At 35.3% G+C, this 112996-nt stretch overlaps 9 protein-coding genes and 1 long non-coding RNA gene across 12 annotated transcripts; 6 read left to right on the top strand and 4 right to left on the bottom strand.

The window, feature by feature from the left end:
* Window positions 1-11681: 11681 nt before the first annotated feature.
* Window positions 11682-18797, top strand: LOC127793005 (uncharacterized). The gene is made up of 2 exons (XM_052323734.1): window positions 11682-11971; window positions 17455-18797. Exon 2 carries the CDS (start codon window positions 17527-17529, stop codon window positions 18535-18537), a length of 1011 nt encoding a protein of 336 aa, XP_052179694.1. The 5' UTR covers window positions 11682-11971; window positions 17455-17526; the 3' UTR covers window positions 18538-18797.
* Window positions 18798-21222: 2425 nt separating this feature from the next.
* On the bottom strand, window positions 21223-41469 carry LOC127793002 (LRR receptor-like serine/threonine-protein kinase SIK1). Of its 2 annotated transcripts, XM_052323732.1 has the most exons (3): window positions 39975-41469; window positions 21792-21857; window positions 21223-21626 (listed from the first exon to the last, which is right to left on the bottom strand). In XM_052323732.1, exons 1-3 carry the CDS (start codon window positions 41371-41373, stop codon window positions 21298-21300), a joined length of 1794 nt encoding a protein of 597 aa, XP_052179692.1. In that variant the 5' UTR covers window positions 41374-41469; the 3' UTR covers window positions 21223-21297. The 2 variants fall into 2 exon arrangements, with proteins under 2 accessions (XP_052179692.1, XP_052179691.1); XM_052323731.1 differs by lacking the exons at window positions 21223-21626; window positions 21792-21857 and adding an exon at window positions 39199-39714 and having other exon boundaries at window positions 39876-41457.
* On the top strand, window positions 29088-62618 carry LOC127792999 (receptor kinase-like protein Xa21). Of its 2 annotated transcripts, none has more exons than XM_052323727.1 (4): window positions 29088-30101; window positions 59621-59839; window positions 59983-61923; window positions 62034-62618. In XM_052323727.1, the coding sequence occupies exons 1-4, from the start codon at window positions 29174-29176 to the stop codon at window positions 62378-62380; spliced, it is 3435 nt and encodes a 1144-aa protein (XP_052179687.1). In that variant the 5' UTR covers window positions 29088-29173; the 3' UTR covers window positions 62381-62618. The 2 variants fall into 2 exon arrangements, with proteins under 2 accessions (XP_052179687.1, XP_052179688.1); XM_052323728.1 differs by lacking the exon at window positions 29088-30101 and adding an exon at window positions 53855-54898.
* LOC127793007 (probable LRR receptor-like serine/threonine-protein kinase At3g47570) lies at window positions 30885-93703 on the top strand. Its single transcript, XM_052323737.1, has 3 exons — window positions 30885-31038; window positions 92014-92422; window positions 92577-93703. The coding sequence occupies exons 2-3, from the start codon at window positions 92152-92154 to the stop codon at window positions 92921-92923; spliced, it is 618 nt and encodes a 205-aa protein (XP_052179697.1). The 5' UTR covers window positions 30885-31038; window positions 92014-92151; the 3' UTR covers window positions 92924-93703.
* Window positions 64711-65389, bottom strand: LOC127793008 (uncharacterized). Its single transcript, XR_008021256.1, has 3 exons — window positions 65316-65389; window positions 65162-65237; window positions 64711-64880 (listed from the first exon to the last, which is right to left on the bottom strand). It is a non-coding gene; the product is annotated as an uncharacterized LOC127793008 (long non-coding RNA).
* On the bottom strand, window positions 68955-71312 carry LOC127793001 (LRR receptor-like serine/threonine-protein kinase SIK1). Its single transcript, XM_052323730.1, has 2 exons — window positions 69789-71312; window positions 68955-69623 (listed from the first exon to the last, which is right to left on the bottom strand). Exons 1-2 carry the CDS (start codon window positions 71260-71262, stop codon window positions 69268-69270), a joined length of 1830 nt encoding a protein of 609 aa, XP_052179690.1. The 5' UTR covers window positions 71263-71312; the 3' UTR covers window positions 68955-69267.
* LOC127793004 (leucine-rich repeat receptor protein kinase EMS1-like) lies at window positions 87802-92007 on the top strand. The gene is made up of 3 exons (XM_052323733.1): window positions 87802-88839; window positions 89437-89655; window positions 89798-92007. The coding sequence occupies exons 1-3, from the start codon at window positions 87912-87914 to the stop codon at window positions 90133-90135; spliced, it is 1485 nt and encodes a 494-aa protein (XP_052179693.1). The 5' UTR covers window positions 87802-87911; the 3' UTR covers window positions 90136-92007.
* On the top strand, window positions 90720-91913 carry LOC127793165 (LRR receptor-like serine/threonine-protein kinase RGI5). The gene is made up of 3 exons (XM_052323951.1): window positions 90720-90741; window positions 90803-91749; window positions 91860-91913. Exons 1-3 carry the CDS (start codon window positions 90720-90722, stop codon window positions 91911-91913), a joined length of 1023 nt encoding a protein of 340 aa, XP_052179911.1.
* A 2886-nt stretch (window positions 93704-96589) lies between the features above and the next one.
* On the top strand, window positions 96590-98089 carry LOC127793006 (probable LRR receptor-like serine/threonine-protein kinase At3g47570). The gene is made up of 2 exons (XM_052323735.1): window positions 96590-97401; window positions 97513-98089. The coding sequence occupies exons 1-2, from the start codon at window positions 97131-97133 to the stop codon at window positions 97857-97859; spliced, it is 618 nt and encodes a 205-aa protein (XP_052179695.1). The 5' UTR covers window positions 96590-97130; the 3' UTR covers window positions 97860-98089.
* Window positions 98090-105946: 7857 nt separating this feature from the next.
* Window positions 105947-108160, bottom strand: LOC127793000 (probable LRR receptor-like serine/threonine-protein kinase At4g37250). Its single transcript, XM_052323729.1, has 2 exons — window positions 106572-108160; window positions 105947-106406 (listed from the first exon to the last, which is right to left on the bottom strand). Exons 1-2 carry the CDS (start codon window positions 108043-108045, stop codon window positions 106012-106014), a joined length of 1869 nt encoding a protein of 622 aa, XP_052179689.1. The 5' UTR covers window positions 108046-108160; the 3' UTR covers window positions 105947-106011.
* Between the last annotated feature and the right edge of the window lie 4836 nt (window positions 108161-112996).

The raw sequence follows: 112996 nt of genomic DNA, 5'->3' as shown, positions 1-112996 counted from the left end.
TGAGAAAGTAGCATGGGCCTCGTCTTCTCCCCTATATGCTCGTGTTAGGCAAACTCAACGCGTGCAACTGAATAAATCTCTTATGATTATATTTATTAATAAAATATAATTATATCTCTTAATTATAACTATATTTTTTAAGAAATGAATAATATATTAATAATTAAGATCTAAATGTAATAATATATTATCCCAACTTATTGATGTTTATATCATTATAACGCAATCCAAGTATTTCATCATCAAATACAATGAGTTAAGTGCAGGGATGGGAAGCAAGTGATAAATGAATGAAGAGAAGAATATGTTAGTTTTGACTGGCATAAATCATTGACTAGTAGCAATGGGTCTTCTTCATCATGAGTGAATAGTCAATCATTGGTAGCTAGAAGCTTCTTATTAAATGAGGAAGCAATTAAAGCCCAAAAAAGGAGGTATATCACTAAGATTTAACTTGATTTTGAAGAATTACCTAAAAACACTAAATACCAAACTATTGTGGTCCAAATGAGAAAGAAATAACAAGGAATGAAGCTTCAAGAATGAGTTACATAAGTGGATGGAAGCAGCATGTAAAGCCTGTTCCATTTCTATAGCGTTAATTTGCAATTTTGGCATTTTAAAAAGTTCTTTATGCATGGTTTATTCCCATTCTCAATCCAGAATGCTACGAGTAAATACTTTTTAAAATATTTTATTATAAAAGTCGAGTTTATTATAAAAGTTAAACTTACACAATTAGTGATACATACATTATTTTTAATCTATTTTTTTATAATTATTTAATTATCTATAATAGTCGTTAACTTAACCCCATTCGAGTACTTTGCCTTCAGTCATTTCAAGAGGGCCAGAATTTATTCTTAAGTATAGTATATGACAGAGGTTTATTTTTATTTATTGTTTTTACAAAGTTATGCCTCTTTATTTTTTATTATCAAATTGAAGAACCTAGTTCATTTCATTCAAACACATAATATAAATTATGTCACCCAAGTGTACGAGAATATTTATCAAAAAGAATACAACGATAAGGAATGGGAATATTTCCAAAATCAAATCAAATGAATTAAGGTTTTATTTATTTTTTCAAATAAATAAAATAATTCCAAAAAATGGCTTTCGTCTATATATAGTATATATTTAAAGTTATTGAATTAAAATTGTGAAGCACCAAACCTCAAATATGACAAGATTCTATTATTGAGTTCTTACAATTTGAGTTTTCCATTAGTTGAGAATAACTATCAATGATTTATTTGTTTCTATCCCTCTTAAATAACTATCAAAAGTATCAATTCATACCAACAAATAATTGGGAAAAAGATTATTGCAACATGCAAAAAAATCAACTTTTATCTACAATTGCTAAAATAAATTTTAGTGTGAACTTATGTATCTTTTTATTTTAATATCAAATAAATTTGTTGATTGACTTACTAACAATATGACAAAATTCCATAGAATTTGACATGAGAAGACAAACTAAATTGTATGGTTCAGTACCTTGTGTTAGACAAACATTTTATCTTGGTATTTTTCAAGTGGGCATTAATTGTATTTGTAATTACAATTTATATATTTCATAATCACTTAAATACATAATCAGAATAGTAAGATTAACATAATTTTATACTAAATTATATAGTGTTAAAATCAAATTTGTGTACCCGAGTTGATTGATGATGAGGATGTCATCTTAGAATAAAAGAACACTTAATTTTCTTATAACATAATCCAAATATAGTTTAATTAGTCGTTTTCTTGTGACTTTATATAAATCATTATCATGGTTTTTTTTGTGAGTTTTCTATTAATTTATAGAAAAACAAAAAATTGATAATCGTTAAATGTAGTAGTTACAAGTGGTTCCTCTCATCAAAGTAACCACCACCATCCATTACTTTACTATCCTACTTAATCGAGCTACATAAACAATTCTTATTTGACACTATTAACTTTTTTTTTAAACAAGTAAATGAGACTTTAATTTTGACTTCTCAAAAAGCTAAACATTTTTAAATTAAAAAAAATAATATCGTTTATAAGAATTTAGTAAACTATTTGGCTCTCTTTGAAATTTAGTGGTCAATTTGACTATTGGGTCAAAGTATAGTAGACAATGTGGTACTTCATTTTTTAAGAAATGATTTTGTGTTGATGCTTAAATTGATCATGGGCAAATTGGTTACTAAATCTTAAAATTAATCAAATAAATCGTTGAATTTTAGACCAAGTTAGTCACCTATTAATTATTGACAACATTATAAATTTCAACCACTGTCTAATGATATTAAAATGAAAAGTTGACGATTAACTAATTTAATATTTTTTATTAAATTTTAATAACTTATTTAATATATTTTAAATTTTAATAATTAATTTAACTCCAACACCAAATTAGAATATCAATAGACATGGTGAAACCCCAAAGCCTACGTGATAAAGCAAACCTCCATTTGAAGTGAAAATACTAATAAACAAAGTGACGCGTTACTATCCATGTGAAAATAATTTCTTCCTATATTTTATGTTGTTTACCTGTTTTACAAGTGACCACAAAAAAAAAAACAAATTATTTAAACTGAATAAAATAAACTGACTCGAATCACTAAATTATTAAATAATAAAAGAAGTGATCTGTTATAATTTGTTAATTTTATAAATTATTTAAAATAGTTTATTTTAAAATTTGAGTTTTAGCATCTCTCCTCCCAAAATCTAAAAGTAAAATTGTATTTTTTATGATCTAAACTTTTTATTCAGTCACAGAACTACAAATTTTAATTTATTATTAAGTAAATGTCAAACTCAAAATTTGGTTTAATGCTTTAAAGCAAAATTTTAAAGCAATCAAATGCCACTAGTTCTTCTATTTCGCTCTCAACCATCAAAATTAATAATTTTAGCGAGTGAGTTTGATTAATAATTCTTAAGTTTATTTCTAGATTTTTTGTTTATTTTAAAACCCTAAAAAAAAACCATTTTTTTTATACGTTGTTACAATCTATGATTCACAATTTAAATTTGTAAGATTTGATCGGGTTAATTTTTAACTAATTCAATTTAAATTTGTAGACAAATTAAAAATAATTAACAGTGATCGTAAATTAACTGTGAATCGTTAGATTCTTACTATAACAAAATTTAAAAATAAAATCAGAAAAATCTGATCACCTATTCAATTGCCAACATATGATATGAAAAATATAACACAACTCTTAATTTTGTAGAAGTAAAATTTTGGACAATAATTCTCTTCACGGCAAGGCCAAATGTGGGCACAACGCCTTAGCTACAAGCAAGACAAAAGAAGATTGGTCCACCACATGGGTAAGCGAGGAATTTATTTAATTTGGCAAAAGTTCACTACATCTTAGAGACATATTTGGAACATTTTACGGTTTATGGCGCCCTTCCAAGCTTTTGATTTGTCTGCGTAGAATAAGTTTTTTTGGGATATAAATTGAGCAATAAGTGAGTAATATGTTGATATTAATTTGATAGGTTGTGAATTTGATTATTGTCTTATTGAAGGGGTAAAAACCTAACTTATGTAACACTCGAGAATAATTTTGAGGATAAAAATGATATTTGATAAATGACATAATTAGAATTTTGGGAAAAATAAGATTATAGGGCACACTAACACAGCTTTTGACGACCGAATTAATCAGAGGGAGTACCTCGGACCCTAGATAGCCAAGGAAAATGGTATAGTATCGACGAGCAATTAAAATTATGATTTTTAGTGATAAAAAAAATGAGATCGGGAACAGTTTTCGGTACAGCAAAAATACAGCTGCCAATTAGGTCGTATTACCGAATTGCTGTAAACGACGTCCAAAAAGTTAACGGAGAGTGTCAAGGACTAGTATTTGATGTATAGAACAACCCTTAAGTGGTTTCAGGTTGAATCGAGTAGATTTAAGATCAAATAAATCAATCGGGCCTAAGTGTAATTTTCTAAAAATGCCCGAGGGAGGTCAAAACGGTAAATTTTTGAAAGTTTCAAGAGAGAAATGAGAAGTAATAATCTTGAGGGTCTTAGTGATAGTGTTGGGAAGATCAGGGGCTTAAGGATAAGGGCCAAAATGTAAAAAAAAATTCAATGAGGGCCAAATTACAATTTTCAAAAATCTGCCAAAGCATGGCAAATCTGGCCAAGATTTTGGCCTGAAATTTCGGCGATTTGGGCAGCCTAGGGTCGTCAGGGAGTGGCCTAGGGTGGTCTAGGAGACGTGGGGAAGAAGCCTTGGCCGGAAATCGGCCACGTGAGGGTCGGATTTGGCTATAAATAATCAAGGGTTTCGGCCGAAAATGAAGCATCAAATTGCTCGATTTTGAGAGCAAATCGAGGGAAGCCAATAAGGGGCTTTTGATCCTTGAGGGAAGAGAATCATTTCTGGAGATTTTAAGAATTTTTGGAACGGTATAGGGGTGTTTTTGCATTTGGTCGTGTATATATATATATATACATATATCGAGTGAAGATGAAATCGGGTTGTAGAGTGATCGATCGAGCGATCTAATAAGGGGCTTTTGTTCGCAAGGTGATGGGTAACTGATCTGGAAAGTTTCGTGTCAATCGGAGTTCAAATCGAAGGTAAATTTGGCTCGCAAAAAAACGCAAAGTTTCGCTGGAGCCGGACTGTAAATCGTCTGTTCGCAAGGTAATGGGTAACTGATCTGGAAAGTTTCGTGTCAATCGGAGTTCAAATCGAAGGTCAATTTGGCTCGCCGGAAAACGCAAAGCTTCGCCAGAGCCGGACTGTAAATCGTCAAATCGGGCAACTTCCGGTAAGTTTTTTGGCCATGTGAAGGTTCCATTGTGATCGACTTGAAGAGAGCTTCAATATGGTGTCTTCAGATCAGCCATCGAAGAAGGTCGCCAGTTGCCGTCGCCTGAGAAGATGACCAGAGGTATTTTCTGTGTTTTTTTAAATACTAAAAATATAGAAAATTCAATAAAAATAGAATTAAATGAATTAAAATTCTGGAAAAATATCCATAAATTCTAGAAAGATGAATAGTTTATTTTGATGAATTTTTATCTTGGAAATTTCTTGAGAAAATAATTATTTTTTATTTTTGAAAGGAAATGTAAATAGAAAATAAATAGGAGGAATTTTTAGAAAATTCTGAAAAAATTCCAGAAGTATAAGGAATTTATTTTATGAGTTTTGGTGATTTTTCTTGAAGTATATTCGAAGTAAATCGATGAGAAATAAATTTTCTCAAGGAAAAGTAATTATGGAAATTTGAGAAAATAGGAGAAAAATCTGGAAAATTTCCAGAAAATCCCATAGGCTTATAAATATTTTTTTATGGATTATTATGTAAAAATATTTGAGAAAATAGTTATGTAGATATTTATTTTGGATTATTAGAGAAGAAAATGGGAGAAAAATAGGAAAATTGTGAGAAAATTAAGGAAAATTATAATTGTTGGATAAATGTGATGATTAGGGTGCCTTGAGGGTTGATACGAAGTGACTCGTGCGAAGTTCGAAGAAGGCACGCAAATCGAGGTGTACCGCGCTTGTAGAGAAGAATTTGAAATTTCGCCAAAGGTGAGTGTTCGCCCCCAACTTTGTTTTGACTTGTGAGTGGTTCTACCCGAAAGGACCTTGAGTGACATGTGAATGGTTTACTGTGAATGTTCATCCCTATGTCTTGGTTTATTATGGTTGTCCAAACAATTATTTACACATGCATTGAATTTTGTACGGTAAATTACATACATTGAGATGTTGATTTTATGCATGTTATGATTTTTCGGCATTAGCTTGTTTTGTGTCGTCCATACGGGATGTGGGTTGGTAACCTGTGACATAGCCCAGAGTGATAGCACTCGGGATGCGTACCTAGGATTAATGCTAGGTGACCCACTTGGGACGGGGCTGAGACGGACTTTACCCTTCGGGACCCAAGTGGCGGGGCTGAGAGTGGACACCACCCCGGTTGTTGGCTCAAGTGGCGGGGCTGCGAGTGGACACCACCCCAGGTTCCTTTGAGCAATAGCATTAATGCCGAGGTGACGTCGATTCCGAGGATAGTGCTGATGTTGTTAGAATGGGAGATGCTATGGCACACACCAAGAGGGGGGTGAATTGGTATAATTAAAAACTTGGTAGAAACTTGAAAACTTTTTGACCCAATTGAGGTTTTAGTGACTTAAAACATAGAACATATGAGATGATAAATGTAAAGCAAGAAGAATAAAAGACAAAAAGGATTTATAGTGGTTTGGCTTAAACCAAACCTAATCCACTACCTTAGCTCCCACTAAGGATTTTAAACCAATTCACTAAAACCTCCTACTTACACAAGTAGGCCCTCTAGCTACACAAGCTAGGAAATACAACCTCCCAATTTAATGGGCCCTCTAGCTATTGCTAGGAAAAAATACAAACAATCGAATAGAGAATCTAAGAGTACAACTCTTAGTTACAATGATCTCTCAAAAATGATACAAGGTTTGAAGTAAATAATTACAAGTGAAGATCGAAGCCTTGAAGAGAGAAAATTAAAGCACAGACGATTTTAAATACAAATGAGAATAACAGTAAGCTCAAATAATTTCATTCCCGTCCATTAGCATTATCTTGATCATCTATGACATGTATATATAAGTGTCCCACAAAGTTGAAGAGAAATATAGCCGTTTGGAGCCGTTGGGATTTGAAAAAATAGCCGTTGGAGCTTTCTGCAAAAAGAAATAGTCGACAGAAGAAATGCATAGATGACTATTTTTACAAGTAAAGCAAGAAATAGTCGACAGACAAAACGAATAGTCGACTATTTTATAACACAAATTTTCAATAATCGACAGACACATTCCAATAGTCGACAGATGCAAAAATGTGAAGAAAATTTTGAAACTTATGAACAAAAATAGTCGACAGACCAAAAGGCATAGTCGACTATCCTTACTCGATAGTCGACAGATGGCAAAAATAGTCGACAGATGCCTTGAATAGTCGACAGAACAACCAAAATAGTCGACTATTTTGAGGCATAGTCAACAGAATGAAAAACATAGTCGACTATCCTTTTAAAAAGATTGAAAATTTATCAAATCCTCATCTGATTCTTTTGAATCCTTATTTTGATTATTTTGAAAGCAAGTTGAGATCATCAAAAGTATATTTTGAAACAAATCACTCTCAACAAGCAAGTTTTTCAAATCACTCTCAACCATACTCAATATTTCTTCTATAAGTTTTCATATCTTGTTTCAAAACTTATATACTAAAAATTCATTTTCTCATTCATATAATCCACATAGTAGAAATTGATTTTCATATAGGCATTTATCAAAACCATTCATTACCAAGAGATATTAGATATCAAAATACTAGGAGATAGTTTTCTAAAAATGAACACTTTCTAAAATGAACACACTTTCAAAAACATGTTCTAGTTGGTCTTTTGCCTTAGAATTATTTTGACCAACGATTTCAAGGAGATTCTTTTTAGATCTTAAAACTTGTTTATGCTAATCTCCAAATAATATAAAAGATCATAGATCATTTTAACAAAGCACTTTGAAATTGATTTTTGTTTCCAAACCATATGCTTTGATTGAGAATAAAATACATTTGAAATTTTTCATTATCAAAACTAAACACAAGAGTAAAATATCAGATGTGACATTCTTGAGGCTAGGGTTGCGTTGGGTTTTGGATTGCTTTTGAGTTGGAGCGTAAAGCCTAACAATGACAATGGGGTGATTCACGGGTTCATATGTTGAGGTTGTCCCTCCTAAGCAGGATTGTTTTACCAATGGGCCGAAGTGGTTGTGTCGCCTTTAGAAAGATTGCATTTTCCCCGGTTAGGGTTAAGTGCTATGTGGGATTCTCTTAGGCTGGTGCATGTCAGGATTTATCGATTTTGTATATGATTTTTCATATCTGCATGAAAATGTTTTTGAACTCTCACTTAGATGATTCAGCATCTAATTTGGACTATGTCCCTGGAATATTCAAACGTTCCAGGTGAAAGCAGTGGCGCCAAGGGAAAGAATATCATCGAGATGTAGCGGCTATGTTTAGTTTTCGTAGGTTTTGTCCATGATTACGATGTTCAGAGGTTATGTAATATTTTGATATTTTCATGTGAAACATTGATTTGGTTATTGTAAAGGAATTGTCGGTTATATATCATTGATGTTTCGATCTTGCTTCCGCTGATGTGATTGTTAATACCTGTCTTAGTTTATTTATTATTAAATTTTGATATGCTAAGAAGATACGATCGGGATTGACGGGAAATGATTATGATGAAGGTATATGTATTGAGAGACTTATGTTGTGTGTTTGATGTTGAAAAAAAAAAAAATTCTCGAAATCTCAAGTTAACGCTCGTTATAGGAAAACGGGGCGTTACATAATTTACCTCCCCCAACAAATTGAGGATACGAATACTAAGACCCATATAATAATGATCAGTCCAATAAAATAATTAAATTTAACTTAATAAAAATAATATAACTTTAGTCTTCACGATTTTATATATTAATTCTCAAAGACACACCCAAAAGATGAACAAAGAGAACTGGAAAGGTGAGGGTGGACATAGAAAAAAAAGTCAAAAAGTGTTAAAATTTTAATACTAGGATAATTATGTTTTAGATATATTTTAATATTTTTAAATGTATGAGTCTTTAAATTTTAGTAATTCTATTTTAAATTAGGGGAAAATAGTTTTTTGTTTTTATTATATATTAAAAATGATTTTCAGGACTGTGGAGACCAATACCAATAAAATTCTTAATATATATATATATATTTTATTTTTAGTATATATCAAAAGGGATTTTCAAACATCTAACAAAGTCATGGCTGTATTAAGCATTACCCTTTATTGTTAAAGTATTCATTTTATTGCCTTAAAAATATAAGTCGACTAATTGGATGAATAATATATTAGTGTTAATTCGGTAAGTTATGAGTTCGATTCTCGCCCTCACAAGAATCAAATGCTCAACTAGTGATTTATTTCTCCTAACGTAATCGATGATACGAGTATTAGGGGACGCAAAAAATAATTATCTCAAATATTCATTTTATTTTTACTTGATGGGTGATCCTTTAATTTTATATAAAATATTTTAAATAATTTTAAGGTAAGATATACCAAACCACATACTTTTTACTTGTGGACTTATTCTCTTCTACGTGGGGTTGGGTGGGTGATAGAAAGATGCTCACAACTCCAATAATTGAGTTCTTGAGCTCATTGTCACTACTTCTATTTGGATTTTTTTATTAGGTTAAAAGGATAAATTTTATTTTGATGACTAATTTAGATAAGGTAGGATTTGACAACATTTTTTAACTTTATTTATCGTAAAGAGACTATCCAAAAGGTTAAACAGGCCTTTCATTAGGTCTTAATAATAATGTTATTAAACTCAAAAAATTATTTTGTTAATTCCAGGCAGACACGGGTGAAGCTTCCTTCATGATAATTTCAATTATTTATTTAAATATTTTGAAAAATACCATTTATCATCTTATCTTGCTGGTGTTTGGTTGACATTTAAAAATATTATTATAAAATATGTAATATTTTTTAAAATGCATACCAACAATTATTTTGCATTTCAATGTGAAATATGTATATTGAGAAAATATGGTTGCGTTCTCTTTGCTTTTCAAATTTCAGTTTTGAGTTTTTTAATTTTTTGTTTTGGTAGTCTATTTTTAAAAAATTAAAAACGTGTTCTCTTTGTTATTTTGAAAAATTATTTCTCAAACAAAAAATTAGAAAACGCATTCTCTTTAAAATTTTGAAAATAATTTTTTAATAATATTTTATTCAATAAATTTGATTATTCAGTAAATTTAAAATATTTAATATTAATATATTATTAAAAAATATATACATTTTAAAATTAATGAATTTTGTAATATTTTGTTCCATTACAATAATAAAATATGAATAAATAAATAAATAAATATGTTTTAAGTTTAGAGTTTGTTTTGAATGAAAACACTCAAAATAATTTTTTGTTTTTAAAAATATATTTTTAAAATAGTAAAAAGAACGCGTTTTCATTATTTTAAAAAATTAAAAATTAAAAATAACTTGAAAACAACAAAGAGAACACAACTTATACTTTTCCTAGTGTTTGAGAACTCTTGTACATTTATTAATCTAATTACAATATTTCCATGTTTTTATAACAGGTGAAAAAAATACACTTGTTTGATCTCTCATAAATGTAATTTTTTGAAATAATTCTATACAAAAATTTAAAATAGAATTATTAAATGTACTCTCAAAATTTGTTGCTTTTCGAAAGGAAAAAATAGTTCTTCAAATTGTAAATGTCCGGAGGTTTGATTTGATAGGTAGGTATGTTCTTTGTACTGGTTATTAAAGATTAAATTTTATTAGGCATGAGTATCTCAACTTTTAATTGTAATGTTTGTTAATTAAGATATGAAATGAAAAAAGTTAGATATGAAAAATATTTCGAATGTTTGTCCTTTCTAATGTACTTGTTAAATTTATTTGGCATTTTTTGAAAAAATTATCGCGTGACTTCTGATTTGACATTTTACAAATGTATTTATCTGACTCTCTTTAGATAAATTTATCTGGTATTTTACATATAACTCTAAATTATTCATATGTCAATTGTAGGATAATTAATATTATTTAATACATTTTTAAAATTTAAATTTCTATCTCATTATATATATTTTATTATCTAATACAAATTCATTTAATTGATTTTTTAAATTATTTTATTTAATTTTATATTTTATTATCTATTATGAAAATATGTTTTGACAATTTTTAATCAAGTGAAATTATTGTAATTTTATCAATAATTATTTATACTATCTGAATCTTTTTAAAATCTATTCTTGAATATGAATTTAGAAAATAAAACACTAATTTTAATTTTTATGTTTTGACAATTCACATTAATCATAAAATATTATTTTAATCATAAATTTGTTGTTGATGTTAATATACAGTTTTAAATGAATTTGATAATAGGAATATTTTAGTAAAAAATTATTATCTTGGTACTTATCATATGCATTTAACAAACATATAGAAAAAAAGTAAAATTCTTAATAGATTCTAAAAAAATTAACAAATTATCTAAGAAAAATATTAGAATATTTCTCATACTTATATTGATCATTTCATATTTTGATCTAAAAAGTATTATAATCTTACCTTAATATTTTCTTATTTTACTTATTTTAATAAACTAATAAAGGGTACATTGGGATGACTACCCTTGGGTGACCTTTGTCATTTGTGTCCTCGATTTCGGTAGAAGAGGTAAATTGTAGGTGTGAGATTTTATTTTATTGTGTAAGGTAGAAATCAAACTCATGACATATTGATATAAACCTAATATGTCACTTGTCTGACCACTTGACCTAAGCCCTAGGAGTTAATAAACGGTACATTAGTGTGCATGATTTGTGGACTATTATGTGTATTTGGGGAGTAGGTGTTGAAATTCTGGGGGTCCAAGACCAAGTAGACTCTCATCTGGACCCTAGACTGTTTAATGGGCGAGATCATTTCTGGACCCGGTTACAAACTCGTAAAACTTAGATTCATTACAGTGGATCCAAACTAAATCGGTTAGGTCAAGAGTATTTTTAAATGAAACGGGTCTGAATAGACCCATTTGACAAAAATGTGACCCAGATCCATTAGTCACTTTCAATCTTCCTCAATCTCTCTCTCAAGTCAAAGGCAAGATGGGGACTTAGGGTTTCTAGCCCCCGCCGACCGCTGATCATCTCCGACACTTCTCCGTTCTCCAATCAACCCGACGCCACCATCTCCGGCACCACCGACTATCTTCCTCCTCTCCGTTCTCTGCTCATCCGGAAGTGAGCATCTCCGACACCGCGAACCTTCTCCTGCCACTGCATCGCTTTGCGATCTCCATTCTCCTTGGATTTATACCTCCCTCATTTTCTAGGTATATCTACGCTCTCGAACCTTTTTTTGTTCTTCGAAGATCTGTTCTGTACGATTTTGTTTTTTTTTTCTTTGATTAGGGTTTGTATTATATTTGTTCGGTATGTTAATTACTGAATGCAAATTAATGGAGAATGGCAATGATTTCTCTCTCACGTAATTTTTTCTCTTTTCTTCTTCTCTGCCAACCATCCCTACTCTACTCTGTGTTGCCTCATTCTCTCTGTTAGCTCTCTATTTATTATTCTTCTCTTCCAACACAAAGCCACTTAAGAGGTTTCCTAGTCATAAGGCTAGCACATAGATGTGAATGCATATTCCAAATAAGAAAATTAATATTCTAATGTAGAAGAATTAAAATACTCAGTACAAAGTCTGATAACTAATCAAATTGAGAAACTGATTTCTAAGGACTTAGCCAGAAAAACAAAAAAAACTGGGGTTCTAAGGATTAGGGGATTATAATTGTGCTTTAATTATTGTAGCCATAAAATGGCTAGATTAATTTGTCTTTTTCTTGCAAGTGTTCTGGTGTTTACAAACTAAAAAGGATAAGATAAGATAGCCTAATTGACTGGCCTGCAAATGGCAGTAGCTTGTTCTGTCGAGAAGTTCTTTAGTTGCCTTGGTCATTCATGTTATTTGCTTGTGATAACAGGAAGCTTTTTTTCCCTTTAATGAGTTCAAAATAGGAATATGCTTCTATTCTGTTCCCAAAATAAATGGAAAACTTTTTTATCTATTCTATTCAGACATGATGTTCACACACAGAAAATTAAATTCACTTACTCACACCTCATTCAACTCTTAATTTGTACATGTGCAAGTTGGAGATCAGTTCCTTTTATGTTTGGAAATTTCTTGAATTAGGCACTTCCCATTCCTTTGGAAGTGTTTCAAAGCATAGAATTTTATGTAAAAAAAAAAAAAAAAAAAATTCCTACTTAATTCTGATGAGTCATTCCTTCTCAGCATCATCACCATCACCATCACCATCACGACTTGTGTCAGTAAGTTTTTGATTGACTTTTATTTTGATTTTGACTCTGGAAAAAAATACCACAAAACTAGATAATAATAATTGCAAAATTATGTGCAATTATTATTATCATGTTATTTTAGTAATATTTTTTATGCAAATTCTTTAAAAATTATCATTTTCTATATTCTTCGATTGAAAGCATATATATATATATATATATCTACTATAACATGTGTTCATTTACTTGCTCCCTACTCTAATCTGGTTATTTGAAAGAGAAGAATGAAGACAGCAAAGGGAATGTCTGAAGAATAAAGTGAGGGGTTAGCCCGTTTGCATGTACTTTCAAGATTTAATTCGCCCTTTCCTTTTTCTGTTGCTATCCCTGTTTGCCCATTACTGTCATTGAAAGCTAGCTGGCTAGTTGGTTTTGTTAGGAGTCTCGAGTTTGAGTGTCATGGTTTATGTGAAATTTGGGTGGTTGCATGCCATGCTTGAGCCAGATTTGAGGGTGAAGAGGTTGATAATGTTGTCATTGATAACTCACTGGGGATTTATCCATTGTAATTTGGAGCTTTTATCTGTAGTGTAAATAATATAAGACAGTATAGGAAATTTTGGATTTTGGTTTTGGTTTTGGTTTTGCTAGTTCATGCTGCTTTTCTTATTTTTGTTTTTCCATCAATTTCTTTTAATTGCCTCTAGATTTGGGCTCTTTGTTTGCTCCATACTGATTTGTGCAGTTACTAAAATAAATGAAGATCGACTTTCATACAGATTAGATTTGGTGAATTAGAAACAGGAAAAACCGAATATTTTGACTCCCAGCCTAGCACAATAGCAAGGTACATATATTTAGTAGAAACTCTCATCCAGGGACAGGGAGGGACAGATTTGATTTCATCTTCCTTAAAATTTTGGGTTTAGTGCATAAAAAGATTTCTGATTAATATGTTGATCATATCCATTAAACAGATGGAATCCAGGCGACAAGATAATTTTGGAGACTCAACATTTTGTTCAACAGCACTTGGTATAGAAAAATGATGTCTGCAGAAATTGTTATCTGCAGACTCAAAGCTAAACTGGTTTTGTTGTGTGCTCGTACACTTGCTGCATGGTGCTATTAACTATCAAAATAATTGACTTAAATTTACTGTATCTATTAGCTTCAACAGGGCTTCTGAATTCTGTTTCCAAATCTTCCTTCTCTGAAATTCATAAGAGGGAAGAACATATATATATTTTTGGTATGGATCGATGTCCCAAACTGGTCAGGTTGTAAAATCACTAACTATTATTTCACTTGAATGCTCATATATGATCTTTCTATTTAGTTTCTGTGATATGGTTTGCCGTAGAAGAATGTGATGTGGTTTGCTTTTAATTGTTCGTTTTTGAAGAATGTAGTTTGTGGCAGTTTTGGATGAGAAAGTTTATGAAATTTTCATTTGATATTTGCAAGTGTATATAATAGTTTGTTTTTATATAATGAAAATTTTAAAATGTTGAGAATTATGTAGATCACAGTGCAGCAAAAGGGGAAAAATATTTAGGTAGTGTTCTCTTTGTGTTTCAATTTTCAGTTTTGAGTTTTGAATTCATTTTCAGTTTTGTGTTTTGAGTGTTTGTTTTGAAATTTTTAAAAACGCGTTCTTTTTATCATTCTGAAAAATTGTTTCTCAAAATTGAAAATTGGAAAATGCGTTTATTTTAAAATTTTGTAAAATGTTATTTTATGATATTTTATTTAAAAAATTTGATTCAAAGTAAATTATAAATATTTATTAATAAGTTATAAATTTAATTTAAAAAATTTAAAATATAATATTAGAGATAACTAATAATTTAATCATATATAATGTATTAAAATTACAAAATACTTTCTAAAATCATTTTTAATTTGACTCAACTTTAATTTCATAATAATTTTTTTTTTATCTACAAATAGAAATTATCTACAGATTTAGATTATCACAACATAAATATTAAAATAAATTATAAATCATAAAAGTCAATGAAGGAAGAAATGGCAGAGGGCGTGTGAGGCGGTGAAGGAAGGAAGAAATGGCAAATGACGGTGGCAGTGGCTGGCGTGGACGGCGGATCTGGGCGTGGCAATGGCGGGCGTGGACGACGGATCTGGATGAGGCGATGAAGGAAGGAAGAAATGGCAGAGGCGGTGATGGAAGGAAGAAATGGCAGAGGGTGGTGGCGGTGGCGGGCGTGGACGACGGATCTGGGCGTGGCGGTGGTGGGCGTGGACGACAGATTTGGGCGTGCCAGGCGGTGGTGGCAGCGGGCATGGATGGCAGTGGCGACCTAGCTTGAAGAGAAAGAGAAGGGAGAAGAGAGCTGGAAAAGAAGATGTCGAGCTTGAAGAGAAGGAGAAGGGAGAAGAGGACCGAGAGGTGTTTTTCGTGTTTTGGAATCACTCGTTGGTTTTGGCTAAAAATGGCCAAAATGCGATTTTGCTATTTTGAGTTTTGTGTAAATTTTTTTTGTGTTTTGAAAAATGTATTTTTGAAAATGGGTAAGTAAACGCGTTTTGGGTGTTTTGAAAAATCAAAAACAGAAAACGGCCTGAAAACAACAAAGAGAACAGGCCCTTAGTTTTTCTAATTGAGTCGGGTTTTTGGGTCAGACCCAACCATATGTGGAATGGGTCTGGTCCTGTGAGATCAGACCTGTTTTAAAATGGGTTTGGGCAGGGTCTCACTGTATCAGGTCTGGACTTAGCGGGTCTGAGCTGGGTCTGGCCCATGGACAACCCTAAAATTGTACACCCAGAAATAAGTTAACTGGCCCAAATAAAACTTTGGCCTACACGAATGATCTTTGGATGGCATTTAGGTCTCCCAGAATCGAAGGTCTGTTCACCGGTTGTCGGAAGAATGCGAGCTCACCGGAGAGCCGCGCACTGCCGGTGGGCCCCCTGTCTGATTTCTCTTCTCTCCCCTTATTCTTCTTTCTTTTCCTGTCAATCTCACGCACTCACTGTTCTCTACTTTCTGCTGTTCTCTCACTCAATTTTCTCTCTTTTTAGTACTTCTCCTCTGTATCTTTCACCAAGCACACACAAACAAACTCATGCTTCCTAGCGACTTGAGGCCCTAAGAGCATTTGCCACCACCAGTTTTCCATCATGCTAGGGTTTATGCCCCTTGAGTTTGGATTTCTATTCCTAAGAACGTGTTTTCTTGAGGGTTGTGATTATTTATTTATTTTTTATTTTTTCATTTTCTTTCTTGTCGTATTGTTTGATGGATATGGGTTTTGGTTCTTCTCCTATGGTTTCAATTTTGACTTAGAAGTGTTTGATTTGTGCCCATAAGCTAATGGTTTTGCTTTCGTTGATCTGATCATGTTGTTGTGATCATTCAGAGCGACTAGAGGAGTCCATAATATGTATGTAATTAAAAAAAAAAAAAAATTACTGTTCTTCTCTCTATCATTTTTAGCTTCTTTCTCTAAATGGCCGACCCTGCCCAGTGGGAGGCATGTTGCTATCGACGAACTTGGAAAAAAATTCAGTAATTAGAGTAAGTTGTGCAAGTGGTGCAATTATGCAATTTGGAAGTTATAATTGCCATCCATGTGTTTACATATTTATCTTTTAATTACCTAATAATACTTCTTCAAATTGTCTAAAAATGTTAATACAAAAAATACTGAAGGGTAAAACTGACAAAAATTGTGGCAAAAGGGGGACTCCATTTGGTGTTCCCTCTTTCTATGATAGTTGTATCAGACTTGTATATTAGTATTAACATGAAAGTTTCTATTCCAAGCTTCTTGATTCTTGTCACCCTAATGAGGTTGCGCTTTATCAAAAAATCATTAAAACAATTCTAGTTGCAAACTAAATTATGTTTGGTTTTCTTAAGTTGAAGTGCAATTATATCATTTTGCAACATCCTCGCTTTTGTAAAGACACATGGAAAGGAGGGAATGGGTGTGAATGGCCAAACCAGTATCAAGTGAGGAGATGGGGTGGGGAAGGTGAGAAGAATAATATGGCATTATTTCTGGTTTGTATTAATGGATTCTGGAATTCTTTTTTTTTTGCTTGGTGATTAAGGTTTTCACTGGTTCCCACTATTTGATTTTCCAATGTTTAGTCTTTCAGTCTTTCTCTTGCTTTTGCTCAGAGGTGGATGTGGTAGGAGTTGGTTGGTGGATTAAATCTGTTAGAATATGGCATTAATGTGGTTCCGTGGGTTGTTGATTTTTTATAAACATATATTTATTTTTTCCAAGTAAATGAGGAGGTTCCTTGTAATCTGTCTTGTAGTTTGCAAATAGAATTCATTTTAGTTTCTAATTTTTCTTTAATTTATTTTTTTTGGGGTTGATTAGTTTTTCTTTCTGATTGTTAGGTTGTTACGGATACATAGACTTTTTGGGATCTTTAATCTTGCAGTTGATATTTTTCGTTATTTTTTGTTTATTTGTTATGCCTCATAAACATTAACTATTGATGAACACTGGCTCTTATGCAGTAATTAGGAGAAAAAGAAGTTATATTGCAATCAGAGTAAGAAACAAAGAGGTATTCATCTTATCCTTCAAAGATGCGGGAAGAGGAAGTAAATAGATGTCAGATCCAGGAATGGTACCCAAAATTTAAAAACATCTCTATTAAAACTGTTATTCATGAGCTTCCGGAATCCTTTATTCAGTACCTTCTTGATGATTCTGGGCCTTTCCTTCTTCCTCTTTCCATTTCAAAGGAAGATGCCCTACCCAACCGAATCCATAAACCAGAAGAAGAAGAAGATTATGTAGTATCGGAAGGGTCTGGGGATGAATCAGAACAACCTTCCCCAGCACCTTCTTTCCCAGAACTTGAATTGAAGATCAAGGAATCAATTGAATCCCTTGGCGGTGCTGTTTTTCCTAAGCTAAATTGGAGTGCACCTAAAGACTCAGCCTGGATTAGCTCAACTGGGAGTCTCAAATGCACCTCTTTCAGTGAGATCGCACTTTTGCTACGGTCATCTGACTCACTCGTTCATGATCTTTGTCATGCGTATGATTCCTGCAGTGATAAAACTTCATCAAGACCCTCAAGTTTTTTCCTAGCCCTCCGCAAGTGGTACCCTTCTCTCTGGCCAGAGATGGAATTCCGTTGTTTCATATATGACCAGCACCTAGTTGGCATTTCCCAGCGCGAGGTCACTGGGTTTTATCCTGCTCTTGTTGAGAGGAAAAAGGAGCTAGAAATGTTAATCCAGGAATTCTTTCTGGATGAATTGAGGCTGAAATTTGAGTCAGAAAATTACACATTTGACGTTTATGTTAGAAAGGATGGGCGGGTTAAGCTTTTGGATTTCAACCCATGGGGTGCATTCACACTTCCTCTGCTATTTACTTGGGAGGAACTGGAGCAAAGTTTCAGCAAAGACGCAAATGCTTTAGAATTTAGAGTAGTGGGAAGTCAATTTGGAGTAAGGCCAGGATTAAAAACTGCAGTTCCTTATGATTACCTAGATATTAGTCCAGGGAGTGGCTGGGATCAATTCTTGAGGAATGCTGATGAGGAGTTGCGACGACAGACTGAGTTTTCTGATGCATGTGATTAGGGATTGTTGTTCCCATTTCTGAGGTTAGTGTGGCCTTCTGTTCTGCACTTCCAAAAGGAGTTCACCGCCCTGTTTATTTTTCCACTTTGTGTGTATAGTTGTAGAACCTTCAATACTGTAGTTGTGTCTGACTACACTTACCTCTTTGTTCTTTTGCCCCCTCTTTTGGACTTATAATTGCGTAGCAACTTGGATTTTAATTGCCTGTACCAAGAGATTCAGGATAACTTATTTTTGGTTGTCACGTGTACTTTGCTATTGTTTTGAACTTGTTTCACGCATTTCCATATTTGATGGTTATTATGATTGTAAATAAATTTTTGTTTCTAAATTACGTAGATCTGTCTATGCGGCGGACGTGGGGCTCATATGCAGGTGAAAACCTTAAACAAGCATTTCCGTTGGATAAATCTGTTTGTGAAATAACCATTTTTGCAAAAGGCATAAATATGCCCCCAACTTTGCCGGAGTGATTTAGTCCCCTCAACTTTAAATATACCTATTGCACCTCTGATTTTTTAATTTTGGAACAATCACACCTTTCACTTTGCAATTGGGTGTGTGTGAGTTACATGTGTTATGCAATTGGGTCGACGATGAGAGGGAGGCAAGAACTCAGTTGGCGACAAAGGAGGTTAGAGATGGGTTGACGACAATGGAGGCGAGAGATTGGTCGGCGTGAGGAAAAGGAAGCACAATCGCAATGGTGGTCGGTTGATTCATTGGCGTGAGGAAAGGGAAGCACAGTTGTGATAGAGGTCAATTGGTCGGTCGATCGACACGAGGGAGGCCAGAGATTGGCCAATTGACGACATGAGATATTTGTGTAGCAAGTAAAACGTTGGTCGGTTTGTCCTCACGAGGAAAAGAAGCACAGTCGCAAGGAAGATGAGATCTGAGTTGGTTGGCGATGAGGAAAGAGGGCTGAATAAGGTGAGAAGTTGGTTGGGTCGAGGAAGGCAAGATGTCGGTTAGCAGTAGGGTAGGCAAAAGATTTGCCGATGGTGACGAGGAAGGTGAGGGGTTAGTTGATAATGGTGAGGTTGGTCGGCGATGAGAAAAGTGAGGGGTTAGTTGGTGGCGACAAGGATGGCAAGAGTTCGGCGGTAGCGACGACAAAAGTGAGGTCATTGGTGGCGAGAAAAGAGAAAGAAGTTGAAAAATTTAACCATTGCACCTTTTTCAATTATGCGTGAAAGTCACGTGCTATGATTGGAGAAAAGGCACGTGGTTGTTATAAAATTAAAGTTGAGATGTGTAATTGTTATAAAATTAAAAATTTAAAGGTGTAAGAAGTCCATTTAAAGTTGAGGGGTTAAATGACTGCAAGGCAAAGTTGGGGGAGATATTTATGCCTTTTGCCTAACCATTTTCCAGCTTGAGTTGAACGGCAGAAATGAGGTAGGGTTTATTTTGAACTGCAATTGTCTTGACAAGGACAGGACAGTACTCGAATGAAAATGAATGGATGTCAGTTAGTAATTTAAATTTCCACTCTCCTATGGTCTAATAGGGACATGTTCGTGTGTAAAAGCTACACACATCTGAACTCAATTTTCCTATCAGTATTACTCTGAGAAAATTCTTGCATTTGAAGCTTACCTTTTTACCTCCCACCTTGAAAGGCGATTTTGTTTTCTGAGATATAGGCGATTTTCACTCTATATCTCAAATCTACACAAATTCAGCTTATTTTTTGGGTGGCCAAAAACATGATTTGCAAGAAATTCAAAATTTAATTGTTTGGGCTTAATATAATAAAGGCGAATTATTCATGTCCTGGGAAATGATATTCGTAAGATATTTTAAATTTAGGTATAGATCATTTCATTTTCATCTCATCCAAGCGATAGGGCTTAAGAGTCTTTGAAGCTGCCCCCACTTTCCATGAAAAAGTTGATGTTCTCCCTACTTTTGAGAAAGTGATAGATTAAGTGATTTTTTTACGTAAGACTGGGATATTAGATCATTATCATGTCTTGCATTATATTTTATAGATTTTTAATATATTAACATTATCTTACAATAAAACAAAATTATATAACAATATTAACACAAATATACGATGAAAATAAAATAGATCGAGAGATCAAATATTCAAAATATAAATAAAAAATTATAACGAAATAATCCACACATCACTAAAATAATAAATGATATTTAAAATACTTTTGGTCCCAAATTCAAATAATACTACGATAGGTTCCAACTTAATATTACTTATTTATAATTTATTTGATTATGTTGTAGTGAATTATTTATGATCAGTAATTTGAATTTCATTAACCAAATTCTATAATTATATATTTGATTTATTTAAATGTTCTTTGTACTTATAAAAGAAAAAAAAAACTATTCATTCTCTTATAGAAGTCCACATTGTCACATGTTTGATTAAATAGTGTCGGATTAAAATGTCAAAATTATCAATTTATCTTTATTTTTTACATGAACAATGATATTTCTTTTTTTTTTTTTTTATAAATCATTACTTCACTACAAATTTTACATTCAAACAAATAGAGTCGTGAGAACAAATATGAAGATGAATATGTAAATATCTATAATGATGATAAAATGTTAAGACAGAGAAGATCTAATTTGATGCAATTTTATGCCTTCCAGGCACTACAACCTACACTCTCTAGATTAGCAGTAACTAAGTAGAAGTACACAACCCCCCCCCCCCCCCCCCCACCCAAACTTATTTACACAGTTCTTACTACAAAAGGACGGGACACTGTTGAGTTTTGGAAATCATCATCGATGTGTTTGACGTAATGGTTCATCTCGTATTTTCTCGAGCTTGTGCACCACATCTTTGATATCCATCCTATCTGCAGCCACTTCTTCAGAGCATTTCACTGCCAGTATTAGGATGGATGTCGCGCACTCCACCTTTGCCTTAAATTCCTCTTCCCCTTCCCTTATCAACCCTGCATCCACAACTTGATAAACAGTACTGCTATCCAAAGCCTCCTTTACCCAATCTCTCATTTTATCAGTGGGCTTTTTTCCGGTGAATGTTTCCATCAACATAATCCCAAAACTATAAACATCTGACTTTGCCGATGTTTTCGGCCAATTTTCTGCACAAAGAAGCACTTAAAGACTCAGTATCTAACATCATCTTCTTATGAAAAGGGGGGTATGAGATGATAATAAATGAAGATAATTGATATGAGTGTCTTTGATAAGGACCATCACATGTATTAAAATAGAAAAAAATAAAGAAGCGGAAACAGAAGCATAACCTGGATCAGAATACACAGTTGGGTGCAATTTTTTAGGCCTAGCATCCTGCTCCACGTCTGAAGGAGGCTGCTGCTTCTCCGACTTTGTAATGCCAAAATCACTGAGATGAGCGACCATATCCTCGTCTAGCAGGACATTGCTCGGCTTCAAATCGCCGTGAAGCAATCCTCTTTCATGAAGATATTCCAATCCAGAAGCCACACCGATCATTATCTGCAACCTCCGCTTGATATCCAGCTGGGAACACTTCCCCGAGTGCAAGCACCCCTCAAGGCTGCCTTCTGCCATGAACTTCATCACCAAAGCTTTGAACTCACTGTAAGTTCCGCGGCCCATCACCATAGCCAGAGAAGTTAACGAGCATCTGTCGATGACCGGAGTGAGATTCGGAGGGCTACCCAGCCCCCGCAGCCTCTTCGACTCTGCTTCGAAATTTTTCAATTCAATTTCCTCCAGCTTGAACACCTTCACTGCCACAATAATTTCCTTTTGGGCTGCTTCTTCCTCATCTTTTGGGCGACTCAGACTCGCTTTGTACACCGAACCAAACTTCCCTTCTGGTTTGAGTTTGTTGCTTTCATGGAATCCATTGGTTGCTTGGTGAAGTTGTTTGTATGAATTCACTGCAGCTAGGACACGCTTAAGCACCACGAAGGCGAAGCCCAGGGCGAGCAAACCGATCGCAATCCCCATGAAAACACACACAAAAAGAGAGGTCCTTCTGGCATTGTAAAGAGGAGGGCAATGGCAATCCAAATGGTCGTTCGGCTCGAAAGCATCCTTCCGGAACTTCGTGAAATTTCCTCCGCAAGGAACTTTCCCCTTCAATTTATTATTCGACACGTTGAAATACGTCAGGTTCAGGTGCGATAGCAGCGTTCCGGGAAACTCTCCGGACAGATTGTTAAAACGTAGATCTAGGAGCTCCAAATTCTTCAGATGGCTGATATTCTCCGGAATCGAGCCGTAGAATTGATTGTTCGCCAAGGACAGACGAGTCAGGTTCTTGAGTTGTTCGACCTCTTCAGGAATCCAGCCGGAGAGGTTATTTTTCGACAAATCCAAGGTTTCCAATACGGAAAGATTACAGATCTCGACTGGAAAATCCCCTTCCAGAGAGTTGATGCTCAAGTTGAGGTGAACTAGTTTTGAGAGCCTCCGGAGCTCCGGAGGGATGGTGCCCTGTAGGCCCATTCCAGAAAGGTTCAAGCCTTGAACTCTTTTGTCGGGATTGTAGATGCATGAAACTCCCATCCAGGAACAGACCCCGGGAGATTGATCGGCGGTCCAGTTTTTGAAGATAGCGTGATCAGGGTTCATCATTGCGTGTTTCAAATTGAAAAGAGTTGCTTGATCGTCGGAGATACTGCTCGCCGGAATGCGCAGTGGCAGCAATAATATGGCAAGAAGAATACGTAAATGGAAAAGATTAGTTTGCTCCATGAGCATGAGCATGAGCATGTGAAGTTGGGAGATTTTGTGTAGATTGTGGAGTTGCAGAGGCTTAAGCTGCGGACCATGGCGACGACATATATAACATATTCCTATATATATTAATTAAGCCACCCAGCAAAAATATAACATTTCCGACGACCGCATTATGCGTACAGACAGGTTTACACACAGTTTTATACATACATGTAAAATGATAATATAAATAATTAATAATTAAATACATAAAATATACAGACTTATGTACATAATCTTATTTTAATTATTAAATACGTGTTATATGTACATAAAAGTTTATATATATTCTTATTTTAAATTTATTTTCAAATTTATATCTATACTTATTTATTGTCTCTTCTCTACTCTTTCTACTCTTTTTGCGATGGATGAAGCCTGGGATTCACTTGCATTTGGGATAAAACAATTGGGCTTTATCACTCATCTTCATCCTTGATGAAGCCTAATTGGTGCGAGACAACAGCGGCAACAGCCAGATGATGAAAATGCAGCAACGAGGCAACAATAATAACAAAGATGTATCAACGAGGTGCATGAGGTGACGAGGCGACAACTACGATGAGGATGCATCGATGAGGTAGGCGAGGTGACAACGACGACAAGGATGCATTAATAAGACAACAATGGTGAGAGGCAATGCGAGGATTGCTGAAGACGATTATGGAAATGAGAGAGAAAAGAGAGACAAGATGACCAAATATAGAAGTGTTAAATTTATAATTAATCGAGAGGTGTTTTTGTCATTTAAATATATATATATATCAACCATTTTGAACAAATACCATTTTCCATTTCACAATACCTCTTGCTGACATATCATCTAAAAAACTATCATCACTACACTCTATATCAATTTATCTACAGATTAATAAATTTTTATTTTTTTTACAAATAAAGTGTCACATAGCCCACACCTCTAATAAGATTATTAGTTTATAACTAAGTAAGATGGATAATCATATATATATATATATGTGTGTGTGTGTTATAAGGTTATTAATTAGCTGGTTATATTATATTAGAAAAATAAATATTTTAAAAGCTATATTATTATATTATTATTTTTAAAAGTTTTTTTTAATCATATATTAGAAAAAAGAATAGTGAGGTATTAACAAGCATCCCAGTAGTGCCACTAAGCTAGAAGAAGTAATTATGGTTTAGACTTAAAAATTGACAGATCAATCACGATCATCTATACATATTGTATAGAAGATGTTCGTCTAGTCTTAAAATTATCATTTTTATGTGGTGTTCAATGTTCGTGTTCTCAATTTTGATAAAAGAGATAAATTACAAGTGAAAATTTTGTTTTACTGTATAGGACATGAAATCGAATCCATAATTTATTAGTACAAATATTAATTTATCATTACCCAATTACAATCTATGTCAGATAACTTTACTATAAAAAAATTATTGAAGTAAAGGAAGTTTGCAGAAATAATAATAATAATAATATTTCAAAGTAGTTGCTTGGGTAATGAACTATATATATATATATATATATGTGAAGATGGAAGCCCTGGATAACACTTCAATTCAATTCCACTTAGTCTTGATTTTGTACCATATTATTAAAGCTAATTATTAATTCGTGATTTTACCCCCTCTCTGTCTCTCCTTTTTTTTTTTTTTTAGTTTTTTCTTTTATAATTTATACTAAAAGGATGAAGATGCAAACATATATATATATATATATATTCAATTATCAAGTTCCTAATTCATTTTTAAGTTTTCCATTATTAGTAGTTTGGAAAGTTTTTCTCTTTTCATTAGTTTGTTACGCGGTCTTTTCTACTTTTTTAAAAGGTGGTGTGTCCTTTCAACTGTGACCTTTAGAATAAATGAGTATTGACGATGATGCTGAAATAATTGGCTTAATTTGGTCATGTTGACTTGACATGAAGGCTTTGTTAACAGAAATTTACACAAAAAATAACAAAAGATTGGTAAAAAAATTAAATAAGAGTTGTTATATATATATATATATATATGATGCATGTTTGTTAGCTAATTTAATATTTAAAGGCAGTAAAATTGTACTGCCCCTTCTCCCTCTGTCTCTCCAGACTCCACGTGATACACGAAATTCTCATAATATGTTAAAAAAAATTAAAGTTTGATTATATTTTTATTTGTATAATTAAACTATGTAAATAAATAAGCCTCATTCCCCATCATCATCTTTATAAAGTTAGATGTTTGCTTTCAAAATTAAGAACGTTACCGCAACTATCTTACGTACGCTGCTCTTGCAATGTACTCACCCACCCATCACATGAGATATGCTATTCTATGATTGAATGATAATTTGGCCAACTCAACTAGACTATGATAATGGAAGTTTTGGGATAAGAAACACTTTATATTTATATTTTAATTTTAATTTTATCATCATCTAAATTTAACTATTAATTTAATTTAAGTGGATTTTGTTTAGCTTTTCTCTCATATTAATTTTTAAAATGAGTAGAATGTACAACACATATTTATTATTGATTGAGGAGCCGTATGAAAATGACCAGACTCTGAACACCATTCAATTGTTACCTCAACAGTTTTTCCTCGATTCACGTGCAGTTTTTGTCTTTGAGCTTGGCCATTTGGGGTAAACTAATCCGAGTGGTTTGCCACAATAACATTAAAATTATTAATTTAATTTGGTCGTCTTGACTTGTATATGACTTTGTTTCGATCAGCCCCAAACATTAATTAATGCAAAAGTTTATTAGGGTTTTATCCCTACTGACATAGGCTTAAAGAAATATTAATTAATACATGATCTGTAACCTGACCCCAACCCCTTCCTTCATTATCTTTGGATTCTCATTCTGGTTCTGACTCCACCACACCATACCACCTGCTCCATGTCCAATCTTTTAGAAAAAACAGAGAGGATAATATATGACAAAAATAAATGGTGAAAAGGACGTCTAAATCAAATCCCACTCCACTCCACTGTGCAAATATCCGGCCCACCAGAACCCCTACTAACCCAGCCCTTGTCTTCAGTCTTCACCACATTAAAGCGATCTTTTATCGACGGAAGTGTGTCCATCTGAGACCCCAGCCCCAAACATTAATGCAAAAGTTTAGAGAAATTCTATTGGCACCCGGTGTTTTTGCTCTTCACAGTCCGCAATGTATCAAATTTCGCATTAATTTTAAAGTCTCTATTTTACTCCTCCCACATCCCACGATCAATTTTAAAGTCTCTATTTTATCCCTCCCACATCCCACAATCACTTTCTTCCCCTACCACCAGCCTCCGTCTCGTCTTTTTCCTTCTCTATGCCACACATACAAACACATACATATATAATTTTATATACACACATGTTGCTAGGTATACACACATACATATATATACACACACACATACTGTTGGGTCGGCCATGGCGGCCGACCCCCCCCCACACGCTCTCTCTGTAAGCACCTCCGCCCGGATATCCCCAACCACCCAGACTACCCAAACATGAACACTTACGGAAGGAGAAAAAGAATGAACACAAGACCAAAACCACCCTGGCATGCATACTTAAAAATGAGAGCAACGGAAGCGAAGCTAAACACATGCATGCACTACGGGTACCCCGCTATCACAGCAGTCACATGGTAATTAAATGAATACAGACTCCTGTGCCAACATACACAAGACTCGAGGAATAACCTGGCACAGTAAGAATAACAGAGTAAATTCTACTCAACCATCAGAGTTGACCGGGATTGACGGGACTGCCTGTACACCATACCGACTCTGCCGCTAAGAGATGACTCTCTTGCCATGGCCCACGCTACCACTACCTGGAATGATGGAAAAACAAGGTGAGTCGAGAGACTCAGCAAGCATAAGAAAAGAGAGGCTGAAGGCTGCACAAAGCCAGAAATCTCACCCCAGAATAAACCCCCAGGTACACACAAGCCATGAGACGCTACAACACAACAGCTCAATAGCATAACAAAATAAAAGCACATACCGGTCCTTGGGGCCCACATAAGACACTTGGCACCCAAGTCCCATACCAACCTGTCGTTGCCCTGGACGGTAACTAATACCTCCAGCATTCTGCGTGCGCCATCCCGGGTCGGTACTCCCGTCACCCGTCCATGTCGGTACTCCCGACACCCGTATCCCTGTCGGTACTCTCGACAGCCGAGCTAGAGGCTCCCTCGGAACGGTACTCCCATCCGAAAACTAATCACTACCAGTAACCATGCAATGCATATAAAATGCAATGGCGTAATGAGCATCAACGTGATACACCGACGCCCATACATCCAGGCATCAGGCTAGGCTCCACCCACATAGTAAATCACACCCGATGCATATGCCCGTGCTGGATGCAACCTAACCAAGCTAGCATGTCCGTGTCCAAGCATACTCAATAAATGAATATCCCAATATGCAACCCGTACTCATGTGCATATCAAATCATGGACAACGATATAATAAATCTAAACGTGCAGTAAATCACATACTGGCAGAGCTAGTCAGCAGTGCTCGGCACCGGTCAACGGTCAGTGACTAGGAGTGTCTACCCGACGGTCCACTTCAGGGTCGTACAATAGTCCACCCCAATATCACCAACAACCGACCCCTGCCCTACTGCTCGATAGCTCTAACTGTAACATAAATAAATCCGAGAAAAACTGTAAATAAACCCGATAAAATCGTACATAAACCCGCACGTCTAGGAACCTAGTTCCCAAACTGGTTCAGTATCATTCCCAAAGGAATGAGGGCGATACAAACCCCCGTAAACTCACAACAAATAAAATTCTAGAAGTCCTGGATTTAATTTAAATTAAACCCAATGAATAATAATTCAACAAGTAAGGCTAGATGCTGAGTTAAAGTAAGGAAAGTGATAATATACAAGAAATCATGGAGTCTTTCACGGGAAATAAAGATTAAGAAGAGAAGGTTAAGAGCCCTCTCTTCCTAATCTTTAAAGATTAGGAAATCCCACTCCACTCCACTGTGCAAATATCCGGACAAAACAGAGGCCCATCAGAACCCCTACTGACCCAGCCCTTGTCTTCAGTCTTCACCACATTAAAGCGATCTTTTATCGACGGAAGTGTGTCCATCTGAGACCCCAGCCCCAAACATTAATGCAAAAGTTTAGGGAAAACCATGGCCGACCCCCCTTCCCCCATACACACACACACACACTTTCTCCCCCCATACACACGAAAACCACATCACACTACACCACCTGCTCCTTGTCCAATCTTTTAGAAAAAAAAAGAGAGGATAATATAAGAGAAAGAAAAATAAATGGTGAAAAGGACGTCTGAATCAAATCATACCAGACTAATATTATTACATTTATGAGATAAGCTAAGGCCATTGCCCCCACCGGTCGCTGCGTTATCGACCGCTGCCCCCATCACTCCATCGCCGGTTGCCCCTATTTGCTACGCGTATGTATGTATGTATGTATATATATATATATATATAATATATATAATAATATTATATTAATATATTTTTAATAATTTATTAACATTTAATAATAAAAAATTACATCATTAAATATCATGTCTATTTAAATTTTTTTTATCAAATTTTAATAATTTATCAACACTTTCAAATCCAACATATAACTATTAATTCATAAATTAAAAATATATTCATTTAAATATATTATCAATTTAATCTTTACTTAATTTTAATTTAAAAATTAAATAACTTAAAAGCTATATATATATATAAAAAAAAAAGGGTAAGCCAAACGGCCTCTAAATAAGCTGTATAACCTATAAACTAAAAACAGAGCTTATAAGCGGTGAAAGCGATGTGGCTGCCCTTCAAATGTCTCTGTTCTGTGCAAATGCCTTATTAAGCAACTAGTATTGCACTTTTCCTCCACTTCTTCCCTGTAACTCAGCAGCTCACGTGCCCATGGAGGAATGCTTCCATATCTTTGTTGTCATGATGTTGTTGTTGCTGCTGCTGCACATCCCAGCAACCTGCTCAGCAGCACAAGGCATCGATACTGATCTATATGCTCTTCTAGAACTTAAAGAAAGCGTAGAGTTCGATCCCCAACATGTCTTGGATAAAAACTGGACCACCACATCCTCATCCTCATCCTCATCAGTTTGCAGCTGGGTTGGAGTTACTTGCAGTGAGAGCATCCCCCAAAGAGTTGAAGCCCTGGAAATTCCAAACATGCGCTTACAAGGTACCATTCCCCCAAAGCTGGGGGACCTCTCTTCGCTCACCCGACTCGACATCAGCAACAACACTTTCAAGGGCCCTCTTCCTGACGAAATGGCTAATCTTCGTCGGTTGAAATTAATCAATTTTGAACACAACCAATTCAGTGGAGAGATTCCGGAATGGTTGGTAGAATTGCCCGAGGTGCAGTACTTGAACCTTGGCCGAAACAATTTCGCAGGGTTCCCAGCTTCCCCCTCTTTTAGTCCAAACTTGGAGTATTTGAACGTCTCGTTTAATCAAATAAATGGAGACATTCCACAAGAGATTGGCAATCTTAGAAAACTGAAGAGTTTGGACATGCACTTCAATCAGCTGACGGGTAATATAAGAATCATGTACGGCATCCCATCGCTGGAACATATTGATTTTTCATACAATAGCCTATCTGACATGCTTCCTGAAGATCTCTGTCGTTCTCTTCCAAATCTTAAATTCCTTGGGCTGTCATGGAACCAGCTAGTAGGCAAATTCCCTTCCAGTTTAGCCGAATGCTCAAAGCTTCAGAGCTTGTTGCTGTCATTTAACATCTTTGAGTCAGAGATACCCGCTGGGTTTGGGAACTTGACCATGCTCCAGGAGTTGGCTCTTGGTGGCAACATGTTGACAGGTAGACTTCCATTCATTTTTACTTAATTGTGTTCTTATTTTTAGGTTATCGATGATAGCCCGAAGTTACGATCTTTCGGGTGTGTAACGAGCAAACTCATTGGAAATGCTTAGTAGCTCACAAATCATTTACACTGGAGGAGTGTTTGTTAATTGAGATATGAACCATCAAAAAGTGGGAAAATATAAAATATTTTAAGTAAAGATATTTTTTTACTTAAAATATTTTATATTTTAAGTAAAAATATTTACAATCCCTTCATCTAGCCTCCAACAATTTAACATCCAAAATACCAGTAAGTCTGTGGAGACTCACAGACCTCTCTGAATTTAACTTGTCCTCCAACTCCTTCACTGGCAATATTCCTAGCGCTATTGGTGGTCTGCAAAACCTGGCTAATCTTTCCTTGGCAAGTAATAATCTTATAGGAGAAATTCCAGAGTCATTCGGCAACCTTGTAAACTTGTGGTCCTTAGATCTGTCCAATAATCATCTCACTGGAAAGATTTCCATGTCACTGCTTCAACCTTCTCTTCATTTTTTTAACGTATCAGGTAATAGCTTGAGTGGGAAAATTGACCCAGAATGGGAATCCAGAGGGTTTGGACAAGATAGCTTTCTAGCAAATGTAGGATTGTGCAGTCCCGTTTGGTCGAAGTCCTCAAATTGCTCTGACAGTCGTCTTCACCTTACCAGAACAAAAAGTTTGCTGTTGTTTCTGTGTGTTTTCTTGGGGATTGCACTTTTGATGGTAGTCCTTTGCTGTGCGTTTTTTCTGGTCAGATGGCGACGGAAACATCAATTTCCAACTTCAAGAATTACACACCAAGAAATTGAACGAGCTACTAATGGATTCGATGAAAGACAGTTGCTAGGCACAGGGAGGTTTAGTTCAGTGTACAAAGGGACTCTGAAAGGGAAAGTCGTGGCCATAAAGGTGTTCAATCTGCAGCGTATTGCATTCAAGAATTTTGATGCAGAATGTGAAATTCTGTGCAAAATTGCCCATCAAAATCTTACTAAGGTCATTGGCTTTTGCTCTAACACTGATTTCAAAGCTTTGGTACTGGAGTACATGCTGAATGGCAGCCTTGAGAAGTGGCTCTATTCTCTTGACTCTTTCCTGGATATAGGGAAAACGTTAGGGATAATGATAGATGCAGCACTTGGACTGGATTATCTCCACGATAAACAATTGCTTCACTGTGATTTGAAACCAAGCAACGTTCTGCTAGACAAAGATATGGTTGCACACTTGAGTGATTTTGGCATTACAAGTTATTCCAAGGATGAGGAGAGTGTGGCTCAAACCAGCAACCTAGGCACGAGTGGGTACTCAGCTCCAGGTTATGCTTCTATCTTTTACTACACTTTAATAATACTTATGCTGGCTGCTTTTCTATCTATTTTCTCATGAACATTCTTTTCAAGAAGTTAATCCTAGTTCTTCATGCAGAATATAGACCGGAAGGATCAGTGTCGACAAGATCAGATGTTTATAGTTTTGGGATTACATTGATGGAAACATTTACAAGGAAAAGGCCCACTGATCAAATGTTCGGTCCGGAATTGAGCTTGAGAGATTGGGTAAAAGAGGCCTTGGATAGCAGTACTGTTCATCAAGTTGTGGATGCAAGGTTGATAGGGGAAGAGGAATTTGAGGCAAAGGTGAAGTGCGCGTCATCCATCCTGGAACTGGCATTGAAATGCTCTGAAGAATCGGCTAAAGAAAGGATGGATATCAAAGATGTGGTGGTGAAGCTCAAGACAATAAGAGACGATCAAATCCCTAAAAAACATTGACTGACGATTGGGAAATGTTGTGTATTCAAGTGTGTGTAGGTGTGACTGTGTGTCCCATATTAGTTGCGTAAAGAGATGACAGTGGGTATTTATATTTTTGTTCCTCATTTAAATTTGGATCCTAAGATTTTGTGAGTGGGTGAATCCCTTGGCTCATGTCACAGCTGCAGCAGCCGTTTGATCGGGCGGGTGGATGGGTTGGTTCTATTTATATATACACTAGTCGTGAACCCGTGTGATACACGGGAGAATTTAATTTAAAAATATAAAAATGAACTTGTTATTTTAAATAATTTTAATAGAATTGATAATTATAATTTTTTTTAATTCTTAATTATTTATCAAAATTTATGTTTAATTAATTATTTACTATTTAATATGTTAATGAAGAACACTTTTAATTTAATGTACTGCCATTTAATGTGTTAAATAATAATTAACACATTAAGTAGGTCACTTGACAAAATATTTATAATTTTTTATTTATTATATTATATTTATTTATAAATAAATATTATAAAATATATAATATATTCACTCAAAGACGTTTATTATTTTTTATTTATTATATTATAATTATAAATATAAATTAAAATTCTTAAATATGAGTAAGAATAAGTTTTTTCAATAATAACAAAATTTTAAAGTAAGAATTTTGATTTCTTTCACAATCTTAAAAATGTGATACCTTAAATATTAATTAGCATTGAAAAAACCTAACACTTGACAACCTTAAATCATTTTTTATGAATTTGTTAAGATATCACTTTTTCAATACTATAATATAATTATTAAAATAATTAATAATTAATTAATCACTACCTTTGATTTAATACAAATTTTTGAGAGAAAAAATTCACCATTGATTGACACTTGACAAAATACTTTATTTGACTATCATATTTTAATATTATATAAATATATATTGAATAAAGTTATAAAGATAATATTTTAAATAAATAGACAATTTTTTATAACTTAATTAATAGTTTAAGTTGTCTATTAATATTTCTCATAAAACCCATGCAAATTTAATACAAATTTTAGAAGCAAAAAAAAGTTTTGCAGATTTTTGGAAGGAACAAAAATTTGTAAACTATTATACTTTAATATAATATATTATATATTATTATATTATACAAAAATAATATAATGCAATAAATATTAATTACAAATCATTAATCAAGTTTTGGGAAAAAATTTCTTTTTTCAAGACTATCATACTTTTATATATATAAAGATTATATTATACAAAGATAAGATTTTATTTAATGAATAATTTTTCTTAACTTAGTTAATACTTTAAGTGTCTATTCATATTTTTCATAAATAATATTTATTTTTGATTGATTGACAGATTAATTGATCAGAAGATCTAACATAAAATATTTATTTTTGATTAATTAATAGCATTGAAAAATTCATGCAAGTTTAATACAAATTTTATATGTAAAAAATAGTTTGACAGATTTTTGGAAGGAAGAAATATTTGCGTGCTATTCTACTATATATTATACTATTCAACTATAATATATAATATTTATATTATATTATATAAAGATAGAATTTTATATAAATAAATAATTTTTTGTGACTTAATTAGTAATTTAAGTGTCTATTCATATTCCTCATAAATAATATTTATTTTTAATTGATTGACAGATTAATTAAATTTTTAATATTCACATAATAATGTATTGGAAAACTCATGATTAGCATTGAAAAACTCATGTATTTAAAATTTATTATTAATTTTACAATAATTAGTACATATTATTTCAAAACAATTGAAAGATTTAAATTATTAATACAAATTAAAAAATATAGATTATTAATGCAATAAGTACTAAATGTAAAAGCAAGTTTTGGGAGAAATTTTATTACTACTTATTATTTCAAAGCAATTGAAAGATTTAAATTATTAATCTAAATTACAAAATATAAATTATTAATGTAATAAATATTAATTATAAATCATTAATGCAAATTTTGGGGAAAAAAATCTTTTTTCAAGACTATCATACTTTTATATATATAAAAATATTTATATTATATTATATAAAGATAGAATTTTATATAAATGAATAATTTTCTGTGACTTAATTAATAATTTAAGTGTTTATTCATATTCCTCATAAATAGTATTTATTTTTGATTGATTGACGGATTAATTAAATATTTAATATTCACATAATAATGTATTGGAAAACCCATGATTAGAATTGAAAAACTCGTGTATTTAAAATTTATTATTAATTTTAATTATTTATTATTAATTTTACAATAATTAGTACATATAATTTCAAAACAATTGAACGATTTAAATTATAAATACAAATTACAAAATGTAAATTATTAATGTAATAAGTACAAAATACAAATCATTAATGTAAGTTTTGAGGAGAAATTTTATTATTACTTATTATTTCAAAGCAATTGAAAGATTTAAATTATTAATGTAAATTATAAAATATAAATTATTAATATAATAAATATTAATTACAAATCATTAATGCAAATTTTGAGGGAAAATTTCTTTTTTCAAGATTATATTATTTTTTTATATATAAAGATTTTTATATAAAAAAATAAATTTATTATTTTTTTTTATTTTTTTGCCTCTTCCCAGCGACGGTCTGATTTTCAGGCATGCGGGATTCTGTCCATTATTTTTTCGACTGTTCGATTGCTTCAAACATGGGATATTTATGCTGATGTTTAATGCCGGCGTCAATTGGAGCGTGTCCGAAACCCTATATAAGACCGGTTTCCCTCAGTGTCTGGGCATGAAAGCCCATTTTGCTGCTTTCTCTTGTTCGTTGTTTTGGTCGCGGAGAGCCAGTCCCTCATAGTTCTGCTAGAGCCCACCGTTGTGGTCGCCAACACCGGATTGGTCATTGTATCCTGTGAAGCAGACGCCATAACTTGTTATAACTGGTACAAGGCGTATCTACTTTCAGGACATCACTTCTGACGTGCTTCGATCACTCTCTTCGTTTTCAGATCTGCTACTCTAGCGACTTGCTGGCTTGAATTCCCAGCCTCCTATATCTCTTCAGTTCGACTCTCGTTCCGATTATTTTGTGTTGAATCTTCTTGCTGTTACAAGATACGGATATATTTCTATATTGTTGCTGCCTGCTAGTTGGGTTTGTGAAACTTCCAATTGTTGTGGTTGCTGTTGCTATAGTCGGATTTTATTGCTGTGCTAACAGGAAATTCAGAGAGTCCACTTTTCATGTCAGCTTAATTGATCTTTGCTGTTCGCTGATAAGTGGCATTGGTTGACACTTTGATGATTCTGGATGAAATGCAGGAACTTAATTTCGTGCAATATATGGGTAGTAGAAGAAAGCCACAACAGAACAGATACACCTTGCAAGGCTAATATTACCATATACCTAAAAAGTAATCCAGTGCTCAAAACTTATCCATTAAATCATTTGCAAAATTAGAACCTCTAATTATACCTTTTCGATTGGCTTGAAATGATAACTCTATCATTTTATTCTAAAAAAAAGCTCTAATTATAAAAATGAAAAATAACCATAAAGGAAAGTTATACATAAATACTTTTTATACGTATGATTTATAGTTAAAGTATATAAGTTTTTTTCCCCTTCATTTTTGGTTGTATATAAGTTATTTTTGCTGCAAATATAACCACTTTTTTAAAGTATTTGATCATATGAAGCTCATTGTCTTCCTTTTGTTATATATGATATATATATATTTTTTAGATGATGTTCCATTACAAACGCCTTCACTGCTCGGCCCCACAATCACACCCCTCACTTTGCAATTGGGTGTGCCTGAGTTACATGCGTTATACAATTGGGTCGGCGACAGGAGGGAGGCAAGAACTCGGTTGGCGACGAGGGAGGCTAGAGGTGGGCCGACGATAATGGAGGTGAGAGATTGGTTGACGTGAGGAAGATGAAGCATAGTCGTGATGGAAGAGGAAGCACAATCGCAATAGAGGTCAGTTGATTCATTGGCATGAGGAAGGGGAAGCATAGTCGCGATGGAGGTTAGTTGATCGATGCCAAGGAGGCCAAAGATTGGCTGATTGGTGACACGAAATAATTGTGTAGGAAGTGAGAGGTTGATCGGGTTGTCTGCATGAGGAAAAAGAAGCACAATCACAAGGAAGGAGAGATCTGGGTTGGACAGTGACGAGGAAATGGGGTTGAGGAAGATGAGAGGTTGGTTGGGTCGAGGAAGGCAAGATGCTAGTCCAATAGGGTAGGCAAAAGGTCTATTGGTGGCTATGGAAGGCGAGAGGTTAGTCAATGGTAGTGAGGTTGTTTGGCGGAGGGGAAAGTGAAGGGTTAGTAGATGGCGACAAGGAAAGCAAGAAGTCAGCGGTGGCAGCAGCGGCGAGGAAGAAGGAAGAAGAAGTTGACAAATTTAACCATTGTACGCTTCTCAACCAAGCATTAAAGTCATCCGTTATGCTAATTGGATAAGAGTTGTGTAGTTGTTTTTTTTAAAATTTCCATTCTCCTATGCTACACAAACAAACTCATGTTTCCTGGCGACTTGAGGCCCTAAGAGCATTTGCCACCACCAGTTTTCCATCATGCTAGGGTTTATGCCCCTTGAGTTAGGATTTCTATTCCTAAGAACGTGTTTTCTTGGGGGTTGCGATTATTTATTTATTATTTCTTTTTTTTTTTATTTTCTTTCTTGTTGTATTGTTTGATGGATATGGGTTTTGGTTCTTCTCCTATGGTTTCAATTATGCAATTTGGAAGTTCTAATTGCCATCTATGTGTTTACATATTTATCTTTTAATTACCTCTTTGTTCTTTTGCCCCCTCTTTTGGACTTACAATTGCGTAGCAACTTGGATTTTAATTGCCTGTACCAAGAGATTCAGGATAACTTATTTTTGGTTGTCACGTGTACTTTGCTATTGTTTTGAACTTGTTTCACGCATTTCCATATTTGATGGTTATTATGATTGTAAATAAATTTTTGTTTCTAAATTACGTAGATCTGTCTATGCGGCGGACGTGGGGCTCATATGCAGGTGAAAACCTTAAACAAGCATTTCCGTTGGATAAATCTGTTTGTGAAATAACCATTTTTGCAAAAGGCATAAATATGCCCCCAACTTTGCCGGAGTGATTTAGTCCCCTCAACTTTAAATATACCTATTGCACCTCTGATTTTTTAATTTTGGAACAATCACACCTTTCACTTTGCAATTGGGTGTGTGTGAGTTACATGTGTTATGCAATTGGGTCGACGACGAGAGGGAGGCAAGAACTCAGTTGGGGACAAAGGAGGTTAGAGATGGGTTGACGACAATGGAGGCGAGAGATTGGTCGGCGTGAGGAAGAGGAAGCACAATCGCAATGGTGGTCGGTTGATTCATTGGCGTGAGGAAAGGGAAGCACAGTTGTGATAGAGGTCAGTTGGTCGGTCGATCGACACGAGGAAGGCCAGAGATTGGCCAATTGACGACATGCGATATTTGTGTAGCAAGTAAAACGTTGGTCGGTTTGTCCTCATGAGGAAAAAGAAGCACAGTCGCAAGGAAGATGAGATCTGAGTTGGTTGGCGATGAGGAAAGAGGGCTGAATAAGGTGAGAAGTTGGTCGGGTCGAGGAAGGCAAGATGTCGGTTAGCAGTAGGGTAGGCAAAAGATTTGTCGATGGTGACGAGTAAGGTGAGGGGTTAGTTGATAATGGTGAGGTTGGTCGGTGGTGAGAAAAGTGAGAGGTTAATTGGTGGCAACGAGGATGGCAAGAGTTCGGCGATAGCGGCGACAAAAGTGAGGTCGTTGGCGGTGAGAAAAAAGAAAGAAGTTGAAAATTTTAACCATTGCACCTTTCTCAATTATGCGTGAAAGTCACGTGTTATGATTGGAGAAAAGGCACGTGGTTGTTATAAAATTAAAAGTTGAGATGTGTAATTGTTATAAAATTAAAGTCGAGGTGTGTAATTATTATAAAATTAAAAATTTAAAGGTGTAAGAAGTCCATTTAAAGTTGAGGGGTTAAATGACTTCAAGGCAAAGTTGGGAAGATATTTATGCCTTTTGCCTAACCATTTTCCAGCTTGAGTTGAACGGCAAAAATGAGGTAGGGTTTATTTTGAACTGCAATTGTCTTGACAAGGACAGTACTCGAATGAAAATGAATGGATGTCAGTTAGTATTTTAAATTTCCACTCTCTTATGCTCTAATAGGGACATGTTCATGTGTAAAAGCTATACAGATCTGAACTCAATTTTCCTATCAGTATTACTCTGAGAAAATTCTTGCATTTGAAGCTTACCTTTTTATCTCCCACCTTGAAAGGCGATTTTGTTTTTTGAACTTTTCCCTGCTGGTCTTCCTTAGCTTTCTTTAATTTCTTCCACAGGAAGCCAAGAAGTTCACTCTATATCTCAAATCTACACAAATTCAGCTTATTTTTTGGGTGGCCAAAAACATGATTTGCAAGAAATTCAAAAATTAATTGTTTGGGCTTAATATAATAAGGGCGAATTATTCATTTCCTGGAAAATGATATTCGTAAGATATTTTAAATTGAAGTACAGATCATTTCATTTTCATCTCATCCAAGCGATAGGGCTTAAGAGTCTTTGAAGCTGCCCCCACTTCTCATGAAAAAGTTGATGTTCTCTCTACTTTTGAGAAAGTGATAGATTAAGTGATTTTTTTTACGTAAGACTGGGATAATATTTTATAGATTTTTAATATATTAACATTATCTTACAATAAAACAAAATTATATAACAATATTAACACAAATATACGATGAAAATAAAATAGATTGGGAGATCAAATATTCAAAATATAAATAAAAAATTATAACGAAATAATCCACACATCACTAAAATAATAAATGATATTTAAAATACTTTTGGTCCCAAATTCAAATAATACTACGATAGGTTCCAACTTAATATTACTTATTTATAATTTATTTGATTATGTTGTAGTGAATTATTTATGATCAATAATTTGAATTTCATTAACCAAATTCTATAATTATATATTTGATTTATTTAAATATTCTTTGTACTTATAAAAGAAAAAAAAAAGTATTCATTCTCTCATGGAAGTCCACATTGTCCCATATTTGATTAAATAATGTCGGATTAAAATTATCAATTTATCTTTATTTTTTACATAAACAATGATATTTCCTTTTTTTTTTTATAAATCATTACTTCACTACAAATTTTACATTCAAACAAATAGAGCCGTGAGAACAAACATGAAAGTGAAGATGCAAATATCTATAGTGATGATAAAACGTTGAGACAGAAAAGATCTAATTTGATGCCCCATCTTATATTTTCTAGATATTACAATCTACACTCTCTAGATTAGAAGTAATTAAGAAGCACACAACCCCCACCCCCAAAACTTATTTACACAATTCTTACTACAAAAGGACAGGACACTCTGTTGAGTTTTGGAAATCATCATTGATGTGTTTGAGTACATTGTCAACCACATTGTCAGGTAGATTGGCTATGTAGCATTATCCATTGTCTTGAGCCTGAACACCACATCTTTGATATCCATCCTGTCTGCAGCAACTTCTTCGGAGCATTTCACTGCCAGAATTAGGATGGATGTCGCGCACTCCACCACCTTTGCCTTAAATTCCTCTTCCCCTTCCCTTATCAACCCTGCATCCACAACTTGATGAACAGTACTTCTAGCCAAAGCCTCCTTTACCCAATCTCTCATTTTATCAGTGGGCTTTTTTCCCGTGAATGTTTCCATCAACATAATCCCAAAACTATAAACATCTGACTTTGCCGATGTTTTCGGCCAATATTCTGCACAAAGAAGCACTTAAAGAGTCAGTATCTAACATCATCTTCTTATGAAAAGGGGCTATGAGATAGATGATAATTGATATAAATGTGTTTCATAAGGACCATCACATGGATTAAAATAGAAAAAAATAAAGAAGCAGAAACAGAAACAGAAGCATAACCTGGATCAGAATACACAGTTGGGTTCAGTTTTTTAGGCCTATCATCCTGCTCCACGTCTGAAGGAGGCTGCTGCATATCCTGCTCCACGTCTGATGGAGGCTGCTGCTTCTTCGTCTTCTCCGACTTTGTAATGCCAAAATCACTGAGATGAGCGACCATACCCTCGTCTAGCAGGACATTGCTCGGCTTCAAATCGCCGTGAAGCAATCCTCTTTCATGAAGATATTCCAATCCAGAAGCCACACCGATCATTATCTGCAACCTCCGCTTGATATCCAGCTGGGAACACTTCCCCGAGTGCAAGCACCCCTCAAGGCTGCCTTGTGGCATGAACTTCATCACCAAAGCTTTGAACTCACTGTAAGTTCCGCAGCCCATCACCATAGCCAGAGAAGTTAACGAGCAACTGTCGATGACCGGAGTGAGATTCCGGTGGCTACCCAGCCCCTGCAGCCTCTTCGACTCTGCTTCGAAATTTTTCAATTCAATTTCCTCCAGCTTGAACACCTTCACTGCCACAATAATTTCCTTTTGGGCTGCTTCTTCCTCATCTTTTGGGCGACTCAGACTCCCTTTGTACACCGAACCAAACCTCCCTTCTGGTTCGAGTTTGTTGTTTTCATGGAATCCATTGGTTGCTCGGTGAAGTTGTTTGTAAAAATCCACTGTGGCTCGGACACGCTTAAGCACTACGAAGGCGAAGCCCAGGGCGAGCAAACCGATCGCAATCCCCATGAAAACACACACAAAAAGAGAGGTCCTTCTGGCATTGTAAAGAGGAGGGCAATGGCAATCCAAATGGTCGTTCGACTCGAAAGCATCCTTCGGGAACTTCGTGAAATTTCCTCCGCAAGGAACTTTCCCCTTCAATATATTATGCGACACGTTGAGATACGTCAGGTTCAGGTGCTCTAGCGGCTTTCCGGGAAACTCTCCGGACAGATTGTTAAAACGTAGATCTAGGAGCTCCAAATTCTCCAGATGGCTGATATTCTCCGGAATCAAGCCGTTGAATTGATTGTTCGCCAAGGACAGATGAGTCAGGTCCTTGAGTTGTTCGACCTCTTCAGGAATCCCGCCGGAGAGGTTATTTTTCGACAAATCCAAGGTTTCCAATGCGAAAAGATTACAGATCTCGACGGGAAAATCCCCTTCCAGAGAGTTGATGCTCAAGTTGAGGTGAACTAGGTCTGAGAGCCTCCCGAGCTCCGGGGGGATGGTGCCCTGTAGGCCCATTCCAGAAAGGTTCAAGCCTTGAACTCTTTTGTTGGGATTGAAGGTGCATGAAACTCCCATCCAGGAACAGACCCCGGGAGATTGATCAGCCGTCCAGTTTTGGAAGAGAACGTTATCACGGTTCATCATTCTGCGTTTCAAATTGAGAAGAGTTGCTTGATCGTCGGAGATACTGCTCGCCGGTATGCGCAGTGGCAGCAATAATATGGCAAGAAGAATACGTAAATGGAAAAGATTAGTTTGCTCCATGAGCATGAGCATGTGAAGTTGGGAGTTTTTGTGTAGATTGTGGAGTTGCAGAGGCTTAAGCTGCGGACCATGGCGACGACATATATAACATATTCCTATATATATTAATTAAGCCACCCAGCAAAAATATAACATTTCCGACGACCTTATTATGCGTACATACAGGTTTACACACAGTTTTATACATACATGTAAAATGATAATATAAATAATTAATAATTAAATACATAAAATATACAGACTTATGTACATAATCTTATTTTAATTATTAAATACGTGTTATATGTACATAAAAGTTTCTATATAGTTTTATTTTAAAATTTATATCTACACTTATTTGTCGCCTCCTCTTTACTCTTTCTTCTCTTTTTGCGACGAATGGAGCTTGGGATTCATTTGCATTGAGGATGAAGCGATTGGGCTTTATCGCTTATCTTCATCCTTAATGAAGCCTAATTGGTGTGAGGTAGCAACAATAGTGGCTAGGTGATGAGAATACAACAATGAGGCAACAACAATGAAGATGTATCAATGAGACATAAGGTGGTGAGACGGCAACTACGACGAGGATGCATAAATGAGATGGGCGAGTTGATAACGATGACAATGATTTATTAATAAGGCAACAATGGTGAGAGGCAAGGCGAGAATTGTTGGAGATGACCATGAAAAGGAGAGAAAAAAAGAGAGACGAGATGACCAAGTATACAAGTATTAAATTTATAATTAATGGGGATGTGTTTTTGTTATTTAAATATATATTTATCAACCATTTTATACAAATACCATTTTCCATTTCACAATGCCTCCTGCTGAGCTGACATATCATCTAAAAAACTATCATCACTACACTGTATATCTATTTATCTATAGATTAATAAATTTTTATTTTTTTAACCAATAAGTGTCACATAGCCCACACCTCTAATAAGATTATAAGTTTATAACTAAGTAATATGGATAATCATATATATATATATATATTATAAGGTTATTAATTAGCTGGTTATATTATATTAGCAAAATAAATATTTTAAAAGCTATATTATTATATTATTATTTTTAAAAGTTTTTTTTAATCATATATTTGAAAAAAGAATAGTGATGTATTAACAAGTGCCACTAAGCCAGAAGAAGTAATTATGGTTTAGACTTAAAAATTGACAGATCAATAACGATCATCTATACATGTTTAATACAAGATGTTCGTTTAGTCTAAAAATTATCATTTTTGTGTAGTTTTCGTTGTTCGTGTTTTCGATTTTAATAAAAGAGTTAAATTATAAATAGTGACTTTGTCTTATTGTACAAAATAAAAAATTAAATTCATAATTTATTAACATAAATATTAATTTATCATCACCTAATTATAATTATTGAAGTAAAGGAACTTTGCACAAATAATAATAATAATAATATTCCAAAGTAGTTCATCCTAATAATATATATATAGAATAAAAGAAAGCTTCTTTATAAAGTTTGATGTAATGTCTGCATTAAAAATTAAAAAGAAAATGAGAGCTATCTCCCTCTCCTTGGGTTGTGCCCACCTGCATGCAGTATCTGCTAGCCTACTCCATGATTGATTGAACCTTTGCTTGGCTAATGAACTATATATATATATATATATATATATGAAGAAAGAAGCCTTGGATAACACTTCAATTCAATTACACTTAGTCTTGATTTTGTACCATATTATTAAAGCTAGTTATTAATTCGTGATTTTACCCCCCCTCTCTGTCTCTCTTTTTTTTTTTTTAGTTTTTTCTTTTGTAATTTATACTAAAAGGATGAAGATGCAAACAAATATATATATATATATATTTAATTATCAAGTTCCTAATTCATTTTTAGGTTTTCCATTATTAGTAGTTTGGAAAGTTTTTCTCTTTTCATTAGCTAGCTGCGCGGTCTTTTCTCCTTTTTTAAAAGGGCGGCGTGTCCTTTTAACTGTAACTTTTAAAATAAATGAGTATTGACGATGATACTAAAATAATTGGCTTAACATGAAGACTTTGTTAACAGAGATCTACCCAAATATCAACAAAAGATTGATAAAAAAAATTAAATAAGGGTTGTTACATATATATATATATATATGATGCATGTTTGTTAGCTAAGTTATTAAATATATTTAAAGGCAGTAAAATTGTACTGTCTCTTCTCACCCATCACATGAGATATGTTATTTTATGATTGAATCATAATTTGGCCAACTTAACTGGACTGTGATAATGGAAGTTTTAAGATAAGAAACATGTTATATTTATATTTTAATTTTAATTTTATCATCATCTAAATTTAATTATTAATTTAATTTAAGTGGATTTTGTTTAGCTTTTCTCTCATATTAATTTTTAAAATGAGTAGAATGTACAACACATATTTATTATTGATTGAGGAGCCGTATGAAAATGACCAGACTCTGAACACCATTCAAAAAGTGGGCAAAATTATTCAACATCAATTGTTACCTCAACAGGTTTTCCTCGATTCAAGTGCAGTTAACATTAAAATTATTAATTTAATTAGGTCGTCTTGACTTGGACATGACTTTGTTGTTTCAGCCCCAAACATTAATTAATGCAAAAGTTTATTAGGGCTTTATCCCTACTGACATAGGCTTAAAGAAATATTAATTACCTGACCCCAACCCCTTCCTTCATTATCTTTGGATTCTCATTCTGGTTCTGACTCCACCACACCACACCACACCACACCACCTGCTCCATGTCCAATCTTTTAGAAAAAGAGAGAGGATAATATAAGAGAAAGAAAAATAAATGATGAAATGGACGTCTAAATCAAATCTTACTAGACTAACAAAGTTGATGGTCCATGAGGCCCACTCCACTCCACTGTGCAAATATCCGGACTAAACAGAGGCCCATCAGAATCCCTACTAACCCAGCCCTTGTCTTCACCACATTGATTAAAGCGATCTTTTATAGACGGCAAGTGTGTCCATTTGAGACCCCAGCCAGACAGAACAAATTATAGGTAATTGGTGGTCAAGCATGCTGATCTTTTTACCCTGTTGGAGGAGAAAACCTTTCCACATAAGTTGGGGCCACCACCTTATTACTTTAAAGGATGATCTGTTGCCTACTACCAGAGTCTTGGTCGTCTTATATATGTAAAGAACAAAAATAAAATAGAAAAAGCAAAGCAGATTCTGCCGGATTTTTCTTTTCATTTTCTAATCGCAAGCTCGCTGCCAGCCACATAATCCAAATTATTTTCTTCTTTTGCTTCACAAATTAATTAATTAATTAATTAATGTCAGGCTCAGGATAGGACCAACATGTAACTCCAGACAGTCTGACTCAACTTATGCTTACTTCACATCAACACTACATATCCCAGATCATGTGTTTAACTTGTGAAATTCTTGGGTGTTTAAAGTGCTACAAAATAGCTAATTCATGCTTGAATAAATAAATACAATTAACTTGGAGTTTAGAGCTTTAGACATGCCCAAACTGAAGGAAGGAACACTTTTCCTTCTTGGAGGCTGTTTGGCTTTTTTTTTCCTTAACTTTTAAGCTTTTTTATTTATAAATTGTATAAATGCTAAAAATTGAATAACTTTTGATAATATAATTAAATCAATATGTTTTAAACTATCATTTATATAGTTATCTGATTAGTTTAAAAAAATTAGTAAGTTATCACAACTTAAGATAAAGATTAAAGTTGACATATTACTGAATAATAAAAATAAATTTTATAAAAATATTAATTTTTAATAAAAATAAATTATAAATTAATATCTAATTAAAAAAATTATTATAATAAATATTGATAAAATATACATAATTATATTGAAGGCAATAATTAGAAGCCTTCTTGTGATATATTCTTTCTTTACGATAAGTGGAGGGTGAAAGTGAGGAGAATTGAGGGGGTCTAAGCGTAATTAACAGTCTCTTTGGGACCCTAATTAATTATCTTTTATTTTTTTTTTGGTTAAGTAATTAATTAATTATCTAATAATGAGTGAATGAATGGTGGAGGGAGGGGGGTGGCTCATGGCTGGACCACTCACCTCTTCCTTTCAGTCTTCTCCCATTAATGTGATAAATCATGCAGTCCTTCACAACATACATACCCAGTAAGTTCCCTGTCTATTTATCCACAACATTCTTCAAGGTCTCAAAATTGTTTCTAAATATCTCTTTTATTAAATATTAATTTCATTCATAAGTGTCTATCTCACATGTTGAATTGCCTATCTATGTGTTAGCCATACTCATATTTTTGTTTTTATAATTTTATATTTTTTTTTGTGTGATTATTTGAATTTCTTATTTTTTCAATAATACCTATAAATTCATGTTTTTTAATCGATTTAATTCTAGTACTTTATTCTTTTTTGGTATAATAAAATGAATTTTTTCATTATTTCGATTATACATTTATATTTATATTTTTTAGTCAATTTAACTCTTACACTTTAATATATAAAAAAAATAAAAATAAAATAAGATAAATTAATTTCATTTTTTTATATATTAAAATATAAGAATTAAATTAATTTAAAAATATAAATATATAATTAAAATGTAATGCCCCGTTTTCCCACAACGTACATTACCTCGAGATTTCGGGAATATTTTTTTTTTTTCAACATCAAACACACAACATAAGTCTCTCGATACATATACCTTCATCATTTCCCGTCAATCCCAATCGTACCCTCTTAGCATATCAAAATTTAATAATCAATAGACTAAGACAAGTAGTATCAATCACATCAGCGGAAGCAAGATCGAAACCTCAAATATATATAACCGACAATTCCTTTACAATATCCAAATCGATGTTTCACATGAAAATATCAAAATATTACACAACCTCTGAACATCGTAATCTATGAAAACTAAATATAGCAGCTACATCTCGATGACATTCTTTCCCTTGGCGCTACTGCTTTCACCTGAAACGTTTGAATATTCCAGAGACATAGTCCAAATTAGATGCTGAATCATCTAAGTGAGAGTTCAAAAACGTTGCAGATATGAAAAATCATATACAAAATCGATAAATCCCGACATGCACCAGTCTAAGAGAATCCCACATAGCACTTAACCCTAACCGGGGAAAATGCAATCTCTCTAAAGGCGACACAACCACTTCGGCCCATTGGCAAAACAATCCTACTTAAGAGGGACAACCTCGACATATGAACCCGGGAATCACCCCATTGTCATTGTTAGGCTTTACGCTCCAACTCAAAAGCAATCCAAAACCCAACGCAACCCTAGCCCCAAGAGTGTCACATCAGCACTATCCTCGGAATCAACGTCACCTCGGCATTAATGCTATTGCTCAAAGGAACCTGGGGTGGTGTCCACTCGCAGCCCCGCCATTTGAGCCAACAACCGGGGTGGTGTCCACTCTCAGCCCCGCCACTTGTTTCCCGTAGGGTGAAGTCCGTCTCAGCCCCGTCCCAAGTGGTTCACCGAGCATTAATCCTTGGTACGCATCCCGAGTGCTGTCACTTTGGACTACGTCACAGGTTAACAACCCCACGTCCCACATGGACGACACAAAACAAGCCAATGCCGAAAAATCTTAACATGCATAAAATCAACATCTTAATGTATGCAATTTACCGTACGAAATTCAATGCATGTGTAAATAATTGTTTGGACAACCATAATAAACCAAGCCATAGGGATGAACATTCACAGTAAACCATTCATATATCACTTAAAGTCTTTTCGGGTAGAACCACTCTCAAGTCAAAACAAAGTTGGGGGCGAACACTCACCTTGTAACTCAACTTTCTTGAAGAGCGCGATTCACCTCGATTTGCATGCCTGACCTCGATTCTTGCGCCCGACGCTCTTATACTTCAACCTCGAGCTTCAACAATACCCTAGTCATCACGTTTGTTCAAAATCATATCAATATCTATTTTTTCAATTTTGCCATAATTTCTTCCTATTTCTCCTCAAAAATTCTAATAAATGCCTACTCAAGATTTTTCCTCGATTTCTCTTCATAACAATTCATAAATAAATATTTCCTAACTTCTGGAATTTTCTAAAATTTTTTCAATATCTCCTCCTATTTTTCATAAGCCTTATTTACCTTGAAAATTTCAAAATGACCATTTTCTCTAACATTTTTCAAAATTTTCTTCCACCATAATTTTTATTTTATTTTTCTTAAAATAAATAAAAAAATTTCAAAATTACCTGAGGCCTCACACGCCCTCACGCGCGGGCGAGTGGCTGGACAAAATTTGCTGGCGCGTGGCAGTCACGCGCCACCGTCTTCTACCTCTAGCCGGTCGCCGGTGATTGCTCCGATGGCCATGAAACCAGTGTCGTTCGAAAGCTCTTTGAGAATCGATCACGATGCCACAAAAATCAGGCCGAAAGGCCACTGGAAAATGGCCCAAATGGCAGGTTACAGGTCCGGCTAGGCGGACCGCCTCAAACCCTCGGCCAAACTCGAAACCCCCTCAAACGCTCACCAAAATGCTTCAAAATACTCCCAAAATGATCCTTGATGCCTAGAGACCAAAAGCCCTCTATCAAAGCTCCAAAAATCATTCAAAAACGAGCTCGATTTGGTGCTTCATTCTCGGCCGAATACCTTCGATATTTATAGCCAAAAACAACCCCCACGTGGCCGATTTCCGGCCAAGCCTTCTTCCCCACGCCTCCTAGGCCATTCCCTGACGGTCCTAGGCTGTCCAAATGGCCGGATTTTCCGGCCAAAATCTCGGCCAGATCTGCCATCTCTGAGCAATTTTCTGAAAATTGCACTTTAGCCCCCTGAAATTTTTCTTTTGCATTTTGGCCCTTAACCTCAAGCCCCTGATCTTTCTAACACCCTCACTAAGACCCTCAAGATTAGTAATTCTCATTGCTCCCTTGAAACTTTTGAAAAATTGCCGTTTAGACCTCCCTCGGGCAATTTTTGGAAATTACACTTAGGTCCGACTGATTTATTTGACCTCAAATCCACTCGATTCAACCTGAAACCACTTAAGGGTTGTTCTATACATTGAATACTAGTCTTTGACACTCTCCGTTGACTTTTTGGCCATCGGTTACAACAATTCGGTAATACGGTCTAATTGGCAGCTGTATTTTTGCTGTGCCGAAAACTGTTCCCGATGTCATTTATTTTATTACTAAAAATCATAATTTTAATTGCTTGTCGATACTATACTATTTTCCTTGACTATCTAGGGTCCGAGGTACTCCCTCTGACTAATTCGGTCGTCCAAAGTTGTGTTAGTGTGCTCTATAGTCTTATTTTTCTCAAAATTCCAATTATGCCATTTATCAAATATCATTTTATTCTCAAATTATTCTCGGGTGTTACATAAAATAACAAAAAATTCAAATTATCACATTAAAAAAATAAAATATAGTAATTAAATTAATTTAAAAATATTATTAAAATAATAAAAAAATATCAAATTACATGAATTAAAATTTAGATTTCGCTATGTATGTTCCACCATGTTTAAGTGTCTTTCATCCCATTCCCATTGTGCACATATGTATATATATATATACATATAAATAAGTGGAGGGGGCTGACAAAAGGGGGGAGATCTTGGAAGAACCCACCAAGAAGGCTACACTTACTGCTGCTGAAAAAGCTCGGGGTAGCACCAAGCTGTGTCCATGGCCACTTGCCATAATTGCCCCCTGTAGCAGGGCTCAAAGCTGCAGCCTGTAGTAGAGCATACATATAGATAGATAGAGAGAGACAGAGAGAGAAAGCAACCTCACAGTCACGGTGGGAGGGAGGGAGTGTTTTGGAATTATGATGCTAACCTCACACAAGGGAAATTTTATTTGCAGCGAGCGTTTTACTCTTCGCAATCATTTTTAAATATACCTAAAATACCTTTAAATAAAAATTCAATTTTACTCTTATCTTCAATACTCAACCACCACCTGACATGCCGTCTTTCGCCGGCGAAATTCTGTAATTTCTTCTTCATAGTAGCTCATATCCCAATCAAATCTATTTTCTCCTAAAATCTCTCATCCCTCTTATTTCAGACTCACACTCATATTAATTTATTTTCTCTCATGTTAATAGTGAGGGTGTCATCTCTAGTGACTTCTTGACTAGCTTTGACATAATCCTGGGTCCAATAAGCATAATCTTCACCATCCAAAGGAATTCCAAACTTGTTATGGATCACAAGAGTAGTAATTTCAAAATTCGTATCCCCTATATTTATCTTGAATTTGTTATCTGATTGACGTTTATGACACGAATTGCTGGCATTTGAATAAAAAGCCCTAACTAGATCCTTATAGATACTTCTATGGATAATCAAAAAATTCTATCAACCAAATTCCTTAAGGGTTTCAATATATGGAAAACCAGTTGATTGCAAAAACCCTATATCCAAGTATCGTCCTGCCATAATTTCCCTGAATTCAAAATTAGTTGAATACCTTTCTTGTTGACTTGCTGAGATGAAAGGACGGATTTGAGGCATAGATGGAGGCAGTGGATGGCTCAAGGATGCAATTTCCTTGCCTTTCCGTTTGTCCTTGCTCGGATTCTTTGTTCTGGCCATGAGAAATGAAATAGATGCACTTGTCATGAGATTGTCCGAGACAATCGTAGGAAGGAAAACTGATGAGATGAAGGATGAAGAGGAAATGAGAAGGAATCAAAGAAAATGAAATGGCCGAGAATGGAGAGAAATCACATAAGGGCGGGCAGAGTTCGATCAAGGGAGCAAGAGAGAGGAAAAATTGACCGAATTTAAAAGAAAAACTAGGGTTTCGAATGCGAATGGTCACCTAACCCTTAAATAGATCGACCCACTTGGTCGACCGATATCGAGTGCTTTGTCAACCAACAGAATAATAAACTCACGCTTGGTTGACCGATGCTAGGATTCTGTCGACTAATAGAAGAGAAAATATAGACTTAGTCGATCGATGCTAGACTCTTTGTCGACCAACAGAATTAAAAATGTACACTTGGTCGACCGATGCTAGGATTCTGTCGACCAACAGAAGAGAAAATATAAACTTGGTCGACCGATGCTAGACTTTTTGTCGACCAACAGAATAAAAAACGCACGCTTGGTCGACCGATGCTAGGATTCGTCGACCAACAAAAGAGAAAATATAGACTTGGTCGACCGATGCTAGACTCTTTGTCGACCAATAGAATAAAAAATGTACGTTTGGTCGACCGATGCTAGGATTCTGTCGACCAACAGAAGAGAAAATATAGACTTGGTCGACCGATGCTAGACTCTTTGTCGACCAACAGAATAAAAAACGCACGTTTGGTCGACCGATGCTAGGATTCTGTCGACCAACAGAAGAGAAAATATAGACTTGGTCGATCGATGCTAGATTCTTTGTCGACCAACATAATTAAAAACGCACGCTTGGTCGACCGATACTAGGATTGTGTCGACCAACAGAAGAGAAAATATAGACTTGGTCGACCGATGCTAGACTCTTTGTCGACCAACAGAAAAGAAAACATATGCTTGATCGATCGATAGATGACATTTAGTCGACTAACTTAAAAGTTTTGTCGACACATAGAGATGGTTTTATCATATAAAATCTCGAACAATGAACACTTTGTCGACAAATTATCTTATTTTGACGAGGGTGCATTAACAAGGCAACAATGGTGAGAGATAAGGCGAGGATGGTTAGAGACGACCATGGAAAGGAGAGACAAGACGACCAAGTATAGAAGTGTTAAATTTATAATTAATCGAGACGACCAAGTATAGAAGTGTTAAATTTATAATTAATCGAGAGGTGTTTTTGTCATTTAAATATATATTTATCAACCATTTTGTACAAGGAAGCCTTGGATAACACTTCAATTTAATTACACTTAGTCTTGATTTTGTACCATATTATTAAAGCTAATTATTAATTCGTGATTTTACCCCCTCTCTATCTATCTCTCTCTCTCTCTTTCTTTATTTCTTTTTTTTAGTTTTTTCATGTTTTTTCTTTTGTAATTTATACTAAAAGGATGAAGATGCAAACAAATATATATATATATATATATATTCAATTATCAAGTTCCTAATTCATTTTTAGGTTTTCCGTTATTAGTAGTTTGGAAAGTTGTAGGTCGCTGCACGGTCTTTTCTCTTTTTTCCAAAAGGGAGGTGTGTCTTTTCAACTGTGATCTTTAGAATAAATGAGTATTGACGATGATGCTAAAATAATTGGCTTAATTTGGTTATGTTGACTCAACATGAAGGCTTTGTTAACAGAAATCTACACAAAAATTAACAAAAGATTGGTAAAAAATTAAATAAGGGTTGTTATATATATATATATGATGCATGTTTATTAGCTAAGTTATTAAATGTATTTAAAGGCTTTGTTTGAGATAAGAAACACTTTATATTTATATTTTAATTTTAATTTTATCATCGTTTAAATTTAACTATTAATTTAATTTAAGTGGGTTTTGTTTAGCTTTTCTCTCATATTAATTTTTAAAATGAGTAGAATGTACAACACATATTTATGATTGATTGAGGAGCCGTATGAAAATGACCAGCCTCTGAACACCATTCAAAAAGTGGGCAAAATTATTCAAAACATCAATTGTTACCTCAACAGGTTTTCCTCGATTCAAGTGCAGTTAACATTAAAATTATTAATTTAATTAGGTCGTCTTGACTTGGACATGACTTTGTTTCGATCAGCCCCAAACATTAATTAATGCAAAAGTTTATTAGGGCTTTATCCCTACTGACATAGGCTTAAAGAAATATTAATTAATACATGATCTGTAACCTGACCCCAACCCCTTCCTTCATTATCTTTGGATTCTCATTCTGGTTCTGACTCCACCACACCACACTACACCACCTGCTCCTTGTCCAATCTTTTAGAAAAAAAGAGAGGATAATATAAGAGAAAGAAAAATAAATGGTGAAAAGGACGTCTGAATCAAATCATACCAGACTAATTAACAAAGTTGATGGTCCATGAGGCCCACTCCACTCCACTGTGCAAATATCCGGACTAAATAGAGGCCCATCAGAATCCCTACTAACCCAGCCCTTGTCTTCACCACATTGATTAAAGCGATCTTTTATAGACGGCAAGTGTGTCCATTTGAGACCCCAGCCAGACAGAACAAATTATAGGTAATTGGTGGTCAAGCATGCTGATCTTTTTACCCTGTTGGAGGAGAAAACCTTTCCACATAAGTTGGGGCCACCACCTTATTACTCTAAAGGATGATCTGTTGCCTACTACCAGAGGTTATTATTCTATATATATATATATATATATATGTAAAGGGCAAAAATAAAATAGAAAAAGCAAAGCAGGTTCGGGGTGCTGAGTACTGCCTGCTTGCCTGCCTGCCAGCACTACTAATGATTCTGCCGGATTTTTCTTTTCATTTTCTAATCGCAAGCTCGCTGCCAGCCACATAATCCAAATTATTTTCTTCTTTTGCTTCACAAATTAATTAACTAATTAATTAATGTCAGGCTCAGGATAGGACCAACATGTAACTCCAGACAGTATGACTCAACTTATGCTTACTTCACATCAACAGTACATATCCCAGATCATGTGTTTAACTTGCGAAATTCTTGGGTGTTTAAAGTGCTACAAAATAACTAATTCATGCTTGAATAAATAAATACAATTAACTTGGAGTTTAGAGCTTTAGACATGCCCAAACTGAAGGAAGGAACACTTTTCCTTCTTGGAGGCTGTTTGGGGTTTTTTTTTTTTTTTTCTCCCTTAACTTTTAAGCCTTTTTATTTATAAGTTATGTAAATATTAAAAGTTGAATAAAGTTTAAATTAATAATATAATTGAATAAATATATTTTAAGTTATCATTTATATAGTTATGTGATTAGTTTAAAAAAATTAGTGAATTATGAAAACTTAACAAAAAGATTAAAGTCGACATATTAGCCTCATTATTTTTATTAATTTCCAGCCATACGCTTCTTCTCTAACCTCTACCTCCCATCGCTTTGCTTCCCCAACTTTTTTGGTCGCCATCGTCGGTCATCGCTATCGCCCCCACCAGTCGCTTCTTGTCGGCCATTGTCCCTATCTATCGCTGTCTTATCGACCGTTGACCCCATCATCCCATCGTCGATTGCCCCTATCTGCTACGCGTATGTATATATATATATAATACAAATAATAATATTATGTTAATATATTTTAATAATTTATTAATATTTAATGATAAAAATTTACATCATTAAACACCATGTCTATTTTAATTTTTTGGTCAAGTTTTAATAATTTATCAACTCTTTCAAACTGAATACATAACTATTAATTCATAAATTAAAAACATATTTATCTAAATATATTATCAATTTAAACACTACTTAATTTTTAATTTAAAAATTAAATAACTTAAAAGCTATATATAAAAAAAAAAAAAAGGGTAACCAAACGGCCTCTAATAAGCTGTATAACCTATAAACTAAAAACAGAGCTTATAAGCGGTGAAACCGGTAAGCGATGTGGCTGCCCTTCAAATGTCTCTGCTCTGTGCAAATGCCTTATTAAGCAACTAGTATTGCCCTTTCCCTCCACTTCTTCCCTGTAACTCTGCAGCTCACGTGCCCATGGAGGAATGCTTCCATATCTTTGTTGTCATGATGTTGTTGCTGCTGCTGCACGTCCCAGCAACCTGCTCAGCAGCACAAGGCATCGATACTGATCTATATGCTCTTCTAGAACTTAAAGATAGCGTAGAGTTCGATCCCCATCGTGTCTTGGAGAAAAACTGGACAACCACATCCTCATCCTCATCCTCATCAGTTTGCAGCTGGGTTGGAGTTACTTGCAGTGAGAGCATCCCCCAAAGAGTTGAAGCCCTGGAAATTCCAAACATGCGCTTACAAGGTACCATTCCCCCAAAGCTGGGGGACCTCTCTTCGCTCACCCGACTCGACATCAGCAACAACACTTTCAGCGGCCCTCTTCCTGACGAAATGGCTAATCTTCGTCGGTTGAAATTAATCAATTTTGAACACAACCAATTCAGTGGAGAGATTCCGAAATGGTTGGTAGCATTACCCGAGGTGCAGTACTTGAACCTTGGCCGAAACAATTTCTCAGGGTTCCGAGCTTCCCCCTCTTTTAGTCCAAACTTGGAGTATTTGAACGTCTCGTTTAATCAAATAATTGGAGAGATTCCACAAGAGATTGGCAATCTTAGTAAACTGAAGAGTTTGGACATGCACTTCAATCAGCTGACGGGTAATATAAGAACCATGTATGGCATCCCATCGCTGGAACATATTGATTTTTCATACAATAGCCTATCTGACATGCTTCCTGAAGATCTCTGTCATTCTCTTCCAAATCTTAAATTCCTTGGGCTGTCATGGAACCAGCTAGTAGGCAAATTCCCTTCCAGTTTAGCCGAATGCTCAAAGCTTCAGAGCTTGTTGCTGTCATTTAACATCTTTGAGTCAGAGATACCCGCTGGGTTTGGGAACTTGACCATGCTCCAGGAGTTGGCTCTTGGTGGCAACATGTTGACAGGTAGACTTCCATTCATTTTTACTTAATTGTGTTCTTATTTTTAGGTTATCGATGATAGCCCGAAGTTACGATCTTTCGGGTGTGTAACGAGCAAACTCATTGGAAATGCTTATTAGCTCACAAATCATTTACAGTGGAGGAGTGTTTGTTAATTGAGATATGAACCATCAAAAAGTGGGAAAATATAAAATATTTTAAGTAAAGATATTTTTTATTATATTTATTAAATTTATTTGATAATTTACTAAAAATATTTCTTATAAGTATTGTTGATAGTGAAGCCTCAACTCAATTAGGGCCGCGATATGGAAGGTTAATGGGCTTGACCCATTTAGCAACCTTCCGCGGTCTGTTAGCTTCGTGGCCCATCCGATGCTCTCCTATATAAAAGGCTTGGTCTTTGTTTGTTTCAATCGCATCTGATTTTTAGCCCTAAATCTGCCGATTTTCTCTCCCAGAACCTATCATCTCGTTTGGCTATTTAAACCCTAGTTGCGATCCATGGAGGATCATCGGTGCTCACTGATTTCTTTAGTCTACTGCTATCATCTTCCTCTTTAGTGCTGTTTGAGTCCTACAGATCTTGTGTGTTGGCTCGTTTATGATTGTAAGCTATTACTGTTACCATTTTACATACTTGTCTTGCTGTATTTTGTATTGAGTGTTGACGAGTGGAGGGTGTATATCTATCATTATTATAGTGTAGTGAGCTCCCTTAAACAGGAACTCAACGTGGACGTAGCCCTATTTTAGGGTGAACCACGATAAAAACCTTGTGCCTCTTTTACTGTTTTTATGTTTGTGCTGCATCGATCTATTTTGTGTTATCAGTCATTGTTATTATTTTCCTGTGTTATAGGTGGTTGGGACATTTGTCTGTGTGTGTATGTATGTCTCAGCCCAACAGTGGTATCAGAGCCCTAAATCGATTACCTTGTTTATCTTGCTGTTTGTTTTCTGTTCGTGTTTGGGTAACTGTCCTCTAGGGTTTTATGAGAGATTCAGCCAGTGAGGGTTTACTGAGAAAATCTCCAATAGTGACTAGAGGTTAGGGTACCCGATTGCAAGATGACTACCACTAGGTTTGAAATTGGGGTTTTCGATGGTAAAGGGGATTTTGGGAGTTGGAAGAAAAAGATGAGGGTTCTGCTCTCACATCATAAATTGGTCATTGCCCTAGAACCAGATGATAGGAAATGGACTAGGGAACAATTAGATCAGACAGCTGAGATTAGGGAAGAGGCTTATAACCTTATTTTTCTGCATCTAGGTGACAGTGTCATTCGAAAAGTAGATGGAATAACCTCACCTCTTGATCTTTGGAATAAACTAGAATCATTATATGCTGTTATGGCTGCCCCTAATTTAGTTTATCTTAAATGTCTGTTATTTAATTTCAAAATGGACACCTCTAAGTCTATGGATGAAAACATAGATGAGTTTACTAGGATGTCTCTTCTTCTTAGGGGAACTGATCAAGCATTAGGAGACACTAGTGAAGCAATGATCTTACTAAATTCTCTACCTGATGATTATAATGTGGTAAAACATGCTCTTCAATATACTGGTATAGTCCCCACACTTGAATTAGTTATGTCAGGGATAAAGGCTAGAGAACTAGAATTAAATGCCTCTAAGAAACATGGTAATGCCCTATTCACAAAAGGGAAATTTCAGAAGAAGCAATTTAATTCTGAACAATCTACTGGATTTAACTCTAAGGGCAAGAAAAAGGATAACAAAAACCTAAATGGAAATGTTATCATTGTGGTAAGGAAGGCCATATTAAAAAATACTGCTATGACTTAAAGAAACAAAATCAAAAGGCAAACTCGACTGATCCTGTAGGAACCTCAAATTGTTTAGCAGAAGTCTTAACTGTTTCTGAAACTTCCTCTAGTGAATGGATTATGGATTCAGGATGTTCCTTTCATATGAGTCCTAACCTAGAATGGTTTCATAATTTTGATGATAATGAAAAGGGAACAGTCTATATGGGAAACAATCATTTATGCAAAGTAGAAGGCATAGGGAACATATCACTTAAACTCCATGACAACAACTTAAGAATTCTCACAGGGGTAAGATATGTGCCAAATTTAAAAGGAAATCTAATATCACTTGGTACTTTAGATGAACAAGGGTTATCCTATAAAGCTGAAAAAGGTTCATTGTTTGTATTTAAGAATGATAAGTTGGTTCTTTCTGGTACCAAGAAAAATGGTTTATATGTCTTGAATGGTTGCTGTTCTTCATACTTGCCTGTTGCATGCACTATTAAATCTGAGGGAACAGATCTATGGCACTTGAGGCTTGGTCATATGAGCTTGAAAGGTATGCAGGCTTTATCAAGCCAAGGCTACCTAGGTTCTCTGACACCTGGCTCTATAAATTTCTGTGAGTCATGTATCCTTGGCAAGCAATGCAGGTTGAGCTTCCCTAAAGGAACTCATCTTGCGAAGGCATGCCTAGAATACTTACATGCAGATCTTTGGGGTCCATCTCAAACACCTACTCAAGGTGGAAACATGTATTTTCTCTCTATTATTGATGATTATACTAGGAAAGTCTGGGTTTTCTTACTTAAATCTAAAGATCAGACATTAGATAAATTTAAGTCATGGAAAACTCTAGTAGAAAATCAATCAGGAAGAAAAATTAAAATTTTAAGAACAGATAATGGGTTAGAGTTCTGCAGCAAAGAATTTAATGAATATTGTAGTTCCCAAGGCATACTTAGGCATAGAACAGTAAGATATACACCCCAACAAAATGGGGTAGCTGAGAGGATGAATAGAACTTTATTAGAAAAAGTCAGATGCTTATTACTTACTGCTAACTTATGGGGGTAAGCTCTAAACACTGCTGCATATATAGTAAACAGGAGTCCTTTAACCGCATTAAAACTTGTTTGCCCAGAAGAAAAATGGACCAATAGGAAGCTAAACTACAATTATCTTAAAGTTTTCGGGTGTGAGGCCTTTGTTCATCAGTCAGAGGGTAAGTTGGACCCTAGATCTAAGAAGTGTATATTCTTAGGATACCAAGAAGGGACTAAGGGATACCGGCTATGGGATAGGACTTCAGGTGGAGTAAAAATTATAATAAGTAGGGATGTTGTATTTAATGAAGATAACTTCCCTTGCAAATCCTTAAATAAAAAGGAAGAAACTTCAGAACATCATGAACATAGAGGTGGAAATTATATTGAGGTGGAGCACCGAGTTGGTACTCATGACCAGCCGATAGTACCTAATCCTCAGGAGTCTGATCCAGTGTTAGACAGTAACTTAGGTGGAAATTCTGAGCACTTAGGTGAAAATTCTGAGCCTAACCATAATGAAATTGAAGTTGAAGAGGTGGCTGTAGACACCCCTCATCCAGATCTCAACAACTATCAACTTGCTAGAGATAGAGGTCGGAGAGAAGTAAGACCACCTGTTAGGTTCGGCTACTCCGATTTAATTTACTGTGCTCTGTTAGCAGGAGCTGAAATGAAATCTACTGAACCATCTTGTTATGAAGAGGCCATTAAATCTCATGAACACCTAAAATGGAAACAAGCCATGGATGAGGAAATGGCATCTTTAAAATTAAATGGAACGTGGAAGTTGGTTGCAAAGCCTGAAAACCATAAGTTGGTAAAGTGTAAGTGGCTATATAAACTGAAAGAGGGAATGAACAAATCTGATCCTATTAGGTATAAGGCTCACCTAGTTGCTAAGGGGTTTACCCAAAGGGAAGGGATAGACTATACTGAAATTTTCTCACCAGTTGTAAGGTTTAAAACAATTCGACTAATGCTAGCTATTGTTGCTCATTTTGACTTAGAACTAGAACAATTAGATGTTAAAACAGCTTTCTTACATGGGGACCTAGAAGAGCTTATATATATGGATCAACCTGCTAGATCCTTCTCATCCAGAACATGTTTGCTTACTTAAAAAATTTCTATATGGATTAAAACAATCCCCACGGCAATGGTATAAAAAGTTTGATGATTTTGCATTGAAAGCTGGTTTTGTTAGAAGCAACTTCGATGCCTGTTTTTACTTTATAATATCTGATGAACCTGTTTACCTGCTTCTATATGTTGATGACATTTTATTGATTAGCAAATCTAAGTCTAAAATTAATAACTTAAAGTCTCAATTAAATGCCAACTTTGATATGAAAGACTTAGGTTCTGCAAATAAAATTCTTGGTATGAAAATTGAAAGGAATAGAAGCAAAAATTATATGAAAATTGCCTCTTTTACTGTTTTTATGTTTGTGCTGTATCGATCTATTTTGTGTTATCAGTCATTGTTATTATCTTCCTGTGTTAGAGGTGGTTGGGACATTTGTCTGTGTGTATGTATGTCTCAGCCCAACAAGTATGTTCAAATAAATTCATCTTTCCTCCTCAAAAATAAATTTATTTAGTACCCTTACAGATAAAAAGAATAATTTCTAAGTTCTTAATATATTCTAAAAAAATTAATAAATAATTTAAAATATTTTTCCATATTATTTTGATCATTTCGTATAATTTGTAAATCAATTTGTGGGAGCTTGCCCAGAAGGAAGCTCAAAACTTGATCACAACTATAAACAATTAGCCTTTTGCGATAGCAATATTAGCCCGCATGTAGCTATCAACACGCTTCGTGTATCAAAATTTGGAACAGGTCCTCCAAAATATATGTTTATGGTGTACTTCAAAGGCATTTTTTCTTGCAGGAGGAATTCCAGACGAGTTGGGTAATCTAATTTATTTGGAGGTCCTAGCCCTGGAGAACAATAACCTCAGTGGAAGCATACCATCATTCATCTCTAACTTGTCTTCATTGAAAGTGCTTAATCTTCACTCAAATTACCTCAGTGGTGGCTTACCAAAAGAAATCGGCAACTGGAGTACTTCAATCACACAGATTGACCTCAGTGATAACCATCTGTTAGGTAACATTTTGTCCTTATTGGGCGAGTTTACAAATGAAGACCATTTTGTCATTATGTTCTTTATCAACCTTTAGAGAACAAAAGAAATGATTCATTTCTGGAAGTGCTACCAATTATCCTCGTGTTTTTATTTGATTTGGCAGGCGAAATACCAGATGAGATTGGTGCTCTTTCAAGCTTAGAGATTTTAGCGATCAACTTCAATTATTTGTCAGGGCAAATTCCCACTTCAATCTTCAACATGTCAACCTTGGAAATGCTTTCACTTGCAGAAAATAACCTTACGGGAAATCTACCACCAATGATGGGTAATTTGCCTTACAATCTAGAAAATCTTTATCTTGGAGGAAATCGACTCAGTGGGAGCATCCCTGACTCTATCTCTAATGCTTCTAAACTCGTCATCCTAGACCTCTACGCCAACAACTTCACAGGTCTCATTCCTGATTCACTTGGGAATTTACAAGAACTAGAATATCTGAGTTTGGGAGAAAACAATCTCCAAGGTGGACCAGGACCCGTTGACCACCTGAGCTTCACAGAAAACATTCTTGTCAGTGGATTATCTTCGCCTCCTCCAGAACTTGGATTCATCACTTCCTTGACAAACTGTAAGAAACTGAAAAGGGTGTATATAAATAACAATCCATTGAATGGCCGCCTTCCGTCTTCCATCGGGAATTTTTCTGGTGCCCAACTCAACGCTTTTGTGGCATCTAAATGTGGGATCACAGGCAATATTCCCAAGGAAATTGGCAATATAAGCAGTCTGAAATCCTTGTTTCTCGACAACAATTACTTGAATGGATCCCTTCCAAATACATTCAGTGGATCATGGAAACTTGACAAACTTGTTCTTCCCAACAATGCTCTGCACGGGTTGATTCCAGAAGATCTATGCCAATTAAAATATTTGGAAATCTTACATTTGGGTGGAAATCACCTTGGTGGTCAATTGCCAGACTGCCTAGGAAATGTTACATCTTTACAATCCCTTCATCTAGCCTCCAACAATTTAACATCCAAAATACCAGTAAGTCTGTGGAGACTCACAGACCTCTCTGAATTTAACTTGTCCTCCAACTCCTTCACTGGCAATATTCCTAGCGCTATTGGTGGTCTGCAAAACCTGGCTAATCTTTCCTTGGCAAGTAATAATCTTATAGGAGAAATTCCAGAGTCATTCGGCAACCTTGTAAACTTGTGGTCCTTAGATCTGTCCAATAATCATCTCACTGGAAAGATTTCCATGTCACTGCTTCAACCTTCTCTTCATTTTTTTAACGTATCAGGTAATAGCTTGAGTGGGAAAATTGACCCAGAATGGGAATCCAGAGGGTTTGGACAAGATAGCTTTCTAGCAAATGTAGGATTGTGCAGTCCCGTTTGGTCGAAGTCCTCAAATTGCTCTGACAGTCGTCTTCACCTTACCAGAACAAAAAGTTTGCTGTTGTTTCTGTGTGTTTTCTTGGGGATTGCACTTTTGATGGTAGTCCTTTGCTGTGCATTTTTTCTGGTCAGATGGCGACGAAAACATCAATTTCCAACTTCAAGAATTACACACCAAGAAATTGAACGAGCTACTAATGGATTCGATGAAAGACAGTTGCTAGGCACAGGGAGGTTTAGTTCAGTGTACAAAGGGACTCTGAAAGGGAAAGTCGTGGCCATAAAGGTGTTCAATCTGCAGCGTATTGCATTCAAGAATTTTGATGCAGAATGTGAAATTCTGTGCAAAATTGCCCATCAAAATCTTACTAAGGTCATTGGCTTTTGCTCTAACACTGATTTCAAAGCTTTGGTACTGGAGTACATGCTGAATGGCAGCCTTGAGAAGTGGTTCTATTCTCTTGACTCTTTCCTGGATATAGGGAAAACGTTAGGGATAATGATAGATGCAGCACTTGCACTGGATTATCTCCACGATAAACAATTGCTTCACTGTGATTTGAAACCAAGCAACGTTCTGCTAGACAAAGATATGGTTGCACACTTGAGTGATTTTGGCATTACAAGTTATTCCAAGGATGAGGAGAGTGTGGCTCAAACCAGCAACCTAGGCACCAGTGGGTACTCAGCTCCAGGTTATGCTTCTATCTTTTACTACACTTTAATAATACTTATGCTGGCTGCTTTTCTATCTATTTTCTCATGAACATTCTTTTCAAGAAGTTAATCCTAGTTCTTCATGCAGAATATAGACCGGAAGGATCAGTGTCGGCAAGATCAGATGTTTATAGTTTTGGGATTACATTGATGGAAACATTTACAAGGAAAAGGCCCACTGATCAAATGTTCGGTCCGGAATTGAGCTTGAGAGATTGGGTAAAAGAGGCCTTGGATAGCAGTACTGTTCATCAAGTTGTGGATGCAAGGTTGATAGGGGAAGAGGAATTTGAGGCAAAGGTGAAGTGCGCGTCATCCATCTTGGAACTGGCATTGAAATGCTCTGAAGAATCGGCTGAAGAAATGATGGATATCAAAGATATGGTGGTGAAGCTCAAGACAATAAGAGACGATCAAATCCCTAAAAAACATTGACTGACGATTGGGAAATGTTGTGTATTCAACTGTGTGTGTAAGTGTGAGTGTGTGTCCCATATTAATTGTGTAAGAGTTATGCTACTTGTACGCACAAAGTTGACCCACAGTTGAGAATTTGTGATAAATTAATAATTAAAATATTACGATAAATTGACAATTAAAATATGGTGATATTTTTATTTGAAGGATGATATTTTTAATTTAATTATGGATGTATGAATTTCGATTAAGAAGATGATAAGGATTTGAATTGTTTTTGTTTGGACAGTAAGGTGTAATTGGTAGTGCACTTGTTGTTGTATCTCATCCCTTCACTACTCAGACACTGTTTGTAGAAGTTCGTAGATCTCATAACTTGGATGGCTCTATTTTACTGTTTCTTATGGATGATGGCACGATGCATTTGTTTTTATGTTTTTTAAGAGGTATATTTTATATATTTATAAATAATTTAATCTTAAATATTTTTGTTTTTAATTATAACAGTGTATCATTCACAAATGAGCCAAACAGAAGAAAAGTAAACAGAAATTTTAATAAGGCAAAATGGATATTATATATTTAAAAAAAAAAAATTATAGCTCTGCAAATACAAATTCTTATCAGTTGAATGATTAAAATTGATGACTTAAAGAGATGATAGTGGGTATTTATATTTTTGTTCCTCATTTGAATTCGGGTCTTAAGATTTTGTGAGTGGGCGAATCCCTTGGCTCATGTCACAGCTACAACTGCCGTTTGATCGGGCAGGTGGATGGGTTGGTTCTATTTATATATATACTAGTGGTGAACCCGTGTGATAATCACATGGGAAAATTTAATTTAAAAATAAAAAATTAAACTTGTTATTTTAAATAATTTTAACAGAATTGATAATTATAATTTTTTTTAATTCTTAATTATTTATCAAAATTTAAGTTTAATTAATTATTCGCTATTCAATATGCTAATGGAGAACACTTTTAATTCAATGTACAGTCATTCAATGTGCTAAAGAATAATTAACACATTAAGTTGGTCACTTGACGAAATATTTATAATTTATTTATTTATTATATTATATTTATTTATAAATAAATATTATAAAATATATAATATATTCACTTAAAGACGTTTATTATTTTCTATTTATTATATTATAATTATAAATATAAATTAAAACTCTTAAATATGAGTATAATTTTCTTTTCTGAAAGGCGATTTTCTTTTCTGAACTTTTCCCTGTTGGTCTTCCTTAGGTTTCTTTCTTTGAGGGTGCGTTTAATTGTAAGGATAAAATTTGGGTGGAAAGAAAATGAATTTTAAGGAATTAAATTCCTGAGAAAATAAATTCTTGAAAATTGGAAGTTTAAACCGTTTGATTAGTATAATTTTATTATTTTCCAACTTTTGGTGTTTAATTAGTAATATTTTTCATAAAATTTGGTCATTTTCCTAATATTTCGTGTTTGATAGGTATTATTTTTTATGAAAAATGACCAATTTTCCGTGGAATTCAATGGTGAAATTGTATTGAAAAACATTGAAAAATTAAAATAATAATTTATTTTAAATTAACCTATTTTAAAAAAAATTTGTTTTCCAAACTTATATTTACAAAATTACATATACACATATATATACATACACAATCACACGTACAAATATACACATTTTCGCATACAGAGACATATATATATATACATATATATATACACACAGATCCATTGCAACCTCCTGCTCACCTACTATAACGCCCCGTTCCCACTCGCGGGTGTTACCGACGATAATCTCCTGGATTCCTCGCCCTAAAGCTCGAATTTGAAGGGTAGACTATGTTTCGTGACGAAACGCCCTAGGTGGGAACTAGGCTTCGTCTAACCCTTCACTTACCCAGGATCCATAAACACCCTAGGACCTTGCGAGTTTCTTATGAACGAAGAAATAACCCGCTACACCGCCTAAGGGCCTCAGGATGCTTCTTAACACCGGGCTAGACTAAGGGGAAATTCAAACTCAGAAAATCCTCCAAATTTCCAACATTTCATCACTCGGGGACTCTTTCGGGGAATTTTATAAATTTTTCTATAGCCCAAAATCTCCCAAAATTGGGCCCTATTATTCCCCTAATTTTAGAATTTTTCCCTTTTTTCTTTTCGCGGGGGCCCTATGGCCGGCTGGGCCCGGCAGCGTGCTGCCTGGGGCGGCCGCAGCCCGCCGCCGCGCGCGCGGGCGTGCCCCCTGCTACCGCCCCGGCCTGCCTGCTCCAGAAAAGTCCAGCAACCTTTTTTTTTTTTTTTTTAATTTTACAATTTTCCAACATCCCAAAAATGCCCAAATTCTCCAAATTTTTCTTACCATATATACACATCAAAATGTACCCTTTGCGCTTAAAGAAACCCTTACAAAAGGCATATACAAATTAAGCAAAAATTTACACCATTTGGAAAAATATACAAGATTCTTCATGCTCAAGCCTCTTTCTCTTACCAAACCCTTCCATAGCATGCTTCAATACCTACAAGAGGTCAAAATAAACCTCATGAGCTCCAAGAGCTCAGTAAGGGTGCAATGACATAAAGTATGAAAATTAACAATATAGATGCCAATGCCATATGCAAGTGCCTAGGGTTCCAATACCTCAACCATTAAGGTTAAAGGCTTCAACATACCCACCCCAACACACAACTTCATGGCCATGAGTCTCATACACACAAGCATATGCAAATCAAGCACAAAAATGTTAAAATGCATACAAGGGTCTTGCTAGCCACCATCCACTTGGGGCTTTCCCCTTACCTCAATACTCCATGGATCTTCAAGTTTCCAACAACTTCAAGCCTCCAAAATCACTTCCCTTAATTTCCTCAAACTCCTTCATGAAAAACAAGCCTAGGATCATAAAGAGATCCTTTAAAAAATGAGAAATACAAGAAGATTATATAACTTTTACCTCTAGGCTTCTTGGACTTCTTCTTCTTCTCCTTTTTCTTCTTCTTCCTCTTTTCTTCTTTCACTTGAATGGGAGAACTCTCCCATCCCTATACCTCTCTCATATATATATATATATATATATATATCTTACACCTTTCTCCCAACCTCCAAGGTTTAATATGAACCTTTGGATCTCTCTTGAGATGGGAGAATTAATCCCCACCTCTCATTAAAATCCTTATTCTTCCATTTACATAACACACCACATATATATGTATGCATATATATCTTGAAAGTCAAGCCTCCCAACACCATCATCACACTCTTTAATGGCTTGAGTGACTAAAATCACATAATATCTCCTTAAATTAATCCCTCATTCTCACTCATAAATGCTTGACCATTTTCTTTTCTTTTTGCATTTTTCTTTTAGGCAACATAATGATTGCCCTTAATAAATGCTTGAAAAACCACTTTACTTTCCTTTTCGAATTATCTTAATCCACTTTATCTTCTCTCAACATCCACATATATATGATCATGTATGGCTCCACCTATGCACATACACATACATACATGATCTTTCTTCCCAAGACTATGCCAAGTGTCATCACTAGACACCTACTTGGCCTCCAATCCTTAATCATGGCCATTGGATCATGTCTTACATCTCAAGACACAATTTTTCTTTTCCAATTAATTTTTTTTTTCTCTTCCAACATCATAAAGGCCTTCATTAATGGTGAGAGACATAAATATTTTCTTTTAAAATTAAAGAAAAGCCACCATCATTGCCTCATTAAATGCTTGAGTGACTAATAATCTTTTTCCTTTAAAATTTCTTTAATCACTCATATATTCTCAAAATATCTACACAATACTCATGCCCATAGATACACTTATGCACAACCCTTTACACATGCACATATATACATGCATGTCTCCCATGACCAAAACCTTGTCAAAATCACCATTAAGACTCCCTTGCTTGGTTTATTTACCAAAATTAATTTCTAACATTTCACTTCAAGGTCAGATTCATCCCGGCACCTAGCTGGGACTTTTGTCCATACCAGAGCCGCTTCCATCATGCTAGCCTCATAACACCTGACCACCCTTCAGGCTCCAGCACTTTGTCGGAGGCTATCGGCAAAACCTGCGGCCCATTCGGTATTTTTCGCTGTATTATAGCGATACCGAAAACTGTCTCTAGTCCAACTTCTCTTGACACAAAAAATCATATCTTGGGACGCTCACTCGTCCCATGCCTTTATTCCCGGTCATCCGAGTCCCGGGGCCTTCCCTGCAGTCGATTCGGCCATTTTTTTTTTTTTGCTACCCCGCTGCTCACAACCACCCTTGGCTTCTCACACCATTCAAGGGCCTATTAAATGTAGCTAAAATTCTTACTCCCAGCACTAGGCAATACCCAAGGTCTATACACAACCTCTTATCGGGTCTCACTGTCCAAATTACCAAAATACCCCTGCCTCGGTATTATGATACCGGCCTAAGCCCTTCCATCCCAAGGGCCTTCTTTGGCTTTCCTTTCATTTTTCTAACACTGGTAACACGGGGTGTTACACCTACTCGCCGTCGCTTGTCGCCGCTGACTCGCTTGCTCACCCTCTCTCGCTGCCTCTCTCTTTCTCGCTCGCTCGCTCTCTCTCGCTTGCCCTTCCTTTCGTTCTCGCACAAATACATATATATATACACACACACATACATTTATATATATATATACGACATCTCTCTCACTGCCTCCTCGCTCATCGCAACTGACCTACTTGCTGGCTCGCCATTTCTCTAGCTCGCTTGCTCTCTTTCTCGTTTTCTCTTTGTCCCTCTCTCGCTACAACTTCAATGGTGAAGTTGAAGGAGATGAAGACGGGAGCACAGTGAGTTGCTGCTCCATTTGCCTGGAAAATCGGAACTCCTCCCCCATGGAATTTGTTTTTCATGATTTAAAGGAAAAACTATCACATGACAAGAAATGAGAAAATGAGTTTCCCGAAAAAATTTTGCTATCAAACACTACACAAATAAAAAGTTGGGTGGAAAAGATGTATTTTTTCAAGAAAAAATTGGCTATCAAAAGCGGCCTAATTTCTATCATATGAAGCTAAGAACTTCACTCTATCTCAAAGCTACACAAATTCAGCTTAGTTTTTGGGTGGCCAAAATCATGATTCGGAAGAAATTCAAAAATTAAGGTTAGGCTTTTTTTTTATTGTTTTTAGCCTATTTTGAGTTTTTAATTTTTTAAAATAATAAAAAAACGTTTATTTTATTATTTTTTAAAATGTATTTTTGAAAATAAGAAATTTTTTTATAAAGAAAATCTAAAATAACAAAATATTATTTTGATTGTTTTCATGTAAAATAATTTCTAAGTACAAAACATGAAAATTATATTCATTTTCATATTTTAGCTGTAAAAAAGAAAAAAAATTATAATATATTTATATTATAATTAAAAATATAAAATAACATATAATATATTATTAAGTAAATTACACATTATATAAAATAATATTTAATATAAATTATATGTTAATAATTGATTTATTAAATTTATTATTTTTGCATAACATTAAAATTTTATTAAAAATAGTTAATTTTATCATTTAATAATCAAATTTATTGAATAAAATATTATAAAATAATTTTTTTAAAATTTTATAATAAACTCGTTTTTTAATATTTTATTTAATTTTTTTTTAAAATAATAAAAAAACACATTTGAAAACAGATTATCAAAATAAAATATTAAAAATAAATTAAAAATTAAAAATTAAAAATAGAAAGAGAACGCAAGGACTTAATATAATTAGGGTGAATAATTCATTTCCTGAAAAATGATATTTGTAGGATATTTTAAATTTAGGTATAGAATATTTCATTTTCATCTCATCCAAAAGGTCGTGTTTAAGAATCTCTGAAGCTGCCCGACCCCACTTCCCATGAAAAAGTTGATGTTCTCTTGCTTTTGAGAAAGTGATAGATTAAGTGATCTTTTAGGTAAGGCGTGCTGGGATGCAAGATCATCATCATCATCATGCCTCACATAATATCTTATAGATTTTTAATATATTAATATTATCTGACAACAAAAATAAAATTATATAACAATATGTTATAAATATACGATGAAAATAAAATAAATTATGAGATCAAATATTTAAAATATAAATAAAAAATTATAACAAAATAATCCACACATCACTAAAGTAATAGATGATATCCAAAATATTTTTAGTCCCAAGTTCAAATAGTACGATAGGTAAGGGTTTTTCAACTTAATATTACTTATTTATAATTTATTTGGTTATGTTGTTGTGAATTATTTATGATCCGTAATTTGAATTTTATTAACCAAATTCTATAATTATATATTTGATTTATTTAAATGTTCTTTGTACGTATAAAAGAAAAAAAAAAAACCATTCATTCATTCTCTCATGGAGGTCCACATTGTGGCACGTTTGATTGAATAGTGTCGGATTAAGATGCCAAAATTATCAATTTATTTTTATTTTTTACATTGAGAATGATATTTTCTTCCTTTTCTTTTTTTTTTTTATAAAATATTACTTCACTACAAATTTTACATTCAAACAAATAGAGCGGTGAGAATAAACATGAAGGTGAAGATGCAAATATCTATAGTGATGATAGAACGTTGAGATAGAGAAGATCTAATTTGATGCACATTTTATGCCTTCCAGGTATTATAACCTATACCTTCTAGATTAGACGTAATTAAGAAGAAGCACCCCCCATGCAAATATCTATAGTGATGATAAAATGTTGAGACAGAGAAGATTTATTTAATTTGATGCACATTTTATATATGTCTTCCAGACACTATAACCTATACCCTCTAGATTAGAGGTAATTAAGAAGAAGCCCCCCCCACTTATTTACTCAACTGCAGAAGGACTGGACACTCTTTTGAGTCTTGGAAATCATCATCGATGTGTTTGAGGTAATTGTTCATCTCGTATGGTCTTGAGCTTCTCCACCACATATTTGATATCCATCCTGTCTGCGGCCACTTCTTCAGAGCATTCCACAATTTCCACTGCCAGTTTTAGGATGGATGTCACGCACTCCACCACCTTTGCCTTAAATTCCTCTTCCCTTATCAAACCTGCATCCACAACTTGATGAACAGTACTGCTATCCAAAGCCTCCTTTACCCAACCTCTCAAGCTCAATTCCTCACCGAACATTTCATCAGTGGGCTTTTTTCCCGTGAATGTTTCCATCAACATAATCCCAAAACTATAAACATCTGACTTTGCCGATGTTTTCGGCCAATTTTCTGCACAAAGAAGCACTTAAAGACTCAGTATCTAACATCATCTTCTTATGAAAAGGGGGGTATGAGATGATAATAAATGAAGATAATTGATACGAGTGTCTTTGATAAGGACCATCACATGTATTAAAATAGAAAAAAATAAAGAAGCGGAAACAGAAGCATAACCTGGATCAGAATACACAGTTGGGTGCAATTTTTTAGGCCTAGCATCCTGCTCCACGTCTGAAGGAGGCTGCTGCTTCTCCGACTTTGTAATGCCAAAATCACTGAGATGAGCGACCATATCCTCGTCTAGCAGGACATTGCTCGGCTTCAAATCGCCGTGAAGCAATCCTCTTTCATGAAGATATTCCAATCCAGAAGCCACACCGATCATTATCTGCAACCTCCGCTTGATATCCAGCTGGGAACACTTCCCCGAGTGCAAGCACCCCTCAAGGCTGCCTTCTGCCATGAACTTCATCACCAAAGCTTTGAATTCACTGGAAGTTCCGCGGCCCATCACCATAGCCAGAGAAGTTAACGAGCAACTGTTGATGACCGGAGTGAGATTCGGAGGGCTACCCAGCCCCCGCAGCCTCTTCGACTCTGCTTCGAAATTTTTCAATTCAATTTCCTCCAGCTTGAACACCTTCACTGCCACCATAATGTCCTTTTGGGCTGCTTCTTTCTCATCTTTTGGGCGACGCAGACTCCCTTTGTACACCGAACCAAACCTCCCTTCTGGTTCGAGTTTGTTGTTTTCATGGAATCCATTGGTTGCTTGGTGAAGTTGTTTGTAAAAATCCACTCTAGCTAGGACACGCTTAAGCACCACGAAGGCGAAGCCCAGGGCGAGCAAACCGATCGCAATCCCCATGAAAACACACACAAAAAGAGAGGTCCTTCTGGCATTGTAAAGAGGAGGGCAATGGCAATCCAAATGGTCGTTCGGCTCGAAAGCATCCTTCCGGAACTTCGTGAAATTTCCTCCGCAAGGAACTTTCCCCTTCAATTTATTATTCGACACGTTGAGATACGTCAGGTTCAGGTCCGATAGCTGCTTTCCGGGAAACTCTCCGAACAGATTGTTAAAACGTAGATCTAGGACCTCCAAATTCTCCAGATGGCTGATATTCTCCGGAATCGAGCCGTAGAATTGATTGTTCGCCAAGGACAGATGAGTCAGGTTCTTGAGTTGTTCGACCTGTTCAGGAATCCAGCCGGAGAGGTTATTTTTCGACAAATCCAAGGTTTCCAATGCAGAAAGATTACAGATCTCGACGGGAAAATCCCCTTCCAGAGAGTTGATGCTCAAGTTGAGGTGAACTAGGGCTGAGAGCCTCCCGAGCTCCCGGGGGATGGTGCCCTGTAGGCCCATTCCAGAAAGGTTCAAGCCTTCAACTCTTTTGTTGGGATTGGAGGTGCATGAAACTCCCATCCAGGAACAGACCCCGGAAGATGGATCGGCCGTCCAGTTTTTTAAGAGAACGTTATCACGGTTCATCAGTCTCAGTTCGAATTTCAAATGGAAAAGAGTTGTTTGATCGTAGAAGATACTGCGGCGGTCATCTGAAGGAGTCGCCGGAATGCGCAGTGGCAGCAGTAATATGGCAAGAAGAATACGTAAATGGAAAAGATTAGTTTGCTCCATGAGCATGAGCTTGGGAAGTTGGGAGATTTTGTGTAGATTGTGGAGTTGCAGAGGCTTAAGCTGCGGACCATGGCGACGACATATATAACACATTCCTATATATATTAATTAAGCCACCCAGCAAAAATATAACATTTCCGACGACCGCATTATATGTACATACAGGTTTATACATACATGTTAAATGATAATATACATAATTAATAATTAAATATATAAAATATACAGACTTATACATAATCTTATTTTAATTATTAAATACGTGTTATATGTACATATAAGTTTATATATATTCTTATTTTAAATTTATTTTCAAATTTATATCTATACTTATTTATTGTCTCTTCTCTACTCTTTCTTCTCTTTTTGCGATGGATGAAGCTTGGGATTCACTTGCATTGCATTTGGGATAAAGCAATTGGGCTTTATCACTCATCTTCATCCTTGATGAAGCCTAATTGGTGCGAGACAACAGCGGCAACGGCTAGATGACGAAAATGCAACAACAAGGCAACAATAATAACAAAGATATATCAATGAGGCGCATAAGGTGGCGAGGCGACAACTGCGATGAGGATGCATCGATGAGGTAGGCGAGGTGACAACGACGACAAGGATGCATCGGCAAGGCAACAATGGCAAGAGGTAAGATGAGGATTGCTAGAGACGACCATGAAAAAAAGATAGAAAAGGGAGACGAGCCGACCAAACATAGAAGTGATAAATTTAAAATTAATTGAGAAGTATTTTTGTCATTTAAATATATATTTATCAACCATTTTGTATAAGTACCATTTTTCATTTCACAATGCCTCCAGCTGACATGTCATCTAAAAAATTAATCACTACACTCTATATCTATTTATCTACACATTAATAAATTTTTATTTTTTTTTACAAATAAGTGTCGCATGGACCACACCTCTAATAAGATTATAAGTTTATAACTAAGTAAGATGGATAATCATATATATATATATATATATATTATAAGGTTATTAATTAGTTGGTTACATTATATTAGCAAAATAAATATTTTAAAAGCTATATTGTTATATTTTTATTTTTTAATTTTTTTATTCATATATTTGAAAAAAGAATAATGAGGTACTAACTAGCATCCAAGGTAGTGCTACTAAGCCAGAAGAAATAATTATGGTTTAGAGTTAAAAATTAACAGATAGATCATGATCATCTATACACATTGCATACAAGATGTTCAAATAGTGTTGAGATTATTGTTTTGCGCGATTCTTGTTGTTCGTATTTTTAATTTCGATAGAAGAAATAAATCGTAGACAATGTGTATTTTATCGCATTATGTAAAATAATGAATCAAACCCATAATTTATCGATATAAATCTTAATTTATCAAAACCTGACTACTTAATTTATATCCTCAGAGCACGGTACACATTTAGTCTTTGTTCAGGATGGGATAGCTTTAGTATAAAAAAATTATCGAAGCAAAGGAGCTTTGCACAAATAATAATAATAATAATAACAATAATAATATTCCAAAGTAATTGAGCCTGACCCTATGCATCCTATACCACGGGATTCACGAAGTTCTCACTCACTCATGTACTATATCTATATAATAAAACACAAGGGTTTTTGAAAATGTCTCAAGGAGAGACATTTTAATGGCTGAGATGATTTGTGATGCATTTGATGGCTGGGATTAAAATTTTTCCCGCCCACAGCACAGCTCCCTCTACCTCTCTCTCTCTCTCCCTCCCACCCACTCCCTTTCTCTTTCTGTCTCTCACAGACGCACCCACCCACACCTCTCTCTCTCTCCCTCCCTCTCTTTCTCTCTCTCATAGATGTGTGTGTGTTTATTTACTAACTCTATGTGTATCTGTGTGTATATTATGTACATGTGTGTGTTCTGTGTGTGTATATATCTATATGTATATGGGTGTGTGTGAGGCGGCCGACCCACCGTCGTTGCCCCTCCCTCTGTTGTGCGGCCGTCGTCGCCCCTCCATTTGCCGTTCGCTGCACCCCCTCTCGGCCCACTCACTGCCTCTCTCTCTTCTTCTCTGTTATATATATAGATATATACATACACACACAGGCACAAATGTTCTCCCTAACCTCCTCTCTCTGTAGATCTAATGCGTGTTTTCCCCTTCTTCGTTGCTTGGACCCCGTTGTTTTCCCCCTTTTTAGCTTTTTTGTTGGTTGATATGCCTTCTGATTTTTGTTGGGTTTTGGATCTTTTCCATTTCTTCGCAACTATCTGGTAGAAGAATGCGTTGGCTACTTGAGACTTCATCGCCATCACCATCATCTAAAAAATTCTCATTTGGGTTGTCGGTGAATCCAACCAGCATATCATTCACTGTCGTCTCTTACAAATCATCTAAAAAATTCTCATTTGTTGAAGTTGTTGTGAAGATTGGTTTCTCCTACAAATCGAAGCTTCATTAGTTTTCTAGAATACAACCAAGAAAAACAGATTTGATATATAACATTGTGATATTTGCATCTCTTTGACTGAGATTTGAAGTGGGGTTACTTGATTTTATTCTTGATTTTGCTTCTATGCAGTTCTCTGCTTGATTGTTTGTGGGTTCTCTGTTGAAATTGTCTATTACGTAGTTTATTGCAAAATTGAAAGTTGCAAACCCAATTTTAATCAAGATCTAGGGTTGTCCGCTAATGCTTCTATTGGAGTGATCGAAAAAGCTGGAAGCTGAAAGCAAACTTCTTTGATGCAAATTACAATCTCTACCTTTATGGGTACATTACATATATAGATACAGTGATGGGATGCGCATTCATCACCAGATTTTGAGTGAATATCCATATTTAAAAACAAAAAAAAAAGAAGAAAGCGTTAAAAGAGAAACATAATATATGGTGTAAAATAAGAAGAAATATAATTTATTAAAAAAAGAAAGTTAAAAAGAGGGTGATGCACTTAAAAAAAACCTCCTACAATTCACTCTTTTTAACTATACAATACATGCTAATGTCTAATCTATTAAGAAAGAAAACTAAGAATAAAGAGAAAGATAATAGGATTAGAGGAGGACTGAAGTAAAGAGTACTTTTCAAAACCATAAGAAAATGACTTCCCTTGGAATTTTCTGCTCTTTCTTCACATGCTATAATGAATGAAGTCTGGAAGTGAAGAAACCTATATCAAAAATAATATGTAAAAAGAAACCTAATGATTAATATGTAAACTTATCAATGGGGTTTAAGTAAAAGAAACCTAATGAATAATATATATTTTAAATTGTTTGTGCATAGTAGATTAAGCAAATTAAGATGCAAGAAATTAAGTAAAATGGACCTTCAGATAGATCCCATTCTGAATTATAAGTAAAAATTGTCCATGAACTGTTACGTCGAGATCCTCTGTTTACGTAAAGAATAATTAATTGCTTTTTAATTTCGTAACGTAGGTTAAATTAATTATGTTTGTGTTTTGAAAGGAGTTTCCTTTTCGATCTTGAAAGCCAAAGCAATATAACTACACAAGTTTGAAGCCTTCAAATTTACTATATATATATTAAGACCCACTCAATGATTAATAATGAGCACATTATTTAAAATTGATATCTCAAAAGCCATACCCTGAAGGTTTGGCTTGGCTGCTGGGTGGTGGTGAGTTCCAAAAGCTCATTCTCCTATATCATGCATGGTCGAGAAATCTAATATTCGGGAATACAAGAGTTTTCGATTGTGAGCGGTAGGGAATTTAAGGTTCTTTGATTTTGAATTGAGGTTCCCCCTTATTGATGGTCGGGGTCATGACGAGGATTGATATGTATTGTTTGATATTTAATTTATTCAAATAGTATAACACTTACTAATGTATTTTATTATATAAATTTAGTAAAACGTTAATAAGTATATAATAATTTTAATTTTTGTTTTTTGTTTAGTGTTTACAATTTTTTTTACTTGCTCTTATATTTTGGTTTGCAATATTAGTGAACATTATAAATCTTATATATATATATTTTATTTAACCTTTGTGGAGTGTTTAATACAAGCAAAATTATTATAACATAATGCATATAAATTATTTACACCGTGTCTTTCGACACGGGTATACGCTAGTATATATATATATATATATATATAAAATAAAAGAAAGCTTCTTTATCAAGTTTGATGCAATGTCTGCATTAAAAATTAAAAAGAAGATGAGACAGATATATATCATAGTCCCTCACCAAATAATGTTCCCTTTCTCCTTGAGTTCAGGGCTGGACCTTCCATGAGGCCAGTGAGGCAGCTGCCTCAGGGCCCATGAAAAATAATGCATTTGGGGGCCCATAAATTGGAACCCCCCTTTATGGGTAAGGGCCCAGCCGCCCACGATTTTCCCCCTCCCCCTCGAAGCTTCACGTTCTCCCCTGCCATTCTCGCCGTCTCGCTCTCGCTTTCACTACCCTCTCTCGCTCAGTCGCTCTGTAAATCCCTCCGTCCGTCGTCATCATCCTCGCCTCGCGCCTCGCCTTCGCCGTCGGTCGGTGGCTCGCCCTCGCCCTCGCTTTTCGCTGCCTCTCTCTCCTTTCAGATTTCGCTGCTCCGTCAGATCATCTCTCTTCGCTCTCGCCTTCTCGCCTCTTGCTGCACCTGCTTGGTAGGCGTCGGCGGTTGCTCGCCCTCGTGGCCGGTCATCGGTGGCTCATTTTTAAATGTACTCTATGATTCGGGGGCCCATTTTTACATTTCGCCTCAGGGCCCCCAAATCTCAGGTACGGCACTACTTGAGTTGTGCCCACCAGTATCTGCTACCCTACTCCATGATTCATTGAACGTTTGTTTGTGTAACGAATTATATATATCGGTAATGCTATGTTATTTATCGTCGAATAATATAATATTTGCCCGACAATGAGGAAGGCGCGGGCCCCATGCATGTGGGCCCGCATGCACATGGACGCGGACCCCACATGCATGGGTCCACATCCTCTTCATCGAGCAAATACTATGTTGCTCGACAATGAATAACATAGTAAAGCTTATATATATATATATACACACATGCGCGCGCGCGAAGAAGGAAGCTTTGGATAAAACTTCAATTTAATTATGCTTAGTCTTCATTTTGTACCATATTATTAAAGCTAATTATTAATTCGTGATTTTACCCCTTCTCTCTCTCTCTTTTTTTTAGTTTTTTCGTTTTTTTTTTTTTTTTTGTAATTTATACTAAAATGATGAAGATGCAAACATATATATTCAATTATCAAGCTCCTAATTCATTTTTAGGTTTTCCATTATTAGTAATTTGGAAAGTTTCCCTCTTTTCATTAGCAGCTCGCTACGAGGTCTATAATATCCCGGAATAATTTAAGGATAAAAATGATATTTGATAAAGGGCATAAATGAAATTTTGGAAAAATAAGACTATAAGGCACACTAACACAGTTTTGGACGACCGAATTAGGCAGAGGGAGTACCCCGGACCCTAGATAGCCAAGAAAACTTGTATTGTATCGACGAGTGATTTAAATTATGATTTTTAGTGATAAAAGAAATGAGATCGGGAACAGTTTTCGGTATAGCAAAAAATACAGCTGCCAGTTAGGTCGTATTATTGAATTTTTATAAACGATGTCCAAAAAGTCAACAGAGAGTGTCAAGGACTAGTATTCAATGTATAGAACAACTCTTAAGTGGTTTCAGGTGGAATCGAATGGATTTGAGGTCAAATCAATCAATCGGGCCTAAGTGTAATTTTCTAAAAATGCCCAAGGGAGGTCAAAACGGTAAATTTTTAGAAATTTCAAGGGAGAAATGAGAATTTCTAATCTTGAGGGTCTTAGTGATGGTGCTAGAAAGATCAGGGGCTTGAGGATAAGGGCCAAAATGCAAAAGTGAAATTTCAAGGGGCTAAAATGCAATTTTCAGAAAGTTACACATGTGTGGCCGATTTGGCCGTAGATTTGGCCAGGAAATCCGGTGATTTAGCAGCCTAGGTTCGTCAGGGCATGGCCTAGGGTAGTCTAGGAGGCATGGGGAAGAAGCTTTGGCCGGAAATCGACCACGTTGGGGTCGGATTTTGGCTATAAATAGACAAGGGTTTCGGCCGAATTTGAATCATCAAATCGCTCAAATTTGAGAGCGAATCAAGGGAAACCAATAAGGGGCTTTTGATCCTTGAGGCAAGATGAGCATTTCTGGAGAATTTGGTGAGTTTTCGAGGCGTTTTGAGGGTGTTTCGAGGGTGGCCGGAAAAGCCCTAGGCGGACCGCCACCGCGACTTGCAACTCGATTTTTAAGGCACTTTCCGGTGGCCTTTCGACCTGAAACTGGTGCCAATAGGATCGACTCTTCATGGGCTTTCAGGGGGTACCCGTTTCATGGTGATCGGAGCAACCGCCAGCGACTGGCTCAAGGTTGAAGACGGTGGCGCGTGACTGCCACGCGCTAGCCCAAACCAACCAGCCACTCGCCCGAGCGTGAGGGCGCGTGAAGGCTCAGGTAATTCTAGAAATTTTTTTATTATTTTAAGAAAAATAAATTAGGAATCATGGTAGAAGAAAATTTTAAAAAATGTTGGATAAAATGGTTATTTTGTAATTTTCAAGAGAAATAAGGCTTATCAAAAATAGGAGAAGGTATAGGAAAATTTTCAAAAAATTCTAGAAGTTAGGAAATATTTATTTATGAATTGTTGTGAAGAAAAATCGAGGAAAAACCTTGGGTAGGCATTTATTAGAATTTTTGAGGAGAAATATAGAGGAAGTAGGAAGAAAATTACAAAAAATTGAAAAATAGATATTGATATGATTTTGAACAAACATGATATCTAGGGTATCGTTGAAGCCCGAGGTTGAACTATAGAGCGAGAATCGAGGAAGGCACACAAATCGAGGCAGACACGCAAATCAAGGCGTGCCACACTTTTCAAGAAGAATTCGAATTGCGTCTAAAGGTGAGTGGTTCTGCTCGAAAAGACTTATAGTAGCATGTGAATGGTTTACATCCCTATGGCTTGGTTTATTGTGATGGTTTGTCTAAACGGTTATTTACACATGCATTGAATTTCGTACGATAAATTGCATACATCGAAATGTTAATTTTAAGTTATGCATGTTATGATTTTTTGGCATTGGCATGTCGTGTTGTCCATGTGGGACGTGGGTTGTTAACCTGTGACGTGGCTCTCGAGTGTCAGCACTCGGAATGCGTGCCAAGGGTTAATGCTATGTGACTCACTTGGGACGGGACTGAGACGGACTTCACCCTACAGTACTCAAGTGGCGGGGCTGAGAGTGGATACCACCCCAATTGTTGGCTCAAGTGGCGGGGCTGAGAGTAGACACCATCTTAGGTTCCTTTGAGCAATAGCATTAAAGCCGAGGTGTCGTGGATTTCGGGGATAGTGCTGATGTGACACTCTTGGGGCTTGGGTTGCGTTGGGTTTTTGGCTGCACTCCCACCCTGCAATTAAAACACAAAACAAAACACAATAAAAATTTTATATTTTTTTCTTTGTTTAGGTGAGAGGTTTATACTCGTCAGTGTACGAGTGCAGTTGTAGTCCAAATTTAAATTTATATTTTCTGAATGAGTCTAGGTCGTCCACTGAGAGATTTATTTATGGCAAAATAAAAAGAATGTCACACAAGCACACACGCATTTGGATAAATTGGCAAAAAGGTTTTTTATGGTTTTTTAAACAACAGATACTAGGAAATAAATTAAGGCAGTAATTGAAATAAATACTTTAAGTGAGAATATAAAATTGGATAGTACTTGAGTTAAGACAATTTCAGTGCCAACCCGTTGATTCCCAAATTTTAGCATAAAAGATTTAGCAACATTAATTTAATTTCAGATATGAGGGTTTGTTATTAAATGCAATTAGAGATGAAGATAGTTCTAGGTTAAGCAATCCCCATACATGATATGCGGGATTCTAATTTAAGCAACCACCATAAATTCAATTGCAATTAATACACAAAACAACTAAATTAATCATCCGGGTTTGGGTATGATAGCGTTTCCAGTTTTAGTAACTCTCATACATGGCATGAAAGCTCTAAGTTAGGCTTACGCTCCAATCCAAACCTAGTGATTTCTCAATAATTAAGATACACTCATACTGAAATTTAAATTAATGTTACTTATTTAAAGCGTAGCTTTCTTTGGGAATCATTGGCGTTGGACACTGTCCTTGCCTTAACCCAAGATTAGATTTAGCTACTCATTTCCATTTAAAAGTTAATTGACATGAATTTAAACGACGTAATTTAAATAACAGAATTTAAATGACAAGAAATTTTAAAGGCATAAACTAACCGGCCATTTAGGCGGTGAATAATTAAATAACAAGAATTAAAATGACAAGAAATTTTAAAAGCATAAACTAACCGTCCATTTAGGCGGTGAATAATTAAATGACAAGAATTAAAATTGCAGAAATTTAAAGGCACAAATTAACCGGCCATTTAGGCGGTGAATAATAAAGTAATAATAAATAGCATAAGAATTTAAAAGAAGAAAGGAAGGAAGTAAGATCACAAGAGAGAATACTAAAGAAAAGGGGAAAGAACAAGAACAATTCTCAATGAGAGAATTATAAGGAAACAACTAAACTTTGATTCAAGAATAATAATCGCACTTACAAATGCAATCAAGTGATCTATTTATAGGCCACAAGATGCAATACAAACCACACAATTTCAATTATTCAACTAGACATAATTATATCTAATGGGCACTCACACACTTAAAGTTAAATGGATTTTAGCTATAATACACACCTAATATTAAATGGATTTTAGCTAAAATACATACCTAATAAAGCATTCATAAAGTTAAATGGATTTTAGCTATAATATCCACCTAATAGTTAAGTGGATTTTAGCTAAAAAACACACCTAATAAAGCTCTCACATAAAAAATAAAAATAGATTTCTATAAATTGGTTTTTAATCTTCATTAGGATTAAAAATAATCCTTAGGCCTTCTCCAAATAATATTTTCCATGGGTTGCTCAAATTGGGCCTTAATTCTTCATGGGCTTGAATTCTTCATGGACTTTAATTTTTCATGGGCTTGATTTCTTCATGGACTTTATTTTTCCATGGGCTTTATTTTTCCATGGGTTTGATTTCTTCATGGACTTGAATTCTTCATGGACTTTAAGTCTTCATGGGCTTGAATTCTTCATGCCTAAAAAAATAAAAATAATTTAATGTTATTAATAAATTATATATTATATATATGTATTACACATGGCACATATATATATTATATTATATTATATATATATTACATGCATACATATAATGATGTATATGTATTATATATAATTTTATATATTATTATTATTATTATTAAATTTTACTTTAAAATTTCATTTCATTCATTTTTCAATTTAAACTTGCATATAACCATAAAATATATATTAATATCTAATTTAAACTATTTTTAAGATCAAAAGAAGGGTATAATTATAACAAAATTTTTATAAAATTAACCACTAATCAGTTTTGGAATGCTTTTGAGTAGGAGCGTAAAGCCTAACAATGACAATGGGGTGATTCTCGGGTTCATATGTCAAGATTGTCCCTCTTAAGCAGGATTGGTTTGCCAATGGTCGGTGTGGTCGTGTCGCCTTTAGAGAGATTGCATTTTCCCCGGTTAGGGCTAATTGTTGTAACGCCCCACTTTTCCCAAGCGAGCGTTATCTCGAGATTTCAGGAATATATTTTTTTTTTCAATATTATATACAACATAAGTCTCTCGATATACATACTCTTATCATGATCGTTTCCCAACAATCCCAATTATACCTTCTTAGCATATCAAAATTTAATAATTAATAGACTAAGACAGGCATTATCAATCACATCAACGGAAGCAAGATCGAAACCTCAATGATATATAACCGATAATTCCTTTACAATAACCAAATCGATGTTTCACATGAAAATATCAAAATATTACATAACATCTGAACATCGTAATCATATACAAACCTACGAAACCAAATATAGCAGCTACATCTCGATGACATTCTTTCCCTTGGCGCCACTGCTTTCACCTGGAACGTTTGAATATTCCAGGGACATAGTCCAATTTAGATGCTGAATCATCTAAGTGAGAGTTCAAAAATATTTTCATGCAGATATGCAAAATCATATGCATAAAACCGATAAATCTTGACATGCACCAGCCTAAGAGAATCCCACACAGCATTTAACCCTAACCGGGGAAAATGCAATCTCTCTAAAGGCGACACGACCACACCGACCCATTAGCAAACCAGTCTTGCTTAAGAGGGACAACCTCGACACATGAACCCGGGAATCACCCCATTGTCATTGTTAGGCTTTACGCTCCTACTCAAAAGCATTCCAAAACCCGTCGCAACCCTAGCCCCAAGAGTGTCACATCAGCACTATCCCCTGAATCAACGACATCTCAGCCTTAATGCTATTGCTCAAAGGAACCTGGGGTGGTGTCCACTCTCAGCCCCGTCTCTTGAGCCAACAATCGGGGTGGTGTCCACTCTCAGCCCCGCCACTTAAGTACCGTAGGGTGAAGTCCGTCTCAGCCCCGTCCTAAGTGGGTCTCATAGCATTAACCCTAGGCACGCATCCCGAGTGCTGTCACTCGAGGGCTACGTCACAGGTTAACAACCCACGTCCCACATGGACGACACAACATGCCAATACCGAAAAATCATAAAATTAACATCCCAATGTATGTAATTTATCGTACGAAATTCAATGTATGTGTAAATAACCATTACAATAAAGCGAGCCATAGGAATGAACACTCACAATAAACCATTCATATGCTACTATAAGCCTTTTTGGGTAGAACCATTCACCTTTAGACGAAATTTCAAATTGATAAGTGCGATTTGCCTCGATTTGCGTGCCTGCCTCGATTTGCGTGCCCTCTTCTCACTTTGCACGAGTCACTTCACCTCAAGCCGCAAGGTACCCTAATCCCCCAATAATTATTAAAATATAATTTTCTCCTTAATTTTCTCATATTTTCTCCTATTTTTCTTCTCTAATAATTCAAAATAAATATCTACACAACTATTTTCTCAAATATTTTTACATAATAATTCATAAAATAATTTTCTAAGAATTTTGGAAAAAAAATTAGAAATTACCTATGTGGCACGCGCCTCCACGCGCAGGCGAGTGGGCTGGAAGCAAAGGCTGGCGCATGGCAGTCACGCGTCACCGTCTTCAACCTCAAGCCGATCACCGGCGGTTGCTCCGATGGCCACAAAACCGGTACCGTCTGAAAGCCCTTGAAGAATCGATCCTAGCCCCACCGGTTTCAGGCCAAAAGGACACCGGAAAGGCCTCCAAATGGTCGGTTACAGGTCGGCGGTGGCGGTCCGCCTCTAACCCTCGGCCAAACTTGAACAACCCTCAAAAGCTCACCAAAATGCTTCAAAACACTCCCAAAACTATCCTTGATGCCTAGAGACCAAAAGCCCTCTATCAAAGCTCCCAAAATCATCCAAAATCGAGGTCGATTTGTGCTTCAAATTCGGTTGAAAGCCCTCGGTATTTATAGGCCAAAACGACCCCCCACGTGGCCGATCTCCGGCCAAAACTTCTTCCCCATGCCTCCTAGACCACCCTAGGCCACTCCCTGACGACCTTAGGCTGCCAAATGGCCGGATTTTCCGGCCACAAATTGCGGCCAAATCTGCCATCTCTGAGTAATTTTTCGAAAATTACAGTTTGGCCCCCTGAAATTTTTCTTTTGCATTTTGGCCCTTTACCTCAAGCCCCTGATCTTTCTAACACCATCACTAAGACCCTCAAGATTAGTACTTCTCATTTCTCCCTTGAAACTTCTGAAAAATTACAGTTTTGACCTCCCTTGGGCAATTTTAAAAAATTACACTTAGGCCCGATCGATCGATTTGACCTCAAATCCACTCGATTCAATCTGAAACCACTTAATGGTTGTTCTATACATCAAATTTTAGTCCTAGACATACTCCGTTGACTTTTTGGATGTCGTTTATAACAATTCGGTAATACGAGCTAATTGACAGCTGTATTTTCGCTGTACCGAAAATTGTTCCCGATCTCATTTATTTTATCACTAAAAATCATAATTTAAATCACTTGTAGTTTCTATACCATTTTCCTTGGCTATCTAGGGTTCGGGGCACTCCCTCTGACTAATTCGGTCGTCCAAAGCTGTGTTAGTGTACCCTATAGTCTTATTTTTTCCAAAATTCCATTTATGCCCTTTACAAAATATTTTTTTTCCTCAAATTATTCCCGGGTATTACAAGTGCTATGTGGGATTTTCTTAGGCTGGGGCATGTCGGGATTTATCAGTTTTATATATGATTTTGCATATCTGTATGAAAATATTTTTGAACTCTCACTTAGATGGTTCAGCATCTAATTTGGACTATATACTTGGAATATTCAAACGTTCTAGGTGAAAGCACTGGCGCCAAGAGAAAGAATGTCATCGAGATGTAGCTGCTATGTTTAGTTTTCGTAAGTTTTGTATATAATTACGATGTTCCGAGGTTATGTAATTTTCATATGAAACATCGATTCGGTTATTGTAAAGGAATTGTCGGTTATATATCATTGAGGTTTCGATCTTGCTTCTGCTGATATGATTGATAATGCCTGTCTTAGTCTATTATTTTTAAATGTTGAGAAGGTATAGTTGGGATTGTCGGGAAATGTATATGACGATGGCATGTATATCAAGAGACTTGTGTTGTGTGTTTGATTTTGAAAAAAAAAAAAGAAAATTCTAAAATCTCGAGATAATGTTCGTTCTGAGAAAATGGGGCATTAGAAGGTCCATTCTCCTTTTTCAAAAGTAGCGTGGGTGTGTGTGTCCTGTTCATCCAGAACCTTTAAAAAAAATGAGTATTGAATATGGTCTGCCACGATGGTACTAAAATAATTGGCTTAATTTGGTCAGCTTGACTTAACATGAAGACTAGCCTACGCAAAAATCAACAAAAGATTGATAAAAAAAATTAAATAAGGGTTGTTATATATATATATATATATATGTGTGTGATGGATGTTTGTTAGCTAAGCTATTAAATGTATTTAAAGGCAGTAAAATTGTACTACCCCTTCTTTCTCTTTCTCTATCTCTCTCCACGTGATACACGAAATTCTCATAAAATGTTATAAAAAAAAATTAAAATTTAATTATATTTTTATTTGTGTAATTAAACTATGTAAAAGAATAAGTTTTAGTGTACTCATTCCCCACCATCATCTATCTTTGTAAAGTTGGATGTTTGCATTCAAAATTAAGAACATTACCGCAACTATCTTAGATATGTTCTCTTACTGTCTGCAAGTGTACCCACTCACCCACCATATGACACATGCTATTCCATGATTGAATCTTGATTGGCCAACTCAACTAGACTATGATAAAATGAAGTTTTGGGATGGGAAATATTTTATATTTATATTTTAATTTTGATTTTATTGTCACCTAAATTTAATTCTTAATTTAACCTAAGTTGATTTTGTTTAGTTTTTTATATATGTTTCTCATATTAATTTTTAAAATTAGTAGAATGTACAATATATGTATATAATTGTGTAATTGCCAATGAGAAGACTCAAATTTGAGATTTTTTTTTTTCTTCTTCTAAATATGTCAGTTTTTATGTAACAACAAACTTTATAAGAAGATTATAATTTAATTTGATAAACTTTGGCTTATTTTATTATTGATTGAAGAGCCGTATGAAAATAACCAGACTCTGAACACCATTCAAAAACTGGGCAAAATTATTCAACATCAATTGTTACCTCAAAGGTTTCCCTCGATTCATGTGCAGTTTTCCTCTTTTGAGCTTGGCCCTTTGGGGGTAAACTAATCCGAAGTGGTCTGGTCTGCCACAATAACATTAAAATTATTAATTTAATTTGGTCGTCTTGACTTTGTTTCAGCACCAAACAATAATGCAAAAGTTTATTAGGGCTTTATCCCTACTGATATAGGCTTAAAGAATATTAATTAATACATCTGTAACCTGATCCCAACCCATTCACTATCTTTGGATTCTGATTCTGGTTCTGACTCCACCACACCACTGCTCTTTGTCCAATCTTTTAGAAAGAAAAAAAAAAAAAAGGATAATATATGAGAAAAATAAATGGTGAAAAGGACGTCTAAATCAAATCATACCACCAGACGAACAAAGTTGACGGTCCATGAGGCCCACTCCACTCCACTGTGTAAATATCCGGACGAAACAGAGACCTATTATCAGAACCCCTACTAACCCAGCCCTTATCTTCACCACATTAAATCGGTTTTGGATGCAATCTATTATTTGGGAACCAATTGTGCTACGTCCGTCCGTAGGGGGCTTAAAGCGACTTTTATCGACGGCAAGTGTGTTCGTCCATCAGACTCCAGCCAGACAGAACAAATTATACGTAATTGGTGGTCAAGCATGCTGATCTTTTTACCCTGTTGGAGGAAAAAACCTTTCCACAAAAGTTGGGGCCACCTCCTTATTACTTTAAAGGATGATCTGTTGCCTACTACCAGAGTCTTGGTCGTCTTCTTATTCGAGTGCGATTTTGTTCACCCCTTTTAACGGGAGTGAACATCACCCTCACACTTTTTGTGAGGGTGAGAAAAATAACGGAACGGTACTGCCTGCCTGCCAGCGCTACTAATGATTCTGCCGGATTTTTCTTTTCATTTTCTAATCGCAAGCTCGCTGCCAGCCACATAATCCAAATTATTTTCTTCTTTTGCTTCACAAATTAATTAACTAATTAATTAATGTCAGGCTCAGGATAGGACCAACATGTTACTCCAGACAGTATGACTCAACTTATGCTTACTTCACATCAACAGTACATATCCCAGATCATGTGTTTAACTTGCGAAATTCTTGGGTGTTTAAAGTGCTACAAAATAGCTAATTCATGCTTGAATAAATAAATACAATTAACTTGGAGTTTGGAGCTTTAGACATGCCCAAACTGAAGGAAGGAACACTTTTCCTTCTTGGAGGCTGTTTGGCTTTTTTTTTTCCCTTAACTTTTAAGCTTTTTTATTTATAAATTGTATAAATGCTAAAAATTGAATAACTTTTGATAATATAATTAAATCAATATGTTTTAAACTATCATTTATATAGTTATGTGATTGGTTTAAAAAAATTAGTAAGTTATCACAACTTAAGAAAAAGATTAAAGTTGACAATTACTGAATAATAAAAATAAACTTTATAAAAATATTAATTTTTAATAAAAATAAATTATAAATTGATATTTAACTAAAAAAATTATTATAATAAATGTTGATAATATATATATAATTTTTTAAAAATATATTAAATAATATTTTATATTTAAATTTAAGCTTAATTTATAAAATATTAAATATATTAATACAATAAATATTGATATATATATATATATATTAAATATGAAGATGGAGAGATGAAGGAGGCGATGGTAGGCAGTGAATGATGGAGGGGACACTGATAGAGGCGAAGGCGACAAACAATGGAGCAGGCGATGATAGCGATTGATGATAGAGGAGGTGACAACTAAAGATGGAAGCAACGATGATGAAGGTCAACCATGAAAGAAGTTGCAATGATGAAGGGTAGACGAAAGAGACAGTAATGTTCGAAATAGTTGAGTTGTTTGAAAACAAATTGGTAATTGACTTGATCTACGAAATAAGGTATCAACGGCTTACTTGAAAATTTTGAGGGGTTTAATTTATTAAAAATACTATTAAAATAGTTTATAGGCTTGATAATGTTTAAACTCTTAAATTTTAATAAATGAAGAGCTAAGAGGTTGTTCGGCTTACCGATACAGCTTATAAGCTATGAAGAAAAAGTTGATGGGAGAGTTTTTGCAAAACATTGCTTATATATGTGCTGCATTGATCAATGAATTTACTATTTTACCCTCATTATTTTTGTTAATTTTCAGTTATGCTTTTCCTCTTAAACCTCTACCTCTCGTCGCTATGCTTCCCCAATGCTTTCGCCCGCCATCATCGTCGTCTCCATCGATCGCTCCTCGTCAGCCATCACCCCACCAGCCGCTGCCTCTATCGATCGCTGACACCATCGCCCCCATCGATTGCCGACTCTATCTACTGCGCGTATGTATATATATATAATATAATAATGATAATATATTATTATTATTACATATGATATTATTATTTGTATTATATATGATATATATAATACATATAATAATATTATGTTAGTATATTTTTAATAATTTATTAACATTTATTGGTAAAAATTTACATCATTCAACACCATATCTATTTTAGTTTTTTTGGTCAAGTTTTGATAATTTATCAACTCTTTCAAACCAAACACATAATTTTTAATTCATAAATTAAAAATATATTTATCTAAACATATTATTAATTTAAACACTACTCAATTTTTAACTTAAAAATTAAATAACTTAAAAGCTATATATAAAAAAAAAAAAAGGGTAAGCCAAACGGCCTCAAAATAAGCTGTATAACCTATAAACTAAAAACAGAGCTTATAAGCGGTGAAACCGGTAAGCGATGTGGCTGCCCTTCAAATGTCTCTGTTCTGTGCAAATGCCTTATTAAGCAACTAGTATTGCCCTTTCCCTCCACTTCTTCCCTGTAACTCAGCAGCTCACGTGCCCATGGAGGAATGCTTCCATATCTTTGTTGTCATCATGTTGTTGCTGCTGCTGCTGCACATCCCAGCAACCTGCTCAGCAGCACAAGGCATCGATACTGATCTATACGCTCTTCTAGAACTTAAAGATAGCGTAGAGTTCGATCCCCAACATGTCTTGGATAAAAACTGGACCACCACATCCTCATCCTCATCCTCATCAGTTTGCAGCTGGGTTGGAGTTACTTGCAGTGAGAGCACCCCCCAAAGAGTTGAAGCCCTGGAAATTCCAAACATGCGCTTACAAGGTACCATTCCCCCAAAGCTGGGGGACCTCTCTTCGCTCACCCGACTCGACATCAGCAACAACACTTTCAAGGGCCCTCTTCCTGACGAAATGGCTAATCTTCGTCGGTTGAAATTAATCAATTTTGAACACAACCAATTCAGTGGAGAGATTCCGGAATGGTTGGTAGAATTGCCCGAGGTGCAGTACTTGAACCTTGGCCGAAACAATTTCGCAGGTTTCCCAGCTTCCCCCAGTTTTAGTCCAAACTTGGAGTATTTGAACGTCTCGTTTAATCAAATAAATGGAGACATTCCACAAGAGATTGGCAATCTTAGTAAACTGAAGAGTTTGGACATGCAGTCCAATCAGCTGACGGGTAATATAAGAACCATGTACGGCATCCCATCGCTGGAACATATTGATTTTTCATACAATAGCCTATCTGACATGCTTCCTGAAGATCTCTGTCGTTCTCTTCCAAATCTTAAATTCCTTCGGCTGTCATGGAACCACCTAGTAGGCAAATTCCCTTCCAGTTTAGCTGAATGCTCAAAGCTTCAGAACTTGTCGCTGTCATTTAACAGCTTTGAGTCGGAGATACCCGCTGGGTTTGGGAACTTGACCATGCTCCAGGAGTTGGCTCTTGGTGGCAACATGTTGACAGGTAGACTTCCATTCATTTTTACTTAATTGTGTTCTTATTTTTGGGTTATCGAATATGGCCCGAAGTTACGATCTTTCGGGTGTGTACCGAGCAAACTCATTGGAAATGCTTAGTAGCTCACAAATCATTTACACTGGAGGAGTGTTTGTTAATTGAGATATGAACAATTAACAAAAAGTGGGAAAATATAAAATATTTTAGGAAAAGATATTTTTTATTATATTTATTAAATTTATTTGATAATTTACTAAAAATATTTCTTATAAGTATGTTCAAATAAATTTATCTTTCCTCCTCAAAAATAAATTTATTTAGTACCCTTACAGATAAAAAGAATAATTTCTAAGTTCTTAATATATTCTAAAAAAATTAATAAATAATTTAAAATATTTTTCCATATTATTTTGATCATTTGGTATAATTTATAAATGAATTTGTGTGAGCTTGCCCACAAGGAAGTTCAAAACTTGGTCACAACTATAAACAATTAGCCTTTTGCGATAGCAATTTTAGCCCGCATGTAGCTATCAACACGTATCAACACGTTTCGTGTATCAAAATTTGGAACAGGTCCTTCAAAGGCATTTTTTCTTGCAGGAAGAATTCCAGACGAGTTGGGTAATCTAATTTATTTGGAGGTCCTAGCCTTGGAGAACAATAACCTCAATGGAAGCATACCATCATTCATCTCTAACTTGTCTTCATTGAAAGTGCTTAATCTTCACTCAAATAAACTCAGTGGTGGCTTACCAAAAGAAATCGGCAACTGGAGTACTTCAATCACACAGATTGACCTCAGTGATAACCATCTGTTAGGTAACATTTTGTCCTTATTGGGCGAGTTTACAAATGAAGACCATTTTGTGATTATGTTCTTTATCACCTTTAGAGAACAAAAGAAATGACTCATTTCTGGAAGTGCTACCAATTATCCTCGTGTTTTTATTTGATTTGGCAGGCAAAATACCAGATGAGATTGGTGCTCTTTCAAGCTTAGAGATTTTAGCGATCAACTTCAATTATTTGTCAGGGAAAATTCCCACTTCAATCTTCAACATGTCAACCTTGGAAATGCTTTCACTTGTAGAAAATAACCTTACGGGAAATCTACCACCAAATTTGCCTTGCAATCTAGAAACTCTTTATCTTGGAGGAAATCGACTCAGTGGGAGCATCCCTGGACTCTACTCCAACAACTTCACAGGTCCCATTCCTGATTCACTTGGGAATTTACGAGCACTAGTGTTGGACCAAGCGGAAAACTCAACAAGTCAGAATCTCAAACATATTCGATAGAACAAGAAGCATAACAGAAACCATTAGCAACCAACACATAAACCCTAAACAGAAATAAAAGAGCTGAAAAGCAAAACGAGGACACAAGAAATTTACCGTGGTTCACCCGAAATGGGCTACGTCCACGTTGAGCTCAGTAAGGAAGAGCTCACTGCACTATATCGAGTAGGGTTAAGTAAACTGTACATCAATGGTTCTTCTAACAAAACAGCCTCACAATCTCCAAATACACATTAGAAGCAAACTTAAGAACCAGAGATTACGACAAGAAGAGTAGTCTATACAAAGATAAACAGAGCTTACTCAAAGCAAAAAAACCCTAACCCAATAATCCCTTTCTTTCTCTTTTCTTTCTTTGATCTTTCTGTGTTGTTCACCATCCCGAGGCATTATACCATTTATATGAGATTTGAGCGGCTGGGATTGAGGTTGATAAAGGCAGCATCGATGGTCCTTAGATAATCGTAGAACACGATTAACAGCAAAGGCAGAAAGGACAATCGAGAGAGGCATTGGGCAGAGCAAGGACAATCAAGGGGCGTCGGGTATCAGAAGGCGCCTTTAGATTGCTGAGGTTGCCTAAAATGCCCTCCAAAAGACGACAGCGTTTTGATGCTTCACCCACAATAACTAGAATATCTGAGTTTGGGAGAAAACAATCTCCAAGGTGGACCAGGACCCGTTGACCGCCTGAGCTTCACAGAAAACATTCTTGTCATTGGATCACCTTCGCCTCCTCCAGAACTGGGATTCATCACTTCCTTGACAAACTGTAAGAAACTGAAAAGGGTGTATATAAATAACAATCCATTGAATGGCCGCCTTCCGTCTTCCATCGGGAATTTTTCTGGTGCCCAACTCAACGCTTTTGTGGCATCTAAGTGTGGGATCACAGGCAATATTCCCAAGGAAATTGGCAATATAAGCAGTCTGGAATCCTTGTTTCTCAACAACAATTACTTGAATGGATCCCTTCCAAATACATTCAGTGGATCATGGAAACTCGACAAACTTGTTCTTCCCAACAATGCTCTGCACGGGTTGATTCCAGAAGATCTATGCCAATTAGCATATTTGGCCTCTTTAGATTTGGGTGGAAATCACCTTATTGGTCGATTGCCAGACTGCCTAGGAAATGTTACATCTTTACGATCCCTTAATCTAACCTCCAACCATTTTACATCCAAAATACCAGTAAGTCTGTGGAGACTCACAGACCTCTCTGAATTTAACTTGTCCTACAACTCCTTCACTGGCTCTCTCCCCCAGGACATTGGGAATTTGACGGGTGCCACTCTAATAGATCTGTCGAACAATCGAATCTCCGGCAATATTCCTAGCGCTATTGGTGGTCTGCCAAACCTGGCCTATCTTTCCTTGGCAAGTAATAATTTTAGCGAACAAATTCCAGAGTCATTTGGCAACCTTGTAAAGCTGTGGTCCATAGATCTGTCCGGTAATTCTCTCACTGGAGAGATTCCCATGTCACTGCTGCAACTTCCTCTTCGTTATTTTAACGCATCAGGTAATTGCTTGAGTGTGAAAACTGATCAAGAATGGAAATACAGGTTTGGAAGTGACAGCGTTCTACCAAATGGAAAATTGTGCCCTCACGTTCGGTCCAAGTGCCATGACAGACCAAAAAGTTTGCTGTTGTTTCTCTGTGTTTTCTTGGGGATTGCACTTTTGATGGTAGTGGTTTGCTGTGCATTTTTTCTTCTCAGACGGCGACGGAAACATCAATTTCCAACTTCAAGAATTACACACCAAGAAATTGAACGAGCTACTAATGGATTCGATGAAAGACACTTGCTAGGCACAGGGAGGTTTAGTTCAGTGTACAAAGGGACTCTGAAAGGGAAAGTCGTGGCCATAAAGGTCTTCAATCTGCAGCGTATTGCATTCAAGAATTTTGATGCAGAATGTGAAATTCTGTGCAAAATTTACCATCAAAATCTTACTAAGGTCATTGGCTTTTGCTCTAACACTGATTTCAAAGCCTTGGTACTGGAGTACATGCTGAATGACAGCCTTGAGAAGTGGCTCTATTCTCTTGACTCTTTCCTGGATATAGGGAAAAGGTTAGGGATAATGATAGACGCAGCACGTGCACTGGATCATCTCAACCATAAACCATTGCTTCACACTGATTTGAAACCAAGCAACGTTCTGCTAGACAAAGACATGGTTGCACACTTGAGTGATTTTGGCATTACAAGTTATTCCAAGGATGAGGAGAGTGTGGCTCAAACCAGCAACCTAGGCACAAGTGGGTACTCGGCTCCAGGTTATGCTTCTATCTTTTACTACACTTTAATAATACTTATGCTGGCTGCTTTTCTATCTTTTACTACACTTTAATAATACTTATGCTGGCTGCTTTTCTATCTATTTTCTCATGAACATTCTTTTCAAGAAGTTAATCCTAGTTCTTCATGCAGAATATAGACTGAAAGGATCAGTGTCGGCAAGATCAGATGTTTATAGTTTTGGGATTACATTGATGGAAACATTTACAAGGAAAAGGCCCACTGATCAAATGTTCGGTCCGGAATTGAGCTTGAGAGATTGGGTAAAAGAGGCCTTGGATAGCAGTTCTGTTCATCAAGTTGTGGATGCAGGGTTGATAGGGGAAGAAGAATTTGAGGCAAAGGTGAAGTGTGCGTCATCCATCCTGGAACTGGCATTGAAATGCTCTGAAGAATCGGCTGAGGAAAGGATGGATATCAAAGATGTTGTGGAGAAGCTCAAGACAATAAGAGACGATCAAATCCCTAAAAAATATTGAGTGACGATTGGGAAATGTTGTGTATTCAAGTGTGTAGTGTGAGTGTGTGTCTCATATTAGTTGTGTAAAGAGATGAAAGTGGATATTTATATTTCTCTCTCTCACTTAGATTTGGGTCTTAAGGACATTAGATTTAATGAGTAGGCTGACCCCTTGGCTCATGTCGCTGCTGCAGCCGGCGTCTGATTGGGCGGGTTGGGTCAATTTATATATATATTTTTATATAAGGAAAATAAAATTATTTTCATTTATTTTTGTGCTTCTTCCCAGCAATAGTCTGATTTCCAGGCGTGCGGGATTCCGTCCATTATTTCTTCGACTATTCGATTGCTTCAAATATCGGATATTTATGGAGATGTTTAATGCCGACGTCAATTGGAGCGTCTCCAAAACCCCATATAAGGCCGGTTTCCCTCAGTGTCTGGGCATCGAAGCCCATTTTGTCTGTTGCTTTCTCTTGTTCGATGTTTTGGTCGTGGACAGCCAGTCCCTCAGAGTTCTGCTAGAGCCCACCGTCGTGGCTGCCATCGCCGGGCTGGTCATTGTGTCCTGCGAAGCAAATGCCGTAGCCTGTGATAACTGGTACGGGGCGTGTCTGCTTTCAGGACATCACTTCTGACGTGCTTCGACAGCTGTCTCCGTTTTCAGATCTGCTGTTTCGACGACTTGCTGGCTTGAATTCTCAGCCTCTTGTATCTCTTCAGTTCGACTCTCGTTCCGGTTATTTTGTGTTGAATCTTCTTGCTGTTACAAGATACAGATATATTTCTATATTGTTGTTGCCTGCTAGTTGGGTTTGTGAAACTTCCAATTGTTGTGGTTGCTGTTGCTATAGTCGGATTTTATTGCTGTGCTAACAGGAAAATCAGAGAGTCCACTTTTCATGTCAGCTTAATTGATCTTTGTTGTTCGCTAATAAGTGGCATTGGTTGACACTCTGATGATTCTGGATGAAATACAGGGACTTAATTTCGTACAATATACGGGCAGTCGAAGAAAGCCACAACACAACAGATACACCTTGCAAGGCTAATATTACCGTATACCTAAAAAGTAATCCAGTGCTCAAAACTTATCCATTAAATCATTTGCAAAATAAGAACCTCTAATTATACCTTTTCGATTGGCATGAAATGATAATTCTATCATTTTATTCTATAAAAAAACTCTAATTATAACAATGAAAAATAACCATAAAGGAAAGTTATACATAAATATTTTTTATACGTATGATTTATAGTTACCGTATATAAGTTTTTTTTCCCCTTATTTTTGGTTGTATACAAGTTATTTTTGCTGCAAATATAACCACTTTTTTAAGATATTTGATCATATGAAGCTCATTGTCTTCCTTCTGTTGTATATGATACATTTGATAAGTATTAAGTAATGTTTTATAGTAAATGAATCAGTTTATCTTTTCATATCTAAAAAAATTATAATTTTTACCATTTGAATGGCTACTCTTTCCAAAACAGGAATAAGATTATATAGAGAAGTTTTCTATCATTTTAAGTCCAAATCTAATGTGAATTTAGGCTCAAATTTAAATGTTTCTAACAATTATATAACAAGAAAAGAATTTACAATTTTAAATGTTAAATATAAATAACAAGACGAAATGACCAATCCAAATGATTGAGAAAGTGGGACCTTTGATTGCTGCATAATGCATTGGTTTGAACATTGTTATTATTGAAGCCCCAAACGATGTCGTTGGGGTAAGCAGGTGGAGGGCCGCGTGCTGCAACCTTGAGCTGCCATCTAGCAGCCAATTGGAGGGCAGCACGTGGCAACCACCAGCTGTCCGCTAATGGCGCCCGGTTGCATTATCTACCCCTCTCCTCTTCTCTCTTGTCCGTATGCTTTTGTTCTGTTAGAATATCGTGCTTGCACGATCTGATCCGAGCCATCCATCCATGCTTTATGAGACATGATCCCAGCCCTCAATCGTCACTATTTATCTTCTCCTCGGGATATGGTCTGAGCAGACGTTTAAGGCGAAAGAGGCAAAAATCAATCAAAGAAGAGAATAGGGTTCGAGAAGAGAGAGATACCCTTCGTCTCCGACCTAGGGTTATCTGGTTTGCTTCGGTTCCTTTCTTTCTTTCTCTGTAAATGTTTGTATAGCTTTATAGTTATATGGTTCGATAGGGTTTTTTGCCTCTTAATCTTTTTGAGTGATTATTGGGCAAGTTTTGTGTTTCTCGAACCACTATAAGTACAGAGAGATTGAGGGGTTTTTCTGTAGGTGTATTTTTGATTCAATCATAAGTGCAGTGAGCTCTCCATATTGGAGCTCAACGTGGACGTAGCCCTATTTGGGTGAACCACGGTAAAAATCTTGTGTCTCTTTTCGCTTTTTCGTTTCAGTTCTGTTTACCTCTGTTTCGCATGAATGACTGTTAAAGCTTTCCATTCCTTCTGTTTGATTGTGTGTATGTGATTGGGATATTCTGATTTAAACCCTAAGGTTTGAGTATCAGTGCTCAACAAACATGAATTTGAATTTCTATTCTATTAATCTTGGGATTATCGTTTTTGTGCGGTCTTCTATGCTTATACCCTCGATTACGTAGAAAGAATTAAATTACAGGTTGGATCTTTGATCCTTTCGTAAGAGAAAAATCAAACTCATGATCTACTAGACTAACCGATATATCGCTCAACTTTTTGCTGACCTATCTCCTGGAGTCTCTATCCCACCAATCTTACAATCAATACGACCAAGGCCCATTAGAGAGATGGTATAGGACAGAGAGGAAGCAGAATGTTCTAGCGGCCGGCTGGCTTTAGACAAACTTGACAACTAACTATATTTACAATTTCGTTTCCCTCTTTAAACTTACTGCTTCCCTACTCATTAGATCAAATCTGTTTTGTTGGCTTTACACATTTCCATTTGTGCATCTTTCAAAGAGATTGATCCAAAAGATTTCCAATATCATTCATGGAGAAAACATGTTTTCTTCTTCTACATGTCACCACGTTTTAAGCGCATTACTGTCCATGTCTTGAAGTTGAAGCTTCCTTGGCAAGAACAGCACCCAGCATTATTGACACTGATCAATCAGCTCTTCTTGCTTTGAAATCCCTTATAACTTTTGATCCTGCCGATGCCTTGCTCTGAAACTGGACTAGCGACCCCCCAGTTTGTGACTGGCTTGGAGTCACTTGCAGTGTTCGCCACCAACTATAACAAAACAATCTCTCTGTTACGATTTTTTTTCTATGTAGCAAATTTCTTAATATTTTGTTTCGAAACTATTAAATTATAGACAATTTAAAGGAGTTAAAATTTTTTTCACTAAATATAGTTTTTAGCTACGAAAATTTCAACTACGCTATAAATTTCATAGTTAAAAGTTATATATTTTGCTGCATAATTATTAAATTGTAGACAATTTAAATGAGTCAATTTTTTTGCCACCAAATATAATTTTTCAATACCAAAGTTTTATCTACGATCCTAAATTGCGTAGCTAAAAAATAAGATTTTGCTATAAAATTATTAAATTGTAGTTAATTGATAAATTTATTTTTTTAAATTAAAAATAATAAAAATTAAAAAATATAAAAAAATGAGCAAGAAACATTTGATGGCAAAAAAATTTCACTGTGCAAGCCCTGAATATTAGCCTCCAAACACTTAAGTTTTTACTGTAGTGCAAATCCTCCCTCTCATGCAAACCCACTCCAAAAGGAAGAATCTTTCGAGTTAAATCCTTAGAGCAACTCAGTTTTGTTTGTCAATTCTCGTCAAATCCACTCCAAAGCTTCAATCCCAGCGAATAACCAACCCTTCATCCCCGCCAAATCCAAATCCAAAGCCTTCAATCCCAATGAAGAACCAACCTTTTATCCCTGCCAAATCCAAAACCTCATTGCAGAGAATCTGTTTCTTCCCCAAGACAAACCCACGACGCGACAATTTGACAGTTCAAACACCTTTGGTACATCAATTTGATCAACGAAGAACCAACTCTTTATTCCCGCCAAATCCAAAACCTCATTGTAGGGATGCCAATCTGTTTTTTTCCCTAAATTGATTTTACTCTTATTGCTTAGATTTATTGATTATGTTTTAACTGTACAAGTACACCATATGTTTGATAAAATGACTAATAAGTGATTTGACCACTCTTGTACATTCTGTGAGTATAAGAGTTTTGTTAATTTGATACAATGTGTGTATGTACTGGAGTACATGCTGAATGGCAGCCTTGAGAAGTGGCTCTATTCTCTTGACTCTTTCCTGGATATAGGGAAAACGTTAGGGATAATGATAGATGCAGCACTTGCACTTGATCATCTCCACCATAAACCATTGCTTCACTGTGATTTGAAACCAAGCAACGTTCTGCTAGACAAAGATATGGTTGCACACTTGAGTGATTTTGGCATTACAAGTTATTCCAAGGATGAGGAGAGTGTGGCTCAAACCAGCAACCTAGGCACGAGTGGGTACTCAGCTCCAGGTTATGCTTCTATCTTTTACTACATTTTAATAATACTTATGCTGGCTGCTTTTCTATCAATTTTCTCATGAACGTTCTTTTCAAGAAGTTAAATCCTAGTTCTTCATGCAGAATATAGATCGAAAGGATCAGTGTCGGCAAGATCAGATGTTTATAGTTTTGGGATTACATTGATGGAAACATTTACAAGGAAAAGGCCCACTGATCAAATGTTCGGTCCGGATTTGAGCTTGAGAGATTGGGTAAAAGAGGCCTTGGATAGCAGTACTGTTCATCAAGTTGTGGATGCAAGGTTGATAGAGGAAGAGGAATTTGAGGCAAAGGTGAAGTGCGCGTCATCCATCCTGGAACTGGCATTGAAATGCTCTGAAGAATCGGCTGAAGAAAGGATGGATATCAAAGATGTGGTGGTAAAGCTCAAGACAATAAGAGACGATCAAATCCCAAACATTGAATGACGATTGGGAAATGTTGTGTATTCAAGTGTGTGTGTAAGTGTGAGTGTGTGTCCCATATTAGTTGCGTAAAGAGATGAAAGTGGGTATTTATATTTTTCTCCCTTATTTGGATTTGGGTCCAAAAGACACTCAGATTTTGTGAGTGGGCGAATCCCTTGGCTCATGTCGCAGCTATAGCCGCCGTCTGATCGGGGGGTGGATGGGTTGGGTCAATTTATATATATATAATAGTGATGAACTTGTGTGATACACGGGATAATTTAATTTAAAAATAAAAAAATAAATTTGTTATTTTAAATAATTTTAACTGAATTGATAATTATAATTTTTTTAATTCTTAATTATTTATTAAAATTTAAGTTTAATTAATTATTTGCTATTCAACATGTTAATGGAGAACACTTTTAATTCAATATGCTAAAGAATAATTAACACATTAAGTAGGTCACTTGACAAAATATTTATAATTTTATTTATTTATTATATTATATTTATTTATAAATAAATATTATAAAATTTATAATATATTCACTCAAAACTAAGAACCTCTAATTATACCTAAAATGTAATCCAGTGCTCAAAACTTATCCATTAAATCATTTGCAAAATAAGAACCTCTAATTATACCTTTTCGGTTGGCTTGAAATGATAATTTTATCATTTTATTCTATAAAAAAAACTCTAATTTTAAAAATGAAAAATAACCGTAAAGGAAAGTTATACATAAATATTTTTTATACGTATGATTTATAGTTAAAGTATATAAGTTTTTTTTTCCTTTTATTTTTGGTTGTATATAAGTTATTTTTGCTACAAATATAACCACTTTTTTAAAATATTTGATCATATGAAGCTCATTGTCTTCCTTTTATTATATATTATATATGATATATATATATATTTTTTAGATGGCATTCCATCTCAAACGTCTTCGTTGCTCGGCCCCAAAATCACACCCCTCACTTTGCAATTGGGTGTGCTTGAGTTACATGAATTATACAATTGGGTCGGTGACGGGAAAGAGGCAAGAACTCGGTTGGTGACGAGGGAGGCCAGAGGTGGGCCGACGACGATGGAGGCGAGAGATTGATTAACATGAGGAAGAGGAAGCATAGTCGCGATGGAAGAGGAAGCACAATCCCAATGGAGGTTAGTTGATTCATTGGCATGAGAAAGGGGAAGCATAGTTGCGATAGAGGTCGGTTGATCGATGCTAGGGAGGCCAAAGGTTGGCCAATTGGTGACACGAGATAATTGTGTAGGAAGTGAGAGGTGGATCGATTTGTCGGCATGAGGAAAAAGAAGCATAATCGCAAGGAAGGCGAGATCTGGGTTGGTCGGTGACGAGGAAAGGGGGTCCAAGAAGACAAGAGGTTGGTTGGGTCGAGGAAGGCAAGGTGCCAGTCCGGTAGGGTAGGCAAAAGGTCTGTTGGTGGCCGAGAAAGGCGAGGGGTTAGTCAATAGCAGTGAGGTTGTTTGGCGAAGAGGAAAGTGAAAGGTTAGTAGGTGGCGACAAGGAAGGCAAGAAGTCAACGGTGGCGACAGTAGCGAGGAAAACGGAAAAAGAAGTTGACAAATTTAACCATTGTACGCTTCTCAACCACGCATGAAAGTCACGCGCTATGCTGATTGGATAAGAGGCGTGTGATTATTACAAATTAAAAAATTGAGGTGTGTAGTTGTTTTAAAATATTAAGTTCAAAGGTGTAAGAAGTCATTTAAAGTTGAGGGGTTAAATGACTGCAAGGCAAAGTTGGAGAGATATTTATGCCTTTTGCCTAACCATTTTCTAGCTTGAGTTGAACGGCAGAAATGAAGTAGGGTTTATTTTGAACTGCAATTGTGTTGACAAGGACAGGATAGTACTCGAATGAAAATGAATAGATGTTAGTTAGTAATTTAAATTTCCACTCTTCTTGGGTGCAAAAGGTAAAATTTCTCACCTTAAGGGCCTCTCACACATTGCCCCACGCATATGAGAGGGGTTAATCATGGTATACGACAGCGCACCAGGTAGAAAGTACAATGCATGATGCATACAAGAAGTCACTCTCACAGGAGGGTGAAATTCCAACACTGCGGCTGTAACGACCCGTTAGTGGGTCTAGGTGTTATGGGTATTTTAATTTGCACATTAGAGTTGTTGCCTTTATTAATTAATTGTTAAAAATATTATATGAGTTGGTAATGAGGGTAAATTAATGAAAATAATATTTGGTGTGAAAAAGTCTCAAAGTTGTGGGCTAAATGGGTTTGGGCCTTATTTGAATTAGACCATTGATAAATAATTAAATCTTAAGTGTAAATGAATTGGGTTGAACCCAAATCTCAAGAAAAGTCCATTGGGCCTTAGTTGGATTGGGCTATATATATATTTTGACTTGGGCTTGGGCTATGGGCATAGAGAATGGTATCTTAATTAAAAAGAAAAAAAGATTAAGAAAATGGTAAAATGACCAAAATGGGTAAGAGATATGTGAATTGTGTGTGTTAGTATGAAGGGCAAATTAGAGAAAATTAAAAGGGAGATGGATTGAAAGGAGTTGGGAGACAAGTCTCCCACATTTTTTCCCTCCTTTTCTTTCTTCTTACTTTCTTGTTCCCTTCTTCTTCTCCCTCTCCCGATTGTCTCTTCTTCCTCCATTGTTCTTCTTCATTGAAGCTTTAAGTGGAGACTATGGAATTTTCAATTTCAAGGGGTGTCTTCATCTCTTTGGATTTGTAACCATCTAAGGCAAGTTCCCTTCCTTCTTGTTTCATACGCAAGATCTTCTTCTTCTTCTTCTTCTCCTTATGATTGTGTAAGTTTTTCTTCTCTTGTTTATCTTTTAATGCAAGTTCTTCAACCTTGTTTCCATCTTAGAAGGCTTGTTTCCTTCATTTTTAAGTTGTTGCTCTTAAATTCTTATTCTCGGATTCACTGACCATGTTATGTTCTTTGGTCTATAACTCCTTGTGTTTATATCCAAATTGAGATCCGTTTGTTGGGTTGTAAACTAGACATCTTAAGCTTCATTTTAGACACAAGAATCGAATTTTTTGACTAAGATTTGATCATGTTATAGCCTTGTAAATCCCTGCTAAGATCTGGAAATTTTACTGCTTTCGAGTAAACTAACCTTGTTGTACTCTTTAGGGTATAACTCTCTGTGGTTATATCCGATTCAAGATCCGTTTGTTTCTATATAAACTAGACTTGATAATCTTCATTTGGTAAATTTTTTAGAATTTTTGGCTGCCTTTTGGGCCTACAGTATCCTTGTAAATTCTTGCCCAGAATCTAGAAATGTTTTGCTCTGTTTTTGACTAATCTGTTCTTGCTTCGGTTTTTGGGGTATAATGCTCTGTGGTTATATCCAAATTGTGATCCATTTATTTTTTATATAAAATAGACTTCATGGGCTTCGATTCGGTATAAGATTTGAAATTTTTTGTTATGATTTGTACCCATAACAACCTTGTTGAATTCTATGTAGAATTCTGTAAATTACTGTTACAAATTCTGCCTTGTTTCGGTTTTTGTGGAATATCTCCTTGTGGTTATTTCCGATTTCAAATCCAGTTGATGTTCCAGAAACTAGACTCATTAGGCTTTGATTTGGTATATCGTTTGTGGTATTTGACCAAATATTGAGCCCAGATTGAATTTTTGAAAATATGCTTGAAATCTGAAAATTTCTGAAATATGTTGTTATTCAACTCTTCCTATGTAGTCTATCCTTCCTACGTTTAAAATTATGATTTTTGTATAGTTCTTCCATTATTTTTTTGAATTATTCTTGATAACCCTCATTGTTGGATAAAAAGGTTTTATTTTCCTTATTTCGATAAATCTTGCAATATTAATTCGTTTTCTTGTTGAACATTGCAAAAATCTAAATAGGGTTTTGTGTCACCCTACATTTCTTAAGGAATGACATTTATTCATTAGGGTCTAGTGTCATGCAAGATTTAGTGTTTCTTGCATGTATAAATTTTGATTCCTTGCGATTATTATTGGGGTAAAAATATACCGTAAATATTGGTTTGGGCATTTCTATAAGTATGAGTCAATAAATGTATTAAAATTTACCATGTGATCATAAGATAGTGCACACTTTAATTTATGTAATTGTGCATGTTAAGCATGATTTGAGATTTTTCTTAATCATTAAGGATTGACATGAAATGGGGATATGCATATGTGATGCATGATCATACTGATTTGCGCACCTATTATTTTGCGCGACGGCTAAGTCCCTGGATGAGAAAGGATATCCTATGAGGGCTTGACGGGGGTGAGGTGGCCATCAACCCAGAAGGCGTGGCTCAAATTGTTATCATTTGTTGATGTATTTTCATGATGCATATATATTCATGAATGGATATATATATATATATATAGGCCGTGAGAGCCTTGAGAATTATGCGGAAAAATTCCCTACTATTGGTGCATATGCATGAGCATGGGAACGAGTGCATAATATATGTAATAATCACGGCATGGGAAATTAATGTAAACGGAGAACTTATGAGTCGCGTTATACTAATATCTCCTCATAGAGTTGTTTATTCTATCTTGATTATCCCTGCCTTTGATTCTATATCTCCATGCTTTATAAATACACTTGCTGAGCCTTGTGGCTCACCTTGTTTACTCTCATGTCATTCCAGGTACAAGTAGAGCAGTGGTTGAGGGCGAGCCCAGTGGGGCTAAAACCCAAGGTTATAAGTGTACAGAGACCTTCCAAATTAGATGGTCTATGTTAGCATTTGTGATGAGGGCAAGTGTGAGGAAATTTTATGTTGTAAAATTTGTTAGTGCCCTTGTATTTCATTTTGTTTAGACTATGGTCTAAGATGTTGTAAACCTTTATGTTAGCTTCCGCTGAGTTTATCTAAGGATAGTATTATGGTGTTGTATGTTATTGTTCAATATCACACTTGTGATGACCTCCTTTCGGATATCCTTTGCTAGCGGGACTATCCGGTAGTGGGCCACTACAGCGGCTGCCATGACTCGAACCTGCATCATTGGATGTAATCTACTACTTGAAAATTAACCGTGCTACGCCGGTGGAGGCAAATTTCTACTCTCCTATGCTCTAATAGGGACATGTTCATGTGTAAAAGCTACACACATCTGAACTCAATTTTCCTATCAGTATTACTCTAAGAAAATTCTTGCATTTGAAGCTTACCTTTTTACCCCCCCTCCCCCGGAAAGTCGATTTTCCTTTCTGAACTTTTCCCTGCTGGTCTTCCTTAGCTTTCTTTAAGGGTGCGTTTGATTGTAAGGGTGAAATTTGGATGGAAAGAAAATGAATTTCAGGGAATTAAATTCATGAGAAAATGAATTTCTGGAAATTGGAAGTTTAAACCGTTTGATTGGTATAATTTTCTAACTGAAAAATTATATTATTTTCCATCTTTTGGTGTTTGATTGGTAATATTTTTCATAGAATTTGGTCATTTTCCTGATATTTCATGTTTAATAGGTATTATTTTCTATGAAAAATGACCAATTTTTCATGAAATTCAATAGTGAAATTGTATTGAAAAACATTGAAAAATTAAAATAATAACCTATTTTAAATTAACTAAATCATTTTCACAGATAAATCAAACCACAAAATTAAAAAAATTTTGTTTTCCAAACTTATATATACAAAATTATATATATACACACATACAAATATACACATTTTCGCATACAGAGACATATATATACACATATATATATATATATATATACACACAGACCTGCCGCAGCCTCCCGCTTACCCACCTGTTGCTGCTCGTCGCCGTTGACTTGCTCGCTGCCTCTCTCTCTCTCGCTCGCTCGCCTGCCCTTCCTCTCATTCGCACACAAATACATATATATATATATACATACACATACATATATATATATATACGCCCTCTCTCTCGCTGTCTCCTCGCTCATCCACCCGTCGTCACTCACCATCGCTGACCTACTTGCTAGCTCGCCCTCTCTCTCGCTTGCTTACCTTCCATCTCGTTTGCTCTCTATCCCTCTTTTGCTGCAGCTTCAATAGTGAAGTTGAAGGGGATGAAGACGGGAGCACAGTGAGTTGCTGCTCCATTTGCCTGAAAAATCAGAGCTCCTCCCCCTATGGAATTTGTTTTCCATGATTTAAAAGAAAAAGCTATCACGTGACAAGAAATAAAAAAATGAGTTCCGTGAAAAACTTTTGCTATCAAAGACAACACAAATGAAAAGTTGGGTGGAAAAGATGTCTTTTCCCAATAAAAATAGGCTATCAAACGCGACCTAATTTCTTTCACATGAAGCTAAGAACTTCACTCTACCTCAAAGCTACACAAATTCAGCTTATTTTTTGGGTGGCCAAAATCATGATTCAGAAGAAATTCAAAAATTAAGGTTACGTTTTTTTTTTTTTTCTTATTTTTAGTCTATTTTGAGTTTTTAATTTTTTAAAATAATAAAAATATGTTTATTTTATTATTTTTAAAAATGTATTTTTGAAAATAAGAAATTTTTTTATAAAGAAAATCTAAAATAACAAAATATTATTTTGATTGTTTTCATGTAAAATAATTTCTAAGTCCAAAATATGAAAAATATAATTCATTTTTCATGTTTTGGCTGTAAAAAAGAAAAAAAAAACTATAATATATTTATATTATAATTAAAAATATAAAATAACATATAATATATTATTAAGTAAATTACACATTATATAAAATAATATTTAATATAAATTATATGTTAATAATTGATTTATTAAATTCATTATTTTAGCATAACATTAAAATTTTATTAAAAATAGTTAATTTTATCATTTAATAATCAAATTTATTGAATAAAATATTATAAAATAATTTTTTTAAAATTTTAAAATAAACTCTTTTTTTATTTTTTATTTTAATTTTTTTTAAAATAATAAAAACACATTTGAAAACAGATTATCAAAATAAAATATTAAAAATAAATTAAAAATTAAAAATTAAAAATAGAAAGAGAACGCAAGGACTTAATATAATTAGGGTGAATAATTCATTTCCTGAAAAATAATATTTGTAGGATATTTTAAATTTAGGTATAGAATATTTCATTTTCATCTCATCCAAAAGGTAGTGTTTAAGAATCTCTGAAGCTGCCCGGCCCCACTTCCCATGAAAAAGTTGATGTTTTCTTATTTTTGAGAAAGTGATAGATTAAGTGATCTTTTACGTAAGACTTATTGGGATACAAGATCATCATCATGCCTCCCGTAATATCTTATAGATTTTTAATATATTAACATTATCTGACAACAAATTTTTTTTTATATAACAATATGTTATAAATATACTATGAAAATAAAATAAATTATGAGATCAAATATTTAAAATATAAATAAAAAATTATAACAAAATAATCCACACATCACTAAAATAATAGATGATGATATCCAAAATACTTTTGGTCCCAAGTTCAAATAATACGATAGGTAAGGATTTTTCAACTTAATATTACTTATTTATAATTTATTTGGTTACGTTGTTGTGAATTATTTATAATCTGTAATTTGAATTTTATTAACCAAATTCTATAATTATATATTTGATTTATTTAAATGTTCTTTGTACGTATAAAAGAAAAAAAAAAAACCTATTCATCCTCTCGTGGAGGTCCACATTGTGGCGCGTTTGATTAAATAGTGTCGGATTAAGATGCCAAAATTATCAATTTATTTTTATTTTTTACATTGAGAATGATATTTTCTTTTTCTTTTTTTTTTTATAAAATATTACTTCACTACAAATTTTACATTCAAACAAATAGAGCGATGAGAACAAACATGAAGGTGAAGATGCAAATATCTATAGTGATGATAAAACGTTGAGATAGAGAAGATCTAATTTGATGCACATTCTATGCCTTCCAGGTATTATAACCTATACCTTCTAGATTAGACGTAATTAAGAAGAAGCAGCCCGCCATGCAAATATCTATAGTGATGATAAAATGTTGAGACAGAGAAGATTTATTTAATTTGATGCACATTTTATATATGTCTTCCAGACACTATAACTTATATCCTCTAGAGGTAATTAAGAAGAAGTGCCCCCCCCCCCCCCCCCCCCCCCAACTTATTTACTCAACTGCAGAAGGACTGGACACTCTTTTGAGTTTTGGAAATCATCATCGATGTGTTTGAGGTAATTGTTCATCTCGTATGGTCTTGAGCTTCTCCACCACATATTTGATATCCATCCTGTCTGCAGCCAATTCTTCAGAGCATTCCACAACTATCCTGTCTGCAGCCAATTCTTCAGAGCATTCCACAATTTCCACTGCCAGTTTTAGGATGGATGTCACGCACTCAACCACCTTTGCCTTAAATTCCTCTTCCCTTATCAACCCTGCCTCCACAACTTGATGAACAGTACTGCTATACAAAGCCTCCTTTACCCAATCTCTCAAGCTCAATTCCTCACCGAACATTTTATCAGTGGGCTTTTTTCCCGTGAATGTTTCCATCAACATAATCCCAAAACTATAAACATCTGACTTTGTCGATGTTTTCGTCCAATATTCTGCACAAAGAAGCACTTAAAAGAGTCAGTATCTAACATCATCTTCTTATGAAAAGGGGTTATGAGATGGTAATAAATGAAGATAATTGATATGAATGTCTTTGATAAGGACCATCACATGTATTAAAATAGAAAAAAATAAAGAATCAGAAACAGAAGCATAACCTGGATCAGAATACACAGTTGGGTGCAGTTTTTTAGGCCTAGCATCCTGCTCCACGTCTGAAGGAGGCTGCTGCTTCTCCGACTTTGTAATGCCAAAATCACTGAGATGAGCGACCATATCCTCGTCTAGCAGGACATTGCTCGGCTTCAAATCGCCGTGAAGCAATCCTCTTTCATGAAGATATTCCAATCCAGAAGCCACACCGATCATTATCTGCAACCTCCGCTTGATATCCAGCTGGGAACACTTCCCCGAGTGCAAGCACCCCTCAAGGCTGCCTTCTGGCATGAACTTCATCACCAAAGCTTTGAACTCACTGTAAGTTCCGCGGCCCATCACCATAGCCAGAGAAGTTAACGAGCATCTGTCGATGACCGGAGTGAGATTCGGAGGGCTACCCAGCCCCCGCAGCCTCTTCGACTCTGCTTCGAAATTTTTCAATTCAATTTCCTCCAGCTTGAACACCTTCACTGCCACCACAATTTCCTTTTGGGCTGCTTCTTCCTCATCTTGTGGGCGACTCAGACTCCCTTTGTACACCGAACCAAACTTCCCTTCTGGTTTGAGTTTGTTGCTTTCATGGAATCCATTGGTTGCTTTGTGAAGTTTTTTGTATGAATTCACTGCAGCTAGGAAACGCTTAAGCACCACGAAGGCGAAGCCCAGGGCGAGCAAACCGATCGAAATCCCCATGAAACCACACACAAAAAGAGAGGTCCTTCTGGCATTGTAAAGAGGAGGGCAATGGCAATCCAAATCGTCGTTCGACTCGAAAGCATCCTTCGGGAACTTCGTGAAATTTCCTCCGCAAGGAACTTTCCCCTTCAATTTATTATTCGACACGTTGAAATACGTCAGGCTCAGGTTCGATAGCGACTTTCCGGGAAACTCTCCGGACAGATTGTTAGAACGTAGATCTAGGAGCTCCAAATTCTCCAGATGGTTGATATTCTCAGGAATCGAGCCGTTGAATTGATTGTTCGCCAGGGACAGATGAGTCAGGTCCTTGAGTTGTTCGACCTCTTCAGGAATCCAGCCGGAGAGGTTATTTTTCGACAAATCCAAGAATTTCAGTGAGGAAAGATTACAGATAGCGACGGGAAAATCCCCTTCTAGAGAGTTGTTGCTCAAGTTGAGGTGAACTAGGGCTGAGAGCCTCCCGAGCTCCGGGGGGATGGTGCCATGTAGGCCCATTCCAGAAAGGTTCAAGCCTTGAACTCTTTTGTTGGGATTGGAGGTGCATGAAACTCCCATCCAGGAACAGACCCCGGGAGATGGATCGGCCGTCCAGTTTTTGAAGAGATCGTTATCACGCTTCATCATTTTGCCTCTCGAATTTAAAAGAGTTGTTTGATCGTCGAAGATACGGCGGCGGTCTTCTGAAGGAGTCGCCGGAATGAGCAGTGGCAGCAGTAATATGGCAAGAAGAATACGTAAATGGAAAAGATTAGTTTGCTCCATGAGCATGAGCATGGGAAGTTGGGAGATTTTGTGTAGATTGTGGAGTTGCAGAGGCTTAAGCTGCGGACCATGGCGACGACATATATAACATATTCCTATATATATTAATTAAGCCACCCAGCAAAAATATAACATTTCCGACGACCGCATTATGCGTACATACAGGTTTACACACAGTTTTATACATACATGTAAAATGATAATATAAATAATTAATAATTAAATACATAAAATATACAGACTTATGTACATAATCTTATTTTAATTATTAAATACGTGTTATATGTATATAAAAGTTTCTATATAGTTTTATTTTAAAATTTATATCTACACTTATTTGTCGCCTCCTCTTTACTCTTTCTTCTCTTTCTGCGATGAATGGAGCTTGGGATTCATTTGCATTGAAGATAAAGCGATTGGGCTTTATCGCTTATCTTCATCCTTGATGAAGCCTAATTGGCACTAGGCGATAGCTGCCAAGTGATGAGAATGTAGCAACGAGGCAACAATAATAATGAAGATGTATCAAAGAGACGCATAAAGTGGCGAGGCGACAACTATAATGAGGATGCATCAATGAGGTGGGGCGAGGTGACAACGACGACAAGGATGCATCGACGAGGCAACAATGGCGAGAGGCAAGATGAGAATTGTTGGAGATAACCATGGAAAAGAGAGAGAAAAGAGAAATGAGACGACGAAACATAGAATTGATAAATTTATAATTAACTGATATGTGTTTTTGTCATTTAAATATATATTTATCAACCATTTTGTATAAGTACCATTTTTCATTTCACAATGCCTCTTGCTGACATGTCATCTAAAAAACTATCACCACTGCACTCTATATCTATTTATCTACACATTAATAATTTTTTTATTTTTTTTACAAATATGTGTCCCATAGACCACACCTCTAATAAGATTATAAGTTTATAACTAAGTAAGATGGATAATCACATATATATATATATTATAAGGTTATTAATTAGTTGGTTATATTATATTAGCAAAATAAATATTTTAAAAGCTATATTATTATATTATTATTTTTTAAAAGTTTTTTTTTATTCATATATTTGTAAAAAGAGTAATGAGGTACTAACAAGCATCCAAGGTAGTGCCATTACGTCAGTAGAAGTAATTATGGTTTAGACTTAAAACTTAATAGATCAATCATGATCATCTATACACATTGCATACAAGATGTTCATATAGTGTTGAGATTATTGTTCTTGTACGATTCTCGTTGCTTGTGTTTTCAATTTCGATAAAAGAGATAAATTATAGGTGAAGATTTTATCACACTATATAAAATAATGAATCAAACCTATAATTTATTACTATAAATCTTAATTTATCGTAACCTAACTACTTAATCTATATCATGAGAGCACTATACACATTTAGTCTTTGTTCAGGGAAAGGATAGCTTAAGTATAAAAAAATTATTGAAGCAAAGGAGCTTTGCACAAATAATAATAATAATAATAATATTCCAAAGTAATTGAGCGTGACCCTATGCATCCTATGCCACGGGATTCACGAAGTTCTCACTCACTCATGTACTATATATATATAAAATAAAAGAAATCTTGTTTATAAAGTTAAAAATTAAAAAGAAGATGAGAGAGCCATATATCATAGTCCCTCACCAAATAATGTTCCCTTTCTCCTTGGATTGTTCCCACCAGTATCTGCTACCCCACTCCATGATTCATTGAACCTTTGCTTGTGTAATGAACTATATATATATATATATATATATGAAGGAAGATTTGGATAAGACTTCAATTCAATTACACTTAGTCTTCATTTGGTACCATATTATTAAAGTTAATTATTAATTCATGATTTTACCCCTCCCCTCTCTCTCTCTTTAGTTTTTTCATGTTTTTTCTTTTGTAATTTATACTAAAAGGATGAAGATGCAAACATATATATTCAATTATCAAGCTCCTAATTCAATTTTAGGTTTTCCATTGTTAGTAATTTGAAAAGTTTTCCTCTTTTCATTAGCTCGCTGCGAGGTCCATTCTTCTTTTTCAAAAGGGATGTGTGTGTCCTTTCACCTAGAACCTTTAGAAAAAATGAGTATTGAATAAGAAAATTCTATTTAGAACTCACAACTCAACCTCAAAAAATTTCACATTAATTTTAAAATTCTTATTTTACCTCTCCAACAACTCACTTTTTTCTCCGCCTTGCCTCTCTGTTTCTCTTCCGGACACAAACATGCAAACACATACATACATATATATATATATATACACACACACATGCGACCACCATGATCGACCCTCCCAAAACACATGCGCATGCGTACACACACATACACACTCTCTCTCTCTTTATGTATATATATATATGCGAAGGCATACACACACACAAAAACTATGGCCGCGACCATGACAGCAGTCGAGGAACCCAGTGTTCCTCGATTGGCCCGAGTCGGGGAATGATGGGTTCCTCGACTGTTGGGAAACCCAGCTCTCCTCGACTGCCAGCAGTTGGGGAAACCAAGTTTCCCCTTTTTAATTAGTTTTTTTATTTTAATTAATTTTGTTATTATAATAAAATTAAAAAAAATACAAATAAATAAATTTTAAATATCTACATTTAAAATATTTTTTTTAAATATATGTATCTTTACCTAATTCAATAAGATAAATTAATTAATTATAATTTTTTTTAAGTATAAAAAATTCAACGCCTAAGATGATTTAATACTTAAATCATGTGTATTTTTAAGTAATTCAATAAGATAAATTAATCAATTTTAAATTTTTTTAAGTATTAAAAATTCAAGAAGATGATTTAAAATTTAAAATTAGTTAAATTATAATTACTTAAAATATAGATATTTAAAATTTATTTATTTATATTATTTGACAATTTATCTTTGGCAATTTAATTATATTTGTTATTTTTCATATTAATTATATTTTTATATTTCACATTTTAAATATATGTGTGAGAATAATATGAAATTAATGATATTTTAAAAAAAGAATAAAAAAATTTAAAAGGCCTAAACTTAAAAAAATAAAAAATAAATACATTAATAAAAAAAATAAAAAATTACAAGACCCCGCACCTCGCGGTGTAGAGGTTTGAGAATCGTGGAGGTTCGAGAAATCCCCACGCCTCATGGTACAGAGGTTTCCATGGCCGTAGCCAGGCTTTTGTGTGTTAGTGTGTATATATATATATATATATATAGGTGTGTGTGATATATATATATATATGTGTGGTGTTGGGTTCATGATCGCTATATATATATATATATAAAAGTGTGTGTTTATATATATAGAGAGAGAGTGTGTGTGTGCGTGCGCGTATGTGTTGGGGGGCGGTCGGCCGTCATGGCCGACCCAACAGTTGGGTTCATGGCTGTATGTGTGTATATATATATATATGTGTGTGTGTGTTTGTGTGTATGTGTGCGGGAGAGAAACAGAGAGGTGAGGCCGAGACTGGCAATTGGAGAAAAAAATGAGTTGTGGGAGGGGTAAAATAGGAACTGTAAAATTAGTGATAAAATTAGTGCGAATTTTTATGAGGTTTGAATTGTGAAGAGTAAAAATTCGAGCTCTAAATTAGAATTTTCCTATTGAATATGGTCTGCCACGATGGTACTAAAATAATTGGCTTAACTTGGTCAGGTTGACTTAACATGAAGGCTAGTCTACGCAAAAATCAACAAAAGATTGGTAAAAAAATTAAATAAGAGTTGTTAGCAAAGCTATTAAATGTATTTAAAGGCAGTAAAATTGTACCCCTTCTCTCTCTTTCCCTTTCTCTATCTCTCTCCATGTGATACACGAAATTCTCATAAAATATTAAAAAAAATTAAAGTTTAATTACATTTTTATTTTTATAATTAAACTATGTAAAAGAATAAGCCTTAGTGGACTCATTCCCCACCATCATTTTTGTAAAGTTAGATGTTTGCATCCCAAGTTGAATATTTGCATTCAAAATTAAGAACACTATGGCAACTATCTTAGATACGCTCTCTTGCTGACTGTAAGTGTACCCACTCACCCACCATATGACATATGCTATTCCATGATTGAATCTTGGTTGGCAACTCAACTAGATTATGATAAAGGAAGTTTTGGGATGGGAAACACTTTATATTTTAATTTTGATTTTATTGTCACCTAAATTTAATTCTTAATTTAACCTAAGTTGATTTTGTTTAGTTTTTTATATATGTTTCTCATATTAATTTTTAAAATTAGTAGAATGTACAATATATGTATATAATTGTGTAATTGCCAATGAGAAGACTCAAATTTGAGATTTTTTTTTTCTTCTTCTAAATATGTCAGTTTTTATGTAACAACAAACTTTATAAGAAGATTATAATTTAATTTGATAATATATGAGAAAAATAAATGGTGAAAAGGACGTCTAAATCAAGTCATACCAGACGAACAAAGTTGACGGTCCATGAGGCCCACTGCAGTCCACTGTGTAAATATCCGGACGAAACAGAGACCTATCAGAACCCCCTACTAACCCAGCCCTTATCTTCACCACATTAAATCGGTTTTGGATGCAATCTGTTATTTGGGAACAATTGTGCTACGTCCGTCCGTAGGGCGCTTAAAGCGACTTTTATCGACGGCAAGTGTGTTCGTCCATCAGACCCCAGCCAGACAGAACAAATTATACGTAATTGGTGGTCAAGCATGCTGATCTTTTTACCCTGTTGGAGGAAAAAACCTTTCCACATAAGTTGGGGCCACCACCTTATTACTTTAAAGGATGATCTGTTGCCTACTACCACAGGTTATTATTCTATATATATATATATATATATGTAAAGGGCAAAAATAAAATAGAAAAAGCAAAGCAGGTTCGGGGTGCTGAGTACTGCCTGCCTGCCAGCACTACTAATGATTCTGCCGGATTTTTCTTTTCATTTTCTAATCGCAAGCTCGCTGCCAAC

Source organism: Diospyros lotus, unplaced genomic scaffold, assembly GCF_014633365.1.
Source record: "Diospyros lotus cultivar Yz01 unplaced genomic scaffold, ASM1463336v1 superscaf1, whole genome shotgun sequence".
Taxonomy (NCBI): Eukaryota; Viridiplantae; Streptophyta; class Magnoliopsida; order Ericales; family Ebenaceae; genus Diospyros; species Diospyros lotus.
This window is presented reverse-complemented; position numbering and strand designations above follow the sequence as displayed.

What these genes read in the sequence shown, in the direction of transcription:
- LOC127793005 (XM_052323734.1), top strand. Translation starts at nt 17,527, where the DNA reads ATGCGGGAAGAGGAAGTAAATAGATGTCAGATCCAGGAATGGTACCCA.
- LOC127792999 (XM_052323727.1), top strand. Translation starts at nt 29,174, where the DNA reads ATGGAGGAATGCTTCCATATCTTTGTTGTCATGATGTTGTTGTTGCTG. An exon ending in TGGTGGCAACATGTTGACAG is followed by an intron (nt 30,102 to 59,620) that starts GTAGACTTCCAT and finishes TTTTTCTTGCAG; the next exon opens with GAGGAATTCCAGACGAGTTG. An exon ending in CAGTGATAACCATCTGTTAG is followed by an intron (nt 59,840 to 59,982) that starts GTAACATTTTGT and finishes TTGATTTGGCAG; the next exon opens with GCGAAATACCAGATGAGATT.
- LOC127793002 (XM_052323731.1), bottom strand. Translation starts at nt 41,373, where the DNA reads ATGCTCATGCTCATGGAGCAAACTAATCTTTTCCATTTACGTATTCTT. An exon ending in AACTGTGTATTCTGATCCAG is followed by an intron (nt 39,715 to 39,875) that starts GTTATGCTTCTG and finishes TTCTTTGTGCAG; the next exon opens with AATATTGGCCGAAAACATCG.
- LOC127793001 (XM_052323730.1), bottom strand. Translation starts at nt 71,262, where the DNA reads ATGCTCATGGAGCAAACTAATCTTTTCCATTTACGTATTCTTCTTGCC. An exon ending in AACTGTGTATTCTGATCCAG is followed by an intron (nt 69,624 to 69,788) that starts GTTATGCTTCTG and finishes TTCTTTGTGCAG; the next exon opens with AAAATTGGCCGAAAACATCG.
- LOC127793004 (XM_052323733.1), top strand. Translation starts at nt 87,912, where the DNA reads ATGGAGGAATGCTTCCATATCTTTGTTGTCATCATGTTGTTGCTGCTG. An exon ending in TGGTGGCAACATGTTGACAG is followed by an intron (nt 88,840 to 89,436) that starts GTAGACTTCCAT and finishes TTTTTCTTGCAG; the next exon opens with GAAGAATTCCAGACGAGTTG. An exon ending in CAGTGATAACCATCTGTTAG is followed by an intron (nt 89,656 to 89,797) that starts GTAACATTTTGT and finishes TTGATTTGGCAG; the next exon opens with GCAAAATACCAGATGAGATT.
- LOC127793165 (XM_052323951.1), top strand. Translation starts at nt 90,720, where the DNA reads ATGCCCTCCAAAAGACGACAGC. An exon ending in GCCCTCCAAAAGACGACAGC is followed by an intron (nt 90,742 to 90,802) that starts GTTTTGATGCTT and finishes ACAATCTCCAAG; the next exon opens with GTGGACCAGGACCCGTTGAC. An exon ending in ATGGAAAATTGTGCCCTCAC is followed by an intron (nt 91,750 to 91,859) that starts GTTCGGTCCAAG and finishes TTTTCTTCTCAG; the next exon opens with ACGGCGACGGAAACATCAAT.
- LOC127793007 (XM_052323737.1), top strand. Translation starts at nt 92,152, where the DNA reads ATGCTGAATGACAGCCTTGAGAAGTGGCTCTATTCTCTTGACTCTTTC. An exon ending in AAGTGGGTACTCGGCTCCAG is followed by an intron (nt 92,423 to 92,576) that starts GTTATGCTTCTA and finishes TTCTTCATGCAG; the next exon opens with AATATAGACTGAAAGGATCA.
- LOC127793006 (XM_052323735.1), top strand. Translation starts at nt 97,131, where the DNA reads ATGCTGAATGGCAGCCTTGAGAAGTGGCTCTATTCTCTTGACTCTTTC. An exon ending in GAGTGGGTACTCAGCTCCAG is followed by an intron (nt 97,402 to 97,512) that starts GTTATGCTTCTA and finishes TTCTTCATGCAG; the next exon opens with AATATAGATCGAAAGGATCA.
- LOC127793000 (XM_052323729.1), bottom strand. Translation starts at nt 108,045, where the DNA reads ATGCTCATGCTCATGGAGCAAACTAATCTTTTCCATTTACGTATTCTT. An exon ending in AACTGTGTATTCTGATCCAG is followed by an intron (nt 106,407 to 106,571) that starts GTTATGCTTCTG and finishes TTCTTTGTGCAG; the next exon opens with AATATTGGACGAAAACATCG.